The following is a 144,179-nucleotide window of genomic DNA, read 5'->3' as shown; positions in this document are numbered from 1 at the left end:
TTATAATATTAAAATGGACGCTACAAAAACTCCAGGGGCGGCGCTATGGGGGCTCAAAGTGGGGTACCTTCGATATGTAAAATTTTTAAGCACGTATAAAAAAATATGCTTACGTGTGCTATTTATCTCTTATACGTTCTTACTTACAGGCATTTGAAGATTGAAATTTAAAAATTTTACCATTTTTTTTAAAATGTTGGCCGTATTTTTGAACATACATAATTGACTCATATTTCTTTTGTTAGTTATACAACTAAATTACCAATAATACACAAAAGATTTCAGAGCAATATCAATTATGGATCCAAAACTAAACAATTTTCAATTTAAAAATTAAAAAAATACTAGATTTTTGGCCGAAAAGCACTGTGGTTACAAATGAAAATCTAGGTGAACGAAATTATGAAAATCGTTATCTTCAGAATTTGGAAAAACTAAGTTTTTTCGAAGCTGACAATCTGCTCTCCTCAAAAACAAATGGGTTTTTCAATTGGACATTTCGTTTTCTCGACAGAAACTCCAGAAGTTCAACAAATATTGAATCATATTTTCGTTATTTTTTTTAATATTTTACTGCTTTACTAAACAAGATTTATCTCAATGGTTTTACCATATAGAAATTCATACTTCAAAACATAGATTAACATTGATATAGGCTTTTATAAAATGTATATCTTATATTTATGGGCCTCTCCGTTTTCCTGTTATAGCCCTTTAAACTTGGTTCTCAAATATACTGAAATTTTTTTTCTAGGAATGTTATAAGCTTGCCAAAAAACAAAGACCGTCGAAGCCCATCCAGTATATATAAATATTTAAAGAAGCTTCTGGGGAATGTCTTTGTAAAAAAATTGTAGAGGCCAGCACCCGCCGAAATACTTTTTTTTAATTTTTACGGAATGGGATTTTTAGAAATATTTCTTTATTTATTATTGATTTTCATATATCTAGAACCTACTGTAACTTGAAATATAGTAAATACAGATCATTTTAAAAATTTAGTTTCAGAAAGACATGAAAACGTATTTTTTTTAATTATACCCTTCACCTTAGTGAGAAGGGTATATATAAGTTTGTCATTCCGTTTGTAATTTCTAAATTTTTCATTTCCGACCCTATAAAGTATATGTATATATTCTGGATCCTTATAGATATCGGAGTCGATGTCCGTCTGTCTGTTGAAATCAATTTTCTGAAGACCCCAGATATCTTCGGGATCCAAATCTTCAATAATTCTGTCAGACATGCTATCGAGAATTTTGCTATTTAAAATCAGCAAAACCGGTCGACAAATGGCTGAGATATAGGAAAAAACCAAGACAACTTCGATTTTTTACCTATTTTTGACCTATCTCTGGATTACTAAGACATCAATATAGACAATATGGATATCTAATGATAGATATTTCAAAGACATTTGCAACGACATATATAAGACCATAGTAAGTTCGACCCACAGTGGGTCAAAATCGGAAAAAATAATTTTAAACCCGAATTTTTTTTTCAAAAAAAAAAAATTGAAAAAACAAAAGAAAAAGTTTTTTAAAATTTAAAAAAAAAATTTAAATTTAAAAAATTTAAAAAAAATTTAAAATAACAATCGTAAAATTTTTTTTTCCAAAAAATGGAAAAAACATCTTGAAAAAAAAATAAATTTTGTTTACCTAAAAATATTTAAAATTTTGAAGTATAATTTGGTGAAGGGTATATATGATTCGGCACAGCCGAATATAGCACTCTTACTTGTTTTTTATTAATGTTTTTTAAAGTTTATATTGATCTTTTAAAGATTTTTTTTTTGGAATCGGAGATACCATTTCTATATAAAAAGATCGCCAAATAATTTTGTCCACCTAGATTTTGATTTGAAACCACAGTGAAAAGGTGACTTTTTTTATTAAAAGAAAAAACTTTCTTTACGAACATATAACAATTAAATGTTTTTCTGTAAGACATCTTTACGGAGAATATTTTGATATAAAAACATGTAATATTTTTTTAATATGTCGCCCCTACCCCCTTCGGAATTCGACCTATGAGTTTTGTCAATAAATAACGATTTTATTACCAATTTATTGAGCTAAAATTAAAATTTTTAATAGGATTGCAAATATTAGGAACAATTTGATGCACCTTTATGCCGAACAATTTTTTTTATTTAAATAAGTTAATTTTTGGTCTTACGAAAAATATTTCAAGACAATTAGATTCAAAAATATGCCACTTTAAGACTCCGTTCTTCAAAAATATTGCACTTATGCATTATTTTACTTGGCACAGTCTTCAATATTTGTATATCACTTTAATGTTTTTTTTTCCAAAAAAATTTATTATAAATTTAGTGTAGGGTATCCTACAAACCAGCAATGAACTTGTTATATCTACATTAGGGTGGCCCTTAATAAACGAAAGTTGGATTTTGGCCATTCTCACCCTCCAGTTTGGTGAACATTAGCAAAAAAATCATCCTGAAAAAATTTTAGGTAAATCGGTTGGGGTTAAGACATGCCGCAAGCCCTCTGAAGTTTTGAGATGCATTTACAAAGGGAAAAAATGCATTTTTTTCAGTTTTTGTAAAAATTTTGCCATTAAAAAATTACTTTTGTAATTTAATTTAAAAGAATCGAAATATGTACGTAATTGTCGTTCTAATGAGACATAAAAAACAGAAATCGGTCAAAAAATGTTAAAGTTATTAAAAATTCGCCAGGCCATTAACGTGTCTCAGGCCACTAGAACATGAAATGTAGGAACAAAATTAACATATTTTGAGAAATATTAAAATAAAAGCTCATTTTTACTTAAAATATGTCCATATTTACTTGTATATGAGTTTTTGTCTTCGTAGGATACCGTTAACCTATTCTTAGGTATGAACAACAAAATTTAATTTTTTTAATGGCAGTTTCAAAACTCCATTTTCAAATTTTTAAAAATTTTGTTAAACAAATTTCAGAATTTTTTGATCATCTCATTGGGATTTATTAAGAGTATAATAGGGAATTAAATCGTGAAAAAATTATGAAAATATCTCTTATAGTTTTTCCGTACCTGCGATTTAAATTTTGAAATTTTCGAGAAAAACCAATTATTTGGCAATTTTTAGGCCAATGAGCTCTATTTCCTTACTCTTATGAATTTTAAGTAAAACCTATTCAGAATATTATAGTCCAGATAATTCAAAATATACTCTGAAACTTCTACTAAAATCGGAAGACGTTAACCCTTAAATCGTGAAGGTCAAAGGTAAAATTTTTCAATATTTGGAATTTCTCTTGGAAAGATTTCGAAATGATCGAAATGTTGTATATTTTTGGGCCGATTTTGATGAAATTTAACAAAAATATAACATAAACTCTAGGGTTTATAATAACAGCACAAGAATGGAAATTAACGCTTAATGGCACTTGGGGTTAAAATGACACCAAACTTTTAAAATCATAATTTTTTATGGTTTTAGAAGTTTGGGGTCATTTTAACACCAAGTGCTATATAGGGTTAATTTTAATTTTTCTGCTGCTTTTGTAAATACTAGACTTTGTGTTATATTTTTGTTAAATTTCATCAAAATCGGCCCAAAAATATACAACATTTCGAACATTTCAAAATCTTTCCAAGAGAAATTCCAAATATTGAAAAATTTGACCTTTGACCTTCACGATATAAGGGTTAACGTTTTTTGATTTTAGTAAAAGTTTCAGAGTATATTTAGAATTATCTGGACTATAATATTCTAATTAAGTTTTGCTTAAAATTCATAAGAGTAAGAAAATAGAGCTCATTGGCCTAAAAATTGCCAAATAATTGGTTTTTCTCGAAAATTTCAAAATTTAAATCGCAGGTACGGAAAAACTATAAGAGATATTTTCATAATTTTTTCACGATTTAATTCCCTATTATACTCTTAATAAATCCCAATGAGATGATCAAAAAATTCTGAAATTTGTTTAACAAAATTTTTAAAAATTTGAAAATGGAGTTTTGAAACTGCCGTTAAAAAAATTAATTTTTTTTGTTCATACCTAAGAATAGGTTAACGGTATCCTACGAAGACAAAAACTCATATACAAGTAAATATGGACATATTTTAAGTAAAAATGAGCTTTTATTTTAATATTTCTCAAAATATGTTAATTTTGTTCCAACATTTCTTGTTCTAGTGGCCTGAGACACGTTAATGGCCTGGCGAATTTTTAATAACTTTAAAATTTTTTAACCGATTTCTGTTTTTTATGTCTCATTAGAACGACAATTACGTACACATTTCGATTCTTTTAAATTGAATTACAAAAGTAATTTTTTAATGGCAAAATTTTTACAAAAACTGAAAAAAATGAATTTTTTCCCCTTGTAAATGCATCTCAAAACTTCAGAGGGCTTGCGGCACGTCTTAACCCCAACCGATTTACCTAATATTTTTTCAGGATGATTTTTTAACTAATGTTCACCAAATTGGGGGGTGAGAATGGCCAAAATCCAACTTTCGTTTATTAAGGGCCACCCTAATCTACATATATCAGTATTATTTAAGGTTCATTCTTTCATCGCTCCAAAAGACTTGAAAAATTAATTTTTAAATTTCTTTTCATAATGTTTAAAAGAGTTTGTTTTTGTTATATTCTTAGTAAAAGTGATGGCGGAAATTACAGCAATGTGGAGAAAAAAGGTAACTAAAACAAAAATAAAACTGAGCTGAAAAAATGATTTGTAGTTAAAACACATTGGCACGCAAGTTAAAAGTGATTTGGTGGCGGATATAAAGCGGCAGGGATGCATCTTAAAGTAAAACGGGAAAACCAGGGCCTAGATGGTTAAAAAGAAATATAAATCTAATTGAAATATCTAGACAATTGATTAAGTTTACCTTATGAATAGTTAGAGAAAGCCAATTTCAAATAGTTTTAGATTTTAGATTAAGGTTGTTATTGCTATTTGAATATTTAATACAGCCTTGCTTTATTTAGTATAGCAGTGTCTATGCCTGTGTATTTTTCGCGGATATCCTTTTCAGCAAAACTCAAAAAAAAACATAATATAGGAATATGTCTGCCTTGTGTTACCAACAACCCAAACACTAAAGTTTCTACTTAGTTACAGTTATTAACAATAGAAGTCTTCTTTTATACTTTTGTTTTTATGTTGGGAATTTTCAAATATGTTGTAAATATATACCGAAGAGCTAGTATATATGTAAGCATATGTATTGTATATCTAACGGATAAACTCTATTATAGTTTGTCTACAATTATGTGCAATTTTTCTTAAGGTTTACCAACTTAGCAGGTGATTTTCTATTTTATTTTTATTTTATATTTATAAATGTATACATTCATATACTTGATATATTGACGCAATTATTACTCGTATAGTATTAATTTTTTTTTCTTCTCATTTTCGATTTCTGTATTCCCACCACTTGTTTGTTATTTTCTGCTTCTAAGTTCTACGCGTGTCAGCCACATACTGGCACCAATATTGGAAATTTATTTATTACTTTCAATGTTGCGAGGTTTTGACTGGTTTGTGTAGCAACAAATTTCTTTATTAGATTTAAAAATATTATTTTAATGGTTGGTTTTTGTAGTTTTAAGTACTTGCTTTAAATAAGCATTTTATTTTCCTCATTTTTAAGAGCCTTTAAAATCTCATTAAGTGTTTTTTTATAGTGTTTTTTTGGTTAAGCTTTAACTATTTTGAAAATTCATAAAATCTGTGATTTGAATGTTACAAACTATTGTTTACATGCCAAATTGTAATTTGCCTTTTTTATATTATTTTTGTTTTGTAAAAGATTTTTATGAGCCAGATTTTTTATATGTAAAACAGTTGTTAGGTTTCACATTTATTAAATAAAAAGCTAATGAAAAACTTAAATTAACACTAAATTGAGAGTGAAGAAATCTGTTCACTTTTGTTGCCTTAAATTTGTTTTTCTTTAATTTGCAAAAAAACATTAAATTTAACTTTAGTAGCGGCTTAAGTATAATCATGAATTATCCGTAAACCATTATTTGTTGTCCAGAAATTTAAAATGCTTGTGGGTAAAATATATAAGAAACTAAAATCTGTAATTGTATTTTTTTTTTAAAAAAAGTAGAAATATTTTGTATGAAAAGCTGTAAGTGAACAATTTAGAATCCTCCTTCAGCTTAGAACCCTCTACCTCAGCATTTATATACCAATTTTCACTATCAACTTAACCGAGACAATAACCGATATATTATGTAGCATTTCTGTTCTTAGGTAAGTTAATTTGTGGCTTATTAAAGTTGATAGATATGTACAGAATCCACAATACAAATTTTATTTTTTTATTAGACGTATTGAACTTCCGACAGGGATAATTGTAAAAATATCTGTCATACTAATGAACTTTGGAAAATTACCAGAATAACGTATACGAATCATGGACTTATATTTCCAAAATTAGCGCTATTAGCGGATATGTAAACAAACAGAATTGTCGCTTTTGGAGAGAGCACAATCCCCATGAGACTCTACTAAGTCCCGAAAACATCACTTTTTGGTACTGTTTACCATTTGATCGATGACGACTGTGACATTGGCCCATTAATTTTTAAACGGAAACCGTTGCCAACATTACCGTGAATGGTGAGCGCTACAAGCAAATGATTCATGAGTTTTTTATTCCTCATTTCATTACAAATCATATGGAGTAGAAATGGTTGCAAAAAAACTGTTGAGCCAAACTATTGGTGTACGAATTATCTAACGAAATGGATAATTCGTGAATTGATCACCTCGTTCGTGTGATTTGACACATTTGGACTTCTTTTTGTAGGGGTACCTAAAATCTCTTTTCTAGTTATGCTGATAAACCAGCAAGGATTGATAATTTAGAAGCCAACAATCGACGAACTACTGACAAAATAACACCGGTTATGGTCGAAAAAGTGGTGCAAAATTAGACCGACAGGACGGCGTTCATAAAGCGCAGTCGCGGAAGTCATATGCCATCATTATTAAACACTAAATGACATGAAACATTTGAGCTAATAAGGTCAAAACTTTGGTCATTCAACTGAAATTGTTGTGTTTTATTTTTAATAAAAGTTTTATGTCTCCTTTGAAGGAGGTTTTTGTTTTTAAAAACTCATACATATATAATTTTTAAGCATACATATTCGTAATTTATTCCCATTTTGTTAATGAACATTATAGTGTAAACATTTACTTTGCTTAGAAAATGTCGAATTTTGTACCAACGAATTGTGATATGCGGGAAGTTATACTTTTTAATTTGAAAATGAGCGACGCTAAAGCACATGGATTGCTCAGCAAAGCTTATGGTTAAAGTTTTCCATCGGCTTCAACATGCGAGATATGGTTATGAGGTTTAGAAATGGAGTTTTTGACACAGAAGCAAAAATCGCCCAGGCCAGCCAAAAATGTTTTAAGAACCCAGCATTGGGGGCATTACTCCATGAAGATTATTGTAAAACTCAACAAGAGCTTGCAAAATCATTTTGCGCCACTCAACCAGTAATTTCAGAACATTTTCGAGCAGCAGGATTCATTCAATAGCACTGAAATTGGGTACCATACGAAATGAAGCCGAGAGACTTTTAAAGACGATTTTGCATGTCCGGAATGATGCTTGAACACTATAAAAGAAAATCAGTTTTGCACCGAATCATTACTTGTGATTAAAAATGGATCCATTGCAATAACACAAAGCGGTAGAGTTCGTATGTGAAGCCCGGCCAACCGACTGAATCGATACCAATGACAAATATCTATGGCGCTAATGTAATTCTCTGTCTTTGTTGGGAGCAAAAGGGTATTGTCTATTATGAGCTGCTGAAATCTGACGAGACCATCACAGAGAATCTATACCGAATGTAACTGATTCATTTGAGGTGAGCATTGGCCGAAAAACGCCTAGAAAAAACTTAATTTTTTTTAAAAAATCATAAATTTAAAAAAAAATATTTTAAAATTCAGAACTTTTATATAAAATTTACAATTCGTAAATTCCACAATTTAAATTTAAAATAAATTTCGAGCAATTGTATGATTTTTTCGACCAATCTCAACTCAGTATTACTTCATATGGTCATTTGTACCGCTATAGATTGGAATAGATTTTGCAAAAATAACATTTTTTAAAAAATAATTTGGTCTTTATGTTCCATTCAGGGGTACTAATTTTTAAAATAATAAAAGTTTTTTCGAAATATTGTTGTCCAAAATATCGAGCGAAATAAGGGTATATCGTACGTGACATAAAACGGAAGTCATTTTGAGGTACATGTAGAAATATGCGAAACTTTTCGAATCGTGAGAGGCGTTATGTTTTCTTTTAATTTCTTACACTAAACGAAATATTTTTCCTTTACAATCCGTCAAATTTATATAAAAAACAATCTTTTCATGATTTTTATAATAAACAAAATTGAATATCGTGACAGATTTTTCTCTTATAATAAAGCAATATATATTTTGTAAATATATGTATACAAAAACTAAAAAAATTAATAGAAAATATACATTCGGTTTCAATAAACAATTTTATAATAGCAAATAAACAATCAGAGTCAAATTCATTGCATACTATGCTAATTGGGAGCTTAGTTTTAACCGCAATTTTAGCCTAAAGCATGTCAATTAAATTAAAAAATTAACTATTAGTTTAAACTATTATTTTTGCCAACAAGATGTTATAATAAGCTCTAAATATTACACATAGTAATATTTGAGTTTTTCTATGTAAATAAAAGAGAAAGCCCCATTTTCTTCAACTCTGGTTATCGCTTTTCGAAACGATATACTTCGAATTAATATAATTATTGTTTGAGAACTGTAAGTATATCGCTACGATAACAAAAATAACCAGAGATTGAGAAAATGTGAGTAAGAATAGTAACAGTGATTAATATTCTACCTCAATTTAAATTATTTTTCTGTCACCACACCTTGCAAAATATTCTTTAATAACTGTTATTTTGATTGATATAATTTTTATCACAAAATTTATATAAATCACAAAAATATAAATTATTTGAACGAGTTATGCCCAGTTTTTGACTTGTTATTTAAATACGTATTTAGTTAATTTTTACTTAAAATTAAGTTGTATTTTTATACAGTTTGAGTTTTACAGTGCTACATAATTAATTTTTCTTATTTAAATAAGATAAAAGTATGGTAGCACTACTAAATATCAAAAATTTATCGATAGTTTTGCTTAAAACAGCTGTTCAACCAAAACAAAAATTGATACATTTTGCCCAATAATAAATAAAAGTTTGTTAAATAAAAAATTAAAATTAAAAATTAGTTTTAGCAAGACGCTGTTTTTAGCAAGACGCCGTTTTTTTCACGACAATAGAGTGAAAAAAAAGCCAAACAACAAAAGTCAGCTGTCAAAAACATATGGTAGTTTATTAAACTTAAATATAATTCAAATGGCCAACATTGGCCATTTAAGTATCATTTAAAAAAGTACTGAAAAACTCATTTTCGTATTTAAATAGAACTTAAATATAATTCACATTTAAATACGAAGTCAAAAACTGGCTCTTAAGGTACGGTCAGACACAGCTAATATTTGAAGTTTTTCGTCAAATGTTTCATTGCTTGAATCTGACCACAAATAAAATTTAGAGCAAACAACAAAACAGATGATTTCAGTCAAACAAAATTATTTGTCGGTAAAAAAAATATTTTCTTAATGTGAACAAAGTGTGACCACTAGCTACATAAATACCTAAAAAATATATAATTTGATCTTGCAAATATTTTTAAGGTTAATGCACTTATTTCGAATTGTAAAGTAATCATTTTATTAGAGATTTATTGAATTTTGTTATCATATATTGAATTTAATTTTTCACTTTTTGTTTGACCAAACTGCTGCGAAAAAGAATCAGTAAATATATTTGCCATGTGGTCACACTATATCAAACACTTTCATAAAATAATTGTTTGATCAAATAGAAAAAAACAGAAAATTATTTGCTCAGCATGGCGGAAAAATAAGAGGAGATTATTTAAATATTTTTCGTACTAAAGAAAAGACACAAATTCACTATTTTTTTTTAAACATAAATACATATTCAATATTTCTTGAATATTTGTTATTTAAATTATTTTCATTAAAAAAATTGCATCAATAAATGTAGTCTTCTTCTTCACATAAAAGTCATTCAGCATAGGATGACATACTGGGAGAAAAACTAATTGAAGACATGAAGTGTATGTTGCGATTTTTGCAATTTTATGCGATTTATATATTTATACGTTTAACATAGTCTGATGTTTGATTATTTTTTATTTATACATGGAGTTTGTCTATTTTCAAAATTTAAAATTGCTCATATGTACATATGGAATATTAACTGAAATTTTATACAGATTGAATTTAAAATGAAAGAAAATTTTTCATACATACATAAATAGTATGAATTGATTGTAATTAAAAAATAATTCTTAAACAGTATGATCTGTTTAATTTTTTTTACTGCAGAGGAAGAATATGTCTAATAGCATTTTTCACTTTTCTGATTTTAGTATCATACAAAAATTTTTATTATAAATTTTTAGATAATGCGATTGAATTGGAATTAATTAAAAAATTATGTAAAAAAGGTAAACATTTCCATAAAATTTAACAATATTTGTGAACATGTTCTTATTCTGAATGAAAAAAGTTTGGAAAAAGTCGTGTTCGATTAATAATATGTATTAAAAAACCAATAAGCATTTTTACTGGAATTCAAGTTGATAGCAAGTGTAATTCAAGCCTTGAGTTATAGTCAAGCAATTGAATTACAGTTGTATTACACTTTATTTCAATAGCATTCTCCAGTAAAAAGGAAACATAAATTCAAGCCATATGTTTTTTGTTTGAAAAATATTTAATATTTCAAATATTTTTCAAGTATAAAACATGATTACATTTCCATTCAATTTCAATTATGAATTGTGATAGTAATATAATTTAATAAATAAACATTTAATAATTATATTATTAAATTGTTCAAGTTGTGTTCTTTTCGCGATTTGTTTTCATTATTTAGCGATTTTTAATTTAAGATATAGCAACACTACTTTTGCGATAACACATGATGCAACAGCTGTTATTTGACGCTGTTTGATCTTGCAAATGAATTGCAAGATCAAATAAAAAAATACCCAAAATGCAGGAAAATATTTGCTGTTTAGTGGTCACACATTGGTCACATTACAAGAATGTTTTCATATTGGCAAATAAATTTGTTTGACCAAATTCAGCTGTTTTCTTGTTTGCAGTGCAAAAATATTTTGTGTTCAAACATAAAATATTTGACGCTTAAATAAAAGTACTGAAATTTCATAATTCTTTCAAATGTAAAGCAAAATCTTGTAATATTTTACTTTCTAGAAATGTCTTTTTTATTGATGAAAGAAATTAAAGTTGTTTTGCAGCTTTATTTAATAATTATTTAGAACAAATATTACCATAAATGTGACCACAAGTCAAATATATTTTCCCCTTTGTGTGTTTCATAGTATTTCGGTGTAGTTTGATTAAACAAATATGGCAAATAAATGTGTACAGTGTGAACACAAAATCAACCCATGAATTATTTGATGTAGTTTTGATCAAACACATGAAACATCTTGTGTCAAATAATTTGCGTAGTCTGACCCTACCTTTAGTTTCCGTCTCTGATTAAAACATACAAAATGTATAGTACGTATGACTAATATTTATTTATTTACAAGTATGCAATCCATGTTACTCATACATATAATATTGTGGTGAATAATCATCCACATATGAGGAACCGGAGAACAAAAGGCACTTTTCCGCCCTTTTAAAATTTTTGGGAAAATGAGTTTTATTTATTTCACCCCCCTTAAAAACTGCATGAACCTGGTAATGATAACAAGTTTCTTACTTATCAATAGATATATCTAACTGCCATAAGTCACCACATTAAATGTTAAGGATGTTTGATATAAATCCATTTTAATATCGGAAAAAGAACTTTTTGTTAAAAAATAAAGAAAAAAAATGTACGTTTTGTTAAAAACAAAATTAAAAAGTATGTTTTTTATGCGTTTTTTTAACGGTAATATTTTAAATAAATGCTTTTAATCCTGATCTAATATATAAACAAATTACACATTGAAATTAAATACATTTTTTTTTCGTTTTTCACTAGTGTTTTACGTTTTGTTAAGCACATATTTTTTTAGAACCCATTTACTTAGTAAACAAATTAAAAAAATTTTGCTGACATGATTGTTTCTAGAAGAAACAAGAAGAATTTGGTGAGATATATACACATATCCTTCGATTTACACGATAGATGCGTTCCTGAAAAAATCGTGTAAATCGAAATGTAAAATTTTTGCATGAGAAATCGTGTAAATCGGAAAAGGACCCAAATACAAATAAATTTCAAATTTTGTTTAGAAAATTCATTTATTTTAAAGTAAAGTATACATTAAGGGTACTCATTTAAACGCTTATGTTTGCCATTTGTTCAATTGTGCAAATTTGCGCGACGTGTTTCATGAACCCACCTTATCAATGTTGTGCAAGTTTATACATTAAATTTCTCTCTATTTGATATAAATGTCAAATAAAAATAAATTCAACAAAAGCCTTAACAAATTTTTCAAATTGTATAAATTTTAATTTTAAAAATGTTGAATGAAAGTTAAATCTTTGGAACAAACGGTGATATACAGAGTTTGTAAGATTTTGTTTATATTCTAGCTGTTGGTTAATGTTTTCATACACAATGCCATTTAATACAATCATTCTGTTCCAAAGTTACACAATTTTCACATGCACAACATTTTTATATTTTATTTAATTTTTATTTCTTATTAATAAAAGTAAACAAAAGCAGCTGATTCATCAAATGCACAATAAATTCAAGTTTGCGAGTCTAAATTGTCGCGCAAACTTATCGGGGTTGTGCAAACGAATTTCCATACATTTTTTGACAGTTCATTTGCGAGAGTGTAAAAATGCACAGAATGCACAGTTTGCGAGGCATTTAAGCGTTTACATGAGGACCCTTATTGTATTTAAAGCATTTAATAAAACAAAATAAATAAAAAGAAAACATATCAGTGCATTAAAAAACAATTATAAATATATTTCTATTATTTATAGTATGTATCAGTCATAACTTCCAATCAATTCTTTATCACTGTCTTCAACTACTGATCGTTTCTTTTGGAAAGCCACATATCACTTTCCTCACTAGATAATTTTTCATGGGTTTCTGGTTCGATAGTTGATAAATTGGAGATAACACCAGTGCGTAGAGATTTGGAAATATAAGTTGTAATTAAAACTTGTGTTGATTTATTTTCTTTAAGTTGTTTAAGTCCTTATAAACCTCCTTGAACTCCCTATAAATAGCCCTGTGAAATGTATCTCTGGATTGCGAGTATCTCTTTCAATTGAGTAATTTTTGAAAAATGATTTCTCAGTTTTCAGCCTAATTCAAGCCCTTCACAAATATTTTTTGTTGTCAATGCTACTGATCCCGTAACGCCTTCACCGGAATCGTTCTCATTTGTTTCGGTCATCATATTTATTAAATCTTCAACATCTAATTCTTTATTTATTATTAATTCTTCAATATCACCTGGATAAAAGTCATCAAAACCTTCTTCTCCTAATGTATGTGCCAACTCCAAGGATTGACAAGATATTATAACATTTTCTCCTACATCAGGCCGCAAATTGTTCTAACGCGTTTAAATATTGATTGCCTGAGTGCAGTATAAGTCAATGCAACATGCTTTGTAGATAAATATTTTTGATAATTATAAATATGTTTTATATAAATGTTCTTGATAATTTACTCAAAAAAAATTATTTTGAGGTAATTTCCACATCCCTCGATATATACGAAAACCCAAAAAATCGTGTAAAAGTGAAATAGTGTAAAAAAGTATTATGTAAATCGAGGGATAGGTGTATGTATAGAATTTATTTAACATACTCGATCAAGTTTGAAGTATTAATTGATACTAGCATCGTTTAAACGTTTAAACCATATATATAAGTTTCATCAATATTGGTGGACAATAACATATCCAAAAGTGTACCACAAAAAAACGTGTGACCTATTTATATATAAGATTTTAAAACTTGCAGGCACTGAAATAGACGATATTATATTTAAAATATTAAACAAATAAAACATCTTGCTTTATTATTTTCGCAAGCAAATCAAAATAAAGTTAAATGCCAGTTTAGTCTTGATGCACGGGCACCTGATGCAAATTTATGATTAAAAAGTTATTACGGGAATACATAATTAATATTTTGGTAAGATTTAGTTTTCATGTGCTGAATTCCCAATTATTGGTAAGTTCACTGTTTTATTAATTTATTGATATTAAAGCAATTGAAACCACATATTGTCCAGAGCCACATCATCCAATTTAGATAGCAAGAACTCTGTTATTATTTCGCGATATCGACAACCAGTAATAGTCACTGATAGACCAGCCTTATTTTGGAAGAAGTATGGTTTAATGGTGACTTCACACCAAAATTCGCACCAAAAAGTGACTCCTTGTGAAATGCTTTTTCTTTCGACAACCACATATGTGATCTCTCAACTCCAATTTCGTAAATTTTGTTGATTAACAAGACTTAATATTGCTTCATCGCTTCACCGAGCATTTTCCGACATAGATAAAAATCACCATTTTACCTATATGGAAGATGAAGTTAAAAATCAAAAAAAAAAAATACTTTTTTAATTTTTTGTGCGCTAATCAATCTCTACTTCTAAATAAAAACGTTAGCTGAAGCCATAGTCTATAATCTGGCACTTGCTAGGGTAATCGAAATTTTAATTAACTAGCTTCTTATTGCCGCTCTAATTGAACAATTATAAAAATCTTTGATCGCTTACTTATTTGCTTGCATCGAATCTTTATCTTCCCTCAATCCAACAAGTACTCCTTTTGCTGTAAATATTACCATTTGTTAACAAAACTCACCTCATACATTTCCCCTTCATTCATTAAATGTCACCACTTTGTCCACGACCTACATTCAGAAAACTCACCACGTTTACATACGACATAAAACCAAAACATTTGATACTTGTTTACCTCTTTTTACCGTTATTTTACACCACCAAACCACCCTCTTTTATTAACAAAAATAAAACAGTTTTTTTTTTACAAGATTTAGAGGAACAAAAACCAACAGCAAGAGAATTTTGTTTTTGCACAAATACGAGCAAGTGTAGAAAAAAGCACATGCCTGTAACAACAATTCGTACTCTATAAACACACACAGACAACAACACCTACACTTAGGAAAACACACAACACAACACAGCAAATACTCAAGCAAACTAATACATTTAGTTAGATGTAGACAAACACACTGGAAACATGTATAAAATCACAGTCGTTTGATTCGTCCTCCTCGAAACTGGTTGGGAAAAAAAAACAACGCACACATTAAAAAAAAGAAACAAACACACATACTCACACATAGCCAACGGTATTTGTGGTGTTTTTATTTTATAACAAAAACAAAACACAAACATACAAATAACAAAAAAGGCAAAATGAAAAACACAACAAAAGGAACTCGTGCACGTTTAACGAAGCTTAAAAGCAAATAAACGATGAGTAAATGCAACACAAAAAGCAAACACGAACTGAAGCACAACGAATGAGATATAACGGTCACAGGACAAATCAGTTTAACGACAACTTTACCGGCAAACGGTTGTAATGTAACGGAAGTTTTCAAAGTTCATACAAAAATAAATACATACAAATTATATTCAATAAGAAAAAATCAAAATATTTTAAAATAGTAATTTAAATAATAAATTATAAAAAAAAAAAATTAATTTAATAATTAATTTGTGTTGAAAATTAAAACAACATGTGTGTGTGTTTGTAAAACGCCTGTAAACAAAATGATTAAGTATGCATGTTAAAATAACAAAGAGAAAAATATAACGTATTTAATTCAAAATCGCGTGTTCCCGCCATTTATGTTGATGATGTTGGTTTGAAACTTAAAAAAAAGTAAAGAAAAATGCAATTAAAATAAAAAAAAGAATTCAGTGCTTAATGTGACCAGCTATATTGTTTTAAAAATATAATTATGTAATTTTTTTAAGTGTGATTTATTTAAACAATTTATTTATAGGAAATATGTATTTTGGAACTGTTTCCTTTATACTTGACTTAATGGATTTAAAAAAATATTTATTCCGAATATGTGAAATGATTTAGTCTAAATATATCATTTATAATATCATAAAATATCATATTATGACCAAATATAGTCGTAAACTGCGTTTTCAGTTTTTCATTTCGTGATCCTATTTCCTTTTAAAAGGACTTCAAATTTTCAGAGGAGTACATTTTTAAAAAAATGTTTTAAAATATTTGTTATCATCCTACTATGTCAAATTTAGTGTCAAATGATCAAGAAAAGTTGTAAAATATTTCGTATTATTTTTATTTTATCCTGTAAGGATCAAAAGATGTCAAAAATGTCCTTTCAAATTTTTATCCTTGAATATCCTTTTAGATTTTCAATAATTTTTTTTAAACAAATAGTGAGTTAAATTGCATCTTTCTATCTTAACTACTTAAGTGTTAAAAAATATTTTAAATTTGAATTATTTGATTTTTTATATTTTATTTTAATATTTCATTCGAAAAAAATATAACAAAATCCGTTGTGAAAAGCAACGAAGAAGACTTTTTAATAAACAAGTGAAATGGTATAGTCGGGCAAGTCCGACCTTATGATACCCTATACCGGGTATATGATTATAAAGAATTTTCTTTTGATATGAAACTTATTTATGTTGAATCTTATTTGAATACACACATTTTCGGTAGTGGGCCTTATATGGGAGCTATGACTAATTATGAAACAATCGTCACAACATTTTTTGGGAGGAATTGCGAATATTTGAAATATATTTTTGTTGAATTTTGTTTGGATACTGATATATTTCAGAGATTTATGTATATTAATGACATTTTCGAGAATGTTGCTTATATGGGAGCTATGGAAATTTGGTCGTGAGAGTTCGGCTTATATAAAACTTAATTATGCTGAATTTGGTTTGAATATGATTATAATTAAGATATTTATGAGAGCTTAACTATTTTCAAATAGGCCAATTCTATGGGGGCTAGGATAAATAATGGGCTGATTCTAACCAAATTAAATATCCTTTGTCCTTGGGGCAATGTAAAGGTTTGTGCAAAATTTTGTCGAATTATCTTTAAACCTGCAACCTGTAGTTTGATTACAAGGCTTACATGGATGGACGGACAGACCGACGGACATCGCTTAGTCGACTCAGAAAGTGATCCTGAGCAGATTGGTTTACTTTAAGGTGGGTGTTGGAACAATATTTTTGCATGTAACGCACTATTTTTTTAATGGGAATTTATTGGAAATCTTAAAGGATAAACATTTTAAAGGACAATTTTGACATCTTTTGATCATTACAGTAAAAAATAAAGAAAATACAAAACATTTGACAACTCCTTTTGTTCTTTTGACATACAACTTGTCATTGTTGGAATAGCAGGAGTATTTTTAAATATTTTTTGAAAAATGTACTTCTTTAAAACTTTGAAGTCCTTAAAAAAGGACACAGGATCACGAAATGAAAAACTGAAAACACAGTTTTTCTTCATTAAATTTATAGTTTCAGACGTATATTATCCGGTTCGTTTCTAACGAATTTTTTCTCTATTTGTCGGACGGTGTATTATGATACAAAATAATCATATTTATTATCCAATGAAATCATATCATGATTCAAGTTTTTAGGAATACATACACAATTTAATTTTAATAGGTTTTAGTTCTAATAATTGATAAATTTACTGCCTGTATTTTTCATGATTTCATGGAATATATCGATAACTCAATTCAATAATTTGCTAAGTCTAGATATTGTGTTTTGTGATTTGATATGTTGCAGAGATAGATTCCTAATAGAGTTTTTCCTAAATAATTTTCTTAAATATGTAGTTATCATTGATAAAAATGTGTTAGAATCTATGTTAGATAAACACATTGTAAACTGTTCTCAGATACTCGTATACCAGCTATTAAGTATGCATTTTCGATTTTTGGTTAGAAATAAGTATTCTTAAAATTAATTCCTAAAACTGCTAAGTTCACACGTACATAAGAAAAATGCATAACTAGATGCTAGATATATACATTTTTCAAACAAAATAGTCTCATCTAATAACGTGATGCTAAATTTATTTTATTTTAAAAAAAATTTGACAATGGCAACTAATGATTTTAAAAATTAGTTTTTTCAAAATTTTAAATAATCGAAGACCATGTTTTTTATTTAATTTTTTAAAATAAATTTATCGACAGCTTGGCATGAAATGAAAAACCTGGGGAAAATAACTTTAATTCATTGATAGTATTTTCGGTTGTACATTTCATATATTAGCATCAAATATACTCAAGAATCATGATCATTTTTTTATTACAATCTGATAAATTGGAAATCTACAAACCTAGGATTATATGAGTAAAGTAGTGTATAAATATACAATTTAATTAAATCAATTGAGTTTAACTTATGGTTGCACGTCATTCTAAATTTGTTCCCCAAATTGAATCGATTAAGACAACAATTTATTAAGAAAAATTAATACCGAGTGCTGATACAAAACTCGGTATTAATTTTTCTTTGTTGTCACTATTATGTATTATGATACAGGCAAGAACATGTTGGTTAGGACTAGGGTTTTTATCCCGTGAATTCCAATTTTTCACTACCTACCCGATTTCCGGGTGAAAAAAATACCGGTTTGTCGAATGAACATTGAAAAAAACATATGGAAAACTGCACGATCTAGAAATAAAGGTGGACAATCTTCCATGTCAAAGTTGACCGGTGCGAATTATTCCAGAAAACACTAGTAGAACAAAGGCCCCTACCATTTGGTATTTTCAAGTATAGAATTGATTTTGGCCCATTTGGTAACAATGACAGCTGTATAATGAGTGTCTTAACTATTGAGTTAAATGTATTAAATTCATTATTTTTACTAAAAGGATTAATACATTTTTTTTTCAATTCATTTTGAAAATGATTAAAAGCTAAATAAAACTGAATGAAGAAAAAACATTTTAACTCAATTTGTAGTAGATTTTAATCAACAAAAATTTATGAGCTGTTTTTCTATAGCGAACGAATACTTTGAGTGGAAATTTAACATGTGTTTTGTTATTGTAACAAAAACAAAATACATGTAAAACTTGCACTCAAGCACTCGTTCGCTATAGAAAAACAGCACATTAATCCTTCAAAGTTTGAATAAATTCTGTTATTAACTAACTTCAAAATGAAGCTTTTGAAGGAAGCTAAAGAATTAGATATTGGTAATGGATTTATGAAATTAAAGGCTGACATTTTTTAATTACGGATTAATATTTTAATGAATTAAGCTCAAATTGAATTAATTAATACGAAGCTCTATATATAATGATTATAACACTAAGTTTTTATGTACAATTTTGCTATAATATTCATAGTTTACAGTATTTTTATATATTTCGGGAATAGCCGGGTACCCGGGAATGTAGAGAAAAATTTTACCGATTCCCGGTAATCAAAAAAGTTCGGGAAATTAAAAGCCCTAGTTAGGACTCAAGCTTTTTAGACTATTTTCACCATATTTTTAAGTTTCCGTTTTCATCAAATACACATTAAGAAGTTTTGTGTTCATTCAAATTGTTTAAATGTCAGAACGCAGCAGTAGTCATTCGTAGTATATTAACTTGATGCATTTTTCTATATAATTAAAGCCATAACTTACCAACAAATTATTTTAATTCTGAAAACTGTGTTATGAATAATAGAGATTTTAAAATTTCGTGATTATTTAGGATTCAATAAAGAAAAACATTTTGTAAAACGTTTATGTTTGAAATAATTAATTTAACACATTAGAGCCATGCAGGTCAGCTATAGAATTATCACGGTATTTATACACTAAACCACCATAGTAGGGAATGTATTAAGAGTCACGTTCTGAGTCTATTAAGCGATGTCCGTCCGTCTGTCTCGCTTGCTGTCTATGTAAACCTTGTACGCAAAGTATTGGTCGCAATATTGAAGATTTTTCGATTTTTGACACGAATTTTTTCGGTACAAGCCTTTTGAAACGGCAGAAATCGGTGTCAGTTATTTCACATAACCCCCATACAATAGGACTTTATAGGTCATGAATGTTTAATTTATATAGGAATGCGCACACATTTGGATCCAATTAAGTTTTATATTGTATATACGGGAGTAACTTTATGAAGATCGACCCATAATTAGTCATAGCTCCCATATAAGGCCCACTTCCGAAAATAAGTTTAGGGAGTTTAAATCTATCGACCTAATATCATTGCGATCGGTCCACAATTGGTCATAGCTCCCATATAAGGCCCACTTCCTATATTCACTCTAACGAGCATATATCTTATAAAAATGTTGAAATAGAAATATAATTTAACAAAAAGAAGTTTCATATAGAAATTAATCAGACGGCCTCATCCGATTTATTTGGCTTACCTCCAAAACTCACTCATGAAAATAAATTATTGAAATTTTAAAAGAAATAATTACTCAGTCTATGGCATTCTATGGTCCGACCTTATTTTCTTTCTTCTTCTTTTTATAGATCACCATATTTTTGTGTGATTCATCTTTACTATTTTACAGGTTTAATTGAGTTTTTAACCAAAACAATTATGTGGAAAAGTGCCGCCAAATATAACGAAATATAGAAAACCTAACAACTGACAGTCACAACTTGTTCAATGAAAATGAGAATTTAATATAGACCAATATTCAAGTCGTGCTACATGGAAAAATTTATATTGAAATTAATAAAAAGCGCTTTTAAATCAGAATTTTTGTTATTATAGTAAAGAAACGTATTCAGTTAACATAGCTCAATAAATTTTTGTATTATCTTTTATAAATTGTCTGGCACTTTTAGCAACCGTATGCAGTTGTGCTGCCGCATTGTTGACAATTATGACAAGTATTGGGTTTCAATTCAATAAAACGTTCGATACCATCGCAACTTTTTCCGATCTGAAGTGTTTTGATATTCAAAACCTTCAGTTTTGAAGTCGATTTTATAAATTAATTGTTTTTTGGAAATTTTTTTAATACGATTTGTTCTATAATAGCTTCGATTATAAAGATGGTCACATTGTATCTTGCTAAACCTAATCATTTACAATAAATTAAAAAAGTATTCTAATTGAATATTATTTCAAGCACAGTTTGAATAAGAAAAAAATGGCCCAATTGGTACATATTAATAGCTGTGAATCTATAACTAATTTAGAGGAATTTCAGAAGTTTCCTATTATAAAAAATATTTTGCTAAGAAGCGTACACATGCAATAAAATCTTTAGTAAATAAAACTTATGAAAATTTCTTCAAAATATGGAGACGAAAATAATTTTAAAATTGATATTTTATTATAAATAATAACAAAAATAGAAATTAAAATATGTTACAAACATTTTTGAAATGACCTAATGTGGAATGTAGGTTTCGTTTAGAATTATTTCGAAAAAACTAAGTTTTTAAGCAATTTAACATTATAATTTTAACTGACCTCTTTAAATATCAGTGATTATATTTTTTTTTATTTGATCACCCTTTATTTTGGAAGTTAATAGTCCTTAAACTTAATTTTTTTATATTGAATATATTTTTTGAGAAGCCGGTTATTCAAAGTTAAAAACCCTTTGGTCAGACCAAAGTTCGACAGTTAATAATTTTTTTTTTGCGAAACCTTTTTTCTGGTTTTAGTAGACATAAAATCAAAAATCGTAGCACTTTTGGAAAAAAATCATATCTATGCATTATAAAGATAATTTAAACACTTTTTAATAATAGCCACATCTTCTTGATCGGCTAATCATTATTGTAGATATTTAAGATTTTAATGAGCTTCGCTGATCAACGATTCTTTTAAAATATACACAAATGCATTTTAGGGGTTAGCCGCAACCATTATTTCCAAGTCTATTGAACTATCACTGAAAACATCATTTATATAACTTGTGATAGCCCAAAAGGCACCATTGTTTGATTTGAAAAAATAAAATGGTATTATCCATTGTGGACATAAAATGTACTATAATGCCTCTTTGAGTTATCTTATTTTACCTAGATTTGTAAATGTCTAATTTTATGTTTCTAAGTAAATTAATATTTTAAAATCTAATCTTGTAATCTAGTGAATTCTAAAAAAAATAAAACAAAATTAAGTTAAATTAATTACTATCAATTACCTTTATTTTTACTCCACATAGAAGCATACCTGGTAAATATTATGGCTCTAAATTAGAATGTTACAAAATTACCATGATCCCATAAGATATTAATTTTGAAAATGCTACATTTTGTCGAAGTTGTATGTCGCACATATACGTCTTAAACTGTGCAAATCTGCGTTAATTTTCCAGCTTGTGTTGATGTGTTGAAGAAGAAAAATATGTTTAAAATATAATTTTTATCAAAATTGGCTTTTTTAATTTTTTTTATTTATTATTGAAAAAAATGTATGACAAAAAAAAAATCGGATTAAAAAAATATTTTTCCCGATTTTGACCGATTGTCGGTCCAAATTATTATTGCCTTATAAACATCGTTGTAATGGACTAATAACCAGATATAGTTAAAAATACAGATATAGATACAAATGGATACAAAAAGCTGATTTTCTCGATTTGAAATTAAAACCGTGCCGGGAGAATTCCCGATATATTGATGTATCAATCATTTTTGTAAGTTATTTGGGTTCTACGGAAAGTTGATTTCAACATACAGACGGATATGGCTATATCGACTTCGCTATCCATAACGACCCGGAATATATATAATTTGTGGGGTCACAAATGAAAAATGTAGAAACTACAAATGGAATGACAAACTTATATCTGTGGTCATAAGCAATAACCACCTAAGTCGACTTAAGAAAGATTTGAGTTATATATGCTACATTATTCTGAAATCCCTACCTTCCTAACTTCCATATTTAAAAAGTTATTAATTAGAAACATATTGGCTTAAGTCCTAAGGAAGACTAGTGCATTTAAAATAAGCTCCAAAATATACTTAAGAAAACATTCAATTGTATTTAATTTTGTTTAAATAGTTTATAATGACTTTAGTTGTTATTGAATATTTTTCAAGAGATAAATTTTCATAAATAAGAGTGCTGTTATAAGAGCCAAACTAAGGATAAGCGATTATTGCAAATTGGCTTAATTACTTGATATGTCAATTTTTAAATATGTAATAACAGTTTAAATCAACATATGCAAAGCAACAATCAAAATACTTACTTTCAATAAACGTCTAATCAGACATTAGCGTTTTCAATTTAGTATTTCTGAGTTACATTAAGCAATGATATTTGTTTTTATTAAATATTTCTCTAATAAATAAAGCTTTTGTTATAATTTTTTATTTTAGCATTGTGGGGGTAAGAATCTTTGATTGTGCATTATACTTCTGCATTATACTTCTCTTTTATTTTTTTCAGAAACGCTTTTATAAATTGCTTTTTTTCAAACACATGTTTTTTGAATTAGGTGGTTATTGCTTGTGATCACAGATACATATATACTCTTGCCACTCATGGTGAAGTATATAAAAACACGATTTAAAATGTAATTCTATGTTTATTTGATTAAAAGCTACATAGGTTGCCACAAGAGTACCAAAATATTGGTCGTAGAACCAAAAAGTATATATTCTGGAATCCAGCTGTGTCCGTCCGTCTGTCTGTTGAAATCACAATAGGACCCAAACGAAAGGAGCTCACATGCTGAAAATATTCCTTGTTGATAAGGTTTGTTTGGTATTGAAAATTGGCAATATTGGTCCAAGATTTCACATAACCTAAATGTCCGTCTACTGTCTAAACAGTCATAAATATGTTGATTAAGCGTCAATCTTGATACAATAGTGCAAAATTTAGTTCTAAATACTCTAGAATTATATTGTAAAGTATGGCGTAAATCGTGCAATATTTGTACCTGGGACCCATAAAAGTTCCTCCTCAGAAAATCACTTGAACATTTATAATTGTTTATAATAATTAATATCGCGAAGAAATTTCACTTAAACACATTTTATATGAAAACTAAAGCTTTAAAGGTTAAAGAAATAAATCACTCTCTCAAATTCTGTACAGTTTGGACCATAATTGATTCAAGTCGCCATAGAAGCCCAAAACGATATATTGATGGTAGGTTGAAAAGATTCGTCACAGCCCACTATAAAACTCTTACTTGTTTTTATTTAAAAGTTTCTGTACTCTCTTCTGTCTAGCCAATGACATCTTCCCAAAAATTTGATTTTAGATATGTGCCATTTTTAAGACAATTTACCACAAATATGTTTTGAAAAGGCATCTATGATTTTTACACTTTTTACAAACAAAAACTTATCCGGAACACATACATAGATACATATATCATGCATTATTTTTAATAATAGAAAGATGAAGGACACTTGAGGAAACAGGTCTCACTTTCACTTTCTTAGTTGATTTAACGGTGTCCTTACTTCTACAAGTGTTCTATGATTCTAGAAAACTCTAATATTTCATAAATAATTCAAAAAGTTCCTATGAGCAAACTAAGTTAAAACCCTTAGCATTACAACTGTTGTTGCAAGACTTACTCAACAAATGTTAAATCCCCTTTTTATAGTTGGTTCCATTAAAAACATTTAATTTTGAATCCTTAAACATCCTCACATGTAATAGTGTGTGTTGGTATGTTATTAAATGTTGTTATTCCTTTCATATATTGTTAACAATTGTGTTCCTTTTTTTTATTCTTTAAATTGTTATTATTGTAATGAAAATCCTTTTTTGCTTTTTGGAAAACAAAAACAAAAAATAAGCAGTTTATAGTACGTTTTTTCAAGCATTACTCTAATGGTCATTTCGTGATTTTTGTAATTATCATAAAAAAAAACCTCTACCCTACTAAAATAATATAAAAACTCAGTGTTATTTTAGGTCTGGTTGTTTTTTTTTTCCTCTGTTTTGTTTAAAGTACTTTAAGAGTATTTATTTCAAAAAAAAAACTATATATAGTATAGCAGTTATTTCTGTTTTATACAATAGCACCACTTCATCTATGCTAATTTGGTAAACAACTAATAGCAACATGCATGTATGTAGAGTAAGAGCAGTAGACTGCAGCTAGTTTTTGTGAAGTAAAAAAAATTACTTGTAGCAACTTTCCTTGGAATATGTTTTGTAAAATACTAGGGAGAGATAGTTGTTGGAAATGAGATCAGAAAGGCCAGAATTGTCTTCTAACCAATTTTTGCATTAATTTTATTGTACAAAATATCTGGACAATACCAAGCTTATTTTTAATAATAGATATCAGTATTATTAAAAATAAGCCCCCTGAGATATGCAAGACATTTATTAACACGCACAACAAAAACTTAATACATCATCTTGTTCATGTTTGATAAAATGTTTTTTATATAGCATCTTTTAGGCGCATCATTTTATTTATAAATACGGGAAAATTCTAGCCATAGTTATTAAAAATTCTACTGAATATTAAGGATATAATAACTACATTAATAAATATTTACAAAACAACAAGTTTTTTTATAAGGGATTTATTAAATTGTTTGCAGCAGTCTAATGTACATTCAAAAAAAAATAAAACATTGACTTTTACTTGCCAATATGGAATTTTTTTGTTGGTTGGTTGGATTTTTTTTTCGGCTACCGTTAGTTGATATGCGTGTTTTTAACCAAAAATAAAAATTATTTTGTGGAAAGCCTCTATTAACACACACGCTCAATATATTTACTCGCCAAAGCACATACAGTCATTCACAAATAAGGAATGCAACCCAGTAACTGTTTTTTAAATAAACATTTATTGGTTAATTCTAAAACAATAACATTTAGCTATGACTTTCCATTAATTTGAGAATTTGTAATTGGTAATACTGATGGTATGAAGATGATTATGGAATATTTTTATATTTTTCTTAAAAAGTGAAGAAATCGTTTTAACATAATTAACTCAATTTAAATTTTAAATGCCTGTTGAAGGGTTCATAATGAAACTTTGTATCTTACAAATTTCACTGGGTTATCACAGGTATTTTACCTCTGTCTGCATTGTTATTTCAATGCATATTTATGCTGCAATATTCATCGTAATGTTAGTGATGTTGTGCCTGTTGGTGCTGTTTAATTTAACAATATGTACAATGTCCACATAAGCATATAGTGTGTAAAAACACATATATGAACTCATATAAAATACCCTTATATTCATACCCAGACGAGTATAAAGTCATAAAAATATAATGAGCCTTAAATACCAGAGTGTGTTGTTTGTGGCTATTTTGTTTGTTTGTTTGAGTATGCGAATGTATAGGGTTTTACATGAATGTGCGGGTTACACTATGTATGTATATTAGATTGGTCCTTATTTTTCAGATTTCGGATTTTCAATGCTTCCAAGGTCTTAAGATATTCTCCGTCATCTAAAAGCAAAACACTGAAAATTTTGAACACAATCGATTGTTGTCTAGAGATTGTACATTTTATTGGAAAATTCGAATTTTGAAACAAAATTCTAATTAAAATAAAATTCTGTATAAAAATAATATAAACATTTTCTAACATCAATAACCCATTAAAATTTGATACAAAAAAACATCATAAAGTTTCATGTACATATATCTCAAATCCCAAACATTATATTTCATGGGACTATATTCAATACCCTTTATATATTGGCGGTTGCTTTTCTGAAACAAAATGTTGCCAACATATTTTATACGATTTATTAAAAGTTATTAAAGCAAAAACCACTACCATTTAAACAATTTTCTTTTATGAAGCTTCTAAAGATTCTAAAACTATACTTTTTGCTTCCATTTTAACACTTTTAATCAAAAACAAGTAAGAAAGTATGGTCGGCCAAGCCCGACAATATAATACCCTACACTAAGTAAAAGAGCAAAAATATTTTTCTTTTAAAATTTCAATAATTTTTATTTTTGTGATTTTCGGAAGTGGGTTTTATATTTGGGCTATGACCAATTATGGACCGATCAACTTGAAATTAGGTCATGTGATTTATGTCTATATAAAAATTAACTATGTTGAATTGTGTGTGTATACCAACATTTTTAAGCGATTTATGCACGTTAAAGTGATTTTCGGAAGCGGGTCTATATGGGAGCTATGACTAATTATGGACCGATCGTATCAAAATTTGGTGACATGAATTTTGTATATTTAAAACTTATTTGGAGCGGAATTTGTGGAAATACATTTATAAATTAAAAATTTATGACCGATAAAGTCCAATTTAGGAAGGACATTTGTATGGGGGCTAGGTGAAATAATGGACCGATTTCAGCCAGTTTCAATAGGCTTTGTCCTTGGGCCGAAAAAGTAATATGTGCCAAATTTTATCAAAATATCTTCAAAATTGCGACCTGTACTCTGCGCACAAAGTTTACATGGACAGCAAAGTTTATATCGACTCAGAAAGTGATTCTAAGTCGATCGGTATACTTTAAGAAAGGTGTTAGACTAATATTTTTGGGCGTTACACACATCTGCACAAACGCATAATACCCTCCCCACTATGGTGGTGTAGGGTATAAATACAAATACTATTTCATTAATATAAACGAACTTTAAAAACAATAACAAGAAAAGCTGTCTAACAGTTTGATAAAATTAAGAGTGAAACTTGTAGCAAATTTTCAGGGTTTTAGGGCAATGTTATTTGAAAAGAACACATTTATATCAGAGAAGAACACGAAGAAGGGTAAACAGAATGATGGCAAGATTTCAAATTATTTCAAATAAAAAAAAAAATTACAAAATCCATAAAAGCTTAACCCATTCCTGCCTAATGGGTATTTAAATACCCAAAAAAGTGACGACAGTAAACAAATTCTAGCGAGAGTCATATTATAGATTATGACTTCAACTTACGTTTTTATTTAGAAGAAGAGATTGATTAGCCCAGAAAAAATTAAAAAAATATTTTTTTTTACTTTTTGACTTTATCTTTCGTATAGGTAAAATGGTGATTTTTTCTATGTCGGAAAATGCTCGGGAAAAGCGTTGCCAAATAAAGGAAAATGCGAAAAACCAAAAACACACGGCGGATTTAGCTAGCTTTAGACATCCCATCTATAATGTAAAAAAGTAAACAGTAGTTTGTAAACTCACTTGCTCCACACACTGTGTATAACGTAAATGGTTATTTAAATACCTAATAGACAAATATAACAAATGTTTCCATATCAAAAAAATGTATTTTATCGTAAATAAAAAGCAAATTTGTATTTTTTTTATTAAATAATTATAAATTATTAAGCCTTTAAAACTTTAGATTTATCTGGAGCTGCTCCATTGTGGTAGTACTGGATGTAAATTCACCTGACACTTCTAACATCCATATTCGGTTTTCCATTGTAATGTAGACAACGATGACGAGTGGATAATTTTCCGATTAAATGATCAATGCGATCATACCTAAGCCCCATTTATGCCCCGGAAGTCAGCATTTTCCCGGGATTTTAATGATTTGATTTCACCATACCTCTACTCGGAAATCAAATTGCGACATTTGGGACTTTGATATTTGCGACAAAGACAATGTAGCTTCCATGCATTTCTTTCACTCGACCGCATTTTCTCATTCCAATTTTGCGAGTCAGGTTTTGTTCGTCGTGCAACAATTGCACATTGCCATTTAATTTCTCATTGTCACTAATGGCATCGATATCATCAGGTGGAATTATATTGATATCAACAGTATCTGGTTATTCGCAAAAAAATTTTCTTCTGCATCAGACCAATTTTCAATAATGTCTTGCAATTCGGCAGTAGTAAGGATTTTCTGATGACGACAGTTTCGTACTAGATTAAAGAAGCAGGTTACATTTTATCTTTAATCTAGTAGGAAACTGTCGTAGTCGTAAAACACATACGCCAACCACGATAAGGGTGAATATAACAAATATTCCAAATTTTCACTTTTTATAATTATATTGTTTGCTTTTTTACACAGAGATACACTTTTACAATTTGCTTTATTAAGATAACTATTTTTAAAATATTCAAAAAAAATATCTCTTTAAAGTCTGTTGGGTATTTAAATAATCCTGTAACGAGGTAAAATTTTTTCACTCCAAACAACTTCTACGAGCCACCAGGTACATTTTTAAAAATTTAGTTAAAATCGTACGAGCGGATCTATGGTCAGGCAATAATGGGTTAATTAAACTGAAAACCATTAAAACTAAAAGTTGTTTAATGGCTTTCTCTTGTAAAACAACTATTTTATGAGCACAAAATTTTAAAATCATACTTGTAGTCATAGAGAAACATAGAGCGGAAACTAGAAAAAAACTCAAACAAAAAAATTACTCAAAATAATAACACATACGAGTGTTGTTTTTGTTTTCACATAGTTTTTTTGTACTAATACATTCTCACCACTTAGGTTTTTGACAACTGAGTTAGGTCTTTGACAGCAGAGTTTCCGCTCTATGTATATTCTCTATGCTTGTAGTTTTCAAAATATTTTGACTCTCAATTTTTACGAAAAGTCTTATTTTTTAAAAGATTTTTATTAAGAATGTAGAAAATAACGGAATGTTTAAAAACTGTTTATGGTTTTAAAATCGTTGGCAGGATGGTGTCAGGATTTGCACAATTTTAATGAACCAAAAAATCGTATTACGTTAAATAAAACTTAAACCGTTCAATATAAAAATGATAAAAAATACGTAAGTTTTCATTAAACATTAATTTATTGTTTGTTATTCGGTAAGATTTTATAGTTGCTTCCGCTACCTTTTTGGTTGAGGTGGTGTACTTACGCTTAAAATCCTGTCCTGGGATACCTTTCCTATGTTCTTTAATTCTTTTTTACAGGTGCCCAATACTTGTCCACAGACCGAAGTTCTGGACAGTTGGTTGGATTTTCCGCTATTGGTACAAAATTGACATTATTATTTGAATACTAATCTAGGGCGTTTTTTCTATAATGGCATTATGCCAAAACGGACCAGAAATATGAAGACACTCTGTGCTGTTTTAAGAAAGGTAAAAGCCGTTTTTGTAGACACTCCGTTATATATATTTCTGTGGTTATCGTGTCTGATTTCACAAATGATTGGCTTCTTTTGTCACAACTGCAAATGGTTTTCCACACATGAAACTTATTGGGGAATTTTGATTGTTCTTTGTCCGGTATTGTCTTGAGCATTACCTCGTCCATCAGCCACATAAAAATCTTAACCCGAAAGTTGTGAAAAGTCTGCCACTACATAAGTTTCATCATCCGTCATACAAAAGGTGTATTTTTATACCATACACCACCATAGTGGTGTAGGGTATAAGTATACCGATCGACTTAGAATCACTTTCTGAGTCGATTAAGCGATGTCCGTCCGTCCGTCCGTCTGGTTGGCTGGCTGTCCATGTAAACCTTGTGCGCAGAGTACAGGTGGCAATTTTAAAGATATTTCGATCAAATTTGGTACATATTATTTTTTCAGCTCAAGGACCAAGCTTATTGAAACTGGCTGAAATCGGTGCACTATTTCACCTAGCCCCCATACGAATGTCCTCCCGAAATTGGACTTTATCGGTCATAAATGTTTAATTTATATATGTATCTCCACAAATTCCGCTCCAAATAACTTTTATATATACAAAATTCATGTCACCAAATTTTGTTACGATCGGTCCATAATTAGTCATAGCTCCCATATAGACCCGCTTCCGAAAATCACTTTAACGTGCATAAATCGCTTAAAAATGTTGGTAAACACACAAAATTCAACATAGTTAACTTTAATACATAAATCACACGACCTAATTTCATGGTGATCGGTCCATAATTGGTCATAGCCCCCATATAACCCACTTCCGAAAATCACTCAAAAATATTAATTATTGAAATTTTAAAAGAAAAATTTTTTTGCTCTTTTACTTAGTGTAGGGTATTATATGGTCGGGCTTGACCGACCATACTTTCCTACTTGTTTTTTATAAAATTTGACCTCAATTTTTTCGCTCGTTCTTTTGCTTTTCAGTTCTTTCATGCATTGCGATCTGGAACTTTCTGAACTTTATAGGACTTCAACCCTAACGATAATGCATTTGTATCACATCAATTCCATTCAGAAGCGGATAATAAAAGTTAATGCTACAAAATATGTTCACGTTTCGTTAACTTTAAACTGAGACAGTTGCTGTTCAATACAGATTAACAACATCTGGATACCCGAACAAAAGCTTGTAATGTACCTTGGTATTCATCTCGACCGCTGTCTAATATTAAATCAAAAGTGATGCATATAAGACTGAACAGCCTCTTCTAATATCGAAAAGATACAAAGAACACAGTCAATGCTCTTAAGAATATTAACAGTTGCTCCTTGGTACGTTAGAAATTGCAATATACATAGGAATTTTAATGTTCCTATAAGTAAAAGTGAAAATTACTAGATCATCCATTTGATGGTTAGAGACGCCTGTTAAGAATGGAAACATTGAATGTAGCCATATGATCTTGTTGATGTATACGTTTAGTTGCATATTGATGTTATATCTTTATTTATAATTAGTTTAAGATGTCAGTACTTATTTTGAATTTCTTAATACAAAAATTCAATAAATAAACAAGAAAATGGAAAAAACAGAGTTCTGACCAAAAACTAAATTTCCTTAAAATCCGCTAATTTGAAATTGATGCCTATTCCATAATTGTCACAACTGTTAAACTAAATTAATTTCAATCCTCTTCTAACTTTTTGGAATTTTGTTTAATGAAACTTTGAAAAATTTAGAATTTGAAATATATCAAGTTATAAATACCACTTTATCGATTTCAATTTATAATATTTATAAATAAGTTGTTAAATAGTCTGCTGTGTGGTAAATATTGTGATGTGTGGTAAAGGTGTTTTGATTACCAATACATATAAACAACATTTTACTAATTTATTATTAAAGTTAGGTTTTTTCTGACAGTTGAGTTAGGTTTTTTGACAGTGTTTCATCTAAATGCTCTAAAATTTAACCAATTTTACTAGAATTTGCAGCATTTGCTTTCTAGATAATGGAAAATATTTTTAAACCTTGAAAATCCAATAAATTCAAATTGAGGGCCATCCTAGTGTATATGTATGTTTTAATAGTCTCGATGATTGTAGTTGTTGGTTTTTATTTTCGGTTTGTTAACGTACTGCCGCTACTGTTGTTTGGCCATAGTCATTTAATATTTGTTGCTGTAAACAATAATAATACAAGCATAACAACAACAAAAAAAAATTAAATTGCACACATATGTTTGAGTGTTTGTGCGTATGCACATACACAAATTAATTAATTAAATATGTATTAGTGACATTGATAGAAATATTTTTACAGTAGTGGTTAAGGTTTTTTTACATTTTTTAAATACACTTTAAAAATTTGTTAATAAAATTCTTAAAATATAATTTAATTCAAACTTTTCATAGCACAAAGAACAAGATTTTAAACCTCGGTTTTAAGGGCTTCGCAATAACAAATTTTTCATCAGAATATTTCAAAGGATTTATTTTGAGTGTATATTTCCATAGCACAAAAAAACACTACAGTGAAATAAGTCAATTAATTTATTTGTTGTGATTAAAATAATAATAATAATAATAGTGCAAGCATTTTATGGTAAACTGATTATGGAATTAATTATAAAAAAAATTAAGGACAAATTTTAACAACTTCAAAAAAACATAAATTTAGACAAAAGGAAATTCTCAACATTTTGGGAATTTTTATTTAAAATATGCATTTTAATTAATTTATTAATTTATAACCAGCTAAGCCGGTCTACTTTGCCACCCCAATTAGAATTAGATATAGATTTTATTCCCACCATAAATAACACATCAAAATATTTGTGGCAGACCCACATTAGAACGGTCTAACGGTGCGTCCGTCTGTTGAAAACACAAACACACAAACGAAAGGAGCTAGGTAGATATTATCCACAAATTCTCTCTGCTGATAAGGTTTATTTGGTATTGGAAATAGGTAATATCGATCCATGATTTCACATAGCCCTCATTCAAATCTCCCCCGGAATACTGTTTCAATATTATGATTATGCGTAAATTCTGATAAAATATTCCACAAATTAGTTCTAAATACCAGTGTTGCCAGTTTAGCCTTTTTGAGGCTAAATTTAGCCTTTTTATTTACTCTTTAGCCTCGAAATTTTGGTTTTAGCTTCGTGGCTTTTTTCTAGCCTTTTTTTAATTTCAAAATAGCCTTTTTTGAAATTAAAAAAGGCTAAAAATTTCGAGACTAAAGAGTAAATAAAAAGGCTAAATTTATATTTGTGATCCATTTTCATTTTAATTCATTACTGATTTTCATTTAGCTTTTCAACATACTCAAGAATTGTGCAGTATTAAAAGAACAAATAACAATTGCCAATATCAAGTGGTTCAAAATGAAATAGAGTATTTTATATCTGAAAGCTTTAATGTCTAGCAAATTCTCTTTCAAGACAAAATTGTTATTACACATTATATTCATCATTATATAATGGACAAGAGCCCCACAAACTCTTGAAGGCTTGTGATACTCGATGGCGATCAATAGCCGTTAAACGTCTTGTGGATCTATGATTCGAGTTAAAATCCATTTTATTTTAATTTCGTCAAACCAGCAATTCTAAAAAGCCAAACTTTTAAGTAATTAATACACTGATTATAATTTGGCGTACCATCTTTTTTTAAAACCAGTATTGCACAAAGTACAAAAAGTAAATAAATCATTTGCTGTTTTCTGATTTAAAATTCAAGGACTTTGATCCATTATCGTCGCCAATTGAAAATTGTTTAATGTTTTTGACACATTTTTCATACTAGTTTGACGAATGAGAGATAAAATAAAGAACGTTTTAATTAGTGAAGATTATGAAAAAAATAATACGACAAATTAAACTAATTAAGCAATTGCGACAAAGATTACCATATGAAAACTCTACGCAAAATCAATTTTTTTCCCGTTGATAATAAAGTAGTAAAACCAAAAAAAATATATTATGTCATATTGATAGTGAAAAATTAAAGTGCTAATAAAATTACGAAGCTTAAGGCTCAGTGGCAGAATATATTAAACTACAAATGGACAAATATAGAACCAACAATGTCCATTTTCTGACATGGTTAATCTAGTATTTAACTTTTTAGTACTTCCTTTAAGTAAAGCAGATGAATTTTATTAACATATTTTCTAATTTTTTATTTAAAAATAAATATAAACCAAAATTCTTAATTTATAATATTTTATCTTTTTTTCGGCTTTTTTCTAAAGCGGTTTAGTTTTTTCTGGCCTTTTTTTGAAGCCAATATAGCTTCTTTTTTCGCCAGCTCCTGGCAACACTGCTAAATACCCAGAAATTATGAGTATGAGTAATATTTATTATCTACCAAATAACTACTTAACACTCATACGCAACGAAGTTCTAATTAAATATTAAGTTGCCTAAAAAGCCTCTTGTATTAAACAAATTTAAAAATTAAACTTAAAACTACAAAAATCTAGCAAACAACTTGCAAATCTCACATTTAAGTCTTCAAAACTACATATAAATATGTGCGTGTTTATTAAGTGTAAATCAGTTGCCTAAATACTGAAAGCAAAAGCAATAAAATAAAATGCTGTTGCTAAATTCAAGAAAACAGTACTAGTTTCCTTTATAAAAAGAAAGACTTTCAAACAAAGAAGTTGTTGCTTAAGCACTTTTAACTAAAGTGTGTAATTTAAATAGTGTTGTTTTGTTGCCAGCATAATGATATTTGTTGTGCTCACTTGAGTCTTCAAAATGATTACATACAACGAAAGCAAATAAACATAAAGATAAATAGACAAGCAACTTGGCACTCCTTATGAAAAGACTTTTAGTGATAAAAGTTAATATAAATTTAAATTTCCATTAAATACTATACATAGTACACTTTTTAAAAGTAATGAAAAAATATAGCTAAATGTTCATTTCTAGTTCAGATACTTGTTAAGGTTTTAGTTCAGATATTTCCACTGCAATATCAAACAAAAAGTATGAATCCATAAGATTATCTCACCAGTTCCAAATTCTGAATTCTTGTAAGACCTTCAAAGAAACTAAATTCCCTTGCATGGGGATTCGAATGGTCACATAATTTTTACTTGCAGCTCGAAGCAGCATATTTACTCTCCTCGATTATTTTAGGAACACTGAAAAACCTATGGATATTACAGTTTATTATGTACCAAGGATTTATCATGTTACCCTAAGAATCTTACTATTTCTTTGTAACTCATTGATATTATTCATAGCTGGCTGCCATATCAATATCAATGGTTTTAACACTGCTTCACACCGGAGCACCTTCTAGTCCAAGTCTAAGTCATACCATGAACTAATGTGCCAGTGTTGAATAATAACAGCAAGCTATCATAGCAGCAGATTTTTATCCACACGATGTGAATTTTCCGCTTGGAGAGCTATAATTGCATTTACTGTCCAGGGAGCACCACATCATATATACTTTAATAAATTTAAACCTAAATTGAATATGCTATTCTAAACTTAATAATAAATAAATTTATTCGATTATTAGCTAAAAATATATTTTTATTCGTATAAGATTATTTTGCTAGAATTAAGTTTAATACGACTAATGCAATTAAAAATACAACATGAAATAATTTAACTTGATTATACGTTTATTTGAATAATTGTATTGCTTTATTTTACTACATTTAATATGAGCTCAATACTAAAATAATTTTATATATTTTATTTATTATTCGTTAAAATTATACGTTTATTCGAATAATTTTCTAATTTCAAACATGATATAACTACACTGAATCAATTAAGTCTCCGTACAGACATTCAATACATATTTAAACCTTTTTTTAATTAATTTTATAAAAAATCTTATAAACTAGAAATCAACATAAAAAAATACAAACATTTTCCTTATAATCTTAAAAATTTACATAAATTCAATAATTATACGAAAAGTATCACCAAAAAAGTCTCCGTACAGTTAACTATTTTAGGGCAAGGAATCCCAATATTAAACTCAATTGAATTTAATATGTGGTAGGTCCTCCTTTCTGAGCAACTGCTTCACTGTGCATGGAATGGACCAGCTTTGTTGTTGTCAGGGAATCCAAAAATAAGCAAATTTTAATGGATAGAAAGAAAATTATTATTAACTAACCGAAATCAAGGATATTGTAAAAAGACCACGCTCTTCTATTCAGTACGTTATTCAACAGTTCAAAAAAACCGGAACAATGGCAAATAAACAAAGAACTGACCATCCAAGAAAAATATACCACCACGTAGAGAGAAGAATTGTACGATTTGTAGAAGGTAATCCAAAAATTAACGCATGTGTAATTGCGGGAAACTTGAAAACTAGTGATGAATTAACGGCAAACCCCCAAACTGTAAGAAACGCTCTTAAACTAAATGGATACAATGGTCGAGTAAGCCGTAAGAAGCCCCTTGTTAGAAAAGTGAACATGAAAAAGAGATTGGATTACGCTATCGAGCATATTGATAAAGATTTTTTATTTTGGGGTCGAGTTATTTTTAGCGATGAAAGTAAATTGAATGTTTTTGGTTCTGATGGAAGATAAATGTTATGAAGAAAGCCAAATACTGAAATGAATCCGAAGCATTTGACGCTAACCGTAAAGCATGGAGGAGGTAGCGTTATTGTTTGGGGTTGCATGGCTTCATCTGAGGTGGGAAATCTTATTTTTGTTGAAAACACGATGGATAAATATGCATACCTTAATATATTAAAAGAAAACTTAAAACAAAGTTCTGAAAAATTAGGCTTGGGACGTCTGTATTGCTTTCAACAAGACAACGAAACCAAACACACCTCTAGATTAGTACAGGAATGTCTTATTTATAATGTTCCTAATCACTCAAATCGCTCAGCTCAGTCACCTGATCTCAACCCGATTGAGAATCTATGGGATCACTTGGAATGAAAGATACGGCAGCACAATATAACGAGTAAAGATCAACTAAAAGTAGTTATAATGTAACAGTGGTATAAAATAGATTCCCTGACAAAAACAAAGCTGGTCCATTCCATGCACAGCCATTAAAATGCTGCAATTACTCAGAAAGGAGGACCCACCTCATATTAAATTCAATTAACATTAATATTGGGATTCCTTGCCTTAAAACGGTTAACTGTACGGAGACTTTTTTGGTGATACTTTTCCTACAATTATTGAATTTATGTAAATTTTTATGATTTTAAGGAAAATGTTTGTATTTTTTATGTTGATTTCTAGTTTATAATATTTTTTATAAAATGAATTAAAAAAAGGCTTAAATATGTATTGAAAAGTTACCATAAATAGCTAGTTTATATTATGATTCAGTGTATATAAAATCTACATAAAAAAAATTAATTATTTTATTCGTTATGATTAATTGAATATTTTTATTCGAAAATTTTACAACATAGATACGTTCAGTTTAGTTCAGTTCTAGTTCAGTTCTAGTTCTAGTTCTAGTTCAGTTCTAGTTCAGTTCTAGTTCAGTTCTAGTTCAGTTCTAGTTCAGTTCTAGTTCAGTTCTAGTTCAGTTCTAGTTCAGTTCTAGTTCAGTTCTAGTTCAGTTCTAGTTCAGTTCTAGTTCAGTTCTAGTTCAGTTCTAGTTCAGTTCTAGTTCAGTTCTAGTTCAGTTCTAGTTCTAGTTCAGTTCTAGTTCAGTTCTAGTTCTAGTTCAGTTCTAGTTCAGTTCTAGTTCAGTTCTAGTTCAGTTCTAGTTCAGTTCTAGTTCAGTTCTAGTTCAGTTCTAGTTCAGTTCTAGTTCAGGTTCTAGTTCAGGTTCTAGTTCAGGTTCTAGTTCAGGTTCTAGTTCAGGTTCTAGTTCAGGTTCTAGTTCAGGTTCTAGTTCAGGTTCTAGTTCAGGTTCTAGTTCAGGTTCTAGTTCAGGTTCTAGTTCAGGTTCTAGTTCAGGTTCTAGTTCAGGTTCTAGTTCAGGTTCTAGTTCAGGTTCTAGTTCAGTTCTAGTTCAGTTCTAGTTCAGTTCTAGTTCAGTTCTAGTTCAGTTCTAGTTCAGTTCTAGTTCAGTTCTAGTTCAGTTCTAGTTCAGTTCTAGTTCAGTTCTAGTTCAGTTCTAGTTCAGTTCTAGTTCAGTTCTAGTTCAGTTCTAGTTCAGTTCTAGTTCAGTTCTAGTTCAGTTCTAGTTCAGTTCTAGTTCAGTTCTAGTTCAGTTCTAGTTCAGTTCTAGTTCAGTTCTAGTTCAGTTCTAGTTCAGTTCTAGTTCAGTTCTAGTTCAGTTCTAGTTCAGTTCTAGTTCAGTTCTAGTTCAGTTCTAGTTCAGTTCTAGTTCAGTTCTAGTTCAGTTCTAGTTCAGTTCTAGTTCAGTTCTAGTTCAGTTCTAGTTCAGTTCTAGTTCAGTTCTAGTTCAGTTCTAGTTCAGTTCTAGTTCAGTTCTAGTTCAGTTCTAGTTCAGTTCTAGTTCAGTTCTAGTTCAGTTCTAGTTCAGGTTCTAGTTCAGGTTCTAGTTCAGGTTCTAGTTCAGGTTCTAGTTCAGGTTCTAGTTCAGGTTCTAGTTCAGGTTCTAGTTCAGGTTCTAGTTCAGGTTCTAGTTCAGGTTCTAGTTCAGGTTCTAGTTCAGGTTCTAGTTCAGGTTCTAGTTCAGGTTCTAGTTCAGGTTCTAGTTCAGGTTCTAGTTCAGGTTCTAGTTCAGGTTCTAGTTCAGGTTCTAGTTCAGGTTCTAGTTCAGGTTCTAGTTCAGGTTCTAGTTCAGGTTCTAGTTCAGGTTCTAGTTCAGGTTCTAGTTCAGGTTCTAGTTCAGGTTCTAGTTCAGGTTCTAGTTCAGGTTCTAGTTCAGGTTCTAGTTCAGGTTCTAGTTCAGGTTCTAGTTCAGGTTCTAGTTCAGGTTCTAGTTCAGGTTCTAGTTCAGGTTCTAGTTCAGGTTCTAGTTCAGGTTCTAGTTCAGGTTCTAGTTCAGGTTCTAGTTCAGGTTCTAGTTCAGGTTCTAGTTCAGGTTCTAGTTCAGGTTCTAGTTCAGGTTCTAGTTCAGGTTCTAGTTCAGGTTCTAGTTCAGGTTCTAGTTCAGGTTCTAGTTCAGGTTCTAGTTCAGTTCTAGTTCAGTTCTAGTTCAGTTCTAGTTCAGTTCTAGTTCAGTTCTAGTTCAGTTCTAGTTCAGTTCTAGTTCAGTTCTAGTTCAGTTCTAGTTCAGTTCTAGTTCAATTCTAGTTCAGTTCTAGTTCAGTTCTAGTTCAGTTTTAGTTCAGATTTCAGAGTTCATAGAATCTCTTTAGCTTTATTTTTTGTATTTGTTGTGTTCTTTGTATAAGTTTGATATATTTGTAGAAAATTTCTGTAAATTTTCTTTTTAAATATTTACTTTGTAATTCTTGGTCATATTTGTTTTCTCAAAATAACCTTGAAATTATTTTTTATTTTTTTTAAATATTTAATTTTAAATACATAGAAAGTGATTATTTATTCTCAAACAATGTCCTTTTTTCTTGTTGCGCAATTTTTCTTTCTTTAAATTTAAATTTAATTTTTCTCTATACAAATTATTAAATATTCATATGGTTTCTCTGCTTATATGCTTGAGTATACATGTGCATAAATATTTGTCTGACAAACAAATTTGGCCAAATGTAATTAAAATTTTAAAATTTAATAACATGTTTTGTCAAGTGGAATTAGCATTTTTTCCAAAACATTAAAAAAACCTTAAAATTGTCTTTATTTAGATTTACAAACGAATAGTTAAAACAAGTAATTAAAGGAAACCTTAAAATAGATTGAGGAAGTTTGAGATTAGACAATGTAGTTATTTAGAGATACATTGTATAATTATAAGTCATAGACAACTGGTTACTAAATATAATGAGGGGTAGTCTTAATTAGATAATTGTTTTGTGGTGTTTCCTGTGATTTTCAATGTAAAAGTGTAATTAGGTAGTCTGATATAAAGAATACCAAATAAAAGAATCATTTGAGTATTTGTCTACAATTTGGAAATTCTATTGCTCAGTTTACATAGAAAAAAAATATTTGTAAAAAGCAACAGTTGAGCTCAGAAATGTTGTCAGATAGTTAATGTAATGTATGTTAAGTGTAATTGTGTTAAATAGTTTAAATAAATCACAACTTTAATTAAATTTGTAACATAATAAACAACAATACAATTAATAATAATAATATTAAATATTAAATATAATAAAAATAAATCTCAAATAAATAGCAACATCAATAGCAAAAATAGTATTAAAAAAAATAAAATAATATAGTAATAAATATATAAATAAAAAATATATATTAAAATAAATAAAATTAAATTAAATCAAAAAATATGGCAGCAACAATAACAAGTAAAGTGATTTATTTAAAAGTAAGTGGTAGAAATTTTAATAATTTACCACCACAACCTACAGCAATATTTTTATTCATATTGATATTAATGTGCCACAAAAGTCATTTTCATGCAATTGAAACGGCAGCTGATGTATTGAGTAAGTAAATAAAATAACAAAAGCAATAACTATAACAATTGCGATAAACAAAAATGATAATAATAATTTATTGTTATAAAGAAAATCAACAAAATAGTTAGTGAAATATATATGTAAATTGTTTAATTTAATAAAGACAATTTGTTTAAACTGACAAGAATTAATTGTCAAATACCACATAGAGAATTATGAAATCTTATTTGTTTTTAAATGACAAAAATTTTAAAATTTAAGGGGAGTTGACAATAAATAAATTCAAATGGGAATTGAAAAAGTTTACTATATGGAGTATTTTATTAGATAGTAAGAAATCAAACCAATTTATAAAATTTAAGAATTGCTCTTTATGATTTACATGGGCAAAAACACTACTCTTTTAAAATCCATGAAAGCGACCATAATTGTTCATTATTTGGAGCTACTAGCAACAAAAATGCAAAATTATTGAAATGAATAAGAGCTTTTTCTTATTCTAAGTATTTGACCACAAAATTCTATTATGGGATTTAGAGTTATATGAAATAACAGCTAATCACTGTTATTAAGCAATCACCTCCGGTAAAAAGTTAATAAGATGATAAATTTTTATTTTAGTTTTTAACAAAGTTACACGCAAAGCCACATTGGTAAAAGCTGTCAGAATTATTTATGCATCAGTTCTATAAATTTTAATCGAATTTCAATAAATTTGGCAACTATTGATAACTACTTGCCATTACCAATATTCACAAAACTATTGTTGTGTTACAGTGTGTCAAAATGACCATATAAAATGTGGGAGTAACTTCCAAATTAGATAAACATTTTAATGAATTTGAATAATGCCTATGACGCAATTTAATTCAATCTTAGTTTTTTTCTGAACTTTAATCCAATTAAGTAATTTTTCAAGTATGCTTTGGTTTCCAACCAATATACATATATATGAGTTATAATTGAGAGAAAATTAAAAAGAAAGAAAAATACAATTTTATAAAAGACTAACTGACCCTGTGCGCTTCGCCACCCCAATTAGAAGAATGAAATAGTACTATTAAGTCTCCCTTTGTGAATCTAATTTCATATTTCTGGGTCCATTAGTATAGAAATTGAAAAAGAAAGTTACCACCAAAGTCACCTTTTGTGAATTCAAATTCATTCAGAATCATGTGTGCCTAATTTTAAATTATTAGGTTTATTATTATAAAATATTCAAAAAGTACCATTGCAATAAACAAATTGTACCATTGATTATCACTTTTGAATTCGCATTCACTAAACCATAACCCGTCAAGTTTGAATTTTAAATTTGTATAGCCTTTCCTATATTATCAACTAATTTTGTTTCTATAACAATTAATATTTAAAAATTATCACAAAACCAAAAAAAAAAACGAAACCTCGGTTTTGAAATTCTTCGGTTTTTTGGAAACGCTAGGTCCATTATTATAGTAAATTCACAAAAGTACATATGAGAACAAAGAAAAAGTACCAAGAAGTATGGCCTTGAATTCTCACTGACTTAGGACCGTGTATGCTTAATTTCATGTTTCTAAGTCCATTGTTATAGAAAATTAAAAAAGTACCATTATAATAAAAAAAAAAAAGTATGATCGGTCAAGCCCGACCATATAATACCCTACACTAAGTAAAAGAGCAATAATTTATATTTTTGAGGGATTTTCGGAAGTGGGCCTTATATGGGGGCTATGTCCAATTATGGACCGATCACCATGAAATTAGGTCGTGTGATTTATGTCTACAAAGTTTACTATGTTGTATTTTGTGAGTATACCAACATTTTTAAGCGATTTATGCACGTTAAAGTGATTTTCGGAAGCGGGTCTATATGGGAGCTATGACTAATTATGGACCGATCATAACAAAATTTGGTGACATGAATTTTGTGTATATAAAACTTATTTGGAGCGCAATTTGTGGAGATACATTTATAAATTAAACATTTATGACCGATAAAGTCCAATTTCGGAAGGACATTTGTTTGGGGGCTAGGTGAAATAATGGACCGATTTCAGCCAGTTCCAATAGGCATGGTTATTGGGCATAAAAAATAATATGTACCAAATTTGATCGAAATATCTTCAAAATTGCGACCTGTACTCTGTGCACAAGGTTTATATGGACAGCCAGCCAGCCGACCAGACGGACGGACGGACATTGTTTAATCGACTCAGAAAGTGATTCTATGTCGATCGGAAACTTTAAGGTGTTAGACTAATATTTTTGGGCGTTACAGACATCTGTACAAACGCATTATACCCTCCCCACTATGTTGGTGTAGGGTATAAAAAGTACCATGAAGTATCCTCTTGAATTTTCACTCACATAGGACCACATACGCTTAATTTCATGTTTCTAAGTCCATTATTATAGAAAATTCAAAAAGTAACATTATAATATAGAAAAAGTACCAAAAAGCAGCCACGTGTGGATTCCCACCCACTCGGGCTCATGTAAGCTATATTTCACGTTTCTAGGTTCATTGGTGAAGAAATTACAAAAACTACCATTCGATTAAAGAAAAAGTACCAAATAGTCTACCCCTAAAATTCACACTCACATAGGACCATATATGCTTAATTTCATGTTTCTAAGTCCATTGTCATATAAAATTCAAAAAGTAACATTAGACGAATAAAAAAGTACCTATAGTTCAGTTCTCACATTTTGGTACCTAAATATTGTACCCTATGCCTAACACAAACATCACTTAGATACAAATCAGCTTACTTTAATGTCGATAAGTGAAATAATTTAAAATATTAAAAAAGTACAATTAGAAAAGAGAAAAGTACCAATTTCCCTTTTCTTCCTCGAACACCCCTCAAGTTCGAACTTTAAAAGGTACCAAAATACCGTTTTTACCCGTTTTCTCCCCTAAATGTTTCGAATTACGAAAAAGTACGAAACACCTTTCAGCTTATTTTTTAAATGGAGTAACATGCAAATTTAAGTTGTTTTGTATCTTTATTAGTTTTGAAGATATAAGGTTACCGAATTTACCCGTTTTTACCCTTTTTTAGCCCCTAAACGTTCGATTTTCCAAAAATCCCTTCTTATCGGATCGTTTTGGGGAGGGAAGAACCCACAGTTAAAATTTCGTGGTTCTAGCTTTAGCTGTTTGGGCTGTGCGATGATGAATCAGTCAGTCAGTAACGTTACTCTTTTATATATATAGATTTAAAATATTTACCCATAAATTGTTATAAAATATAAAACATTTGATTGTGTAATATAAAATACTTGCTTTAGATTATGTATATTAGATTATATATATTACATATAAATGATTTCTTAAAAAATACAGATTTTTCAATGATTGGAAAAAATATCTGTATGAAGAACTATCTCAAAGATTTTAAAGATATAGAAAATCAGAATAAAAGCGAATTACATCAAACTACATATATCCTTTCATTTATCGAACGAATACTGAGTTATTCAAAAACTCTTTCATTAGCTATAATAATTTGATATAGACAAAACACATTTTTGATGAGTTTTGACAGACTCTTAAAAACCTTTAATACCATTTTCAATTCTAAAGAAATGTACATTTTTGCAAAGAAGACACAATTAATATTATTTTACATCTAAAAATTAAAGTTTTCACGCATCAATAACACTGTGTGTATTGTCATGGAAATATAACCATATACGTATACCACTATGTGATAAAAGACCAAAAAAAAAAAATACCCGTGTCTCCCAGTTTTGCCCCAAGTAATGCACTTTTTTTATGTGGACCCAAAGGTTTGGGGCCTCGGTGTCATTTTTGCAAAAAAGTAATCATTTTCTCAGGCTCATATCTAGCAAACCGTTCAGAATATCATAAAGAACAAAAATTTTAAATATATAAAATCACAAAAACTTCACCTTCAAGATCAAAATCTCAAAAAACTTTAAAAAAAGTATTTTTTTACATTTTTTCCCTGTTCAGTTCCATATGTAGCAAACCGTTCAAAATTCAAGGAAACAATCAACTACAAAAACGTACCTAAGATCTCAAACAACTCACACGATCACGCACCGACCACAGTAGCATAGGCAGAGCAGCACCTGAATCAAGGAAAGCAGCACACAATGTAAAAACGCCACGACACTCACATGGAGTCATTACTCAGCGCGAAGTCAACGAGAGCTCTGCGGTGAAAGTAATAGAGAAAGTGCTAGAGCATATTTCGCACACAACATTGGCAACAAGAGCTACAACTTTGCCTCACAGAATAAATCAAAGCTTTAAAGGGTTTGCAAGATATGAGCCTGAGAAAATGACCACTTTTTCAAAATTGACACTGAGGTCCCAAATCTTTGGGGGCCAATAAAAAAGTGCATGACTTAAGGGAAAAACTGGGAGACACGGGTCTTTTTTTTTTTGGTCTTTTATCACGTAGTGTTGTCCGCATATGGTTACATTTTCGTGTTGCACTGTGTAACTAATTATTATTTGATACCAAAAGGGATATAAAATTCATATTATTTCGAACCTATATAAATAAAAGTTTTTTCAACGAAATTTAAAAAATTTGAAATTAAAGAATTTCTAGGCATTTTTTCTAATATTTAATTTCAGAGTATTTCTTTGGGTTGTTTATTCACAATTTTGTAATCTTTATCCCTTAAATACATGATTTTTATTTTTAGTTTTCTATAAAATACCATATATTTATTATACCCTACACTAGCATAGTGGGGAGGGTATTATGCGTTTGTGCAGATGTGTGTAACGCCCAAAAATATTGGTCTAACATCTACCTTAAAGTATACCAATCGACTTAGAATCACTTTCCGAGGCGATTAAACGATGTCTGTCCGTCTGGCTGTCCATGTAAACCTTGAGCGCAGAGTACAGGTCGCAATTTTGAAGATATTTCGATCAAATTTGGTACATATAATTTTTTCGGCCCAAGGACGAAACCTATTGAAACTGGATGAAATCGGTCCATTATTTCACCTAGCCCCCATACAAATGTCCTCTCGAAATTGGACTTTATCGGTCAGAAATGGTTAAATCATATAGGTATCTACACAAATTCCTCTTCAAATAAGGTTTATGTACACAAAGTTCATGTCACCAAATTTTGTTACGATCGGTCCATAATTGGTCATAGCTCCCATATATGGCCCACTACCGAAAATTACTCAAAAATATAAATTATTGAAATTTTAAAAGAAAAATGTTTTTGCTCTTTTACTTAATGTAGGGTATGATATGGTCGGGCTTGATCGACCATACTTTCTTACTTGTTTATTCTTGTATATGATGAAAATCGAAAATTGACTGAAAATATTTTTCATTTTTTTTCTTAATACACGAACGTCATTCAGTGTGGAAAATGAAAAAAGTGGAAATAAATCTGTTACTTATTCCGCTCTTGAAATGATTTAATTTTTTTAATTTGGTATTCAAATACTAAACAGGGGCGTAACATTAATGCTTCAAAGTGGGCTATCACGGGTAAATGAAAAACTAAAAATGATGCCAAATTTTTGTAGTCGATCCGATTTGAAAGACATGTATATATGAATCTACAAGAAGAGATCTACAAACATTGCTGTATCTATTCTAATTTACGAGATGTATGTAGCCCTCATGTATGTAGAATCTACAAGAAGAGATCTACAAACATTGCTGTATCTATTCTAATTTACGAGATCTTTGCATTTGGAAATTAAAAAGGCAGTTTCTTTTACCTACTTAAGTCTATATTTTTGCTAAATTCAGATTCAAATCACTCCCGATTATTTTCAAATATATATTGTTTAAAAATAAAGCTTTTGATTAAATGAAATTAAACTACCAGCAATTTTAAATCTCAGGAGCATTTCAAATCTAAAAAGTTTAAAATAAGAGCAACCCTATTACAGAGATTATAAGTAGCAAACATTTGTGACTACCTGCATTAATTATTCTAGCAAAATTTGTGTATATTTTATTTATGTTAAAATATACTAAACTAATTATACATTATTGGTTCTTGACCACTGAGGCGCATGCAACACAATTAATTAATGTTTTAAATATTAATCATGCAAACTAATTATGTTGAATATTAATGATTTTCAACAAAAACACACGACTACACAATGTATTTACATAGAAATTTTAAAACTAATTATATGATTGACGTAAATAGAAAAAGGAAATATGATTGTGATTAAAATGAAGGACATTTAGAAAGTTCTTTTAGTTCAAGGTGTAAATTTTCAAATCATAAACTTTACAGAGGCTAAAGCTTGGTTAAATAGAATAATAAACTTCCTTAGTACTCTTTTAACTCTTAAGTCAATATTTTCTTTCTTAATTGTTTGAAACTTTGACCACATGTTGTTGAATCATGATTCTTGTTAATTGACACAGCTTCAAATATATTTGTACTTGTTATTTAAAATTTACCTTATTATCTAATAATTATATTTTATTAATCTCCTTTAAATCTTATTCTCATCCTTACAGCTGATCCCAAATTTACATATCCCATAGCAAATGTTACCGCCTCTGTGGGACGTGATGCATTTTTAACTTGTGTCGTACAAGATTTAGGTTCATATAAGGTAAGTCCAAAATAATACCTTTAAAATGGCAAAATATTTTTTGTTAATCTTAATACTTTTTACATAATAAAATAACATTTTAATTAATCTAAGTACTTAAGTAAGCTGCTTTAATCTTAAAAATAACAAAAAAAAAAACATAAAACACAACTGCACAAAAAGTTTGTTTAGTAGACAAAGGCTGAAAAGACCTTTTTTGAGAAGGGATTTCCCATCTCACGTGCAACATTTGAAAAATCTAACTTTATGTAGAAACATCATGTGAAACAGAAGGCCACAAAACAAAGTAAAATAAAGATGAGGAGTGAAAAAAAGACAAAATACCAACCATTAAATATGACCATCATACACGAAGGAGAACAAAGACAACGAATGTTAAGGGAAAGTGCATAATGAGACCAACTAAACAAGTTTTTAATTTAAGCATTCAACCATGTATTATCTTAACTACCCCAAAGAGCACAACAGATAGATTTGAACGATTTCAATGATATTTACGATAGTTATAGTCTTCTCTGTTAAAACCAAAGCTGTAATGGTCAGGCTAGTATTCGGACCATAGGGTGACGACTTTATTCTTCAGTATTTCACCCCCAATTGCGTTTCCAAGTAGGTACGACTGGGTTGGATCTGGACAGCTGTTTGAAGGACGTGAAGTCACTGATATGTCCAGGATGGAATCTGGCACTAGAGACATAGATTATGTAGTAGCTGAGGACATCAAAGTGTCATACAGTCTACTACACAGAAAAAAATTACGACAAATAAATTGTCATATTAATTACCATATTCGTCAATACAATTATTTTTTTAATTGGAGGTTAAAGCTCCTACATGTCGCTACTATAGATGGATCTTCGATAGATTCCGAACCAAACCTGGTGTAGTAGGACGGATTGCAGGGTTTCCAGGGCTATTTGGCAAAAGTTGTATGCAAAGGCAACTAGAATACTAACCGAGTTGAAGAGGAGTCAAATCTCTAGAATCATAAAAACATTAATTAAAAAAAATATTAAAAATATAAAATAGATGATGTTTGCATGTTAAGAACATTAAATATTTGGTGTATGACTTAAAACTGCAGGCTTTACAGTAGATGGCGTATCTTTTGAACGAGGTTTTTGTTTGTAATAACTTATATTTATGTCATTTTGAAAAATACATATCTGTCATTTATTCTCACATAGTTTTGACATTTTGCTTCGAAAATGTCAAATGTTTTACCAACAAAGCGAATAAGGGAAGATTTTCTTTACTTTTTTAATATGAAAAAAATGCTGAAAAATTACACCGGCTTAGAAGTAGTGATTTTGACATGGAAGACAAGGTTCGCCCAGGCCAACCAAAAAAAGTTTGAAGACCAAGAATTGGAGGCATTACTTCATCGACGCTGTAGTAAAAGCTAACAGAAGCTTGTAAAATTATTGGGAACTACTCAAGCAGCAATTTCAAAAAGTTTTCGTGCAGCAGGTTTCATTCAAAAGCAGGGAAATTGGGTACCATACGAATTTGAAGCCGAGAGACTTTAAAATACGATTTTGCATGTTTGAAATAATTTTTGAACGCTATAAAAAAACAAGTAAGAAAATGTGGTCATTCAATACCCTACACGAAGTAGGTAATTGAGAAAAAACATTTTTCTTTTAAAATTTCAATAATTTCTATTCGTGAGTTATTTCCGGAAGTGGGCCTTGTATGGGAGCTGTAACCAATTATGGACCGATCACCATGAAATTAGGTCGTGTGTTTTATATCTATATGAAAGTTATTTATGATGAACTTTGTATGTATTTCAAAATTTTTAAGAGATTTATGCACTTTAAAGTGATTTTCGGAAGCGAGTCTTATATGGCAGCTATGATTAATTATGGACCGATCATAATAAAATTTGCTGACATGAATTTTGTATATATAAAACTTACTTGGAGCGGAGTTTGTGTAGATACATATATAAATTAAATATATATGACCGATAAACTACAGTTTCGGGAAGACATTTGTATGGGGGCTACGTGAAATAATGGCTCCATTTCAGCCAGTTTCAACGAGCTTTGTCCTTGGGCCAAAAAAGTTATATGTACCAAATTCTATCGAAATATTTTTAAAATTGCGACCTGTACTTTGCGCACAAGGTTTACAGCCAGACGGACGGACGTACGGACATCGTTTAATCGACTCAGAAAATGATTCCGAATCTTAACTTAATCTTACTTAAAGGTGGGTGATAGACTAATATTTTTGGTTATAACAAACAACAAATCCAATATACCCTCTCCACTAAGGTGGTGTTGGGTATAAAAATCATTTTAGCACCATATCATTCCCAGTTTAAGAGATCGTATGTGAAGCCCGGTCAACCAGCCGAATCAATATCAAAGCCAAATATCCATGGCGCTAAGGTATTGATCTGTATTTGGTGGGAACAAAAGGGTTATAAATATTAAGAGCTGCTGAAATCTGATCAGACCATTACTGATTCGTTTGAAGAATAAGAATATGCGGAAAGACATGAGTGATGAGAAAAAAGTGCGTACTAAAATTATTAGGAAAGCAGTCCGGTTTGCTTAGTACTCGGACTATTTGGTACGAAAAGTTAAAAACAATGCAGGTTTAAAACCATACAAGACTCCAAAAGTTCCTGAAATGAATTCTGCTAGAAAGTTAGAGGCCAAAGGCGGAGAATGGAAATTGAAGTCAAATTTTATACAAAAAATATACCTGCTGCATAAAGGATGACGAAGCTTACGTATTGCAAATTTTTCGCAGCTTCCGGGTCAATATTTTTATGTTGCTGATTCTCGAGGGAATGTTGTAGAAAAGTTTAGGACCCAGAAAATTTTCCCAAAAAATTCTTGGCATGGCAAGCATATATGCAGTTACAGCAAAAGAAGCCATATATTTGATACAAAGGGTTCTATAAATACCGATTGATTAGAACTACAAAAATAATATTTTTTTTAAATTGTAAAAATTTCATTTTTATTAACATATATGTATGTATGTTAAGATTTTTTCAATCTCAGTCCTTAGATTTTGTTTAAACTTTATAGTTGTTAAGTGTTTAATTTTCCAAAATTTGTGATGTTTTTAAACAACAGAAAATTATATGATTTTTTTTTTGTTGTTTACTATTTTAATACCTACGTTTAGAGTTAATATTGTCTAAGGATCGGTTAAGCCGAGCCTCCGAGTCGTGAAATGGTAGGACATTGTAACAATATGACATGATATGAGGCCTTGTGTATCGATCAAATATGTAGGAGTTTTTAATTATTATTGACTGTATAAAAACCTATCTTAAGAGTTAATATTTCACTATATAAATGACAAATATTTGACGAAAAAGACGTAACCACTAAATAAAATATATTTGAATTCTTTTATTTACTTAAAAAATTTATTTCACTTTGGACGATTCAAAACAAAATATTTAGTTTTATTTTATTTGATGCTGTTTGTTCTTACAAAACAATTGTAAGAGTAAACATGTCAAACAAATTTGTGCTAAAAAAGTGGTTACGCTTTTTTGAGCAAATATTGAACTGTAAAGAAACCTACGTTTAGAGTTAATACTGAACTATATTAGGACTTATTAGAGCTGATATTGGTCTGTGTAAAGATCTACGTTTTTAGTTAGTATTGCACTAAATAAAAACCTACATTTGGAACTAATATAGGATTGTATAAGGACATACTATTAAAGCCAAATTTTAATTGTATAAAAGCCTATTAAAGGAAATTTAAAATATATTGCAATATCTTAGAATTTAGTTGGTCCCATTATTTCTGATGTTTTGTTTTATAATCAAGGGCTTTTTTACAATTCTATAGACACCCATATACTTGTTGTACAATATTTGTGCAAATATATATATGCTGAGAGTTATATGAAATATGAAAAACCATAAAATAATAATTTAAACATACTAATAAGTAATTATACCCTTGAGCCTGCTCGATTATCATTTAAGGGCTTAATTGTGAATCACATTTATTTATATGATATGGCTGTATGTTTGTATGATGAAGTGTACAAAAGATTATATAGAAATTGTGGGCTGTCTCGCACCAACACATTTAACATTTAACAAATAATGAAAACAAAAACAAATTATGCTTAATAAATCCCAAGTAGCAGCAAATAATAACATAGGAGTTAACAGCAGGAGTTGGATAACAGGAAAAATTAAGGCTTTACTTTATTATTTCATATTAAACACTTCAATACTCGTATTTGTTTTCATACAAAACAATAACATCAACACAGGAGCTAAGCAAGCTTCAATGAGCATATACTTTCATACAAACACATTGATTCAATCACCACCATCATCATCATCATCAGCAGCAGCAATAACTGGGAGCTTCCTCTGCTTTTATACTTTCTACCATTTTTATACCCTTCACCTTCGTGAGAAGGGTATATATAAGTTTGTCATTCCGTTTGTAATTTCTACATTTTTCATTTCCGACCCTATAAAGTATATATATTCTGGATCCTTATAGATAGCGGAGTCGATTAAGCCATGTCCGTCTGTCTGTCTGTCTGTCTGTCTGTCTGTCTGTCTGTCTGTCTGTCTGTCTGTCTGTCTGTCTGTCTGTCTGTCTGTCTGTCTGTCTGTCCGTCTGTCTGTCTGTCTGTCTGTCTGTTGAAATCAGTTTTCTGAAGACCCCAGATATCTTCGGGATCCAAATCTTCAATAATTCTGTCAGACATGCTTTCGAGAATTTTGCTATTTAAAATCAGCAAAATCGGTCCACAAATGGCTGAGATATGAGGAAAAAACCAAGACAACCTCGATTTTTGACCTATTTTTTTACCTATATCTGGATTACTAAGACATTAATATAGACAATATGGATATCTAATGATAGATATTTCAAAGACATTTGCAACGACGTATATAAGACCATAGTAAGTTGGACCTACAATGGGTCAAAATCGGGAAAAAAATTTTGAACCCGAATTTTTAAAAAAAAAAAAAAAATTGAAAAAACAAAAAAAAAATTTTTAAAATTTGAAAAAAAAAATTGAAAACAAAAAATTTTTAAAATTTAAAAAAAAAAAAAATTTTTAATTTAAAAAAAAAAAATTAAAATAACAATCGGAAAATTTTTTTTTTCAAAAAATTCAAAAAACAACAAAATTAAATTTTGTTTACCTAAAAATATTTAAAATTTTTAAGTATAATTTGGTGAAGGGTATATAAGATTCGGCACAGCCGAATATAGCACTCTTACTTGTTTTGTTGTTGTTTTGTTTGTGGACTTTTTGTTTAAGGTGAGAATTATAAACATTTATGCCGGTCTATTAAGTTTCATTTTGTTGTGTTTTTTTTTGCTTTTTTTTGGTCCGCCTGTTCGTTTGTTGTATATGTTTAAAAGGTTTTCCTGTTGTTCTCTTTTTCCCTGTTTGTATTCGTTTCTTTATTTATACATTTCTGCTCGTATCATTGTGGTTTTATCTTTCATGTGTGTGCATTAAGGTGGCCCTTAATGCGAAATAGATTAAACTTAAATTCAAAAAAAGTTTGAGTAAAATCCAAGCAATTTTTAGAAACAGCAAATCACAACATTCTAAAATTAGTCACATTGAAATATTGCCTCAGGTTTCCCGAATTGTTGACCCTGGAAATCACCTCTATTTGTCCCGTGCGAATGTTTGTTTTTTTTTGGTAATTATCTTGAAAACGTATAATTTCCCAAAATACATCATATCACCAATTACTTATATGGCTAATTAAGAACTATAAATTAAACCTATTGTGCACATGGAAATCCGTTTTATGTCACGTTCGTCATAATGGAATTGCCCGAATGTAACATTTTTGGATTTGAGATGAATTTTTATATTTTTTTTTATTACCAAAGAAATATAATCCTAGAAAACCTATTTTTAAGTGGGATTTTTTTCAACATTTAATATTTTGAAAACAATTATAATTGCTGCCTTGGAAAATTCTCAACCCAGGTATAAAAGGGCATTGAAAGTTATGAATACGGAAATTTGGAATTTCCGTATTCATAACTTTGTAGTTTGAACCGAAATATTTTTTTTAAATTTTTTGCAATTTCTATTTAAACAGATATTGAAAATTTAGGATTTGAGATACTATGAAATTTTATAATTTTTTTGGTATCAAGTTATACTGAATTATCAACGTCATAAAATGTTTATTTATTATAGGCTGTATGACTTAATATTATGAAATATTAAGAACGCTCTCTTTGATACGTTTCACCTTGAGACAGAGTATCCGAAATTGGCTTGATTCGTTCTTGGCCACACAAGATAAGCAGTTCTTTTGGCTCGGAATCCATATGTTGTCAGAAAGATGGGAAGAGGTCATTACTAACAATGGCCAATACTTTGAATAAATTTATATTGTTTTACAAATATTTCAAAATAAAAATAAAATTTTAAAAATTCAAGCATGCTTAAGTCATATACCCCAAAACTAATACAAATCCTGCTTTTAATTGCAATTTTGAAAAATTCTGATCCCAGAAGTAAAAAAGTTAACAATGACCTTGAAATTGAAAATTTAGAAATCGGAAACTACCAACCCAAAGAAACAATTCGAAATTAAATACTTGAAAATAGGCTATGAAATTTGTGATCAAAATTAGTCATAGCTCCCATATAGACCCGCTTCCGAAAATCACTTTAGCGTGCATAAATCGCTTATAAACGTTGGTATACACACAAAATTCAACATAATTAACTTTCATATAGACATATATTACACGGCCTAATTTCATGGTGATCGGTCCATAATTGGTCATAGCTCCCATATAAGGCCCACTTCCGAAAATCACTCAAAAATATAAATTATTGAAATTTTAAAAGAAAAATGTTTTTGCTCTTTTACTTAGTGTAGGGTTTTAATCCACATTTAGCATTTATTAGAACCTAGAAAATTTTTTTAGATTTTTTGAACTTTTGTTTTAAAAAAAAATTTTAAATTTAAAATTCGGTTTTTCTTTTTATATTAGCAAACATTTATTTATGATATTTAAACATCTATGGGTAAATGAAATACAAAAATTATGTTTAAGTGGGACTTTTTCAAAATTTAATTTTTAAAATTTTTTTCGCCAAACGTTATACGATTATGCTAAAATTTTCAGTATTATGTTTCTAAACAACGGAAAACTATTTTATACTTTAAGATCATTGAAAATCGAAAAAGTCCAATCTATAGGGGCCACCCTAGTGTATACTGTTGTACATGAATAGATCTGTGTGTTGATGTTCATGTATTGTATTGAGTATTAACACTGTTGGATAACATCTGTAGCTCATTCCCAAAGATATTTGTGTTTTTTTTTTTTCGTAAGCAGAAAAGTGTCGAAATATAGCAGTGTAATTAGTTCATGATTACTTGTTTCTGCCAAGAGAATTGCTTCAGTTTTCAAGAAGACTATATTAAACTAAATCAATATACCCTACATCACATAGTGGGAATAATTAATTTCTTAGTCGATTAAACAATGTCCGCCCATTTGTCCGTCATACTGGCTGTCCAAGTAAACCTTGGTATCCACATAGTATTCAACAAAATTAAGTTTCATATAGACATAAATCACAGGACTTAAATTTATGGCGATCGGTCGTTATTTTATTATAGCTCCCATATAAAGACCACTTCAGAAAATCACTCACGAAATTTTTTTTTTAAATATAAACGAACTTTTATTTTACCCTGTGTGGGGTTTAATAGGCCATACTTTCTTACTTGTTACAAGATCAGGGAATTTTCGATACATGAATCAATCATTTTCAAATCCTGAAAAGCTTATTCTACACTAACTTAAAAGGAACTTTCAAAATTCATTTCATTCATTTACAATTCTCTACATTGTCGGTCAAAAAATGCAATGATAAAGAACTTATTTAATTGATTTTAGTGGACTTTTGTCACTAAATTAAAATCAGCTATAACAATTTCCTGTGCTACTATTCCCATCTCTACTATTACACTTCTCATTTCCTCTATCCATTGTTGGGTTTTTTTTGTTTGCTGTTATTGCTGGTATGTCCGCATACATAGTCTGTATCATGGCGAACAATCATTTTCATCTGTACAAATTGAAAATATATTGAGTGGGGATTTTCAGTTGTATTGTGTTCCAGTTGTTTTATGTTCTGTTGTGATTTTTATCAAATGCTTTAGTTAGTTAACTGTGGCATTTGATTTAGCCATGTTTTTTTAATACCGTTTATTGGTTCTTTTGATGGTTTTCTGGTATGTGTAGGTACTTTTAGTTAATACAAAAATCATGGTTATTGTTAATATACATACTAGGGAGGCGCTTGTCTAAAAGTCTTCTCCCTCATCTTGAAATCAAATGATAAGAGGGCCGCTTTGGTTTGTGGCTTATTCGTACATACCAGCTACTTAAGAAACCCCAACAATATAAAATCTAATGGGGTTAGTTCACACGATCTCTCTGGCTAGATCACAGCACCTCCTCCTGAGATGACCATGCCCTCAAATCACTCGTGCAGAATGTCCAATGTGGCATGAGCTATGTACTGCCATCATGTTGAAACCACATGTCGTTAGTGTCATCTAATTTAGGGCAAAATAAGTTGGTAATCTTCGCCTGTAGTGCTAGCCGCTGACGGCAATGCGAAATCGACTGCCTCGGATTCTCCTGCATGCTTATACGAATGCGGCAGATCTTGCGTTTCTTCGCCGTACGGGCGTTGATACTTAGTGTACTAAATCAGTACACTCAAGTTTATCCACCACACTGCGAATAGTCCTCTCGGTAGGCATGGTTGCGATTTCGAAGTGCGGAGAATTCCAAAGATGAAATCACTCAATTTCAAACGGGCCGCTATGTTAGCAGTAATAAAGAAATTTGGCACATTTTTTCATTTGTCATTCATCAAAGACATCCGACTGTTGTTCATTTAACCGTACATCTAGAAAATGGTGTACTTTACTGTGGATAATGTATTACAAGGAGTTGTTCGACCGCCATCTACAACATTGATCAGATTTTTTAAATCTGCTGGAATGATGAATTTGCCCGAACGCTGCTATACTCCGAAATGACAAGATATTATTTGGAATCAATAGTCAATGAAATTTCAACGGCGGAAAAAAATAAATCCAGTTCCACGTTTATTTTCCACCGACACATTAGGTCGCATTTACACAGTTCATCCAAGAAAGGATGAGTGTTTCTATTTGCGTTTGCTATTAGTTAACGTTCGTGGACCAACATCATTCCAAGATTTCTTTATGTGACACATAAAGAATAACACTCATTGGGAATAAACATTCGGAAATGCTGTCAAATGCTCATCAAATACGAAAATTGTTTTCGATAATTATCACAAAATGCTTCCCATCCAATCCGACTGATTTGTGGAGCAAATACAAAAATGCCATGTGTCCACCAAATCCAAATTTGCAACAGAGCGAGGAAATTTACAACGAAGCTTTGATATTAATTGAGAACATGTGCTTGATGATGTCAAACAAGGTATTATCTCAGTTAGGCAGCTCACAATCGTCCGATGCACCACGCATTTAATCAAGAGTTGCGAGGCGAAAAAAAATATGAATGTGATGCCTTGAGGGAATGAGGAAAAACTTTTTTGATCGCGTTGTTGGAAGGCGGTCGCACTGCTCATGCAGCACTCAAGTTGCCATTGAATATGCAAATCAATGAAAATCCATACATGCTAAATTTCCAAAACAGCGCGATGGTCAAAGTTTTACAACAAAGCAAACTGATCGCTTGAGATGAGTGTACAATTGCGCTTAAAAAGTCTTTGGAGGCATTAGACAAAACGTTTGAAGATTTATGAAACAATCAAAGCCGGTTTGGTGGTACGATGATTCTGTTGGCAGGTGATTTTAGGAAAACATTGCCAGTGATTCCACGGTCAATGCCATCCGATGAATTTAATGCATATTTGAAGTCATCCGTTTTGTGGAAACACGACAAGAAAATCAATTTGAATGTGAACATGAGTGTCGAGCGACATTGCTAGACATTGGCAGCTGAATTTTGCTTCCCGTCGCTTTCTGCCAATTCACCGAATCAAAATCGGAATTCAGCTGAAAGGTGTTTCCAAACATTGCATGAAATTACAAAAATCATTCTGGGAAAAACATTGAATTTTAAGATTCAAAGTGAAATTGCTGTCGAATTGCTGTCGAATTGAGGACGTGGATGTCGTTTGATTCCATTACTTTCCAAGGTGCTGTCGTCAAGTATCCAACCTATTTTTTAAACTAGAATTAATTACCCGCATTACTACCTGACAATCGCCAACTGAAAGTTGGATAATTAATGCCATTGAAGCAACAATACTTAAAGGAAAGTACAAAGGAGAAGATGTTTTTATTTTAAACGATTGCAGTTTCCGGTACAGCTTGCATTCGCAATGGCAATTAACAAATGCTTCTCTCATGGTCAATTGTATGTCGCCCGTTCCCGTGTCGGAACACAATCAGCATTCCAATTACTACCAGAGAGAGCGTTATGCATAGATCGAAGCAAATAGTAGTCAGATGGGTACGGTCTTGACTGTTAAGATGGTGAGCAAAACTTCCCAACCACTTTATTCTAAATAGTTTTTAACAGGTATTGCAACATGTGGCCGAGTGTTGTTATGATGCAATATTACAGTTTCATGTCTAGCCGCATATTCTGGGTGTTTTTCGGCGAATGGTCGGTTCAAACGACTCAATTGTGTTTGGTTCCCTGTGATGGTCTGGACAGATTTCAGCAGCTCCCACATAATAGAGAGCATTGCCTTAGCGCCATGTATATTTGGTTTGGTGTCGATTCTGCTAGTATCCAAATTCCATGCTTTTGGATGAATTCTGCAGCTCGCAAACGGGTTAAAATTGCTGCTGGAGTAGCTCCCAATATATTGCAAGCCCTTGGTAAGTTTTACAAGAAACTTCATGGAGTAATGCCTTTAATTTTGGATCTTCAAACTTTTTTTGGCTGGCCTGGCCAATATTTGGCTTCCGTGTCAAACTCACGACTTCTGAATCCATCTCTCTCACGTTGTAGATGATGAAACGCATTCACTGCTTTAAATTTAATAGCTATACTTTCGCACTGTAAACTATTTACCTCATTACTACATTTACTGCAGTTTTGACATGAATTATCTCTTCAGTGACATGCAAATATTCCTGATTGAAAGAGAGAGTGTATTTAAAGAAAGTGTGTAAAAAAAACAACAACGATAGCATGTAAATGTTGCAATATATTTATGTAAGTAAATCTGTAAGTGTAAAACTATAGTGTGAGTTTGAATATTAAACAACCTTCATAAACAGTTACACTTATTACTTATTGTTTGTGAATTATGTATTTATTGTTGTTATTAGTCGTTTTTTGTTGCCTTCACTACCAGTAAAAGTAAAAACCTACACGCATTTTACACTCGTACCCTGACATGTAATGTGTGCATATTTTTTTTCTTTCTAAATTTTATGGCCCTAAACAGAAGACATTGTTTGTATCGAATAAAAAAAACTGCGTGTCTTTTAGTAGCTTTAAACACGCACAAATGATTAATTGTACAATTATAGTAAATTTATTTGCGATAAATCAGTCTGCTACATCAGTTAAGATATTAGTATGTATTTTATTTGTTCAAAAATATGGGTGGTTAAATTCAAATGTAAATTAAATTATGATATCCGGTTGTGTCAGATTTAAGACGATATTTCCCCATCCATCCATATATATGTAGGTAGAAAGCCTTAAAAATGATAATGATAATAATTCAAATTGAATCACCACAAACACTACTACTTATTTGCTACATCTCATAACATATTATTCTTTGTTTCAATAAAATGTCTCAGTAAGAAAGCACTGTAATGTAATACGTTAGTTTTGAAAATCGGTTATTTTTAGATCCGTAATTGATATTGCTCTGAAATCTTTTGTATATTATTGGTAATTTAGTAGTCCAACTACCAAGTCCATTGGGTCCAAAACTACGAACCATACTTTTAAGAAAACAGCAGCAGTTTTGAAATTCCTATAACTCGGAAATTATAAGATATGAATACCACACACAATCGCTTTCCCAAAATATAAAAATCTTTGAAATCGGATGGGAAACAAAAAACCAGCATGTGTATAGCAGATTTATTTCCAAAAAAAAATTGATTCTACCCCAATGTGCGGTGTTAAATCGCATGATCATGATAGCCAATTGACATCAGAATTTGTTCTGGAAATCTTTGTTGCAATAAATCGATTGGTATATGCTCGGTGTAGCGCCGTCTTTCTGAAACCACATGTCCACATTCATGCCATCCAGTTGAGGCCAAAAAAACTCCATTATCATGTATTCACAGTCACTGTAATTTCAGCCTCATCTTCAAAAATGTAAGGTCCAATCAGCCGCCTGACAAAAATCCGCTCAAGACAATTGCTCGTTGTGGTTGCATTTGTTTGCATGAGGAACTTCTGAGTCCCAAATTCGACAATGTTGTGTATTAACGAAACCATTCAGATGGAAATGCGCTTCATCGGGGTATATGAATTCATTACCAATTGAACGAATTGTCGGCGCTTTCCATGGTCTGCTGGTTTGAGCTCCTGAGTATGCTGAATTTTGTATGCATGAAGGTGCAGTTCTTTTGTCAAAATTCGCTTCGTAGTGCTTTGTGGAATTTGAATTGTTAACCCATTCCTGCCTAATGGGTATTTAAATACCCAAAAAAGTGACGACAGTAAAAAAAATTCTAGCGAGAGCCATATTATAGATACGACTTCAACTTGCGTTTTTATTTAGAAGAAGAGATTGATTAGCCCAGAAAAAATTAAAAAAATATTTTTTTTTACTTTTTGACTTTATCTTCCGTATAGGTAAAATGGTGATTTTTTCTATGTCGGAAAATGCTCGGGAAAAGCGTTGGCAAATAAAGGAAAATGCGAAAAGCCAAAAACACACGGCGGATTTAGACAGCTTTAGACATCCCATCTATAATGTAAAAAAGTAAAAAGTAGTTTGTAAACACACTTGCTACACACACTGTGTATAATGTAAATGGGTATTTAAATACCCAACAGACCTTAATGAGTTCCAAATATAACAAATGTTTCCATATCAAAAAAATTTATTTTATCGTAAATAAAAAGCAAATTTGTATTTTTTTATTTATTTAATTAAAATTATAAATTATTTAGCCTTTAAAACTTTAGATTTATCTGGAGCTGCTCCATTGTGGTAGTGGTGGATGTAAATTCACCTGGCACTTCTAACATCCATATTCGGTTTTCCATTGTAATGTGGACAACGATGACGAGTGGATAATTTTCCGATTAAATGATCAATGCGATCATACCTAAGCCCCATTTATGCCCCGGAAGTCAGCATTTTCCCGGGATTTTAATGATTTGATTTCACCATACCTCTACTCGGAAATCAAATTACGACATTTGGGACTTTGATATTTGCGACAAAGACAATGTAGCTTCCATGCATTTCTTTCACTCGACCGCATTTCCTCATTACAATTTTGCGAGTCACGTTTTGTTCGTCGTGCAACAATTGCACATAGTCATTTAATTTCTCATTGTCTTTAATGGCATCGATATCATCAGATGGAATTATATTGTTATCAACAGTATCTGGTTGTTCGCAAACAAATTTTCTTCTGCATCAGACCAATTTTCAATACTGTCTTGCAATTCGGCAGTAGTAAGGATTTTCTGATGACGAATCATTTTTATAAATGATTTTTTTTACGCCTATGACTGTTTCGTACTAGATTAAAGAAGCAGGTTACATTTTATCTTTAATCTAGTACGAAACTGTCGTAGTCGTAAAACACATACGCCAACCACGATAAGGGTGAATATAACAAATATTCCAATTTTTCACTTTTTATAGTTATATTGTTTGCTTTTTTACACAGAGATACACTTTTACAATTTGCTTTACTAAGATAACTATTTTTAAAATATTCAAAAAAATATCTCTTTAAAGCCTGTTGGGTATTTAAATACCCATGTCCTATCCCGGGTATGTAACGAGGTAAAAATTTTTTTTCATTCCAAACAACTTCTACGAGCCACCAGGTACATTTTTAAAAATTTAGTTAAAATCGTACTAGCGGATCTATGGTCAGGCATTAATGGGTTAAGAACGATGCCGAATTGATATTTTCGGATTTTTGGAGACACTATCTCCAACAATTATTTGCACAAAATGGTTTTAAAAGTGTCGTATATATAAATAGCTTTCGATTAAGTGCATTGCAAATTTTAACCCGTTTTTGATAACTTATCGCTCTACCCTTTTTACATTATTGCAATAAATATAATACCGTTACTTACAATAATTGCGTGTATGTGAATGCATAAGTTATATACTACGTTTGTATTTACCCAGCAGTTAAGCAAGTAGTCAATGTATCTCTTATAGACAGTCATTTTTAATCATGTCTGATCACTTGGCTGACTCCAATTTATATATTTTGGGTGATAGAATTCGATTGGTTGCTTTATGCATCATATGTAATATAGCATGAAGTCAATTGTCACTTAAGTATCTCTAAATAATCTAGAGTGTAGTCATGTTTATTTCATACTGGACTTAATTTTGATTAATTCGAACAAACTGGTCTTATACCAATTGTGTTGATATAATTATCATACAGTTAACATTCCATATAAACTTGCATGAGGTCAATTGTCTCTTTAGTATCTCTAAGTATCCTATAGTGTAGTCACTTTAAGTAGTCAATGTATTCCTTATAGACAGTAATTTTTAATAATGTCTGATCACTTGGCTGACTCCAATTTATATACTTTGGGTGAGAGAATTCAATTGGTTACTTTATACATCCCATGTAAGATGTCACTTTAGTACCTCTAAGTAATCTAGAGTGTAGTCACGTTTATTTCGTACTGCATTTATTTATTATTAATTCTGATTTTATACCAATTGTGTTGATATAATTCTCATTCAGTTTATTTTGTTTTTGCCTTAGTATAATGACATCCCAGTAACCTTGCATGAAGTCAATTGTCACTTTAGTGTCTATAAGTAACCTATAGTGCAGTCACTTTAACCCATAAATGCATGATTTTTACTTTTATTTTTCTATAAAGTATCAAAAATTTGTATTTGTTATATTTCCTATAGCTTTAATTTGATTTAGAATTTCTTTAGCTGATTTTGCTGAAGGAGAATCTGAATTAGTATCAAGCTTATATTTGTCTAAAATTTAGTGGAACTGGAATGTAGACATTTGGCAACAATATGCATTTAAGGGTTAAACGTTTACTTTGCACTTTAGAATATTTTTTATACTCACCAGAAGTTATCCATTGGAGAGTTGTGAGTGGAAGGTTTGTTTACTAGCAATCGGTTATGGGACTGTCTGCGAGATGTCTTTTTAACTGGCTCTTTGAGGTCAATTTGACATGTTAAAATAACTGGTTATGTAGCTGATCAAGTAACTAGTTAGGTAGCTAGTAGGGTAACTAACTCTATGTAAGCGGTATGTGAATTCAATGTATTGACTACTTTCGATTAGCTACCCGACAGTCTTATTGTAATCAAAAAGGTGTCAATGAAAGTGTTAAAATAACTAGTCATATAACTTCTTATGAAACTACTTGTCACTTGTTTGGGACAGTCTTCGAGAGCTGTTGGGTACTTATAAGTGTCAACTAAGTATAGCAGTTCAGTTTATGCTGGTAATGTATGTCAGCGAGGTTAGGTCAAGCAAGGCGTTTGACAAAATAGTTAAATCCTTTTTACAACCTCTTAAAATAGGCCAATAATAAGAGAAAGTGAGATAATTAAACACTTTCCTAATAAAATTTTATACTATTGTTATTTTCAAAAAATTATTATTTTCTTTCATTCCAGGTAGCGTGGCTGAGGGTAGACACTCAAACAATATTAACCATACAAAATCATGTCATTACGAAAAATCAACGTATTGGTATAACGAATTCAGAACACAAAACCTGGACAATGCGTATTAAGGATATAAAGGAGAGTGATAAAGGCTGGTATATGTGTCAAATAAATACGGATCCAATGAAATCACAAATGGGTTACTTAGATGTAGTGGGTAAGTTGTAATTTAAAATTTCTCCGTTTAATGAAATCAGTTAAGCTAAATTTAAATCTCAAGAAAATCTTGCCTAAAAGTATGTACTACTTTTAAAGACATTTAATTATCTATATATATAAAAGAGTAAAGTTACTGACTGACTGAATGAATCATCAGCTAGAATCATGAAATTTTAACTGTGGGTTCCTCCCTCCCCAAAACGATCCACTAAGAAGGGATTTTTGGAAATTCGAACGTTTAGGGGGTAAAAACGAACCTTTTAGGGGAGAAAACGGGTAAAAACTGTATGTTGGTACTTTTTTTGGCACCCTATGTATCTATTAAAAACATAAACATATAAAGAAATTTTAAATCGCATTCTTTACTTATCAAAAAATAAAAAATATAAGTTTGGTACTTTTTGGAAATTCGAACCCTTAAGGGATAAAAATTGTGCATATTTTTGGTACTTTTTCATAAAATATGTTTTTCTATAATTTGACATAGACATTCGAATATTTTACTATGAGCTCCCACCACGATACAGAAAATTATTTTAATAATATTTTACCACCGCAATGGGGATAGAAAAGGTACCAAAAAGAGGATAAAATCGGGAAAATACATCTTATTGCAAATTATTAAGCCAATTTTGATAATTTTTTTAACATTGGTTCCTGGATTCATACAAAAATTAACTAACAGGTTGTTATTTGGATATTGAGTGCCATGGTGTATTTTACGCCAAATCCGGGTAAACAGTTTGGTACTTTTTTTAAAACATATTCATTATTGAGCACATTAACACAGATTTTAATCGATTGAGACATGTCTGTAGCATAAACAACTTTTGCAAAATGGAAATTTTTAAATTTCAAACTTGAGGGGTGTTCAAGGAGGAAAAGGGAAATTGGTACTTTTCTCCTAATGGTACCTTTTTAATATTTTAATTATTTCACTTATCGACATTAAAGTTAGCTGATATGTATCTGAGTGAAGTTAGTGTTAGAAATAAGGGATTATATTTAGGTACCAAAATGTGAGAACTGAACTATAGGTACTTTTTCATTCTTCTAATGGTACTTTTTGAATTTTCTATTACAATGGACTTAGAAACATGAAATTAAGCATATATAGTTCTAAGGGAGTGAGAATTCTAGGGGGAGACTTTTTGGTACTTTTTCTTTATTCGAATGGTACTTTTTGTAATTTCTTCACCAATGAACCTAGAAACATGAAATAAAGCTTACATGGGTCCGAGTGGGTGGGAATCCACAAGTGGCTGCTTTTTTGGTACTTTTTCAATATTCTAATGATACTTTTTGAATTTTCTATAATAATGGATATGAAATTAAGCGTATATGGTCCTAATTGAGTGAAAATTCAAGCGGATACTTCATGGTACTTTTTTTATTATAACGGTACTTTTTTAATTTTCTATAATAATGGACTTATTACTTTTAGTAATTTCTTCACCAATGAATTTAGAAACATGAAATATAGATTATATGGACCCGAGTGAGCGGGAGACTTAATAGTACTATTTCTTTCTTCTAATTGGGGTAGCGAAGCGCACCGGGTCAGCTAGTATTCAATAAATTATTGGCCAACGTTTTACAAATCCTACAATTAGCCTTTATAACTCCATATACTTGACATTTAAAGCCCAAACTGTTGTAAATAATAAAAATTTCAATATATTCTCATATATGTATATGTAGCCTATACAATTATGACAGTGTTAAACTTATTAAATTTCATTTCTTATTTCAGTTTCACAGCAGGTATTAACCATATACTACACAGTATAAGCAATTTCTTTTTTTTTCATTATTAATTGTTACCATAATTGCCACTAAAATTAAATGTGTGTATTTTTGTTCATGTTTTATTTTGCCACTCTCTGTTTTTTTTTTTTCTTATTTAACCTCAAAACTGTGGTTAATTTTTTATATGCAACAAAAAGAAAACAACAACAATATTTTAAAATTAACTATATTTATTTTCATTGTTATTTTTCCCCATTGCTATTTTCGCTCGATCGACTATTATTTTGTCTGCCATACCGTTATGACATTCCTTTTTCACTTCCTGTGATATCCGGCGTTTTGTTGTTGACCATAGTATTTTTGTTGTTGTAGTTGTTGCTGCCACATTTGTTTAAATTTCTTTATTATTATTTTATATACATATTCATTATTATGATTCAGCCAGTTACTCTCTCTACCCCCGAGGTCTGTTGATAGACTCGTTATTTAATATGAAACTGGCAGCTAAATGGTTGGCAAAGTGTCAACATGTGTTGAGTGTTTAATAAATTAAATCACATATTTTTTCCGCAGTTTTGTTTTTCGCTTTTAACAAAAATTAATTCATAAAAGTTGTTATATATTTTGTATATTTTATATTTGCTGAATTGTCTGGTCTATATAAAATATTAAGAATATTCATTAAATGAAGACAGTTTTAAAATTAGCAGCTGCCAAAATATAGTTTATATTGGAGAGGGTTGTCTGGCTTTATGACTTGTGTAATAATTGTTTTAATGCAGAACTGTGTTAAAGAAATCAGATAAATGCAAATAATTAATTGAAATAAATTATTAAGTTCACGGAAAAATCACTAGTTAGTCTAAAAATTAACATAATTATTTTCATAAATATGGACAGACTAAAGTGGGCCCTGGTGAGCTTTGAACAAGCTGATCTTCAGCGCAATGTGGAACTGAACATACCCTGAATGGCTAGGATATATTCATCCTGTTTAATGGTCCTATATACCGGAGTCCTGAACCAGGTACACAGTTGTCGTCATCGAGGGGAGCGAAAGCTTCTCTTTTTGGAACCTTGGAGTACATTCCAATAATAAATTATTCCACATTATATCCTGGATTATAATAATAATCCTCAATTGTACCGGGATTTCAGTAAGGAATAAATCCACGTTTGATCATGGATTTCAGTAAGGAATAAATCCACGTTTGATCATGGATTTCAGTAAGGAATAAATCCACGTTTGATCATGGATTTCAGTAAGGAATAAATCCACGTTTGATCATGGATTTCAGTAAGGAATAAATCCACGTTTGATCATGGATTTCAGTAAGGAATAAATCCACGTTTGATCATGGATTTCAGTAAGGAATAAATCCACGTTTGATCATGGATTTCAGTAAGGAATAAATCCACGTTTGATCATGGATTTCAGTAAGGAATATATCCACGTTTGATCATGGATTTCAGAAAGGAATAAATCCACGTTTGATCATGGATTTCAATATGAAATTAATCCACATTTGATTTTGTATTTCAATAGGAAATTATAAAGTGTTTATCCAGTGAATAACACTGTGACCCAAAAAGTATTAATATATGGAAGGTGTATTGTATTTTGGCCTTGAACTTCGTAAATTCATCTAATTTTGCCACAATTGATCCAAGATTTCAATAAGAAATAAATCCTAGATTTTAATAAGGAATGCATCCACAATTGATCCTCGATTTCAATAAGAAATGAATAATTGTTTGTGGATTTCAATAAGAAATTTGTTCCTGGATTTTAGTAAGAACTGAATCCGCATTTGAGTTTAGTTTTCAATTAGAAATGACTCCACAATGGTTCCTGGATTTCAATAAGAAATAAATCCACATGTGATTAGGATTTCAATAAGAAATAAATCAACATTTGCATTTAGATTTCAATAAGAAATTAATCCACAATTGATCCTTGATTTCAATAAGAAATGAGTCAACATTTGACTTAGGATTTTCCAAAAAAAAATAATCAACGTTTTATTTAGCGTTTGATTTAAGATTTCAATAAGAAATGAATCCACATTTGATTTAGGATTTCAATAAGAAACCTATCCACGTTTGCGTTCAATAAGAAATGAATCCACAATTGATCCTAGATTTTAAAAAGGAATGCATCCACAAATGATCCTCGATTTCAATAAGAAATAAATAAACAATTGTTCCTGGATTTCAATAAGAACTGAATCCGCATGTGATTAAGATTTCAATAAGAAATAAATCGACATTTGCATTTAGATTTTAATAAGACATTAATCTACAATGGATCCTTGATTTCAATAAGAAATGTATCCACATTTGACCTAGGATTTAAAAAAAAAAATAATTGGCTTTTGATTCCACATTTGATTTAGGATTTCAATAACAAATGTATTGATTTTAGCTTTCAATTGGAAATGAACCTACATTTGATTTAAAATATCCATAAGAAGGGAATCTGCCTTTGATTTATGATTTCAGTAAGAAATGAATCCTCGGGGGTAGGTCAACAAGTCCGTGCCGTTTTGAATGAAACACAGGTTTTGGAAAATAAAATATTTTATTTTTCAACATATTCTCCTTTGAGTTCTATGCACATTGTCCAAAGTTTCTCCAATTTGTTTATCCCTTCCAAAAAAATAAGACTTGGCGAGGTCATCAAAATAGGTATTTTTTGTAAAATGATTTCATCGTTGAAGTCAAATCTCTTTCCGCCAAGAAATAGATACTCGCGGGTAAATCCGGCGAATACTGCGGAATAGGGTGCATTTCATAGCCTAATTCATGGATTTTTGTCATGGAAATAGATCATGTGTGTATCCTTTTGTAAACTTGATTGTGAGCAAATGCGGCAGCCATCTGGCGGAAAGCTTTATCATACCCAAGTAATCATTCAAAATTGAAATGTGAGATGCCTATGGCTTCCACTATCTCTCGCACTTTCAATTTCTGATCGGCCAACACCATATCGTATTTTTTCCAATTGTTTCGGGTATAGAGACCTCAACTGGGCATCAAGATGGTTCGAGATCTTCTGTGATTGTCCGACCACAATGAAATGCATGGCTGTCAAATACAAACTAAATGATTTGATTTGAGATTTCAATAAGAAATGTCTCCACTTTTGATTTGAGGTTTCAATAAGAAATGATTTAGTATTTTATTCAGGATTTCAACCCAATTTTTGGGCTGTGCTTGCTTAATGAATTTTCTTTCTCCGTTTTCGGAATGGTTCTGTTTCATACTGCAGTATAAATACAGCAGCTATTTAACAAATTTTGCATAATTTCTATACCAAACACTTCTTATCAACTGAAAATATTTGTACCAAATTGTATTGCTATATGCTTTTCCCTCAAGACCATTGATGTATATTTTATAGCACAATTGTGCAAGCTAACCACACACATATTCTTATTCGCTTTTGTTTAGTCGTCACTGAGACAGCGACGAATGCACATTAGAGTGACAATCACTTGTATGGAAAAAAATGTTTGTTAAAATTTTGAAGAGTGCCGGGTGGAATATTGTGACACTAGGCCTAAAAGTAAAGTGCTGAAAATTTGAGCCAAATCGGTCAACGATTTCTGGACGCGTATCGAGGTCAAAGTTCAGATATATGCAAAATTTTACTATTTATATGGAATAAATAGGTGAAACTCGTTAACTTTTTGCATTGTTTTCTAGAAATATGTAGATTTATTTATATTAATGAATATTACATTAAATAACATTTGGAACAGCTTTGCAATTAAAAGAATCGAAATGTGTACGAATTATCGTACACAAAAAATGTTAAAGTTATTACAAATTCGCCAGACCATTAACGTGTCTCAGGCCACTTGAACAAGAAATTTAGGAAAAAAAATTAACATAGTTTGAGAAAAATTAAAATAAAAGCTAATATTTATTTAAAATATATTCGTATTTACTTGTATATGAGTTTTTGGTCTTCGTAGGATAACGTTAACCTATTCGCAGGTATGTCAAAAAAAATATTTTTTTTAACGGTCGTATCGAATCTCCATTTTCAATTTTTTAAAAATTTTGTTAAACAAATTTCAGAATTTTTTGAACATCACAATGGGATTTATTGAGATTATAATAGAGAATAAAAATATGAAAAAAATTATGTCAATAGCTCTTACAGTTTTTCCGTACCTGCGATTTAAATTTTGCGATTTTCAAGAAAAACTAATTTTTTGTCCATATTTTGGCGAACCTTTAAATCGTGAAGGTCAAAGGTAAAATTTTTCAATATTTGGAATTTCTAATGAAAAGATAGCTAAATGTTATATATTTTTGGGCCGATTTTAATGAAACTTGAGGAAAATATACATTGGGGTCTAACATTTACAACAACAGTGCAAAAACGGATTTTAACCTTTAAGAGCACTTCGGGTCAAAATGGGCGTGTTTTTCGTGATTTTAAAAGTTGAGGATCATTTCGACCCCAAGCGCTGCTAAGGGTTAATTTCCATTTTTGTGCTGTTATTTTTAATTCTGGACTCCATGTTATATTTTCCTCAAGTTTCATTAAAATTTGGATTTTTTAATATATTTCGAACTTAACAAAAATCATTGTAGTTTAGTTTCGTTTTCACCTTCAATTTACTTCTGCGAACAATTTTTTTTCAGATTTGATATTAATTTAATGAAAACAATGTAAGAAAATAAATATTCTATTAATACAAATTTGACGAAAATTATTAATATCGAACTCTCAATTAATGAGGTAATATGCCACAAACAATTTCATTAATATTGCACAGTGGGGCAGAATCAAAATTTTTTGGAAATAAATCTGGCATTCTAAACGTCTGATCCGATTGGCATAAAATTTGACGCGAGCGTAGCCAAGGAGCATTCGAGTTTAAGATATTAAAATGGGCTATACAAATGATCCGGGGGCGGCGCTATGTTTATTGTATTGTATGTATATTGCTGTCTTCATTATTGTTAACAAATAATGCCTGATAAATACACAGTGCAAAACGATCTTAGCTACATTTTCGTAGTTAATTGTTTCCTAGAATTTTGAACGGTTTGATACCTAATTTTTTTAAAGCTTTTGCGATTTTGATCTTGAATATGAAGTTTTTTCGATTTTACATACAATTTTGTTCCTTATGACAAGAGCTACAACTTTGCATCTGAGAGTAAATCAGAATTCAGAACGGTTTGCAAGATATGAGCCTGAGAAAATTATCACTTTTTTTGCAAAAACGAAACTGAGGCACAGTTGACAATTTTGGTAATTTTCGGATCAAAAATCTGTAACATTTGAATAGATGAGGATTTTTGTAATATTTTGCCTTTGTTAAATAGGTGGGACTTTAGGCTTTAATATGTATTATTAATCATAAAAATCGAATTATTAAAAAAATGTATGAAAGGCTAAAAATACATTTCTGATTTTTTTTGAGTTTTTGTATAAAAGTAATAGTACTATAGTAGCTCTAACTCACATATTTTTATATCCATTTCAAAATTTTTAACAATTATTCTTTCATAAATGTCTGAATATTTCATGAAATTTGTAAGTTTTTATAAAATGTTTATCATATTTTTATTTTTTTTCGTAATTTTTCAAATTCTGCAATAGTTATTTTAATTTTTTTCTATGAAAACCAAATTTTTTTGCACAATGTTTTAAACATAATTTGTTATAGACAAAAATGAGACATTACTTGTTAAAATCGGTTTATATTTGCAGAAGTTATTAAACTTTTTCGAAAAAAATTACCTTGTAAATTAAAAATTGTACAAAAAAAATTTTTTTATACTTTTTTTGTTTTTTTTATACATATGCGCTGAGGGAGAAAATACTATAAAAGGTGTTAATGATTTTCATCCGGTTAAAAAAAATAAAACACTGTTTTGTTAAGAACTAAGTTTACATTATATATAGTTATAAATTTATATAACCTATTATAGCAAAATAAGCTATGAAAAGCAACTAAAATCAAAAAAAGTTGATAATTTTTTTTTCTGAAATTTCTGAGTTGCTCAACATTTTTGCATGCCATTTGTTTAAAGGCAGTTAATTATGATATATATTTTAGATAATAAGTTAAACTTTAATTCTATGTTAAAACTAGATCGGCGGCAAACTGTGCCAATAGTTAAAATCCTAGTCAAATTTGCGTAGGTAAGCCAAAAAACATTATATATTTTAAATGAATAAATTTCAAATCTGCTAACAATATATACAAAACTCTTTACAAATATAGAATCTGGACAATATACTCCTTCCAATAAGTTATAACAGTTCTCAAAGAAATAATTATAAATATAAAAAAACGCCATTGAATAAGGTATAATTATAACTCCCCAAATCTTTAAAGTGGAAAGTAGTGTATTCTCTCGCCATTTTCGAATACGTCTGTTGACATAATAACTATAATATCTGCTAATAATTATTGCTTGACATCTTAACTTTACGATACAAGTTGTTTTATGGTTAATTTTAATCATGCATACACCTTATATCATCCGTTGTGCGAGGCCTTAAATCTTTGGGCAAAACTGGGGATATGGGTCTTTTTTGTTTGGTCTTTTATCACGTAGTGGTGTTCATACATGGTTATATTTCCATGACTTAAAAAATTATTCACAGTGATACTGAAAGTTCATGGAGTTCTCTTTCGCTCACCAACACAAATACATTTTAGCTTTGGAAATCCCAGCTCAACTTCTCAAACCTATTTACGAGTATTGTTAGGGCACTGCTATACGTTCAATATATATTGTGATATTTGGGTCGCGATCCATTGAAATGGATCACGCAAAATGAGGTTATTCTGCGATTTGGATCGCGATCCATCAATACTGTATGCTACACGTTCAATAAATATCGCGGTCAATATATATTGCATGTGTAGCAGTGCCCATAGGATTTTGACAACCGAGTTAGGTCTTTGACAGGAGAGTTTCCGATCTATCTATATTAATAGGAAAATCTTGAGTTATTTAAGCAAATTATTAAAGATTTCATTAAATTGGTTATTGCAACAAATTTTACTAACACAATATCATTATTTTTTCTCTCTTTTTCTTTTCATATATTTTACCAACAATGGCAAACTTTCAAAAATTTTCACCTCCCCAAAACAATAATAACAAAACACTAAAACAACGACAATAACAACAAAAATAAATATAAAAACTAATTACTTTTTAAATACAATGCTTAACACAATCATCAACAATCGACAACAACAACAACCATAATAATAATTACAACAACACAAATCATTAAAACAAATGTGGTGGGTGATGACGGCGACAACTATGATGACGACGACCATGATGATGATGATGATTTTGAAAATAAACCAACACTAATCACGGTGATGATGGCTGTATTATGGAAAACTACAATAACTACAACAAAAATTAAAATGTGTTCTAAAAAAAAAACAACAAACAAAAAAATCTGTGTTTAAACAAATAAACAAAAACTTGTAAAAAAAACCAACATGCAAAAATACCATTAATTTGTAAAAAAAATAAATAAATAATAATTTCAATGAATAAACCAACCAACAATATTGGATGGTGATTTGTGTGTATTAAATTAATATTTATGGTGTATATGTGTGTGTGTGTGTTTGTATTTAAATTATTGTAATAACAAACTTAACACTTCCTGTATGAAAACCAAAACCAACCAACAAAAAAAATTGTGAACAAAATAATTCACTTGAAATTTTAAACTTTTGTGAAAATTTGAAATTTTCTGCTATGATGATAATCATGCTGGCCACTTGACTATGTGAATGTGTGCGTCTCGCTCTCTTTTTTTTCTATCATCTGACATTTAACAACAACAACAGTGCCACCGGATATACTAGATTATCCTACTAGTACGGATATGGTGGTACGTGAGGGTAGTAATGTGACGCTCAAATGCGCTGCTACCGGTTCACCGGAGCCGACAATTATATGGCGACGTGAAAATGGAGTGGCCATTGAATTGGCCAACGGTACCGAGGGTAAGTTTTTCAAACAAAATACAACAAAATATTTTACAAACATTGAATACGTATAGTATTCGCATATACCCGGCAAATCATAGAACTACTTGTAAAACTTGGAATTTTTTAAATTTTAAAAACTTCCACTAAATATGTATATCTCATTTCTAAAGCACTCATACTTCATACTTTCAGAATAGCTAAAATCGGTTTAGATTGTATATCGTTAGTTAGTCCAGTTTTATGAAAATTTCAATTTTAGTACAAATCGATAGAAAAATTATTTTACAATTATTTCGTTTTCTCTCTTTGTTGTACTATTTTATGGTATGCAAACGTGCTAAGTCCATTATTTTTGTCCAAATTGCTAAATTATTATCTAAGACTAACGGATTTTACTATAACTACGTTACTAAATATAATTTTACGTTTTTACCTTTTAAAAACGGTGATTAATTTCCTTTAAATAAATCTGATTCATTGTTCCCTATTTTTTTTTTGGACAACTTCATCAAACTGAAACTTGAAAACATTAAATGGTGTGCTGCCATCAAAATTAGAGGCTTTTGAATTTCAGCAAGAAGTTTCTCGTTGTTGGTTCTGGAATTTTCTTGAACTTCAGCTAATAATTTCTTGTTGTTGGCTCTTGAAGTTTCTTGAACTTCATCAAGAAGTTTATTGTTGTTGGCTCTAGAAGTTTCTTGAAGTTTCGTTTCCACTCCTACCCTTTTTTCATCATAGCATCAAAGATTGGTGCTTGTTGTTGCATTCCATTTTTGTAAAAGTACTTTTTTCCAAAAAACTATCGAAAAATCGCCTTTTTACATTTTTTTAAATTCAAATGCATATAACTTTGGAGTCAGTCATAATTTTCAAACAATTATTTTTTTATTTAACATACACATTTCTTGTTAGTCCAATAAATTGGGAACTTTTGGAAATGCTATTAACAAATGACGTAAAATTGCTAATGTTTTATTTTACAACTGCAGGGTTTGTACAGGTTTGTACTATGAGTTTGTAAATATGTTTGAAGGTTTTTTGTTATGTACAACAAACATATGTCAAGCACATTGATTTTGTTGTAAAGCATGAATGAAGTTATTTTTTTTTGCAGCTCGTAGTGCAAAAAAATATAAATATATATATATATATTTTTGGGCTAGAGTTTTTTATTTCAAGAGTTTTATCCGCGTGATGTTGGTTTGAAATTTCCTGTAGCACGTAAAACTGAAATCATATGCTGGCGTAATATTCTGCTACTTGTTTGGTTTACAAATATCCAGGGGAAGTATACTTAATCTGTCTACATATATATGTATATAAAATAGTAAACATCGTCCAGCCCAAACGCCGGAAGGTAGAGATAGGTTACCCTATCCCTATGTACTAGATCTAGGGCTAGGAGATAAAAAAGGCTAAAATGTGTAACATTATATTTTATAAATAGAAACAGAATTGAATAAAATCTTGTGGACAGGTGTGGACTTTTTTGAAATTCGAACATTTAGGGAGAAAAAAGAGTGAAAGCTATATTTTGGTACTTTTATGAAATACGAAGTGGTCAAAATTGTATTTAAGCCGATTTTGATATAAACTTAAACAGCTTGGTACTTTTTAAAACACATTTTCTTTTTTAGACCATGAACATATATCGTTTGAGATATTTTTGAGTTCCAAAAATATGAAACTATTTAATTTATCGACCTAAAATTTATCTGATATGCTCCTAAGTGAAGTAATGGTGTTAAGGTACCAAATTTTTTTAAATCTTCTATAATATTGAACTAGAAACATTTATTGGAATCCAATGGTACGTTTTTCTAATTTATAATAATGAATGTAGAATCATAAAATTAGACACACATAATCCGGAGTGAGAATTCGCAAAAAGTGGACTTTATGATTATTTTATAATAAAGGTTGTAGAATCATGAAATGAGGCATTTATTTTTCTATGTTAATAAGAATTCGGAAGGGAGTGATTGTTGGTACTTTTATCTTTATTATAATGGCGCTTCCTGAATATTTTATAATAATGAATATAGACACACATGATCAGATGAAATAAAATCCACAATTGGGGACTTCCAATAATACTTTTCGATTCTTCTATTACAATGAAACAATAATCATGAATGTTTGAGTATTTACTATGAGAGACTTCTTTTTTCACATAGTATTGGGTGTATGAATGAAAAATGCGATATTTTTTCAAAGTTTTAGCTTTTATTTTGAAACATTTGCACAATATAAATTTATTCAAATTATTGACCATTGTTAGCTATGAACTTTTCCGATCATTCTGGCAACATATGGACTCCGAGCCAAAAGAACTGCTCATCTTTTGAGGCCAAGAACTAATCAATCCAATATCGGATACTCTGTCCCAAAGTTAAGTGTATCTCACGGGCACGGTCTGTACAATGAAGCCGGTGAAGCAAAACTTCCCTACAACTTCATTCTAAATATTTTTCAACAGGTATCAATACTCTAATTAAAAGAAACAGTTGCGTATGGTCATATTTCAGCAGTTCATAATAGATATGAATCTTTTGCTCCCACCAAATACAGAGCATTAACTTAGCGCCATGGATAATTGGCTTTGGTGTCGATTCGGCTGGTTGTCCGGGCATTCACGGGATAATGCCTATAATACTTGACCGCTCTTGTTTCTATTCTAAACTAGGTACAAAGACTAGCATGTCTTGCAATTAATGGTTCTAGGAATTCCACCCCTCAGGCCTGTCTAGAGACGATGCTAAATATAACTCCCCTTGATATATATGGGGAATTTCATGTCAAGTGGGGTCAAAGTATGACATTTTAGCCAAACATGTGTTTTTTCGCATCCATGTATCTTATTACCTATTGTTCTTAGCAAAATGTGTCCCAAATAGTTTAGATAGCTATTTCTTCAATCTTTCGAAAAAAATATTTAAAAAAAAAATTAAAAATTTTTAATATTTTTTTTCCGAAATCAAAAACTTTTTTAATTTTTTTTTCAAAATGGGCCTTTTTTTCTTAAAAGAATGCTTAGATATTTTCCTACTATCCAATAGGTCAAACTTTGGTTCAAATTTCATCCCGACTAGAAGAGATCTATTTTAAAAATTGGTTCACTTGACATGAAATCCCCCATATATTAAATGCATTTCTGCTAAGTCTGCTCGACGACTTAGACAGTCGAGCGGACTGAAGCATGATCGTATTGGTCACGGCACCATCCTACAAAAGATATGCAGGCCAATCATGAAGCAAGAAACGGACTATTTGATAGAACATTTCGACTTATTGATAGAACATTTAGGATCAGTATACCGACAGGCGATGATTGGTCCGCAAATTCTATCCTAAGGAACGACTTGATCTCAATATACAAAGATGGTTCACGGACAGAAAGAAGCACGTACTCGGGAAGTTTCTCCGCTGAACTGGAACTGGAAAAAAAATGTTGCCTCTTCGATTACCCGATACCTGCACGGTTTTCAAGGCAGAGATATATTCTAATGATACAGCCGCGAGAATAACTCGGGAACTGAATTTCGAAAATTCGACTATACATATCTAAACGAACAGCCCTGTAGCAGTCAAGGATCAAGTCGAGTTGATATGTGTTCCAGGATATGAGGACATTCGGGGAAATTAAGTATCTGATGAATGCGCAACCAACGGGTCGTCCCTAGACGAAACTCTTGCGCAAAAGGATATTTACTCTCCCTTGGTGACGGTATCGAAATTGATAGATGAATAGGCTTTGAGAGAGATGGAACTCTGATGGTTAAATATCATCACTTGTATTAAATCCAGAATGCTTTGGACCACTCTTACAGAGGCTAGAACCAGGATTCTTTTGTCTCTTAGTAGGAATTCGATTAGGCTTCTTACGGGTATAGTCACTAGGCACTGTATGATTGGACACATATCGGAACGTATGAAGATGTAGAGGAATCGTTAGAACACCTTCTATGTGACTGCCCAGCCTTACAAGAGCATAGACTACTACATCTTGGTAGAGCTCTTTTTCATAATATGGACCGCCTCAGAGATATGTTACTAGTAAAGGAATTACATTGCCAATGTAATAAATCAATTTCAAAGTTAATAAATAAATAATGAATAAAAAAATTAAAAAAAAAAATTTTTGGAGGAAAACTATTCTCCCTTTATGAATTCTCAATATAAGGGGAATAATATTTCTAAGGGTACCACCATTCGCCATTATATAATGGATCATATAGGCAAAATCGTGAATACTACATTATTGGCCAGACTACTAAACCCTTGGTATACTTCCCATGGCCATTGAACAAAAAAACATCATTTACAATATTAGCCGTTACCTTTGCTACGATATTTCTCTTCAAAAAACCTATCGCCGTTATTTTGTTTATAAACAACCCTTCCTCGCATACCAACCCACCCAGCAGTTCCTTATGTTTTGCATAGTAAATGACCTTTCGTGGCTTAAATGTCTGGTGTAGTATACGAAAAATCTATTTTTTGGTTGTTTGATGTTCAGTTCACTTTACTTTTTGTAAACAACAACAATACTCCGGCTACAACAAACAGGAATACAAAAATCTACCCACTCAGCTCCTTTAATGTTCCTTTTTCTACTTCTTCTACACTGATTGTTCCATTTTTTTTAATAGTTCCCATTTGCCTTTTTTTTAGTTAACATAAAATTTTTTTTATTTTTTTGTATTATTGACCGCGAGTATTTTTATTATTTTAAAATTATTATTTGCTTGAAAAAGTTTTCATTTCATTGCTGGTTTTTTTTGTATGTTTTTTTTTCGTTTTGGATTTTATTATTATTTTTCTGGATTATTATTTTTTATTTGCTTGATTATTATTAGCCACTTTTTGTTAGTGGTTGGTTAAATTTTTCGTTTTTGTTCAACAAAAAGGCAAAGAAAAATAAAAGTTTGTTTTTTTATTATTTTCGCTTGGGTTTTGTATTTTGTTTGTAGTATTTTAACAATAATTTAAATTTCTTTTGGCCTGCTATGTGTTTCCCTTGCCATTTATTTAAATTGCAGTTTTGTGATGCGATTATTACAGAAAATTACCCCCATTATTAAGGCAAATAATACAATACAGTTGTTTACTTTAGTTAACTTTGTTTGCAGTTCGAAGACGCTGGAGTTTAGTGAGTTAAAGGAACTTTAAAAAGAAGAAATTTTGGAGTTCTCTTTACATTTTAAATTGAGCTATTATTTAGGCATTAAGTCTCAACAAATGAATACACAAAATGTTTAAGGAAATAACTTATTATCAGTTATAGAATTAATACACTTGTAAGCAAAGTAATTATAATAGCATGAAACTGCACCGTAATGTTCAGTCAAAATATATATTTCTCGAATACAGTATATTTTTAACAAACTAATGGCAAACTAATGGCAAGTAGTTTTTTAATTTTAGTTCAGTTCTAGTTCAGTTCTAGTTTAGTTCTAGTTCAGTTCTAGTTCAGTTCTAGTTCACTTCTAGTTCAGTTCTAGTTCAGTTCTAGTTCAGTTCTAGTTCAGTTCTAGTTCAGTTCTAGTTCAGTTCTAGTTCAGTTCTAGTTCAGTTCTAGTTCAGTTCTAGTTCAGTTCTAGTTCAGTTCTAGTTCAGTTCTAGTTCAGTTCTAAGGAGTGAGATCGAAAAATTCTTAACATACATATATGTTTATAAAAAAGAAACCACTAAACTTACAGCTTTAATTTTTTTTTTATTTGATTGAAATTATTATTACAATTTACAAAAAAAATTATTTTTATAGTTTTAATCACTAGTGATGAAATTTTGAACCTTTTTCGGAAACCCTTCCATTAACGTTTTTATAGTGCTTTCTGTCACTTTGCTCGAACATGTAGTCCATCTCCGTTTAAAATCTACCACACTTTTGGACACCTTTTTTGTACTATTCAATTCTCTTTTAACAAGAGCCCAAAAATCTACCACACTTTTGGACACCTTTTTTGTACTATTCAATTCTCTTTTAACAAGAGCCCAATATCTCTCCACTGGCCTTAGCTCCGGGCAGTTTGGAGGATTTGCCTCTCTTGGTACAAATACCACATTATTGTTCTTGTACCACTCAAGGGCTTGTTTGCCATAGTGACAGGATGCCAAGTCAGGCCAAAAATAAGTGGACACATTATGAAGTCTTATGAATGGAAGCAGCCTTTTTTGTAAACATTCCTTGATGTAAATTTCGGTATTTATAGAGCCCGTTGTAACAAATGAGTGGCTTCTTTTGCCGCAACTGCATATTGCTTGCCATACCAAGAACTTTCTGGGAAATTTTGTCTGCTTTTGGGTCCTAAACTTTTCTTCAACATTCCCTCGAGCATCAGCAACATAAAATTTTTGACCTGGAAGTTGCGAAAAATCTGCCAGAACATACGTTTCGTCATCCATTATGCAGCAAGAATATTTTTTTATAAAACTTGACTTCAATTTCCGTGCTCTGTTTTTGGCCTCTAAATTTTTAGTAGCGTTCCTGTCAGGAACTTTTTGAGCCTTGTATGTTTTTAAACCTGCATTAGCTTTAACTTTTCGTACCAAATAGTCCGAGCACTGAGCTAACCGGGCTGCTTTCCTACCGGATGTGTTGGGAGCTCTTTTGAAAATGCGTTCTATTTTTTTGGCTTTAGAAACATCATGTGGACCATTCCTTCTACCTGAACCAGGTTTTCTATCAACTGACAAGTTCTCCCGGTACTGTTTAATAACATTGGAAACAGTTTGACGGCAGACCTTTGTATGCTTGGCCAACTTTTTGTAAGACCAAGTTGGGTTTTGTTGAAAATATTTAATAATTTCAGTACGCACTTTTTTCTGGTCACTCATTTTAATCAGATTAACAAAAAAATTAATATAATTGACATTACACATAATAACTGACATGTTTTTCAAAGGTAACTTGATCAAAAAAAAATTCAAATAATACTTGGGTTAAAAAATGTAATGAAAAACGTGTGTTAAGAATTTTTCGATCTCACTCCTTAGTTCAGTTCTAGTTCAGTTCTAGTTCAGTTCTAGTTCAGTTCTAGTTCAGTTCTAGTTCAGTTCTAGTTCAGTTCTAGTTCAGTTCTAGTTCAGTTCTAGTTCAGTTCTAGTTCAGTTCAGTTCTAGTTCAGTTCTAGTTCAGTTCTAGTTCAGTTCTAGTTCAGTTCTAGTTCAGTTCTAGTTCAGTTCTAGTTCAGTTCTAGTTCAGTTCTAGTTCAGTTCTAGTTCAGTTCTAGTTCAGTTCTAGTTCAGTTCTAGTTCAGTTCTAGTTCAGTTCTAGTTCAGTTCTAGTTCAGTTCTAGTTCAGTTCTAGTTCAGTTCTAGTTCAGTTCTAGTTCAGTTCTAGTTCAGTTCTAGTTCAGTTCTAGTTCAGTTCTAGTTCAGTTCTAGTTCAGTTCTAGTTCAGTTCTAGTTCAGTTCTAGTTCAGTTCTAGTTCAGTTCTAGTTCAGTTCTAGTTCAGTTCTAGTTCAGTTCTAGTTCAGTTCTAGTTCAGTTCTAGTTCAGTTCTAGTTCAGTTCTAGTTCAGTTCTAGTTCAGTTCTAGTTCAGTTCTAGTTCAGTTCTAGTTCAGTTCTAGTTCAGTTCTAGTTCAGTTCTAGTTCAGTTCTAGTTCAGTTCTAGTTCAGTTCTAGTTCAGTTCTAGTTCAGTTCTAGTTCAGTTCTAGTTCAGTTCTAGTTCAGTTCTAGTTCAGTTCTAGTTCAGTTCTAGTTCAGTTCTAGTTCAGTTCTAGTTCAGTTCTAGTTCAGTTCTAGTTCAGTTCTAGTTCAGTTCTAGTTCAGTTCTAGTTCAGTTCTAGTTCAGTTCTAGTTCAGTTCTAGTTCAGTTCTAGTTCAGTTCTAGTTCAGTTCTAGTTCAGTTCTAGTTCAGTTCTAGTTCAGTTCTAGTTCAGTTCTAGTTCAGTTCTAGTTCAGTTCTAGTTCAGTTCTAGTTCAGTTCTAGTTCAGTTCTAGTTCAGTTCTAGTTCAGTTCTAGTTCAGTTCTAGTTCAGTTCTAGTTCAGTTCTAGTTCAGTTCTAGTTCAGTTCTAGTTCAGTTCTAGTTCAGTTCTAGTTCAGTTCTAGTTCAGTTCTAGTTCAGTTCTAGTTCAGTTCTAGTTCAGTTCTAGTTCAGTTCTAGTTCAGTTCTAGTTCAGTTCTAGTTCAGTTCTAGTTCAGTTCTAGTTCAGTTCTAGTTCAGTTCTAGTTCAGTTCTAGTTCAGTTCTAGTTCAGTTCTAGTTCAGTTCTAGTTCAGTTCTAGTTCAGTTCTAGTTCAGTTCTAGTTCAGTTCTAGTTCAGTTCTAGTTCAGTTCTAGTTCAGTTCTAGTTCAGTTCTAGTTCAGTTCTAGTTCAGTTCTAGTTCAGTTCTAGTTCAGTTCTAGTTCAGTTCTAGTTCAGTTCTAGTTCAGTTCTAGTTCAGTTCTAGTTCAGTTCTAGTTCAGTTCTAGTTCAGTTCTAGTTCAGTTCTAGTTCAGTTCTAGTTCAGTTCTAGTTCAGTTCTAGTTCAGTTCTAGTTCAGTTCTAGTTCAGTTCTAGTTCAGTTCTAGTTCAGTTCTAGTTCAGTTCTAGTTCTAGTTCAGTTCTAGTTCAGTTCTAGTTCAGTTCTAGTTCTAGTTCTAGTTCTAGTTCAGTTCTAGTTCAGTTCTAGTTCAGTTCTAGTTCTAGTTCAGTTCTAGTTCAGTTCTAGTTCAGTTCTAGTTCTAGTTCTAGTTCTAGTTCAGTTCTAGTTCAGTTCTAGTTCAGTTCTAGTTCTAGTTCAGTTCTAGTTCAGTTCTAGTTCAGTTCTAGTTCAGTTCTAGTTCTAGTTCTAGTTCTAGTTCTAGTTCTAGTTCTAGTTCAGTTCTAGTTCAGTTCTAGTTCAGTTCTAGTTCAGTTCTAGTTCAGTTCTAGTTCAGTTCTAGTTCAGTTCTAGTTCAGTTCTAGTTCAGTTCTAGTTCAGTTCTAGTTCAGTTCTAGTTCAGTTCTAGTTCAGTTCTAGTTCAGTTCTAGTTCAGTTCTAGTTCAGTTCTAGTTCAGTTCTAGTTCAGTTCTAGTTCAGTTCTAGTTCAGTTCTAGTTCAGTTCTAGTTCAGTTCTAGTTCAGTTCTAGTTCAGTTCTAGTTCAGTTCTAGTTCAGTTCTAGTTCAGTTCTAGTTCAGTTCTAGTTCAGTTCTAGTTCAGTTCTAGTTCAGTTCTAGTTCAGTTCTAGTTCAGTTCTAGTTCAGTTCTAGTTCAGTTCTAGTTCAGTTCTAGTTCAGTTCTAGTTCAGTTCTAGTTCAGTTCTAGTTCAGTTCTAGTTCAGTTCTAGTTCAGTTCTAGTTCAGTTCTAGTTCAGTTCTAGTTCAGTTCTAGTTCAGTTCTAGTTCAGTTCTAGTTCAGTTCTAGTTCAGTTCTAGTTCAGTTCTAGTTCAGTTCTAGTTCAGTTCTAGTTCAGTTCTAGTTCAGTTCTAGTTCAGTTCTAGTTCAGTTCTAGTTCAGTTCTAGTTCAGTTCTAGTTCAGTTCTAGTTCAGTTCTAGTTCAGTTCTAGTTCAGTTCTAGTTCAGTTCTAGTTCAGTTCTAGTTCAGTTCTAGTTCAGTTCTAGTTCAGTTCTAGTTCAGTTCTAGTTCAGTTCTAGTTCAGTTCTAGTTCAGTTCTAGTTCAGTTCTAGTTCAGTTCTAGTTCAGTTCTAGTTCAGTTCTAGTTCAGTTCTAGTTCAGTTCTAGTTCAGTTCTAGTTCAGTTCTAGTTCAGTTCTAGTTCAGTTCTAGTTCAGTTCTAGTTCAGTTCTAGTTCAGTTCTAGTTCAGTTCTAGTTCAGTTCTAGTTCAGTTCTAGTTCAGTTCTAGTTCAGTTCTAGTTCAGTTCTAGTTCAGTTCTAGTTCAGTTCTAGTTCAGTTCTAGTTCAGTTCTAGTTCAGTTCTAGTTCAGTTCTAGTTCAGTTCTAGTTCAGTTCTAGTTCAGTTCTAGTTCAGTTCTAGTTCAGTTCTAGTTCAGTTCTAGTTCAGTTCTAGTTCAGTTCTAGTTCAGTTCTAGTTCTAGTTCTAGTTCTAGTTCAGTTCTAGTTCAGTTCTAGTTCAGTTCTAGTTCAGTTCTAGTTCAGTTCTAGTTCTAGTTCAGTTCTAGTTCAGTTCTAGTTAGTTCAGTTCTAGTTCAGTTCTAGTTCAGTTCTAGTTCAGTTCTAGTTCAGTTCTAGTTCAGTTCTAGTTCAGTTCTAGTTCAGTTCTAGTTCAGTTCTAGTTCAGTTCTAGTTCAGTTCTAGTTCAGTTCTAGTTCAGTTCTAGTTCAGTTCTAGTTCAGTTCTAGTTCAGTTCTAGTTCAGTTCTAGTTCAGTTCTAGTTCAGTTCTAGTTCAGTTCTAGTTCAGTTCTAGTTCAGTTCTAGTTCAGTTCTAGTTCAGTTCTAGTTCAGTTCTAGTTCAGTTCTAGTTCAGTTCTAGTTCAGTTCTAGTTCAGTTCTAGTTCAGTTCTAGTTCAGTTCTAGTTCAGTTCTAGTTCAGTTCTAGTTCAGTTCTAGTTCAGTTCTAGTTCAGTTCTAGTTCAGTTCTAGTTCAGTTCTAGTTCAGTTCTAGTTCAGTTCTAGTTCAGTTCTAGTTCAGTTCTAGTTCAGTTCTAGTTCAGTTCTAGTTCAGTTCTAGTTCAGTTCTAGTTCAGTTCTAGTTCAGTTCTAGTTCAGTTCTAGTTCAGTTCTAGTTCAGTTCTAGTTCAGTTCTAGTTCAGTTCTAGTTCAGTTCTAGTTCAGTTCTAGTTCAGTTCTAGTTCAGTTCTAGTTCAGTTCTAGTTCAGTTCTAGTTCAGTTCTAGTTCAGTTCTAGTTCAGTTCTAGTTCAGTTCTAGTTCAGTTCTAGTTCAGTTCTAGTTCAGTTCTAGTTCAGTTCTAGTTCAGTTCTAGTTCAGTTCTAGTTCAGTTCTAGTTCAGTTCTAGTTCAGTTCTAGTTCAGTTCTAGTTCAGTTCTAGTTCAGTTCTAGTTCAGTTCTAGTTCAGTTCTAGTTCAGTTCTAGTTCAGTTCTAGTTCAGTTCTAGTTCAGTTCTAGTTCAGTTCTAGTTCAGTTCTAGTTCAGTTCTAGTTCAGTTCTAGTTCAGTTCTAGTTCAGTTCTAGTTCAGTTCTAGTTCAGTTCTAGTTCAGTTCTAGTTCAGTTCTAGTTCAGTTCTAGTTCAGTTCTAGTTCAGTTCTAGTTCAGTTCTAGTTCAGTTCTAGTTCAGTTCTAGTTCAGTTCTAGTTCAGTTCTAGTTCAGTTCTAGTTCAGTTCTAGTTCAGTTCTAGTTCAGTTCTAGTTCAGTTCTAGTTCAGTTCTAGTTCAGTTCTAGTTCAGTTCTAGTTCAGTTCTAGTTCAGTTCTAGTTCAGTTCTAGTTCAGTTCTAGTTCAGTTCTAGTTCAGTTCTAGTTCAGTTCTAGTTCAGTTCTAGTTCAGTTCTAGTTCAGTTCTAGTTCAGTTCTAGTTCAGTTCTAGTTCAGTTCTAGTTCAGTTCTAGTTCAGTTCTAGTTCAGTTCTAGTTCAGTTCTAGTTCAGTTCTAGTTCAGTTCTAGTTCAGTTCTAGTTCAGTTCTAGTTCAGTTCTAGTTCAGTTCTAGTTCAGTTCTAGTTCAGTTCTAGTTCAGTTCTAGTTCAGTTCTAGTTCAGTTCTAGTTCAGTTCTAGTTCAGTTCTAGTTCAGTTCTAGTTCAGTTCTAGTTCAGTTCTAGTTCAGTTCTAGTTCAGTTCTAGTTCAGTTCTAGTTCAGTTCTAGTTCAGTTCTAGTTCAGTTCTAGTTCAGTTCTAGTTCAGTTCTAGTTCAGTTCTAGTTCAGTTCTAGTTCAGTTCTAGTTCAGTTCTAGTTCAGTTCTAGTTCAGTTCTAGTTCAGTTCTAGTTCAGTTCTAGTTCAGTTCTAGTTCAGTTCTAGTTCAGTTCTAGTTCAGTTCTAGTTCAGTTCTAGTTCAGTTCTAGTTCAGTTCTAGTTCAGTTCTAGTTCAGTTCTAGTTCAGTTCTAGTTCAGTTCTAGTTCAGTTCTAGTTCAGTTCTAGTTCAGTTCTAGTTCAGTTCTAGTTCAGTTCTAGTTCAGTTCTAGTTCAGTTCTAGTTCAGTTCTAGTTCAGTTCTAGTTCAGTTCTAGTTCAGTTCTAGTTCAGTTCTAGTTCAGTTCTAGTTCAGTTCTAGTTCAGTTCTAGTTCAGTTCTAGTTCAGTTCTAGTTCAGTTCTAGTTCAGTTCTAGTTCAGTTCTAGTTCAGTTCTAGTTCAGTTCTAGTTCAGTTCTAGTTCAGTTCTAGTTCAGTTCTAGTTCAGTTCTAGTTCAGTTCTAGTTCAGTTCTAGTTCAGTTCTAGTTCAGTTCTAGTTCAGTTCTAGTTCAGTTCTAGTTCAGTTCTAGTTCAGTTCTAGTTCAGTTCTAGTTCAGTTCTAGTTCAGTTCTAGTTCAGTTCTAGTTCAGTTCTAGTTCAGTTCTAGTTCAGTTCTAGTTCAGTTCTAGTTCAGTTCTAGTTCAGTTCTAGTTCAGTTCTAGTTCAGTTCTAGTTCAGTTCTAGTTCAGTTCTAGTTCAGTTCTAGTTCAGTTCTAGTTCAGTTCTAGTTCAGTTCTAGTTCAGTTCTAGTTCAGTTCTAGTTCAGTTCTAGTTCAGTTCTAGTTCAGTTCTAGTTCAGTTCTAGTTCAGTTCTAGTTCAGTTCTAGTTCAGTTCTAGTTCAGTTCTAGTTCAGTTCTAGTTCAGTTCTAGTTCAGTTCTAGTTCAGTTCTAGTTCAGTTCTAGTTCAGTTCTAGTTCAGTTCTAGTTCAGTTCTAGTTCAGTTCTAGTTCAGTTCTAGTTCAGTTCTAGTTCAGTTCTAGTTCAGTTCTAGTTCAGTTCTAGTTCAGTTCTAGTTCAGTTCTAGTTCAGTTCTAGTTCAGTTCTAGTTCAGTTCTAGTTCAGTTCTAGTTCAGTTCTAGTTCAGAACTACTTTCTACTTTCATTGCGAGCGGACGTGTTTTTCTATTGTGCTACAATTAAAGTAAATTACTACAGTTAATAGTGTCGCTAAAATTGCAAAATTAATACACAGCATTAAATAAAAAAAATTGCTTCAATTTGAACCCAAATTAGTGCTAAAGAAACACATTGTATCTACATTTTGCTAAAAAATAATAACTATAATTGGAAAATTTTAATTTTTAAAATAACAAAAAGTGCGAAACAAACAAAAAAAAACAAAACAATAAAAATGAGTGCAGTTCTCTGTAACAAGTGTAACAAGGCAATTACAACAACTACATATGTCAAATGCTATGGATGTAACTCTAGTTACCATTTCTCACCATGTTGCCCTCTGTCAGAGTCCACGTATTCTACAATGTATGGCGAGAGAAAAACAAATTGGAAATGCCATGTATGCAAACCACGGTGTAAATCTCCCAACAACTTATACCAAGCTGTTGTTTTTGACGACAAAAACCAACAAAAACAGTTACGAGAGGATGATGATGAGAACAACGATGAAAATAACAGAGCAAAAATTTTTAAAGACTCACTTTCTCTCAATTCTGTCAACTCCACATTGTGCTCAGTCAAATCTGAAGTTTCCGACCTGAGATCTGATATGAAAGCCATCAACTTACACATACAAATTAAGGATGAAATACAATATGCTCTCTCCACAATAACAAACACCCTTTCAAAATTGGTGACTCAAGTAAACGAGCTTACAGAAAAAGATAAACAGAGAGAACATCAAATAAATGCAATGGACACACGAGTAACCAAAATAGAACAGCAGATGATCGTTAAAAACATAGAAATAAAAAATGTCAAAAACAACGATATTACTCCGTATGATGTTCTTAAAACAATCGCAGAGTCGGTTAATGTGGAAATTAGCGAAACAGACATTAGCAAAGCTTACAGATTAAAAAAGCAAGAAGATAAGATGATTGTTGAATTCTCTTCACTCAACAAAAAAACAGAGCTGATGAAAAAAATTACACGCCACAGAATAGATGCTAAAATCATAAACAATGCCGAAAACAATAGCACCAGTAGCAACAACAAATATATATATATTAACGACCAACTAACTTTTAATAATCGTCAATTGTTATGGATAGCTAAAACCAAAGCCAAAGAAGCAAATTGGAAATTTGTATGGGTCAGAGATGGCAAAATTTTCGCCCGCAAAAAGGAAAATTTACCATCCATCATCATAAACAATGCATCTGATATTGAATTGATCACCACCACAATTTAATTTTGCACATGTTTTACATATTATTTTATACTTTATAAAACAAAAAATATATTATAAACTTTAAGGATTTCACACAATGAATAATAAAAATCAAATTCTAAATAACTTTAACAAAATTGAAAAACAATATTTAAGTTATCCCACATCATTTATTTATATGAATATTCGCTCACTAAGGCTTAATTTCACTTCTTTACTTGTGAGCATAAACCAAATAATAAACAAAATAAAATTTATAATACTAGTCGAAACAAATATATGTGATAGCGAAAATACTCTTTACAATATAAATGGTTTTAATTCGGTTTTCATTAATAGAGAAGGAAGAGGAGGAGGAATCGCGGTCTATATAAAAGAAAGTATTCAGTATACACGCATCTCTTTAGACACCAAATCATTTGAACTCTTAAACCTTCAAATAAAAATAAACAATAAAACTCTCTCCCTTCTTACAATTTATCGACCCCCTGACCAAAAAGTTACAGATTTTATAAACGAACTAGAATCAATTGTAAATGAAATAAACAAAAAAGAAGAGATCATATTAGTGGGAGATATTAACATCGATATTTCAAAACAAAATAAAACAACAACAACATACCTTGATATGTTATTATCAAATGGTATGCAGAGCATTGTAACAGAGAATACTCGCGAAGATGTAAACAAAAACACACGCACGTGTATTGATCATATATTTATAAAAAATAAACAAACAAATCCACATACATACGCTGCAATAATAACAACAACAATAAGTGACCACTACTCTCTTTTTTGTGCTACTCACAAAGAAGAAAACAAACAGAGGTGTGTCAACCAAAGTACACGCGTGCCAAAACTAAAATTAAATAATTATACAGTGTGGAACAAAATAAAAGAAACAAATTGGAACGAATTAACATATCAAACAAATAACACCAATGATTTGTATAATACAATATTAAAACAATTTTGTGATATATACGATAAATCAGTGAGCAAAACAAAACCTAGTAAAAAAAGATCGTCGAATCCATGGATAAGCGAAGAATTAGTTAAATACTGTGATTATAGGGATAAACTTAACAAAAGATGGCGAAATAATAAAACTAATATAAACTATGAAAATGAATACAAAAAATATAGAAATTTACTTAATAAAAAAATTAATTATGAAAAAAATAATTATTTTAGAAAAAAGTTTATTGAAAATAGAAGTGATTTACGTGTAACTTGGCAGCTCATTAACGAAATTATAGGGAAAAAATCAAATAATATTGATGAAATGATTCTCAAAAACTTTGAAACGGATAATCTAGTTGATATACTAAACGGTTTTGCAACAAATTTCAAGAAAAACGTGAAACAAATATTACATACCTGCAATATAAAAACTATAAACAGTGTCGGAAGAACTTGCCAAAACTCTTTGTATATGACATATGCAAATGAAGAAGAAATATATAATATTTTAAAGACCTTAAATTCAAAAAAGTCTCCAGGATCAGATGGTATTAGACCAATTGATTTGAAAACTAATGCAAGTTATCTCACACCTGTAATAACTCGTCTTATAAACACAAGCTTGGAAAACGGCAGCGTGCCAGCTCATCTTAAAACGTCAATAATAAGACCCATATACAAAAGCGGAAGTAAAACAGATTTCAACAATTATAGGCCAATTGCAATTCTACCGGTTATTGAAAAAATTCTAGAGGAAATTGTAGCGAGAAGACTAAAATCATATTTGGAAAAATATAAAATTATAAATAAAAATCAATTTGGATTTCAGAAAGGCAAAAACATAAACATGCTACTGGGAAACTTTTCAAATTATATAAACACTTGCTTAAGTAAAAGCATGCACTGTCTGGTTTTATTTATAGATTTTAGCAAAGCTTTTGACACACTCACACATTGCAAATTATTACAAATGTTAGAGAGAAATGGAATAAGGGGAAGCACATTATCGTGGTTCAGAAACTATCTGAATTGCAGATCATATCGCGTTAATATCAACAACAAATGTAGTGATGAAATAGGTACAGACTGTGGTGTACCACAGGGGTCAAAATTGGGACCATTACTATATATAATATACGCCAATGAAATGATTAGTACTCTACACGGAAATACAACTTTTGCATATGCAGATGACACGGCGATAGTGGTTGCAGATAAAAATATTAAATCAGCAACTGAACTTATGCAAAATCAATTAGACACCGCAACTAAATGGTGTCACGACAATGGCTTAATTATAAACGCAACAAAAACAAAATTGATGCATATAAAACCGCGACATCTCCCACCTACATCAATAAACGTAAAATACCACAATAGTGAATGTCTCCACGGAAAAGTGAAAAATCCCAACAGAATTGACGCCTGTACAACAACTATAGATTTGGTGGACACATACAAATACTTAGGAGTACACGTAGACAGCAAGTTCAAATGGAAAACCCACATTGAAAATCTACAAAAGAAACTACGCAAATCTGCATATATGCTATACCATTTGAGCTACTGCTCTACATACAGCGTTCTCAGACAAGCTTATTTCTCATTAACGGAGTCTTATATTAGACATGGTATTGCAGCATGGGGAAGCTCAACACATTGTAGAATAATACAAAACACACAAAATCAAATTCTCAAAATCCTTAAGAAAAATTATAATTCCTCCAAAAATACCAGAAATTTCAACGGCAGCACTTACAATAGTGATGACAACAACGCAACTTCACAACTCAACACCATAATAAATACAACACAAGATACAAATCAACACAATACACAGCACAACAACAACGTTTTTATAAACCCCAACAACACAATCTTTAATAGAACGTCTACTAACTACAACACGTCGTTCAACACAAACAACAACATCCAACTCAACCCACAAACAAACAACAACCTATTCGACACAACACAACATACCAATACAACATATTTACACACTACACATAACAACAACACAATACAACACTCAAACCATCACAATCCACAACACCAAACCAATCAACACAATAATAACACAATAAATAGTAACTCCAACAACAACCTTGCCAAAGATATGAACGTATTGAAAGTGAAAAGCATCTATTATATGACCATAATAAATGAGTTCTACAACGATAGCCGATTCTTAAATGTCATCGATCACCAATACAACACAAGAAGACGAGCACAAGGAAGGTTCAAAGTGGAACGTTTTCATAACGAATATGGCCGACATACTCTCGGGGTTACACTACCTTCAATTTTCAATAAAATTCCAATAAGCATTATAAATCAAATTAATGAATTTAAAAGAAAAAAACTCTTAAAAAATTACTTTATAAATTCGCAATGAATTGCATAGTCATATATTCTATTATTTACAACTTCTTTTCACCTGCTGACAAGCCGTATGGCTTAGTGGGTTACTGAATTAATTAAATAATAAATATAAAGAAAATAGATTTAAGATAATTTTTTGTCAAACTTATGATAAATAATGAAATAAATAATAATAAAGTTAAAAAAAAAAAAAAAAAAAAAAAAAAAAAAAAAAAGAACTGAACTAGAACTGAACTAGAACTTTTTTTTTTTTTTTTTTTTTTTTTTTTAACTTTATTATTATTTATTTCATTATTTATCATAAGTTTGACAAAAAATTATCTTAAATCTATTTTCTTTATATTTATTATTTAATTAATTCAGTAACCCACTAAGCCATACGGCTTGTCAGCAGGTGAAAAGAAGTTGTAAATAATAGAATATATGACTATGCAATTCATTGCGAATTTATAAAGTAATTTTTTAAGAGTTTTTTTCTTTTAAATTCATTAATTTGATTTATAATGCTTATTGGAATTTTATTGAAAATTGAAGGTAGTGTAACCCCGAGAGTATGTCGGCCATATTCGTTATGAAAACGTTCCACTTTGAACCTTCCTTGTGCTCGTCTTCTTGTGTTGTATTGGTGATCGATGACATTTAAGAATCGGCTATCGTTGTAGAACTCATTTATTATGGTCATATAATAGATGCTTTTCACTTTCAATACGTTCATATCTTTGGCAAGGTTGTTGTTGGAGTTACTATTTATTGTGTTATTATTGTGTTGATTGGTTTGGTGTTGTGGATTGTGATGGTTTGAGTGTTGTATTGTGTTGTTGTTATGTGTAGTGTGTAAATATGTTGTATTGGTATGTTGTGTTGTGTCGAATAGGTTGTTGTTTGTTTGTGGGTTGAGTTGGATGTTGTTGTTTGTGTTGAACGACGTGTTGTAGTTAGTAGACGTTCTATTAAAGATTGTGTTGTTGGGGTTTATAAAAACGTTGTTGTTGTGCTGTGTATTGTGTTGATTTGTATCTTGTGTTGTATTTATTATGGTGTTGAGTTGTGAAGTTGCGTTGTTGTCATCACTATTGTAAGTGCTGCCGTTGAAATTTCTGGTATTTTTGGAGGAATTATAATTTTTCTTAAGGATTTTGAGAATTTGATTTTGTGTGTTTTGTATTATTCTACAATGTGTTGAGCTTCCCCATGCTGCAATACCATGTCTAATATAAGACTCCGTTAATGAGAAATAAGCTTGTCTGAGAACGCTGTATGTAGAGCAGTAGCTCAAATGGTATAGCATATATGCAGATTTGCGTAGTTTCTTTTGTAGATTTTCAATGTGGGTTTTCCATTTGAACTTGCTGTCTACGTGTACTCCTAAGTATTTGTATGTGTCCACCAAATCTATAGTTGTTGTACAGGCGTCAATTCTGTTGGGATTTTTCACTTTTCCGTGGAGACATTCACTATTGTGGTATTTTACGTTTATTGATGTAGGTGGGAGATGTCGCGGTTTTATATGCATCAATTTTGTTTTTGTTGCGTTTATAATTAAGCCATTGTCGTGACACCATTTAGTTGCGGTGTCTAATTGATTTTGCATAAGTTCAGTTGCTGATTTAATATTTTTATCTGCAACCACTATCGCCGTGTCATCTGCATATGCAAAAGTTGTATTTCCGTGTAGAGTACTAATCATTTCATTGGCGTATATTATATATAGTAATGGTCCCAATTTTGACCCCTGTGGTACACCACAGTCTGTACCTATTTCATCACTACATTTGTTGTTGATATTAACGCGATATGATCTGCAATTCAGATAGTTTCTGAACCACGATAATGTGCTTCCCCTTATTCCATTTCTCTCTAACATTTGTAATAATTTGCAATGTGTGAGTGTGTCAAAAGCTTTGCTAAAATCTATAAATAAAACCAGACAGTGCATGCTTTTACTTAAGCAAGTGTTTATATAATTTGAAAAGTTTCCCAGTAGCATGTTTATGTTTTTGCCTTTCTGAAATCCAAATTGATTTTTATTTATAATTTTATATTTTTCCAAATATGATTTTAGTCTTCTCGCTACAATTTCCTCTAGAATTTTTTCAATAACCGGTAGAATTGCAATTGGCCTATAATTGTTGAAATCTGTTTTACTTCCGCTTTTGTATATGGGTCTTATTATTGACGTTTTAAGATGAGCTGGCACGCTGCCGTTTTCCAAGCTTGTGTTTATAAGACGAGTTATTACAGGTGTGAGATAACTTGCATTAGTTTTCAAATCAATTGGTCTAATACCATCTGATCCTGGAGACTTTTTTGAATTTAAGGTCTTTAAAATATTATATATTTCTTCTTCATTTGCATATGTCATATACAAAGAGTTTTGGCAAGTTCTTCCGACACTGTTTATAGTTTTTATATTGCAGGTATGTAATATTTGTTTCACGTTTTTCTTGAAATTTGTTGCAAAACCGTTTAGTATATCAACTAGATTATCCGTTTCAAAGTTTTTGAGAATCATTTCATCAATATTATTTGATTTTTTCCCTATAATTTCGTTAATGAGCTGCCAAGTTACACGTAAATCACTTCTATTTTCAATAAACTTTTTTCTAAAATAATTATTTTTTTCATAATTAATAGTTCAGTTCTAGTTCAGTTCTAGTTCAGTTCTAGTTCAGTTCTAGTTCAGTTCTAGTTCAGTTCTAGTTCAGTTCTAGTTCAGTTCTAGTTCAGTTCTAGTTCAGTTCTAGTTCAGTTCTAGTTCAGTTCTAGTTCAGTTCTAGTTCAGTTCTAGTTCAGTTCTAGTTCAGTTCTAGTTCAGTTCTAGTTCAGTTCTAGTTCAGTTCTAGTTCAGTTCTAGTTCAGTTCTAGTTCAGTTCTAGTTCAGTTCTAGTTCAGTTCTAGTTCAGTTCTAGTTCAGTTCTAGTTCAGTTCTAGTTCAGTTCTAGTTCAGTTCTAGTTCAGTTCTAGTTCAGTTCTAGTTCAGTTCTAGTTCAGTTCTAGTTCAGTTCTAGTTCAGTTCTAGTTCAGTTCTAGTTCAGTTCTAGTTCAGTTCTAGTTCAGTTCTAGTTCAGTTCTAGTTCAGTTCTAGTTCAGTTCTAGTTCAGTTCTAGTTCAGTTCTAGTTCAGTTCTAGTTCAGTTCAGTTCGAATTCGGTTTAGAAATACCATAGCTATTCCACATACATTCTTTCTGAACAAAAATATAATTGTTGCCTAGAGCGTTTGCCAACCACTCTCTTGTGAGTGGTTGTATTGCACTGAATTTTATTTAAAAATTAAAATCTTTACAGCTACACACAAAAATCTTGAAACTAAAATAAATCACATGCTTACACTACTTTACATGTGCCACTTATCGTTTATCCTCATCAATGCTTGTGGTAAACATACACTCAAGTAATATGATCATTTGTTGCACATGCGTAAAACAAGGGTTGTTATTTAATGACCACATGGATCATGTAAAAATATCTATACATTTTTAAACATTAAAAAACATATTGAACTACATACACACTTGCTACAAAATTATATAAGAATATGATCAAATGATTTGTTCATAAACTCTATCATCCTATTTCCCTAGAATATTATATATTTTTGTTGTAGTTGTGGTGAATAAAACTTTATATCCTCCCAACATCTAACTACTTCCTTTAATGTTTATCATAACGACAAAAACAGTAGGATTCAGGCGAACATATTCTGGCTATTTAGCGCTATATGCAGTGTTAGAGGAAATATGCAAAAAATTCAAACTAGAAATCTTTTTTTAATACACTCGTAACATTTTATTTTTTTGACCTAAGCAGTCGATATAAAAACAAGCAGCCAAACAAACAAACAATCAACCAGCAAACAAAGTTCAAATGCATTTTAGGCCAAACTATATTTTTTGCATAAATATTTTTGTAATAAATACTATAGTTTTGTTACTCAGACAAGTAGGTAACTAGCCTGATAAAACACATATACTACATACCAAAACTAAACTGCTAAACTAAACACATATACGCTCTAGAACAGTGTATAACAAAATTAAAGTAACACAATCAAATATATTTCATCCAGTATTTTATTTAGCATTTAGTAATATCGTAAGAAAATTTTTCCTCTCACTGTACTTACATTTCAGTAATATCTAAATCTATCCTAACACATGTAGCAAAACATATTTTCGTTCGCCTGAGTGTATGCATATGTTTGCATGCGAGATTATACCTGTGTGTATGCTTGTGTTATGTATGCATTATAAAGTTGAATCATATGCCGAGGTAATGTAAGCACATTTCCGTTACCGGTTTTTATGTCATTTTACATGCCAACACAAATATTTTCCATAAAAGTGTTTTTCTACCGACGTATTTTGTTTTTGCTCTGCGGGTCTCAATAAGGGTAGTGCAGAGATTGAGGAAGATTGGTGGTGGAAATTTTAAAGCAAATAAAAAGTTAGTAAACTTAATAAAAGAAGAAATATTTGCAAAATTTTTTTTTTAAAAATAACTTGCAAAATATCACAAAATCTACATAAGAAAATTAAAGTATAATTCCAGGCTTTAAGAATATGTTGCTTTAATTTGTTTATAATTGCTAGTTTTATAATTCATGTACATTTTTATATTGTCTTTTTAGTTCTGCATGTCGAAGGTACTAATCTGATTTTACCACGAGTAAAACGTCAACATATGGGTGCCTATCTATGCATAGCCTCTAATGGTGTACCTCCTTCAGTGAGCAAAAGAATTACACTGATAGTACATTGTAAGTATAACACTTTATTCTAAACACAATCAAGTTAAAAATCTTTGAATACTTTAATGATTCAAAGACGTGAATTTCTTCCTTTAATAAACCGAGCATTAAAACTTTCACAGATATATAGATCAAACAAATATAATTAGTAATTTTGAAAATAATCAATATGTTTTTATCTAATTTCTAGTCCCACCCATGATTACGGTACAAAATCAACTTATTGGCGCCGTTGAAGGTAAAGGAGTAATACTGGAATGTCAGTCAGAGGCCTTTCCTAAAGCCATCAATTATTGGACAAGAGAAAGAGGAGAAATCGTGCCGCCAGGTAAGAATTGAAATTCAATGAATACTACTACAACTGAACTATAACCTGAACTAGAACTTGAACTAGAAAATGAACAAGAACCAGAACTAGAAAATGAACTAAAACAGAATTTCAATTTAACTAGAACTAAACTGGAACTGTACTAGAATCTGAACTAGAATTTGAACTTGAATCTGAACTAGAATCTGAACTAGAACTGAACTACAACTTAACTGCAACTGAACTAGAATCTCAAGAGAAAAGAACTGAACTAGAATTTCAACCAGAATCTGAACTAGGATCTGAACCAGATCTAGAATCTGAACTAGAACTCAGCTAAACTACAACTGAACTTGAACTGAATTAGAACCTGCACTAGAACCTGAACTAGAACCAACTAGAACCTGAATTAGAACTGAACTATAACATGAACTAGAACCCGAACTAGAATCTGAAGTAGAATCTCAACTAAAACCTAAACTATAACCTGAACTAGACTCTGAACTAGAATCTGAACCAGAACCTGAATTAGAGTCTGAAGTAAAATCTGAAGTAGAACCTGAACTGGAAACAGAACTAAAACCTGAACTGTAACCTGAACTAGAACCGGAACTAGAATCAGATCTAGAATCTGAAAAAGAATTTGAACTAGAATTCGAACTAGATTCCGAACTGGAATTTGAACTAGAATTTGAACTAGAATCTGAACTAGAATCTCAACTAGAATCTGAACTAGAACCTGAACCAGAATCTGAACTAGAGCCTGAACTAGAATCTGAGCTAGAAGCTGAACTAGAAGCTGAGCTAGAAGCTGAACAAGAAGTTGAACTAGAAGCTGATCTAGAAGTTGAACTAGAAGCTGAACTAGAGTCCGAACTATAAGCAAAAGTCGAACCTTAACTAGAATCTGAACTAAAATTGAACTAGAACTGAACTAGAATCTGAACTAGAACCTGAACTAGAACCTGAATTAGAAACTAGAACCTAAACTGCAACCTGAACTAGAAGCTAAAGCAGTATATGTACTTGGATCTGAACTAAAATCTGAACTACAATGTGAACTAGAACCTAAATCTGAACTAGAATAAGAACTTGAACTAGAACCTGAACTAGACCTGAACTGGAAACAGAACTAGAACCTGAACCTGAACTTGAACCGGAACTGGAATCTGAACTAGAATCTGAACTAGAATCTGAGAAAGAATTTGAACTAGAATCCGAACTAGATTCCGAACTGGAATTTGAACTAGAATTTGAACTAGAAACTGAACTATAACCTGAACTCGAACCTGAACTAGAACCGGAACTAGAATCAGATCTAGAATCTGAACTAGAATCTGAGAAAGAATTTGAGCTAGAATCCGAACTAGATTCCGAACTGGAATTTAAACTAGAATCTGAACTAGAACCTGAATTAGAACCAGAATTAGAACCTGAACTTGAACTAGAACTAGAACCTGAACGAGAACCAAAACGGGAACCCGAACCAGAATCTGAACTACAAACTGAACTAGAACCTGAACTAGAACCTGAACGAGAACGAGAACCTGAACCAGAATCTAAACTAGAACCGGAACTAGATCCAGAACTAGAACCTGAGCTATAAACTGAATTAGAACCTGAACTAGAACTGAAATGAACTAGAACCTGAATTAGAATCTGAGCTATAACCTAAACTAGAACATCAACTCGAACCTGAACTTGAACTAGAACCTGAACGAGAACCTAAACGGGAACCTGAACTAGAATCTGAACTAGAACCTGAACTTGAACTAGAACTATAACCTAAACTAGGACATGAACTAGAACCTGAACTAGAACCTGAAATAGAATCTGAACTAGAATCGGAACTAGAAGTTGAACTAGAATCTGAACTAGAATCCGCACTAGAATCTAAACTAGAATCTGAACTAGAATCGCAACTAGAATCTCAACCAGAATCTCAATTAGAGTCTGAACTAGAACCAGAACTAAACTAGAGCCTCAACTAGAACCTGAACTAGAATCTGAACTAGAGGCTGAACTAGAACTGAACTAGAATCTGAAATAGAATCTGAACTAGAAATAGATTTAAACTAGAACTTTTCAATTTGTTAATAAAATAATTTATCTTCTTTCTATCAGGTGGTAAATTTCTCTCAAATGTTACTGAAATTGGCGAATATCGTAGTTCGATGAAGTTGCACATAAATCCATTGACTATGACAGAATTCGGAGCATATCGTTGTGTAGCCAAAAACTCATTGGGGGATACTGATGGCACAATTAAGTTATACAGTAAGTATAAATTATTTTAGAAGATATTAAGCAATATTTATTCAAATATTTACTGGAGAAATTTATAAAAAATGTATAAATTTAAAATTCCTTTTCTTTAAGAAATACCTTCAAGTACGGTCAATTATGTAGATGGCTACGACAGTCGATATAAAGGTAATTATAAACATATAGTAACTTCACGTAGTTTTACTTCCTATTTTATAAGATGTGAAGTTTCATGAGCTAAGTCCAGACTTTTAAACTTAGTTTTGTCATGAATATTTATGAATTAGTTACCATTTGAATGTCTATTTTTAATACCTCTATTCTTTAATGAAAAAGAACAAATTTATTTTTTATTATTGCTTATAATAACATTCTCAATTTGTTTGCTGCTATTTACTTTTCATTATTTTCTTTATTTTTTTATTTTCATAACAGGCAAAAAACGCATAAAATCCTCTGAACTTTATCATCAATCGAAAGTAACCTCCAGTGAAAGCGAAGAAAATGAAAATCCTGGTAAGCGGAAAGGTAAGTTTTAACCAAACAAAACACAAACGTTTCACAATCACACCTTTTCAAACAAACCAAAGAATTAAAAGAAAAAAAATCTGAAACATTTCAACTGTAAATGACAAAATAACAAGTCTCTAGAGGACGATTAAATAAATAGAAACGAAACTGCAGAAAAGGTAAAAAAGGATAGAAATTTTTAGTGTAAGACATGTTCTTTTTTCATTTCTAAATAAATACGGCAATATAAGTTTAATAAGGTGCAAATAATACTGACACTAGGCAAATAAAGGAACAGTTTTTTGGTAATAAGGGAGCAAACAGTTAAGAAAAGGTTGAAATATTTGTGGGGTGTCTTTATATTTGGGTATAAATGGTATGTCAACATTGTTACAGCATTATTTCAAACAAGTTTATTATTTTGGGGGGTTAATGCTTGCAAATTAAATGATAAGTAAATAAAAAAAAGGTTATACTTGTCATAGGGAGATATTTTTCTTTACAAAAAAGGAAAACAATTTTTTCAATATTTAGTTCCACAAAAATTTAGCATATTACGAAATATGATTATATAATTATATGTTTCCTACCTTTTTTCAGATCTTCTCATGATTAGTGAGTTTGAGGATTACTATCCCAATTCCTCAACAACAGACATGGTTGCATCCTGCACATCCTTAACAACCTTCAGCATAGCAGTCATTCTACTAAATTGGTGTCAGCGACATTGACATCATACAGTGACGTGCAACAGCAACATCTAGAAATGGTTTTGTCATGTCATCATCATTTATTTTCCATGTAAGAGGCAAAAATGTGTTGTAACATTAAAGAGTTACGAGTGACGTACAAGTAAAAAATATAACATTTGTATTTCGCAATAATCTTAAGAAAACAAAATAATATTTTTTGCAGCAAAAAAAGTTAAAATTTAAATAAGTTTTCCTCATTTTTTTAGTATCAAATTTTTATATAAATTCAATTTTGTAATGTTTAAATCCAGTACATTTCTTTTTTTAAAACAGCAAAAAAAAATGTTATAAAAATATAGACACATTTTGTACATGACTGAGGATAATGTAGTAAAAAAAGTAAAACCAGGGATATAACCAAAAAAAAAACCGAAAAAGTAGAAGAATAATACAAATAAATATGTTGAAAAATATGTTGTAATAAACATAAATATGTAAAAAATTTACGTAGAATGTAAGAGCGCATAATAGCAGAGTGGTGGAAAAATAAAGGGGATTTACATTTTCTATAAATATTTAGAAAAATTATAAAATATTCAGCTTTTGAGATAGTTAATGGCAAAATTATTAGCTTTTGGTTTTATGTTTTTTATTAAAAATTTTCTTGTAAATAATCTTCATATCTTTTAATCTATTATCACTAAAAAACCCTTATTCAAATTGCTAATTTACGTCAATTTCCTTCCCAATGTCTCACCATTTCATGACTCTGTCTGCAGTTTTGCTTACATGTTCACATCTAAAAAACCAAAGAAATGGAAATACATTATTTAATATTAAAAAATATACAATTCTCATCCTGAACAAGTAAGAAGGTATTGTCGGTCAAGACCGACCATATAACAATCATTTCTATTTTAAAATTTCAATATTTGTTTTTCGTGAGTATTTTTGGAAGTGGGCATTATCATATGGTCGTGTGATCGCTTTATTTATTAGATCGCGTTATTTATTTCTATATGAAACTTATTTGTGTTGAATTTTATGTAGATATAGCATAACTTTTAATGGAGGCCAAGTGAACTAATGTACAGATTTAAACCAATTTCAATAGGCTTCGAACTTGGGCCGAAATACGAAGAACAAAATTGAGTCTCATTTTCAAATGTAAAATGATCATGGAAACTATTAACCAAAGTGAACTTAGGTATCACAAAATTCGTGAAAGGTATTTAAAATTGGTATTTCTTTAAAACCGATAGAAATTGAAACTATAAAAAACAACAGAAAAATGGAAATTTTATTAAAAAAAAACTTTTTTTTATTCGAAAAAACATGGCACTAACATTTAAAAATGATTTCGATCATATGATCACCGCAGCTGTTCTTGACAAAACGCATTCTGGTCGTCCAATTTTGGGCCACTTTTTTCAGCATTGCTGCGTTTGTTACGAATATCACGAACAATGTTGGCCTCCAATATATCAATTATTGCTAGTTTAGAAACATAAACCAATAACTTCATGTAATCCTACAAGAAATAATCGAGAGGTGTTAAATCCCACAACCTTGGAGGACAATTGACAGATCCATTTCTCAAAATCAAGATATCGCCAAATTGATTTCAATAAATTCAATTGCGGTAGACATATGGCATGTTGCGCCATCATGTTGAAAAACCACAAAAAAACCACTCGGATCAATGTTATCCATTTTTTCAAATATAACTAAATGATCGTGGTGAGTTGATGATCTCCATTCCATTAAGCTCCGGCTTTTTTTTTGTTGAGAAATATGGTTTCCTGAATGTACTGGAGTCTGTAAGGTCTGTTGTGGATTGGTCTCGCTCCATATGCTGCAATTTTGTTTATTATTGTTCAGAAATGAGCCTCATCGCTGGAAAATTTATTTGGTACTAGCTGCGTGAATAGATGACTGATCTTCAAAGTAAATTTTAATAAATTGGTAGATTTGTTGAAGAGCCAATATATTCATAATGATTTGCCATAGTATACTGATCATAAATGTCAAAAAGTGAGCGGAGTATGACAGTTAACCGCTTCGCAAGTTAGTTGAAATAAGTTTCAAATAGAAGTAAATAACACTAATTTGATGACGATCGATCCATAATTGGTCAGATGTGAGTTTGACGAAAATCAAAACAATTTAGATTTTCAAATGGCATTTTTATTCAGTTTTCGCAGCGACAACATCATAAGGTGAATTAATAAAAAAAAATTCTTAACTTTAAAAAACAGCTTTGAAATGAAATTTGATGGTTTGAGTTTGATACGTTGCTGTGTTAAGCAAAACTAAATATTACCAATACATACATATTATTTGTCAAATCAGTTTGATACGTGGCCATCGTGCTTTAATTGTTTATATTATGTAGGATATCGAATATTATTTCCCATTTTCACGTCTTTGTCTCAGTAAATGTACAAAAGGATCCCGACATATCCAACTTAAGAGATCTAAAAATAAGTTCCTGACCTCGGTTTTACATCATACATATAAACCTTGGCTAAGAGCAGATCATCAAATTATTCAAATAGAGTCGAACTTCTATTGATATGAACATATATGAGATATGACATTTCTATTGTAACATATCAATGATCAGATGTTAATATATCATAAGATGAAAATGGATCGGTATATAGAAGAAAAAATACCTCTATGTAGCTGGCACATCCACCACTTGGTAATCAGCAAAAACATAATAATTTGTAAATGTTCTCAACATGCAAGTGATGGTTGGATATCCGTTATAGAATCAGGACAGAAGTTATCACCCCGAGTTGTTGTAGTAGCACTACTAAATCTTTAGTTGCGATCCACTTAACTGCTGATGTTATTCTGAATGTGAATAAAACTGATCTCAACCAGATAAAACGTTTGTTCACGCTAAAGAAGCTAGTGCTGAAAGAAGAATGTTATCGAAAGATAGACTTACGTATGAAACAAATAAAATATTTTTTTCTTGGAAAGGCAAAGAAACACAGTTCGTTTCGTAACGATGTATTATTTTCATTAAAATAATGGATATCTATTCAAGCGTGGTTTTAGAAACGAAATCCTTCCCAATGGAGCATTATTAGTCCTTGGTAATACCCCCAAAGAACAAATTTTGGATGATAGCATATTTGAGGTTTTTATAAAAATCTAAGACGTTCTAGCTATGTCCGTATATCTGTTTACTGAAAGTACGATATTACCCAAAGGGAAAATGTAAAATCAATCTAATAAAAAAAACAAGTAATAGAGCTATATTCGGTTGTGCCGAATCTTATATACGCTTCACCAAATTATACGTCAAAATACAAATTTTAAATATTTTTAGGTAAAAAAAAATTATTTTTTTTCCAAAGTTGTGTTTTTAATTTTGGAAAAATTTAAAAAAAAAACTTTTTAAATTTAAAATTTTTTTTTTAAATTTTATATATTTTTTTTAAATTTTAAAAAAAATTTTTTTGTTTATTAAATTTTCTTTTTTTGGTGAAAAAAAATCGGTTAAAAAATATTTTTTCCGATTTTGACTCAATGTTGGTCCAACTTACTATGGTCTTATATAGGTCGTTGCAAAGGTCTTTGAAATACCTATCATTAGATATCTATATTGCCTATATTAATGACTTAGTAATCCAGATATATGTAGGTCAAAAATAGGTAAAAAATCGAGGTTGTCCTGGTTTTTCCTCATATTTCAGCCATTTGTGGATTGATTTTGCTGATTTTAAATAGGAAACTTCTCGAAAGTATGTCTGACTGAATTATTAAAGATTTGGATCCAGGAGATATCTGGGGTCTTCAGAAAATTTATTTCAACAGACGGATAGATAGACATACGGACATACGGACATGGCTTAATCGACTCCGCTATCTATTAGGATTCAGAATATATATACTTTATAGGGTCGAAAAATTATATTGTGGAAATTACAAACGGAATGACAAACTTATATATACCCTTCTTAAGAAGGTGAAGGGTATAAAAATGAGAACAAATGGTAGGGATGTCGTTTAAAAGTAATTAAAATCTTATAGGACCCAAACGAATAATTACTGTTAATATATAATTTATGTGTCTGAAAATTATCAAAATAAGTTGAACAGGACCAAAGTATATGAAAAACTTCATTTGGATATATTTTGTAACATTTATATTGTTACGTTTTTACCTTTTAAAAACGGTGGTTTATTTCCATTAAATACAATGGCCCATAATCATAGTCAGAAATAAAGTATTTTTTTATAGAAATAAAGTCGTCTTTACTTAAGAGTGGACTTTAGGTCTACCATAGACAAGTTAAAGTATATTTTTGACGTTAAACTCGACTGTAAATATAAAACAAGCTGAAGCTGTTATTAACTCATTTAACAACAGCATCAGCTGTTCTTCGCCATGTAAAACAGTTCTGCAAAAAGTAAAAAAAATTAAGTTACAAGAATTTGGCAGAGATTTTGCAATTATTGAACAGTTATCAATAAAATTAGTACCAAAATATTCTAAATATGATATTAATTTTATATATTTAATTTTTCCACAACAAACAACTTTTTTTCTTTAGTTGTCCCGGTTACTTTTATTGTTTATCTTTTTTTAATTTTGTATGTCAGCTGTTCAGCGTTACCACTTGTCTGTATTTTGTTGTATATTGTATGAAAACATTTTCTACATTTGCGGTGGCACCCAGTTAAAGTCGGTTCAATTTAAAACATACTTTAATTTTGACTATAGTTGCAAAATAATTAAAAGCAGGTTGTTATTTTAAAGTTGTTTCTAAAAAGAACCGACTTTAGTGTTTGACTATGATTATGGGCCAATGTATTTTTTTAATTGCAAACAAAAGCGATCAGTATTTTAAAATCTCTGTAATTGTAACAAATCTTCATTTATTTAAATTTACACTATAAATGGCCACTCTCTTTTAATACATACACTTCATACATTTGATCTTAAATTAAATAGAGCCTACATTATACTTACTGTGTCAGAACTCGCTGTTATTACATATATATATACACTTCCATCTTCTAGAAGTCTCATGAATAATCTAACGGATAAGCTAGAATTTCCACAACGATCACCTAGAGCTTTTGCAGCTGCAGTTAATTCCGCCACACTTATAAACAATGTTAATAAGATCGTGTATTCAAAATTGTTTATATGTAGAAGTTACTACTTATGGAAATGTTTATAAATATTATGAATGCAGCAATCAGCCTTTATATACAGTTAAAATCAAATTTGTAACAATATGCATTCAAATTTACAAGTTGAAATTTACCACTGATATTTTCTAGTAATATAAAATTAAGATTATCATGTGAACCAGATAAATGTTTTTATAAGAAATATTCAAAAACCGGTACTCGAATTGTTGGTGGGTATACAAGATTCTTATAATATATCTCTCTTAAAATATGCTATGCGATATACATAAGTACTTAATTTAAAAATCATAATGATTATTTCTTTATTATACCCTCCACCACCATAAGTGGTGAATGAGGGTATATATAAGTTTGTCATTCCGTGTGTAACATTGAGAAATATTCATCTGAGACCCAACAAAGTATATATATTATTGATCCTTATGAAATTCTAAGTCGATTGAGCCATGTCCGTCTGTCTGTCCGTCTGTCCGTCTGTCCGTCTGTGTAAAACACGCTCACGTCCAAAATACGCAAACAAACTTAGTAGAGTTGCAAGAAAAATGTTTATTATTGTCCTAAGCAGTTTGGTATTGAAAATCAGCGAAATCGGTACAGTGGAACCAAAGTTATGAATGAAAATGTGGGACAACCTCAAAAAAAAATTGATAATTTTCACATATTTTTGGACATTTTTTGTAAATATATTGCAGCTAATATCATAAAATTTTGCACTCGTTACTTTTATGATAAAGGGAGTAACTCTGGTGAAAATTATAAGAATCGGTCCATGATTTCTCCTAGCCCCCATACAAATTTCTTCCCGAAATATGGTTCTATGGTCTATAAATGCCTACAAAATAGGAATATCCACATGAAATTCAGCAAAAATAAGTTTCGTGGTAAAAGAAATTATATTACAAAATTTTTCGTGGATCGGCCCATATTTGACCATAGCCCCCATATAAAGTACACTTCCGAAAATCCCTTAAATAAGCATAAATGTCTTATAAATATCGCTATCAAGTTGAAATTCGACATGAATAATTCCCATATATACACAAATCGCTGTACCTAATTATATGGAGATCGGCCGATAATTGGTTATAGCTCCCATATAAGGACCACTTCCGAAAAACACAATAACCTACATAAATATCTAAAAAATATTAATATCAAAACAAAATTTCACACACATCCATAGTTTATATTTAGAAATCATACTACTGGATTTTGTGAATATCGGTCCATATTTGACCATAGCTCCCATATAAGGTCCACTTCCAAAAATCAGTTAAGTACTCATAAATCTCTTATAAATACATTTATCATGCTAAAATTCCACATAAATTATACTCATATATATAGATATCACTGTTCCAAATTTTATGCAGATTGGCCGATAATTGGTCATAGCTCCCCTATAAGGCCCATTTCCGAAAAAAGATATTAACCTTAAAAAGTATTAAAAACATATCGATATCAAAATGAAATTACGCACAGATCCAGTAATTTGAATCCAGTAATCATACTTCTGGATTTTGTGAATATCGGTCCATATTTAACCATAGCTCCCATATAAGGTCCACTCCCGAAAATCACTAATATGCTCATAAATTTCTTACAAATATAGTTATCAGGTTGAAATTCAAAACAAATTTATTCAATATATACAAAGTCGATGTACCAAATTTTATGATGATAGGCCCATAATTGGTCATAACCTCCATATAAGAACTACTTCAGGAAAACACATTACCGTGCACAAATATCCATAAAAATCTACACTCAACCAAAATTTTACACCGATCAATAATTTGTATCCAAGAATCGTACTACAAGATTTTTTAAATATTGGTACATAATTCGGCATAGCTCCCACATAAGGTCCACTATTGTTAATACCGTTGTTTATATGAAATTCTACAAAAATAGCCCTTAAATACTTAGGATCATAATAGGTCATAGCATCAATATATTTAACCAAAATGGTACACAGATCAGTTATTTGTATTCAAAAATCATAATACTGAATTTTGTGAATATTGGTCCATAATTGGCCACAGCTCTCATATAAATACATAAAAATCACGTAAAAATATTTTATGACAATCGAATCATAATAGGTCATAGCTCCCGCAAAAGTCCCACAACCAAATATTTTGAAATTTGTCTAAATATATTTGTATACCCTTTTTTTATACTCTGTTTCTTCACTTGAGGTTAAAAGGGAAAAATGTTGATCCAAACGTATTAACTAATTATTAAGTATATAAATTGTTAAATTTCATTTCATGAGGTCCAGACTTAAACTCGACAACACTTCCCCTTTGCGTATGTGAAATTTCATTAAAATCGGACTAAGGGTTTAGAAGTTACAGATTTATTTCCCTCTTTTTTTTCTCATACCACTGTGCGCCACTTTGACACTCAGATATTGTAGATCGTTTAACCCAGTTCCAACAAACTGTTAACGGTTACCTATGTAAGAAAATAATAATTTACACGAAGATTTAGAAAAATTAAGTTTAGACGACAATTTCTCAATTAAAAGACAATAATTAACTGTGTCAAACGTTCTAATAGGAATTTCAGTTATAAATTGCTGAATTAGATACAATTTTGTGTACATTTGAAATAAAATATCTTCTGCGTAAACTAGTCTTTCTAACAATTGTTATATTATTTCAGCTTTTATACTACCATATTTAGGTGGAGGGTATTTAAGATTCGGCACGGCCGAATATAGTACTCTTACTTGTTTTTAGGTCTATTTCAATTTTTGATAATCTTTAGAATAAAATAGGAGGTATTTTAAGTTATTTGTAGAACTTGTAACTTTACAATGCCTAATAGATCTCTTTATATATTTTGAGATCAAAGTTATACGCGAAAAAACATTGGATTTAATTTTAATAAAAATATTCATATTTCTTGTGCCTTACTCAGTAATAAGTAGTTATTACCTTCAGCATTAGTTTGACACAATTGGTATAGTTTTCGTCTGCATAAAAGATTCCCTAGGTGTTCTATTTCCTTGTCTTAAACTAAATTCCAAAGTTAGTAGAGCCACTTTAATAATCTACAAATGGAATTATAATGTGTTTACTCAGTAGTAAGTACAAATTACCCTATGTATTACTTTGATAAGACACTTTTAGATTTCGTGCTTTCAAATACGATTTTTTTTTTCTTTCTTAAACAAATTTCCAAAGTTAGTATTGCTATTTTAATATTCTACAAAATCAACCATAATCTGTTTACTCAGTAATAAGTACTCATTACCTTCAGCATTACTTTGATATAATTTGTATATATACGATTCCCTAGATATTCTATTTTCTTGTCTTCAACATATGTATTTCCAAAGTATGTAAATAGTGCTACTTTAATATTCTACAAAACCAACTATAATCTGTTGATTTAACAATTATTTGTCCACAAGTCATTGACTGCTCCACTGAGTTCAATTTATAATCTCTTTCCGTTTTGATGTTGTTTTTATGTGTGTCTTCTTTTTTTATTTTTATTTTTGTTGTTGCCGGTTTAATGTTGTTGTAAGGTAAACAAAATCTTGTTATCAGCAATAACAACAATAACACTGTTGCCTTGTGGAGATTTCCATAATCCATAAATATTTATGGTTGAAACAATATGTGATTATGTACATACTCATATGTATGTAAATCTAATGTAATCTGTATCAACTAGTCATTTTGCTGTCTAGTCTAAGTCTACGTGCTAGTTGTAATTCATAATATTTATTGATGATTTAATTACACTACGTTTCATTAAAACTTTTTGCTAATAATTTTTAAACATTTTATTAATATCACAGAAGAAATAGAAGTTTTTACCGAGTTTTACCTTTTTGAAAATTGAACTTATTCATTCAGGAACTACCCAACTCTACATTAAAAATACTCTTTATTATATATAACTAGTTGATCACCCCGGCTTCGCCCGGTAGCATTTACTAATGTTAGTTATCAAGTTTCTCCAACCCACTCACACCAGCCTGTTCTTATTTATTTGCAAATAAAATATCTAAATTTGTACTGCATACTTTAGGGAGCTTTTTATTACAGTTGACTGGACTCACAAAAAAAATAATTTCCGAGTTTTACCCAGAACTTTTGAATTTTTTTTTCTTTACAAACCATGTCCTGAAAATTTCGAATCGAATAAAAAAATCAGCCAAATCGCTCCAGCCGTTCTCACGTGATGACATTACATACATGGACCATTTCATTTTTATATATATAGTTTTGTTATCATTTTCCTGTTAATTTTCAAATCAAATCTTGAATAAAATATTCGATAAAAATCGATCATCAAATAATTGAATATGTTTTTTGCAATATGCATACAATAATATTTAAATTTCTTTATTTCGGATTTCTCACCACTTAAAAGATCTATAACTACTACTTTCTCTTTTATATTTGTCATAAAAACAGATCTTTGGAAAATATCTGTTTCTGTCTCTCCTTCTTTATATTAATTTTCTTTTTTACTTTCTCTTATCATTGCTCTTAATAGACTTGCTTTTCACTAAAGAGTATAAATAATGCTGAATCAGAATTTGAACCTACCAATTAGCAACTGATCTATTCTATTGATATTTCTTAACATAATAATTTTCAAGGTTAGATTATTATAATTTTTTTTATTTTTTTTTGTTGGTTTACTGCTAATGTACTTAAGTACTTGCATTATCACCATTAGGTGATTACTTGTATACAATATATGAAAAACAAAATTTCAAACTTTTGTATTTCTATTTCACTTAAAAGTGAAATTGATTTGAAAACAAAACTTTTAGCTACCCTACACATAGTAGTATTGGTAAAAGCTTTAAACATAGATCTTTGAATAACAAACTAATTAAATTTGAAATTCATTACAACAATTTTTATTAAATAAACATAATCTTCAAAAATTTATTTATAGACATTTTTTTATTATTATCACTAAATTTGTGAGTTACACGTGATTTGTGGAAGCACACGAGCGGAGGATTAGGGTGTAACCAAAATTGTTCCTATAAATTTATATTTAATACCCTATAACAAAAAATAATAGCCTTTTGAATTTGTCACATTAGGAACGATAATTACCTTTTTCCTTTCTTAAAGAGTACTTTTATATTTATGTAATGTAAATTTTTTACCACGGGATGCAAATCCACCTAACTGTCCAGAACTTCGGCCTGTAGAAACGTATTGAGAATGAGGAAAGATTATTGGGACATGTATGATTTGAAGCGTAAGTGGTTGACCTCGTCCAAAAAGGTAACGGAAAAAAATATAAACCTTTATGTCAACGACAACATACCTGGGTATATTTTGCATTTTCAAAATACTATAATAGCTCTGAATTGGATAATCGGATCGACATTCAGTTTCTCGATATACTAGCCAAAACTGTTTTACGCAATTGTCACAAGTTTGGTTAGGATAGGGTCACCCGTTTGGAAGACAAAGTCCATTTACAAAGTTCCACCCTTACGTCAGCAGCATACATGCCTGGCTATGTATAGTAAAACACATGCAAATATAACATAACAGCGTATCCAAATATATCCCGTTTTTATCCATTTTTCTTTTATTGGACTAACAACAAATGTATATGTCAAACACAAAAATGTTATTTAAAAATCGTAACTGACTCCAAAGTTATATGTATGTATTTGAATTTAAAATTTTTTAAAAAGGCTATTTTCGATTGTTTTTGGAAAAGCTAACTTTACACTAAATATTTTAAATGAAAAAAAAAAATTATTCATACCAGGTCCATTCAAATAACATCTATTTTTTATGTAAAATTCTACATTAGGGCAAAAATTCTCAAATCGCATAGTCGATATCAAAATAAGGTAACCTATTTTAGATGGCCAAATATATTCTTAATTATTTTGTAAAGGGTTCCGATAACCCCGCTTCTGGTATGAACATTATAGCAAAAAAACTAAAAACTCAGTTTTTTGGGATTTTTCAAAACTTTTTCTGAAGGTTTTTGCACAAATAAAAATAATGGCGTCCTTTTTGTTGGACAATTTTCACTCCTTGTGGTGGTTCAACGCACCTAAAGACGCGGATTTTGAGTACATTTTTCTGTAGAGCAAAAACGGTTGAATTTATTACAACTCTGATTTCACCAGTCGATTCTGCATTAAAAATTAATACAATTGATGTTTTCTGAATCCTTAAAAATAGTTCCAAAAACCCACAACAGGGGCGCAAATATCATAAAAAAAATAAAAAATTAAAATGGCGTAAATCTCATAAAAAAATAAACAACAGAATTTTAGTCTTTTTAAACATGCACGATGAAAGGCATTTTAAGCTTAGCAAAACGCCACCAATATTTCCTTTCTATCACAACCCGTTAAAATGTTATGTGGCTTTAAAAATGTTTTGTTAAGGCAAACCAACAAAAAAATTCTAAGCTTTTTTTTTAAATTATTATTTTCTTGTTAAATAAATAAATTTGAAGAATAATAACTTTTTAATGGTTAGCGATAGAAAGGAAATATTGGTACCGTTTTCCTAAGCATAAAATGCCTTTCATCGTGCATGTTTAAAAAGACTAAAATTCTGTTGTTTATTTTTTTATGAGATTTACGCCATCTGTTCTGAGTTTTTGGAACTATTTTTAAGGATTCAAAAAACATCAATTGTATTAATTTTTGATGCAGAATTGACTGATCAAATCATATTTGTAATATATTCAACCGTTTTTGCTCTACAGAAAAACGTGCTCAAAACGTGCTCTTTAGGTGCCTTGAACCACCACAGGGAGTGAAAATTTTCAAAAAAAAAGGATGCCATTATTTTTATTTACTCAAAAACCTTCAGAAACATGATGATACCCGCTCTAATGTAACATATAACTGTAAAATTTCATTAAAAATATTAATAAATAAAAAATTAATATTTAATTTGAAAAATTTATATCTTTGCAAAAACTCAACAAAACGCATTTTGTCATACGTATTAGGCTTCCTACGAGGGAAAAATTTCCCGGGAATTCCCGTGAATATTTCTTTGTTAATTTTCGGGAAATGTTTCTCGGGAATTTTCGGGAATAAATTCAAAAGTTTTATTGAAAAAGATACAACTTTCAGATTCGTTTCAATGGTCAAATTTGTTGCTTATTAAACTATTCTATTATATCCATAGATTTTTTCGGTTCTAGTAACAGATAGTCAGTTGTCAAAGAAGTATTACGGTTGAAAACCCCGACCTTTTTTCACTCAACTCAACCCACATCAGAAAAATTAAGAATGAATCAAACTTAAAGTTTATGCTCTTAAAGGAATTATTATGACTAGGATCGTCTGGTGGCCGAAATTCGACCACTTTTATGGAATTTTTATTTATATTGTGCACATCTAGAGAAAATAACCTTTTAAACCATATATGTTTCATCAATATCGGTGGACAATAACATACTTAAAAGTGTACCACAAAAAAACGTGTGGCCTATTTATATATAAGATGCCTTACATTACAACTTTTAGGGATATTCAATGAATATTATACATATTTGAAGAAAATAATAACAATAATAGTGGTTCAAATTTGTTTGTTTAAAATTAGATTTGTTTTATAGATATAACATACTCGGAATTCTAAAGTTTTTTAATTAAACAAATAATTTATTGGTTTTATACTGATTAAAACTACGACTGTGACAATACCGATCAAATGCCACTATTAAATTAGAAATCCTTTTAAAGGCTGGACGTACGTAAAGCAGTTCTGCTGTTGGCATAAAGGTTAGTGGGAGGATTTACGGAAGAAGTGGGTAAATTTACAAACACAGAGTAATATAACAATTGCTCAATGTTTAATGAAGTTGTGCAATATTTGATTCAATTTACGTATTTTTTTTTTGAAATTTTATTTAACTGTAAATTAAGAATTTTGTACCAACACAGCGTCATATGTGAGAATTTTTACATTACTTCTTTAATTTGAAAAAAAGTGCCGATGAAGCACATCGATTGCACACCAAAGCTTATGATGAATGTATTCCATCGGTTTCAACGTGCGAGAGATGGTTTGTGTGGCTCAGAAGTAGTGATTTTGAAACAAGCCAAACAAGTTTGAAGACCAACAATTGGAGGCATTACTCCATGAAAATTGTTGTAGAACTTAATAAAAGCTTGAAGAATCATTGGGAGCTACTCAAGCAGTAATTCCAAAACGTTTGCGAGAAGCAGGATTCATCCAAAACCAGGAAATCGTCCCACAAATGGCTGATATATGCTTAAGGAAAAAACCGGGACAACCTCGATTATTGGCCTATTTTTTATCTATATCTGGATTACTAAAGGTAGAGTCATACATGGCAAATATTTGCTCAAAAAAACGTAACCACTTTTTTTTAGCACAAATTTGTTTGACGTGTTTACTCTTACATTTGTAAGATCAAACAACGTCAAATAAAATAAAACAAAATTGTTTGTTTTGAATCATCCAAAGTAAAATAAGTTTCTGAAATAAATAAAAGAGTTTAAATATATTTTATTTTGTGCTTACGTCTTTTTCGGCAAATATTTGTCATGTGTGACCCTACCTTAAGTCATTAATATAGACAATATGGATATCTAATGATAGATATTTCAAAGTCCATTGCAGCGATGTATATTAGGATATAGTAAGTTGGACCTACAATGGATCAAAATCAGAAAAAATATTTTTTAACCCAAATTTTTTTTTGTCAAAAATTCTTTTTCCAAAAAAAAACAATTTTTTAAAAAAATTACAAAAAAAAAATTTGGTAAAAAATGTTTAAAAAACAATTTGAAAAAAAAATTATTTTGTTTAAATAAAATTTTTTTTAGTATAGCTCTCTTACTTGCTTTTCTTAATAAATATCTCAAAAGTCAAGGATAAAATATTATGATCAAAAACCTTGCAAACTAGAGTTACTAATTAAATGTAAAAGCTTTTTTAGAGCGGGAGAACTTTAAATTGAAATAAAAGAGAGAAAAACTAGTTTAATATCCATCTAATTGGCTCTATTAATCAGATAATTTTTTGGCATTGCTGCTTAAATATGTTTTTGGACATGTGGCCGCCGCGGTTATCCTGAACATGTCGTAACTTGGAGATTGTATATTCACACACTCTTCGCATCTTCATTTCTGGTTCATCTGCATAGATCTGGAACTTTACATATCCCCTGAGAAAAAATTCTTCGTTTGTCATTTGTTGCCATCACTGAATAGAGATATTTTATTATTTCAAATAAAACCATGACTTTATAGGTTTACAACTAATTTCCTAAATGATGTAGAGTATCACAAAGTCAACTTAAGACTTTATACAATAAATCATTGCACTTTCAACAACCTTTCATTTCATTGATAGTTTTTATTACACTACACTTATATAAATGAAACTAAATTTTATTAACCCTTAACCTTCATTTTATTCTTATCATTAGATTTATAAATAAATAAAAGTCATAACTTTTAATTCATATAAATTATTTTTTTGTTGTTGTTTATTTAATACAAATCATAGAGGATTGCTTATCATATGAATCATTAATACTATTTTTGGGAATATTTAAAAAATATTAACAAAATACTTTTACAGTACTTTTCGTTTGTAGTCACATTAGCGATATAGCTTTGGCGATATAGCGTTTAGCTTTTAACGATATTTAATGCTATTTATTTATTCCATTTTCAATAAACCTGACTTTATCATTTCTTTATATTCACAATAATTTCTTTATAAGCCACGATTATTTAGCTTATGGTTAACATTAACAATATACTTAGTTCACACTTTGTGTGCAACTAAGAGAAATATACTGTACAACATAAATATTTGAAAATTTGCAAAAGAACAAAAACTATTTAAAAGCTTATTAATACCTTATCATTCCTTTAAAACTGCTAAATATCAGTTTAAATTAACTTTCCTTAAATTTATCACCTATAGTTCCATTAATACCATTTCCGCTGGTGTCCCATCATTATCCAATCGATAGTCTTCCAAAGACTTTTGTTCTGTATGCTCAATTTCCTTCATGTGTCTGCGGGCCATATGATTATTCAAGTTGCCCACACTTTGATAAGATCTATTGCAGAATTCACAGGCAAATGGTTTTTCACCAGTGTGCACCAACTGATGGGAAGTTAGATGACCTCGCGTGAAAAAACTCTTCTCACAGCGATCACATTTGAACGGCCGCTCCATATTGGGATCATGTGATCTCATGTGTGTCCTTAAGTCCGATCTGGTAGGCCATTTTTTACCACACTCCTGGCACTCAAAGATCCGTGGTTTTGTTTCTCCCGTATGTATGCGCATGTGTGATACCAGCTGGGACTTGAGCACAAATTGCCTGTCACATTGTGGACAGAAGTGTGGCTTCTGCTGGTAGTGCACTGATTTTTGGTGATAACTAAGGCTGTGATTGGAGGCAAATGTTTTGCTGCACATTTTACAGGTGTACTGCAGGCCATCGCCTATTTGATGCACTGATATGAGATGCAGTTTCAGCTGAAAATTGCGGGTGAATTTTTTATCACAATGATTGCAGGGAAAAGGACCTTTATAGGATTTTCTTCTGCTTGAGGTATCGGATTCTGAAGACTTGGTAGAAGCTGAAGACTGATCTGAGCAGTTGTTTTGATTTGCTGTAGTTTGTAGAAAATTTTCAAAATTGTAGGAATTTTGTTGCGAAAAATCCTCCTCAAATATACCGCTATCATGTGAGGAACTATACAAATCGAAATCACTGAACAGATGAGAAATTTCCGAGTTGTCTGTTGAAAAAAAATCAATTTTTGTAAAAAAAAAATTCGAAACAAAAACTTTAATTCTTACCAAAATCACCAAAACTTTGAGACTCTTCATAGAAATGGCATATCTCTTTCCCCTGCCATTTATTTATCATATTGTTGTCCTCTTGTCTTAGCTTTTCTATCAGGCCCAATACTTCCTCCACAGCCTGGTTTTTATAATCAGCATAACGATTTTTCAACTCTTGATCGGCCAGCATACACTGTTTGCGAAAATCTTTAAACTGTTGCACTAGCAGCCAACATGCTGCACAGATAATTTGCGGCAAACCATCATTGTGTTCGCATTTCAGGGAAGCCGGTAAACACACTCTTAAATCCTCCCACAAATTGTTATAATTATCAAAAATTTTATATGTTTGCGGAGGATTTTCTTTTAGGCAGTAGCGACACACATTTTGATTCATCATAATATTTTATTGTTTTTGAACTTTTTATTTTTATTTCTTAATTTAATAATTCTTGTTTACACATTGGACTCCAAATACATTTTGAAATAGAAATCTTAAAATGTTTTTTCAACAACCTTCAGTTTGAAATTTTAAGCAAGACTTTCTCACACACTCACCAACTCAAGGTTTCTAAGGCTCTCTTTTTTTTATTTAACAAATGTACTCTCTTTTCCCAACCAAAGGTTTTAATATATAAACAAATCTCTTCATTCCAAACGGATTAAAGGTGATAAGCTACAGTTAATTTGCAAACAGTAGCAATAAAATCATTATATTAAATTATATGCTCAATATGAAAAATAAACCAATTTATCTTTATTTTTTAAGAAATCCTTGTAAAAAAGATTTCCATTACACCCTAACATTAACAACCATCCATCCACTTTCAAAAGAACCCTTTACTCTTTCTTACTCTTTTAGTAGCACCCTCTCTCTCTCTTAAATTTCTTTGCACTCAGTTGTTTTCCCATGATCACAGTTCAAATTCAGTAGAGTGTTACTTTGTGGCTTATCGATAAGTATGTACGTACACAGATGTCTTGTCGTTCATCCATAATTTGTTTGTGGCACTTTCATCAATTATTTGTTTGCCACTGATAACAAATAAATAAATACATAAATATTTATTATCTCTCATATTTAAGTCGAGTTTAAATATACGTGGCGACCTGGGTGTTGTTTAATGCATGTTGAAGTCAAGTGATAATCTTTATTTAAAGAGGGAAACCCCTAAAAATAAAACAACATATCTTGAAAGAATCTTTAGTGTATTTGTTTACAGATCATATTTGAGACAATTTTGAAATAAATATGATTACACTTCATACATGTATCTTTGTAAGTTTGTTTGTTTGTTCCTCCATTACGCCTAAACGAATAAACCGATTTTATTGAAATATGGAACATGGATAGATTCTTAATTGGAAACGTCAACAGAACGGTATAAAAAGGGGAGACATTTGGTACCTTTTACTCAAACAAATATGTGTTAGAAAAGTACTTTTTCGAATGTGGAACGTGTAAAACTAGGAGTTTTGTGTTACTTTTTAATGAATGATCTGCGGACTTTTAATTTGAAATATCGATATATAAATTAGTCAAACTCATATTAGTGTTTTGGTACTTTTTTGGTACCTTTTGTATCCATTGTTCTAACACGACGAAATGTCTGTTATAGCTTTATGCAATGTATTTGAGAAGAAATTTTTTCATATGACGACACTTAAAGGGTAATAATACGTAATAACAGGAAAAAAAAGGGGGTTTTATATTTCTTTTAAATAAATCGCATACAGACTTTTTTTCATCATTTATTTATTGTATCTTCATTATTTAATGAACTAACAATAAGTGATTCAAATCTTATATCTAATAATTATTATTTAATTAGTCCAGCCAGTGCCGGACGAAAAAATTTTGTATTCATGGCTGTTTTGGTTAAATTGGCATTCTTCCTTCTAGATTAGGTCTACTGTGTCCCTCCTTCTTAATCGAGTGTGGCCACGGTTATCAAATATGTTGCGGGCCAGCGGGTTTGGGTGAACTTCAAGTTTTTTTTTAATATTTTTGTACACTTTTCGAGATTTCAGTTTTTACAATGGGCACGTTTAGGTCTTTGTGTATATTCGCGTTTTTGATCATTCTTAGAAACTTGTTTTGACGTCTTTGGATCTTTTCTACATTTGACGCTGAGACCGTGCCCCATAACTGTATGCCATAACACCATATCGGTTTTATGATCATGTTATAAAGTAGAAGTTTACAATCTAAACTAAGCGTAGAGTTTCTGCCAATAAGCCAATTAATTTGAATTGATTTCAATTTCATTTGAGTCAACTTTGCATCTATATGACTTTTCCATGTAAGGCGACGATCGAGATGTATTCCGAGGTATTTCACTTCCGATTATTGAATTATTGTTTGGTTATTGATATGAATTGGGTGGCATGATTCTCTACGCAATGTAAATGTTATATGTGTACATTTTCGTTGACTTTAATTTTCCATTGTTTTAACCATTTTTCTAATTCAAATATGTGGTTTTGTAAGTAACGAGACGCTTCTTGAGGGTTTTCATGAATGCTTAGAATAGCAGTATCATCAGCAAATGTTGATGTATGAGTGCGATTGTTAGTTGGCATATCAGACGAATATATCAAATATAAAAAAAGGTCCCAGGATACTGCCTTGGGGGACTCCAGCTTCAATGGGTTGTGCAGTACTTAAAAAGTTTCCCTCTTTAACCTTAATACAGACTTAAATCGAAAATTATAGGGCCAAAAAATGTGAAATGAATTGCAATTCACTTTGACAAATTCATTTGAATTAGAAACGAATTGCAATTCCTTCTACAAATTCATTTGAATTGGAAATGAATTGCAATTCATTTCAATAAAGTCAAATTTCAGTCAATTAATTTTTTTTGTGAAAAGAATTAATTCAAAAATTATTGATTTACAGCTCTGCTTTTCGCATTCCTGGCGAATATTCTTCTTAAGGGCTGCTATTGTCCGATGCTTGTTGGCATAAATCCGGGACTTCAAGTAGCCCCAAAAAAGCAGTCTGGGATGGTTAAATCTGGGGATCTTGAAGGCCATGCCAAACCGCCAAAACGGGAGATTACGCGACCAGCCGTGTATGAGGTTGCTCCTGCCGTGTTTGTGGTTGCACAGTCTTATTGAAACCACATGATCACCAAGCCCCTCAATTCTGGCAGGTAGAAGTTGTTTGTGATGGCCTTGTAGTGATCGCCAGTAACCATTTTGCCGATGGCGTCCTCAAAAAAAGACGGTCAAGCACTCCTTCCGCGTGAACACCGCACCAGACAGTCACACGCCGATTTTGAATGCCCTAGAAATGAAGATTTTGTCTATTGACGTAAACGCTTAAATGAAAATTCGCCTCGTAGCTCATGATAATTTTCGACTGAAAAACGTTCGCTTCAATGTCGAGATTGAGGACGGCTCTACAGTAATTCACAAGGAGTATAGCGCTCCATAATATATGATTAATATGATGGACGTATGACGTCATTTGCAAATGTTATAACATCTTCCGACAAGGAGAATAATTATGCGCTACCTCGTATAAGCAAAAAAGTTAATATAGACAATATGTATATCTAATGAATATAACGCCATAGTAAATGTTTTTTTCACCAAAAAAATTGTTTGCCATTTTTTTACTTCTTTAAAAGCATATGCTGAAAGGTTTGTGGAGTTCAGAGGTTGTGATTTTGACTCGGAATATAAATATCGCGCAGGCCATCCAAAAAAAAAGACCAAGAATTGGAGGCATTACTCCATGAAGATTGTTGTAAAACTCAACAGCAAAATCATTGGGAGCTTCTCAAGCAGCAATTTCAAAACGTTTGCGATCAGCAGGATTCATCCAAAAGCAGTAAAACTGGGTTGAAGCCGAAAGAACTTGAAAGATGAATTTGGATGGAAAAGATGCTTGAAAGCAATAAAAGAATAATTTTTGTAACGAATCATTTATTGCGATGAAAAATGTGTCCATTATAATAATCCGAAGCGAAAGAGATCGCATCGTTACGAAAGCTAAATATCCATGTCGCTAAAGTAATTCTCTCTATTTGTTGGGAGCAAAAGAGTCCTAATATTATGAGCTACTGAATTCTGACCAGACCATCACATAGAACCTGTACGGAACGCAATTGATTCTTTTGAAGCGAGCATTGGCCAAAAATCCCAGACATGAAACCGTAATATTCCGTCATGGCAATGCTAGGCCACATTTGTTTCGAAAGATGGGAAAATGTCGTAGCTAACAATGGCCAATACTTTCAATAAATTGATAGTGTACACATGTTTCAAAATAATATTTAAAAATTTTAAAAAATCTCGCATTTCTAAGTCAATGTTCCAGTTCAGGTTCAGGTTTTAGTTCATGTTCGAATTCAAGATCATGTTCTGGTTCAGGTCCAAGTTTAGGTTCTAGTTCAGGATCTAGTTCAGAATCTAGTACAGGATCTAATTCAGGTTCTAGTTCAGATTCCATCTCAGGTTCTAGTTTAGACTCTATTACAGATTCTAGTTCATGTTGCTGTTCATTAATATGTATTTCTTTTCAGACATTGCTTAAAAATATTCTAAAAAAAGAGCATTCCAAAAAGGGAAAAATATTAAAAATAAGAAATTAGACCGACTAAAACATTTTTCTCTTAAAATCTCAATAACTTATATTCTTGAGTTATTTTCGGAAGTGGACCATTAGATTAGGCCGTTCGATTTATTTCTATATGAAACTTATTATATGATAACTTCCGTACATACAAAATTAATTTAGAGCGGAATTGGTGTAGATACCTATATAAATTAAACATTTGTGACCGATTAATACCTATTTCGGGGGGATATTTGTATGGGGGCTAGGTGAAATATTGGGCTGATTTTAGCCAGTTTCAAATGGCTTCGTCCATGAGCTAAAAGAATTATGTGCCCAACTTGATCGTCAAAATTGCGACATGTACTTTGCGCTGAATGTTTACATGAACGATAGCCAGACAGACGGATGCGCGAACGGACGGACATTGTTTAGTCGACTCAGAAAGTGATTATAAGTCGATCGTCATACTTTAAGGTGGGTGCTAGACTAATATTTTTGGGCGCTACATTCATCAGCATAAACGCATAATACGCTCCTCCTATGGTGGTATAGGGTATAACTATTATGTGGAATATTCGTTTTCAGCCTGAAAAAAACAGACTATATGGCTTCTGTTGTATTGTATAGATATTTAAAAAAAAATAAAAAAATATTCGATGAGCGCATACTATTTTACATACACTTTTACTTTATTCAGTCTCTTATAGATAGAGATAACAAGCTGAAGCGGATAATACATAGATGCATCTTATACTAATAACCAATTAATAGTTTGTTTGTGTGTTATTTATTAGGGCCCCGGGTTCTGTTCTAAAAGAGATAAGCTGAAGAACAAAAATAACACAGTGAGACAAAAGTGTACGAACAATTATACAGGGGTTCTCACGCAGCAATTCTGTTTTGTAGGAGTCTGTAAAATACTGAAATACTTATAGTTTTTCTCGATTACTACGTTTTATCGAAATAACGGCACTCTTAAAGTTTAAACTTCAAAACATCATAAATATGTTATTTTGAAACTAGTTTCGTGTGAAAGATATGTGTTTTACCTTTTACATAGAAAAGAGTTACGGTAAAACATATGACCAAATAGTAGACCGTTTGACTACCACAAATAATTTGTATGAAAAAACCGAAAAAAGCCGAATACAATTTTGTCATACAAATTAGCATAACTCAGTAATTTGTTAACTGATTTTTATTTACTTACGATATTTGTAAAGCTACTTACTTTATTGTGCCCTTTCAATATGATAAGAAAATAAATTTTACTGCTTCGCAAACAAGCGTGAAGAAAAGGAAAATTTTTTGAAAAAATTTAGTTTTTTGAAACTTTAACTTACTATGAACTACAATAAAACTGAATTGTTGTATGAGAACCCCTACATATTTTTTGAGTAGCATAGTGTAATTATAAATAATTTATGGAATCTCAATTTTTTATTTTTTTTTTCAAAACATCTTTCAATGTTTATTAAGATTGCGGAAATTGATATGATAGTTGATGAAATTAGAAATAACATAAAAATCATGATCAAGTTCAAATTCCAGTTTTAAGTGTTTTGAGTAAATAAAACTGGAAAAGAAGAAATAATCTTTCAGCAAGTGAAATAATTATGTGGGGGTTTATGATTTTGTTTGAAATACGCAATGATAAGAGAACGATTCCCAGCAGTAAAAAATGCTAGGGCTTCACTTTTTAGGCCTTCTAGAAGATCTGTTTACACATTCTAAAATATGCGATACTCATTCTACTATGCCTTCTCGCATAGTTTCTCCTTCTAATAAAATTCATACCAAATAAGGTCTAACGAACCAAAACCAAATATGTTTGGTTTTGCTATACCTAAATCCTATATGTTTTCTGCTATTATTCATTCATTATTAACCAATTTTTTTCTCTCTATTTTAAACTGTTACCTGAAAGCAAAGGAATGAACTACACACGTGTACATTCTTTAGGTTTTATGATAATTTCATTAAGAATATTGTTATGTTTTTACCTTTTAAATTGCAATTAAAAGCGCCAAGTAGTTTCAGTATTGTAACAACTCCTTATTTATCAAAATCTACAAAGTTTAATAATTGATGGTGCTTGAATCCTGATTCACACTAAACTTACTCGGTTGATGCTCTTCCTACAGCATTTATAGGACAGCGCCATATTCTAGAAGTTTCAAGTTATTATTCCAATATGTTGTCTCTCTATAATCAAATTTATTTATTGTAAACTGTTACCTGAAAGCAGAAGATGATACAAATTCGCGTGAAGTAGCTTTTTATATATAACAAGTAAGAGAGCTATATTCGGCTGTACCAAATTATATTTAAAAATATTTTTTTTTTAAATATTTTAAGGTACATAAATAAAATTAAATTAAAATTAACTTTTTTTATAAAAATTTTTGGATAAATAATTTATGACAATTAAAATTTTTGATGAAAAAAAAATTCGGGTTAAAAAATATTTACCCCGATTTTGACTTCCAACTTACTATAACTTTATATACATCGTTGCAATGGACTTTAAGATATCTATCATTAGATATCCATATTTTCTATATTAATGACTTAGTAATCCAGATATAGATCAAAAATAGGCAAAAAATCGAGGTTTTCTCGGTTTTTTCCTTAAATAGCAACCGATCCGGAAGAATTCCCACTTATGGCGAAGGTGGTTTATTTCCTTTAAATAAACCGAATTATTTTAAATTGCAATTAAAAGCGCCAAAAGCTTTCAAAATTGTAACAAGCCTTTATTCATTAAAATCTACACAACAATAGTCAGCAACAAATCACTCTGTGTTTTTATAAAATTACACTTTTATAATTTACGCTAAAATTGAGGTTTTAGAACTCACTTAGTTTACTTATCCATGTGATGCTGCCTCAATTATGAGTCACAATAAACTAACACGGTTGATGCTCTTGCTACAGCATTTATAGGATAGCGTCATCTTTTAGAAGTTTCAAGTATTATCTAATGGAAAAACTCTATTTCTACAATGATCATCTAGAGATTTATTTTCAGTATATTTAATAAAAGTCTATATACAGACATTCAAGACTCCATCAGAAGACCTTCTATATACCTTTTTAAGTATACGTTCTATCCTTGTCACTAAAAAATAAGGCCTTTAGAAAGGCCTCTTTATTGCATATTTTCTGCTGTCTTGTTATTTCTAATACTACTCAATAAACATTTTTACTGGAATTCAAGTTGAAATCAAGTGTAATTCAAGCCTTGAGTTTTAGTCATGCAATTGAATTAATTTTGTAAATCACGTCACCAAAGTGATATTTATGTGCAAAGCAAAAACAACAATTCACACATTTCAAAAATTAGTTTTTGTTTTATGTACAAATTGTGAACCAAACAAACGCACAAAAATTCAAGCGTTGATTTGCCTATCATAATATGAAAATGGTGTACATAAAACAAAAACAAATTTTTAAAATGTGTGAATTGTTGTTTTTGCTTTGCACATAAACATCACTTTGGTGACTTGATTTACAAAATTAGAGCCTTTAAGTTTAAAAAAAAATAAATTTTGTTTACCTAAAAATTTTAAATATTTTTAGGTAAACAAAATTTATTTTTTTTTCCAATGTTGTTTTTTAAGTTTTTGGAAAAAAATTTTTTTTTTCGAATTGTTTTTTTAAATTTAAAAAAAAAATTATTTTAAATTAAATTATTTTTAAAATTTTAAATTTTTTTTTTTTTATTTTTAAAGTTTATTTAATATTTAGCGAAAAAAACTTTTGGTGAAAAAAAATTCGGATTGAAAATTATTGTTTCCGATTTTGACCCATTGTATGGGCTTATATATGTCGTTGCAAAGTTCTTTGAAGTATCTATCATAAGATATCTATATTGTCTATATTAATGACTTAGTAATCCAGATATAGGTCAAAAATCGAGGTTGTCCTGTTTTTTTCCTTATATCTCAGCCATTTGTAGACCGATTTTCTCGATTTTAAATAGAGTCCGAGCCGGAAGAATTCCGGAGATATTGATGTATCAATCGTGTATGTAAGTTATTTGGGGCTTCGGAAAGTTGATTTCAACAGACAGACGGACGGACATGGCTTAATCAAATCCGCTATCTATAAGGATCCAGAATATATATGGGATCAAAAAAATTATATTGTGGAAATTACAAACGGAATGACAAATTTGTATATACCCTTCTCACCAAGGTGAATTGTATAATAATTAGTTACAACGAAACAGTCTGGTAGCTGGTCCAAATTAGTCAACGCATTGTATTCACAGATCAGTTAAATATAGTCAGTTAACTTACTAGCTATCTAACAGGTAACTTGAACAGCTACATAACAAGATTTTTATATGTACGCGAGCTAATTGACCTCAAATAGTCCATTAAAAAGACATTTCATAGACAGTCCAATAACCTATTGCTTGTAAACCACCCTTCCTCCGACAACTCTCCAATAGATTACATTTGGTGGGTAAAATAACTACTGTCTAAAGTACTGTAAAAAATAAACGTTTAAAATGCAGATCGTATATAGATCGAAAACTCTCCTGTCAAAGACCTAACTCAGTTGTCAAAAACCAAAGCGATGAGAATGTGTTACTAAAAAAAACTATGTGTAATTATTTTGAGTAATTTGTTTGTTTGAGTTGTTTCTAGTTTCCGCTCTATGTGTATTTCTCTATAGTGACTACACTCTAGATTACTTAGAGACACTTAAGTAACAATTATCTTCACACTAGAAAACATGGGATTTATAATTCAACCGATTGAATTTTATATGCACTACAAAGAGTACATACGTATGAAATGACCCAAAACATATAAATTAGATTCAGACATCAATGACAATCTAAAGGGATACATTGACTACTTAATTAACATCTGGAATAAATAGAGCGGAAACTCTTCTATCAAAGACCTAACTCAGTTGTCAAAAGTCTATGTATTGAGAATGTATTACTAAAAAAAACTGTGTGAAAAAAGTTTGAGTAATTTTTTTGTTTGACTAATTTTCTAGTTTCCGCTGTATGTGTATTTCTCCAAGTCTTTTGAAAACAATAAAATTTTTAGAAAAATATAAAAAAGTTTAAGTAAATTTTTAATATTTTGTTTTTCGGGACTTAGAAATTTAGGCCCTATATTTATTTTTTAAATGTTTGAATGCTAAATTGCCTCTTTAAAACCCCCTTGTAAATATGTATGTAGTAAATTATAATAAAATATTTCTCCAAAACCTTTTCATTTATTTTTGTATATATAAAAGACTGTTATGTATAATAATCATAAGATTTAAAAATAAAAACCAGTTGAAGTAATTAGTTTAAATAAAAAATATTTAATTATTTATATAAAAAAATGGCAAACAAACTGTTTCATATTTATATACATACAAAAAAAAAGTACATATCATTTCAAAGCAAAATCATATAAATTTATATTTATAAAACAAAAAAAAAATTAAATTAAAAACTGTATTGTTTAATTGATAACAATTAAAACAAATTATAAAAAGGAAATTATATATATATATATACAAAAACATATATACAAAATGAAAGCTTGTTAATTATATTAAAAGAAAATAATAATTTAAATAAAATGCATAGAAAGTTGAAAAATATAATAGTTTTAAATAAAAAATAATATTTAACAGATTACAAACAGACAAAAACACAAAATGGAAAAAAAGCTTAGCTGAAACTAAAATAATTGTAGTTTATGAAATTAATTTAAAAATATATATATACAGATGTATTTATAAATTAATTTAAAACTAAACGTTGAAAACACAAAATGATTAAGTATATTAAGAATTTAAAAACTATATTCATAATTCATAATTAAACCTTCTGTTTGAAATAAATTTCCCTTAAAACCATTTAAAGATTTATCAAATTCCATTTAATTGTTTTGTGCTTGCCGACGTCATATATTTAAGATAATAATTATATTATACCATGGTTAATTATTATGTATAAATAGTATAAAATAAAAGTATTAATATAAACAAATTGTATATTTATAATAAAACCAATATAAACAGAATATTTAAAGGAAAATATATTTAGGATAAAATATAAACAATATAATAAATACAAAAGAAACCAAAAATATATTACATTGTCTGGTGTTATTAATTACATATTACTAAAAGTAAAAGGTAAGTATAAATTATAAAATAACTACAAAATCTAAAATTTAAAAAAAAAATCCTTTTTAGTAAACCTGTAGTTAATTCCTAGCTGCCTCATATGATCATCACAATAAAATCATTATAATTTTAATCAAAATATTTAAATTCGCTAATAACTTGGCCAATAAGCGTTTAATCGAAAAAATTAGCTCGATCTGTGATCACTCACATTTCTGAAAAAAATCTATTTTTTTGCAAAAACTCAAAATATCTAAATTCGCTAATAACTAGGACAATAAGCGTTTAATCAAGATAATGAGCTCGATCTGTGATCACTCATATTTTTGACCAAAAAACTATTTGTTATATAAAAACTCAAGTTATCTAAATTCGCTAATAACTTGGCCAATAAGCGTTTAATCAAGAAAATGATCTCGATGTGTGATCACTCATACTTCTGACAAAAACTCGATTTTTTATATAAAAACTCAAAATATCTAAATTCTCTAATCTTGGCCAATAAGAGTTTAATCAAGAAAAAGAGCTCGATCTGTGATCACTCATATTTCTAAAAAAAAATTGATTTTTTATGTAAAAAATCAAAATATCGAAAATCGCAAAATCAAGAAAAAGAGCTCGATCTGTGATCACTCATATTTTTGACAAAAAATCGATTTTTTATGTAAAAATTCAAAGTATCTAAATTCGTTAATAACTTGGCTAATAAGCGTTTAATCAGGAAAATGGGCTCGATCTATGATCACTCACAAAAAAATCGATTTTTTATATAAATACTCAAAATATCTAAATTCTCTAATAACTTGGCCAATAAGCGTTTAATCAAGAAAATGAGCTCGATCTGTGATCACTCATATATCTGACAAAAAATCGTGTTTTTATATAAAAACTCAAAATATCTAAATCATGAAAAGGAACTCGGTCTGTGATCACTCATATTTCTGACAAAAAATCGATGTTTTATAAGTAAGCAATTTAAGTTTAGTTAAAATTTGTCAATATTTATATTAAACAAGTAAGATCCGATGTGGCGATTCTTATATACCCTTCACCAAAATATACTTTAAGCAATTTTAGGTAAAAAAAACCCGTTTGGTGAAAAAAATGTTTGATGAAAAAAAATGTTTGTGGAAAATTTTGTTAAAAAATGTTGGTGAAAATAATGTTTGTTGATAAAAAATGTGGGTGAAAAATAGGCCAAACATTTTAAATAGTCGTGGTTTTTTCCTTATATCTCAGCCATTGTTAAATTGATTATATCGAATTTAACCCTTTGACGACGAAGAATTTTCCCATTGACGAGAATGGAAATTTTTAAAATTTTTTTGCGGATTCTTACTCGGTAAGGAGACATGACGAGACTAAAGTGTTGTCAAAATTTAAAAATTCTTACTCCTTTTACGAGAAAAATCATGGGACATATGTGTCCCATTCTTCGTCAAAGGTAAAAATTTGGGAAGAAATGCATTGAACAATTAAAAGCTTTTTTTCGTTTCAAAAAGTAGAGTATTGCTCTATTTACATTGTAAAACCAATAAAATTGAACAATGGCAAAACCCAAACCTAAAGCAGCCAAAGAATTTTTAGTTAAATTTCAGAGGAAAAAAGCCAATCAATATTACGTTTTGAAAGCTTATACCGACCCTGATTGCATATACGGGCAGGTTTTATACCCAAAAGTTATTTTAGAAGTGTTTAATACAGTTTGAGAGTACGACACACTAATATAGTACATAATTCCCCAAACGAAACATTCTTGTGAGCAGAAAGGTATAATATTTTCCATAAGTAAAGAAGAATTGAAAGCAATGAGTATCCACAAATTGAATATATGCAGTACCGCTTATGTCCAAGTTTATGATTCGAGACAGTTTTGAAAACATTCTTTCAAGCTTACATTTTGCCAGCAATGCTAAACAGCTAAGCCGTCGACCAATTATACCATTGAACCTTCAAAATACAACCAGTAATAAATAATTTCTACTCAGCATTTGAAAAAACTTTATCCAAAGGCAAATAATTATCAGTCTACAGACGAGCATGTGATAAAATTTAAGGGCCGCATTAATTGAAAGACAAACTCATAAGCTGGTTATTAAATTGATTATTTATATAACATAGACAGGTTGACATTTGCGAAACAGCAGACCTAGAAAATATTTTATATCGATAACATTTCCAATAATCCAATAATATTATATAAATTTATGATAAATCGAAGATCAGATTTTATGTTCGTCTCTTTTTTGATGGATCAAACAAGATAGAATTCAGGAGTCAGGACAAAAAACTGAATTGATAGTCGAACAAACACAATTTGTTTCGCATGTAAAAAACCAATGTGCTTTAGTGAAACAGAAATTATTTCGAATTTTATCACAACTAAGTTCGATTTTGATTTATCTCATAATTTTAAATCAATATTTTGTTTTTTTTTTAATGGTTTTTACTGAATTGTTTGTGTTTTCATTGTTTTTCAATTATAAAATATTAAATAAAAAATTAAAAGAAAAATTTCCTGTATTTTTACCTTTGACGACGAATGGGACACATATGTTCCATCATATTTTCAAAACCCCCGGGAAAAGTATAGAGTCAATTAAAAAACTTTACATAAGGCATTGGTACATATCATACTAAAAGTTTATCCAACAGTATCAATTATAACTCGAGATATAAGAAAACTAAAATTTTCAAAAAAAAAAAATACAAATTTCTGACTTTGAGAAGCCCTTAAGCCCAACTGAAACAACATAACCTTGTTAACACGAATACCAAAGAATGCATTGGTTTTGTATCGACCAACACCTTACTTAGATCAAAATCCAATGGAAATTGTGGCTGTAATTACAAAAAAAGCAAATGGGACATATGCGTCCCATTCGTCGTCAAAGGGTTAAATGCCAATCTTAGTTGGACTATGGCGTATATATTGATGTAGCAATCATGTAGGTACGTTACTTTGTTGGATTCGGAAAGTTAATTTTAACATGCAGACCACTATCTATTACGATCCAGAATATACATTATGGGGTCGCAAATGAAAAATGTGGAAATTACAAACGAAATGGCAAACTTAAATATACCCTTGCCTATCATGGTGAAGGGTATAACAATTGTAGTTTATCTGCTTAAAATGTTGGAACCAATTAATTATCCAATAAATAGTTGATATTAAACTTTTTAGGAAATATTTTCTTCTATGCAGAAAACCATTTATTTTCATTTAAGGAAACAATTTTCCAGTGTTAATAAAAATTTAATGAGTGGTAGTTAAAAATAAATATTTATATTGAAGGAAAATTTAAAAAAAAAATTTCTATAAACCTTGACCATTCATTAGTCATATTTTTTTCGTTCAGCCAAAAAGGTAATTAAACTGTGTTTTATGTTGCTAAGGCTTTTGCTAAACAAAGTTAATTGTTTTATAATATTTTTAATATTAGCACAACAATAATTTTATATACATACTAATTTCATATACCATGTAAAATTCTTTAATTATTCATGGTCATTTATAATTGAGGTTTGCTGGTAATATGTAGTCGACAATGTACGTAGAAAAAGTTGGATATTAATGATGTTTATACTAGGATGTTTTAATAGTAATAAAATGGTCGGAACAAAGTAATAGAAAAGTAAATTAACCCATTGACGCCTGACGACCGATTCTTTGATTTCTCAAAATCAATGCCCTGGTTTTAGTGAAGCTGTAAAACACCATTACATCCAGAAAAACTCACTTTTTGGTAAGCTTTATAGGCCAACACTCAGGGGTACCCTATGGATTGTGTTTTGATGTTATGAAACAAAGTTATGAGGTGGAGGAAAGAAGGAATAGTTCTATAAATATTATATTCCACCGGGAAAACGTTGCTAAAAAAACAATTTTCCCTATAATGTGTCGTGTGCTCGATACTCCAACTTATAGTAAATGGGTGCCATCTGCGTGATAGTCGTTTGTTCCGAATGAAAACGCATGTATTAGGTATACGTCTACCTAAGAACAATACCAGTGCTAATATCTGAGGAATAAGGATAGGTTAGGTTAACAGGCAACAGGAAAGAGAGTAGCTCATTTGGATCGAAACAATAGATCAATTTGTGTTATTTGAAAATAAAGATAAAAGGGGGACAGATAGAAATGAAAAGAGAAGGGACAGCCAGATGAACAAATAACTAGTGCTCAGGTCTCTCCATGGAGATTCCCGTGTCTGGCTTGATTAGCCAATTGCTATTCCAAGATTACTAAATTTTAAGCATGTCAGGCCAAGAAGATGTTGTCCACCCTCGGTTTAGTCTGGGTTATGGTTGTTGTACAAGTGGGTTCACATCCCTATCTTGTCTGAGCGAGTGAGCTCATTGTAAGAAATTCTAATTTGTAAATTCCGCATAGGAAGTCTATGTCTCCGTCAGGCATCATTGAGCTTTCTTTCGCCAAAGCATCAACAGCACATATGACCGTAATACCTTCGAGTCTACGTACCCACATGAGTACGATTATTGAATGTCTCGAAATCCTGTTTAAAGAAGAACGGCATTCCTGGACTAAGTTTTCAAACCTATCAGAGATTTCATTTCGGCCTCACTATCAGTATATATACTAATATATCAGTCTGATATCTTGTTATAACCACAGCCTGTTTAATAACCGATATTTCAACTTCAATAATACTACATTCATTTGGAATTCTAAAAGATGACCTAATTGTTATCTCTCTTTCTAGAACCGTCCGTATAGACTGAGAGACTCGTTGTATCAATTGATGGTACATCCATTAATTCCATATTGTATGGAATTGAGAAACCAAAGTTTCTCGATAGGAAAGGTCTGCAATAATCAATATTATCTGCAAGATTTTGTATACTTATGATTATACTGGCGTGACAATATGAAGCATGTTTCCATGCACCAATCGCACTTAACCTGAAGGTCGTGGTGAATGCCATTTTTCTGACCATTACATACACAGGGATCCAGTTTAATTTAGTAATGAGCGACTTTTTTGCAGTCGTTCTTGGGGATGCTGTTACCAGGATTTCCATTCTCCTTAAAACCCCCTAGAATAGCATGCAATTGAGGCCTTGTCTAGTGCCTTCCACCACAAAGAAACTCCATAGAATAAAATCGACTTCCTGCAGACATACATTGCCGTCAAGGCTTTGGATATTTTTGAAAGGGTATTGGGATAGTTTACTATCCAGAAAAACTCTTAAGTATTTCTCGATGTCCGACAGTGTTAGTTCAACACCATTTAAACGGGGTAGCGAGAAATGTGGAATATTGTGGAATTCTAAACATTCAGTTGGAATTCTAAAAGATGCCATAATTCATATCTCTCTTTCTAGAACCGTCCATATAGAGTGAGAGACTCGTTGTATCACTTGAAGGTCCATCCATTAATGCCATATTGTATGGAATTGAAACACGAAAGTTCCTCGATAGGAAGGGCCTGGACATCAATATTATGTTGAAGATTCTGTATACATTCGTTTATACTCCCGTGGCAATATGTAGCATGTTTCCATGCACCCATCGCATTTAGCCTAAAGGTCGTTGTGAATGCCATAAATCCACAGCGATCCGGTTTATTTTAGTATAACGCTATTCTGTTCTAGTCGTTCTTAGGGTTCCTGTTATCAGGATTTCCATTCTCCTTAAAACCCTCTAGAATAGCATATAAATTAAGGCCTTGTCTAGTGCCTACCACTATACAGAAACTCCATAGAATAAAATCAACTTCCTGTAGACATACATTGCCGTCAAGGCTTTGGATATCCTTGATAGGGTATTGGGTTTCCAGGATAGTTTACTATCCAGAATAACTCCCAAGTATTTTGAGCTGCCCTATAGTGTTAGTTTAAATGATAATGGAGAAGCGATAAATGTGGAATCTGGTACTTAATTGTGAACAGTACGAGCTCGGTTTTGCTTGGTAAGTTTTCCACCGACTTCGTATTTCCTAGACTGACAATGCATTTTCCTAGACTGACAATGCAACGTCATCGGCATAGGCGACAGTCTTATAACCCATGAGATCCAATTTCCTTAGCAGACAGTTTATGGTCAGATTCAACTTGTGGCCTATCTCTTGATCATGCCCGTTCCCTTTTTAGAACGAATGATCCTGTTGTGTAGAAGGTACATAGTAAACCTTACTGTTGATTGGTCCACACCAAGATCTTGTAGAGCTGAACCTATAGTTGCAGGTTCTTCATTACTGAAAGCTCCTTCTATATTCAATAAGGCCACTAATATGAAAATGGTCAAATTCAAGGGATTTCTCAATGTAACCCACTAAGGAGTGAAGTGCGGTCTGAACTCCCTGCTCCCTTCATATATGCATGTTGAGAAGCAGATAGTGATCTCTGTTTCAAATATACTCGTATGTGGATTTTGAAGATTACCTCAAGTGGTTTCAAGAAGAATAATGATAGACTTATTGGTCTGGAATCTTTTGCTTTGGTCGATTTGATAAATACGACCATGTGAGACAGGCATGATAAATTCCTATTAGCCATGGGGTGACTAGATCTATATTATTTTGTAGATCAGCTGGTGTAATGCCATCCGGGCCAGGAGACTTGTTAGAGTCGAAGCTCCGTATGACCCATTTTACTATATCCTTGTCAATTATAATTGACGAAGTTGTCCGGTTGGGATCCACCATCCCATGTTCCGCCGATGCTCTAAACTATCAATTAACCGGCTAACAATATCATCCCCTTTAACATCTGGTACCTAAAATCAAAAGGTTATCTGAAACTCCAACAGTTTCGTTACCCATAAGATTGTCATGAAGTCTCAAGTCGTTTGTGTATCATCCGGCGTTATTGGGTTAAATAAAGATTTTTAACATTGTAGAAAAATACGTAAAATAGAAAAACAAGGAAAGCAGTCAAAATAATGCATTTGTTGATGGCTAGCTTATTTTGTTATTAATATTTTATTACTTTGGGTTATAATAATAACAACAAATCGGTGGAAATTATGTAATATTTTTAACAAGAACTAATTTTTTTTCAATAAAAACTTAAATTTGAAAATATTATTTGTTTAATTACAATAAATAATTCCTGCTTTTGAAAATACAAAACAATAATAAAGTTTCACATTTTCTGGATCTCCATAAATACATTGCTGTAATTATCTGCCTAATATTGGCAGAAAATCCGCTTTTAACAAAATCCTTGTTGATTTTACTTCCTAGTCATGAGTTCAATTTACGTTTAATTTTTTTTTATTATTTTCATTCTCAAGTACTTTTAACAAGTTGTTTGGGTTTTGTTTCTGCAGTTTTTTTTTACGGTATTTTGTTTCTTGTTTTGTTCAGATTGTGTCTAGTATATTTGTCGAGTTTGTTTTTCATTATTGTTTTCTTTGCACAAACAACATTTTGAAAAACATTGGCGTAAATTAAAATTAAACTAGCGAAATTTTTCGCTTTATGAAAATAAGCTTAATTAAAGTTTTTTTAAGTGCTTTTAAGCACGCGAATCTCATCACTTCATTGTTTGTTGTTTCGTTGGTCTGTGTATGCATTTTTGTGTGGCAGTCAGAATGGTGGTTGTTGCAACGGGGTTTGGGTTTCAAATTGTTGTTTTAATACATTTGATTCGTTTTTTTTTGGTTTCATTTCATTTGTTCTATTTCGTTAGAAGTACTGCAATTTACGGCAGACAGTTAGACTCACGTGTGGCGGCGCATTGTGTTAAATTACCTCTGTGTGTTTTCCGAAATAAAAAAAATTATAAACTTTTGAAGAACTAGAAAATTGAGCTGGGCAATATGGGGCACGAAATAGTTAACTTTTAGTACACAGGGGTCAAAATTGCACAAACAGTTGCAATTGGAAAGCGCTGCTTTTTTGAAAGCTTTAAAGCTTTTCTCTTGATCAAATAGCTCGATATATATCTCACCCTGTATTCTAACCGAGTATTCACAAATTTAATTTTCTTAAAGCCTATGTCCTCCTTAATAATTCGTACTCACAAAATACAGAGCAGAGCCAAATATCTATGGCACTATGGTGCCATAGATATTTGGCTTTGGTGTCGATTCTGCTTCCCACCAAGCTACTTAAAGAGTTCTGTCATTTAAAGTTCAAAATATTTCCCTTACGTGGCACCAACTACCAAAAAATGTTTCCCCTTTCTGTCCCTAGTACTTTAAAATTAAAAAAACTCTTGATAGTAGATTTCTAAAAATAGTTGGTAATAAAATTCAAAGAAAAAAAACTAAAACCAACTGCTATAAAAACAAAACAAACTATTTTTAGTTTGAAGTCACGAAAGTGATTTTATTCCATTTTTCCTTGTTTTTTCCTGTTAAAAATGGTTGAGTTTTCTAGGGAAAAATTAAGTATGTTTCCAAAAAAAATAAAACACTCGTAGTGCAAAATGTAAGATTTGATGTGTTGTTATGAAATAATGTTTAAGACATTAGTCACCATGTTAATCGAAGTGCAATTTATGTTTGAAGGCTATGAAAATAAATGTAAGAAACCAAGTCTAGAATTAAAGGTTGCTTACGAATTTAAACATTGCAACTAAAATATTGAATGCTACAAAATAATAATCAATATAAAAGCCATTTATTGTAGACATACCATGTTTATTTACACAGACATATGAACTAAATATAGTCTCATATCAAATGAATAATAAAAAAGAAAAAGTAACATAAACCTAAGACAATATAAACAATTTAAATTTTGAACAGAAAATTTTTTAGGTAATGATCGAATATTTAAGCACCTTAAGCATATGTTAAGAAGAGATTTCCCAGATATCGCACTATACGAGTTGTTGTAGATAGATACTCACGATCAATTCAGGGATACCGCAAGGCTCCGTTCTTTCGTCTACTCTATTTCTTATCATTCTAAACGACCTTCTACGTCAACCCTATATATTCTTTTGCAGGTGGCAGCAACATTTGCTATTCATATTCATTCAATTGTAGACCAAGCCTGTCGGAAATTGGGGCAATGACGCAAAACATGAGTGCTACGCCTTACCAATATCTAGTGACAATCTCTGAATGGGATTGTATGAGTAGAGTCAATTTTAATGCACGCAAGTCTAAATGTCATATGTTAACATACAAAAGCAAGACAGATCATGTTGCTTTATCTGTTTTTATGAGTGGTGTAAATATTAAAGAATCAGAAATTCTTAATGTTCTACGCGTAAGTATTCAAAACACATTTTACAGTGCCGAAAGAAGCATTCAAGTGCCTTGATTTTAATACACGTTGTAGGAAATACTTTACTCCATCAAATCTTATACAAGTCTCATGTATTGTCTGATAATTCGACGTCTATTTTGGTGCTTGTCGGTGACAGTAGGGTACCCAGTTATATAAACTCTCTGGACCATCGTCGCAATGTGGGTTGTTTATCACTGTTCTACCGATACTAGATTGGAATATGCTCTGCTGAAGTTAAGGAACTTGTTCCGAAAGTCGTAGTTTTTTTCACAGAACACATACTTCGACACAGGCTCATCAATTTGTGGTTGACTGGACAGTGGATCGCATAACACATTAGTGTGAAAATTTGTTCTTTATTCTTACTGACCGTATGTGAAATCAGCTTCCTGTTGAAGTCTTTCCTACCGCTTTCAATATAGGAACTATCATCCTTCCCATAATATATTTTCTTAGTTCCAACAGTAAGGATCATCGCCTGAGTGCTGGTCGAAGCAAAAAATAACAAAATATTAGGTCTCGTGATTTACATATTTCTACATGAAACTTCTTTCGGTTAAATTTTATTTAGATACCAACTTTTGAGAGAGACTTATGCTCGTTAAATTGATTTTCGGAAGTAGATTTTATATGGTTTTCAACGTGCGGAAAATGGTTTGTTCGGTTCAGAAGTGCACTTACACCAAACTTTCTTTTAATTCAATGGGACGTGATTTTCCATGAAGAAAAATATAAAATATGAATTAATGTAAAATGTAAAATATTAACGGTTAAAGGTATCATAAAAAAATTTGGACCTAATGCACAGAGAAAACAGATTCGTGATAGCAACCGAATTTGTTGCCAATCGAATGATTCGGTTGCTCACATAGAATTTTTCAGTTCTATCAACAGAAAGTCAGTTCATAAAGAAGAATTTCGGTTGAGCCAACCAAACTTTAGTTGCCCCTTCCAAAATTTTATAGCCACAACTGGAAAATTCGGTCACCAGGATAGAGTCATTCGATTGGCAACAAATTCGGTTGATATCACGAATCTGTTTTCTCTGTGTGTAGACTCAAATGTCCTTAATACAACGGCATTATAAATTTTGACATTTTTATTTTCAAATACAAAAAAAGTGTTCCAAAAACTGAGTTCTTTTATAAAAGTGCCTACTGTGATGTTATTTACCGTGTGATAATAACAAAACTTTGTAATTATTTAAGAAACATATAGACTTATTCAAATATGGATCTTTTTTGAGGATCGGTGCCTTGCGTTTTTAGAACCTTTTACACAAACCGACTTTTTTTAAATTGGCCAAGTGTGACTAGGTCTGGGGGAATTCTTGTGTTCCCTCAAGTCAGCCAAATTTTACTTCAGACGCTTTTGTATTAAGTTATCTTTCCGGATCATATTATGGATTTTTGGGGATTTAAAAAAAAATTGAGACCTAAGGTGATCAACTTTGAGGGGTTACGCACTGGCCCCCCTTAGCGCTTGGAAGCAAATCTACTCGAAAACACCTCAGCTCCAATCGTGTGAAATTCTTAACAAATCTCCAGTAGTTCCCAAGATACCGAATTATTAAAAAAAAAGTTTCTAAACCACTGTGAAGTGCTGATTTTGATACGGGAGACAAAGATCGCCCAGGCCACCCAAAAAATTGCTGAAGACCAAGAACTGGAAACACTACTCCATGAAGATTGTTGTCAAACTCAATAAGAGCATGCAATATCATTCGAAGCTACTCAAGCAGCAAATTCAAAACATCTTCGAGCAGCAGGATTCATTCAAAAGCATGGAAATTGGGTACCATAAGAATTGAAGCCGAGATACCTTGAAAGAAAGATTTTGCATTGATGAAATGATGATTGAACGCTATAAAAGATAATAATTTATGCACCGCTTCATTACTGGCTATTAAAAATGGATCCATTACGATAAACCGAAGCGTAAGAGATCATATTGGAAACCCGGACAACCAGCCAAATCGGCACCAAAGTCAAATATCCATGGCGCAAAGGTAATTCTTTTCATTTGGTGAGAGCACAAAGTTCATATCTAATATTAGCTACTGAAATTTGACCAAACTATCACAGCGAAACTGTAACGAACTTAAATGATTCACTTAAAGCAAGCATTTGCCGAGAAACGTATAGAATATGCGGACAGACATGAAACCGTAATATTTCATCAAGACAACGCTAAGACACATGTTGCAATACCTGTTAAAAAGTATTTACACAGAAAAAACTATTTCTTAAACTGTTTCAATTCAAATATTTGTCACATATTGTACTGGTTTCAATTATTTCATAATTGAGTCAAGTATTCATGTGTTCAAAAACAAAATTTTCTGATATTTTCTATTAAATTTTGAGTTTTGAATTTGATAATTGAATATACAATTTTCCGGTACCGTGAAATAACTCCCAAATGAAATAACTCCCACGAAAAAATTAAATAACAGCCAACTAATTTTTCATACAACTTAGGTCTTATTTCATTATGAAACAACTCCTAACGCATAAGGAGTTATTTCATAATTTTTTGTTGGGAATTAATTCATAATGCAGTAACTCCCAATGAAACAACTCCCAATGAAATTTTTGTTGGGTTTTATTTCATTTTATTTTGGGAATTAGGAGTTATTTCACTGTATTGGGAGTTATTTCATTTTGTTGGGTTCTACTTTGCAAAAGCAGAACCCATAAATATCAAGAACTGGCTTCACTCAGAAAAGTCTTTTGCATTGCCGGACTTCGGCAAGGTTTTCTTCTATGGGGTGTATCAAAAACTGGCATCGCTCAGAAAAATTTTTTGCATTGTCGGCCTTCGGCCGGGCTCAAATATTTTCTCCTCTAAGGTGTATCAAAAACCGGCTTCGCTCCGAAAAGATTCTTTTTACATTGTCGGCCTTTGTCAGGTTGTAACGATTTCTTAATCTGATGCGAAATGAAAATTAGCTTTCTGAAATATTATAAAACCTTTCTGCAATGAAAGAAATCTTTTCTGAGCGAATCCAGATTTTGATACAGGCCAGAGAAGAAAACCTTTTCAAAAAAATTTTTCTGAGTGAAGCCAGTTTTTGATATTTATGGGTTCTGCTTTTGTGTTTGGTAAGCGAGGAATAATTTCAATTTTGTAGTTAATTTTTTTAGATTTCATAAATAAATTGCTTCGGATTGGGAATTATTTCATTTCTAGTGGGATTTATTTCATTGAGAGTTATTTCGCCTTTTTGGGACTAATATTTTTAAAATTATGAAACCCCCGATTATTGGCAGTAATTTCATTTTACACTTTGGTAGTTATTTCATTTTTCAAGTTTGGGAATTATTTCATTGGGAGTTATTTCATTGGAAGTTATTCCATTTGGGAGCTATTTCACGGTACCCAATTTTCCTTATTGGTTGAACTTTAAATACAAAAATTATTGAATAGATAATTTTCGTAATTGAAAACACATTTTTGTTATTTTTTGTTTTTTTAATTACGAAAATTATCTATTCTATTCTAGTACAAATGTTTCAAAATAAAACTTTAAAAAATTGCTAATTTTTAAGTTATATACCTAATAGTCCTCAAGTATTTATAAAATCGGCAGAGATGCTTGTGAAAAATCTAAGGACTCTAGCTGTTATTCCAATTCGAATTGATGCCGCCACAAATGAGATTTCGTTCCCGAACTTCTGCCAAATGCAAATGAATATTCAAGCCGTTGTCGATAAGGTATTCTCATGTCTTACAACCAACTACAAAAATTTGGATTACCTGTGGGAACATGCAATTTTGGCAAAAACAAATTATGATGTTAACAAGCCCAATAAGCAAACACAATTAGAACTGCCTGGCAAAGCAATAAAATACAAATCGATTGACACAGTAATGAACAAACTGCATTTTTGAATTCATTGGAACCAGTCAGACTGCCGCCACATATATTAACATTGAAGGTTGGATCACCGTCTTTTTCCGACACTGTATATTAAAATCGAGATGCAATATAAAACTGATGTTTTCTAAGGGACCGGGTTCAGTTTGTATATTTATGTAGACAAAACTTATTTTTGGACAAATTAGTATCCTATATCAGGACGATATTTGCATGGGGCTGTGTAAAATAATGGACCGCATTTAACCAGTTTCAATAAGCTTCTTGGCTAGTCCAAAAATAATGCAATTGTCAAATTTGATCGAAATATTTTGAAAATTGCGACAGACAAAAACGGCGGACAGACTGACGGACGGACATCGTTTAATCGATTCAAAAAGTGATACAAAGTATATCGATATACTTTTACGTGGGTGTTAGACAAATGCATGATACCACTATGGTGGTGTAAGGTATAAAAAACTTGGTATATTTTTGTTTATTTCATAACAAATACTGAAACAACTTGCTTCTCATTTTTTTGTAGGATATTATTTATTTACAACTTCCCACGCCCTGCTCCAATAAATGCATTTCACTCATCCCTTCATTTTATATGAAACTACAAACAATTACAAAGTAATAGAAAACAAAGAAACAAAATAGTTAAAACAATACATTAAAAATAACATGCAATTTTATACTCTACCATTTTTGTATGTCTAGAGTTTTTAATAGTTTCTGTCCATGTGTACGTACATTCATAATAATAATAATACATCAGAATAAAGAAAAGTACAACAAATTCTAATTTGATATGCAATTTATAGAAAATAAATAATCAGTTTCAAAACAGCTGCATAGTTTCACATTTCACTAGATACTTGTACAAGTAGAAAATTTATAACAAAAATGATTTATTTGCAGGAATATTTATTTAGAAATTTTGATTGAATACATGTAGTCTATACAAGATTTGTATGTTTGGTAAAGTTTTGCTACAGTTTTTAAATAAATAAATTTATAAACTGGAAATGTTATGCTTGAGTTTAAAAATAAATAGTTTGCTTAAAGAGTGAAAGTTATGACAATACAATAAGGGTGTAGACAGGCATCTGCATGGGTAGATCTGATTCTCAATTTACTGCAATATCTTGCACAGTGGTTTCGATATGTACGAACGAATCATACAGGAGTCAATAGCTTTCAGAAAAAGAAAGCTTGTGACCACCTCGTTAGAATACAAGGTAAGATAGATAACAAAAATGGCTTTTAAAATTTTCAACAGCTCGTATATTCCCAGCTAAAATTTAGCCCAACCAGTCACCAGAAGTGTAATATAAATTTATTGAAATGTTTTGCCTTTTCGTGTCTAGATTTTGCCTTATATTCAGTTTCTTTCTTTGCCAAACAAAAGTTATTCTTAGTCTTAAAATATCAGAACTAATTAAAGAAAGTATTGCTACCTTAAATGCATTTTATTTTCATACCTGTTAAAATTAATCTAAAACCAATAAAAATGTTATTTAAAATAGAACAAAAGCTACAACTTATTATACTCACATGTCAAAGATTTCGATTTTCTATGAAATATGTAGAATACATATGCAACACAAAAACTTAATTTCCAATTGATTTTATACATATTGAAAAACTATCCAATATTTTATTGTTATTTCTGTTGATGTTTCTTGTTATCATTTATTTATTTATTTAAAATGACCCATATAAAAAGTTTTTGACTTTTTAACATTCAATACAAAACGTCAAATATAGTAAAAACAATAAGTTTGTATGTATATGCATTTAATATGTTTTTGTTAGTATGTACATATAAATAGTTAAATAAGAACAATAACAAAAAAAAAAAGAAACAAATAACTTGCATATGAAAATTTTCTCACATACTCGTACTTAGACTTACAAACCAGTAAACATATACTGTATGTATATTGATGTGTATTGGTTTAAATATATTTTTTCTGTTTTTAAAACCATACCAATCATTCATACGTACTGTTGTACTCTTTATAAAAACACATAATTCGACATACATACACATGTATGCATGTTTGTATAATGTCACAAGTTGTTATAATCCTGCTAACAAAATCAACAATGATTCATATACACATACAAGTAGATATGTGCACACATTAGGGTGGCTCTTATTTATCACATATATCTGCCCGTCTGACTTTCTGTCCCCCTAAACATTGTCATCATAGCACAGGTCGCATTTTTGATCATAATACGATTGGTTTTTTTACAAGGGGAGTATACTGAATTTGTCATTCCGTTTGTAACACATCAACATATTTCCCGCATGCCCACATTAATATATATTAGGGTATTCAAATTATTCGATTTTTCTCTTGTTCGAATAAAACGAATAATTCGAATAAGAGTTTTAACTTGTTCGAATAATTCGATTGCACGTTTAAAATTAATCGAATTATTGGAATAATTTAAATTTTTTTAAAAATGTAAAAAATGAAGTTTTGATGTAGGGTTATTCATATTTTATTGTTAAAGAAAAACAAAAAACAAGTAAGAAAGTATGGTCGGTCAAGCCCGACCATATAATACCCTACACTAAGTAAAAGAGAAAAACATTTTTCTTTTAAAATTTCAATAATTTATATTTTTGAGTGATTTTCGGAAGTGGGCCTTATATGGGGGCTATGACCAATTGTGGACCGATCACCATGAAATTAGGTAGTGTGATTTATGTCTATATGAAAGTTAATTATGTTGAATTTTGTGTGTATACCAACATTTTTAAGCGATTTATGCACGTTAAAGTTATTTTCGGAAGCGGGTCTATATGGGAGCTATGACTAATTATGGACCGATCGTAACAAAATTTGGTGACATGAATTTAGTGTATATAAAACTTATTTGGAGCGCAATTTGCGGAGATACATTTATAAATTAAAAATTTATGACCGATAAAGTCCAATTTCGGAAGGACATTTGTATGGGGGCTAGGTAAAATAATAGACCGATTCCAGCCAGTTTCAATAGCCTTGAGCCGAAAAAATAATATGTACCAAATTTTATCGAAATATCTTCAAAATTGCGACCTGTACTCTGCGCACAAGGTTTACATGGACAGCCAGCCAGTCAGCCGACCAGACGGATGGACATCGTTTAATCGACTCAGAAAGTGATTCTAAGTCGATCGGTATACTTTAAGGTGGGTGTTAGACGCCTTAACCGATTTTAATGAAATTATCAGGGAATCTTTAGGATAGCCTACCGGGTAACACTCTAAAGTCAGATTTTTGATATTCGGTCTGTGGGCAGAGGGGTGTGTCAAAATCAATTTTCTACTTTATACCGGTAGTGCCATCTATATATATAAAAAACAACTGGACCGATTTTGATGAAATTTCCGGGGAATCTTCAGAATAGCCCAGCAGGTAACACTGTATGGCCAGATTTTTAATATTCGGTATGTGGGCGGAGGGGCGTGTATAAATCCAATTTTTACATTATACCGCTAATGCCATATATTTCATAAAAATGGATGTGTGTATGTATGTTCCGTATGGACTCAAAAATGGCTGGACCGATTTTGATGAAATTTTCACGGAATCTTCAGAAAAGCCTTTTGAGTAATTGTGTAAAGTCAAATTTTTTGATTTTCGGCATGTGATAAAGAATTTTGTTTACTCTTGCATATTAGGTGCATGAATAAGTAATTTCCATATGAAATCTACTTTTAATCAATTAACAAGTTCGATGACCAAATACAATTGAAAGTGCTTGGCGAAGCAATAAAAAACAAATCGATTGACACAGTAATGAACGAAGCACAAGTCGTTAATTATCCTACTGAATTTTTGAATTCATTGGAACCAGCCTAAATGCCACCACATGTATTAACATTGAAGGTTAGATTACCAACTTTTTCCGACACTGTATATTAAAATCAAGATCGAGATGCAATATAAAACAGATGTTTTCTAAAGGCCAGTAACGCGGACCGGATTCAGCTAGTTCTACATAAAATTGTTCGAATTATTCGTTATTCGAAAATGGTAGTTTTTAAATTATTCGAGTAATTATATGTAAGAAATTATTCGATTAATTGAACGATCACTACTCGAATGAAAACCCTAGTATATATATTATGTGTCTTCATCTGTCTGCCTGTTGAAAACACAATAGGATCCAAACGAAAGGAGCTAAGTTGCTGAAATTCTCCACTCTCTCTGTTAACAAGATTTGTTTGGTATTGAAAATGGGCAATAGCCGCCATACAAATGACCCCTCGGAATACTGTTTGAGCATTCATAAATATGTTACACAAATTAATTCTGAAATCGGACAACATTTGTCCCAAGCCCCCCTCAGATAATGACTTGAACATTCATAATTGAGGCCATCAGTGCAAAAGTGGTGTAACCTACAATTTTTGTATTCAAAAGCAGATGGAGCTGAAAAAATTGTTTTTGCACAGAGCATAATATAACAAAGCAATAGAGCAAAAGTGGTGTAAGTTAAACCTACCCCTAAGAAAATAGTTTGGGGTTTTTGCACTAATGGCCTCAATTGTTGGGCGATTCATCTTGAAGTTTGATTTTAAATATGCTTTGTTTACAGACAAAGCGTGACTCATATCAAAATGCTTTGCCAATTTTGTTCAGTATCGTTTGGCAAGTCATCATGGAAAGAGATACACCACAACAGCGCCTCCAAATTGTTAAGCTGTATTACGAAAATCAGCATTTTGTGAGAAAGGTTTTTGCACAGTTCTGGCTTAATGGATATTTTAATAAAAAAATTGCCATATTTGGTCTGATGAACAATCAGAAGAGTACCAGGAGCTACCATTCCATTCATTAAAAACAATTGCATGATGTGGTTTATGGGCTGGTGGAATCATTGGTCCATATTTCTTCAAAAATTAGGAAAATCAGAATGTTACAGTCAATGGTAACCATTATCGCACCATGTTAAGTCACTAAATGCTTCCTGAAATTCCATCGTTTGGTCTCGGTGAGCTCTGGTTTCAACAAGACGGCGCAACGAGCCATACAGCGCGTGAAACAATGATCTTGTTGAGAAAATACTTTGGTGAACACTTAATTTCACGTTTTGCTATGATAAATTGGCCACCTAGATCGTGCGATATCACTCCTTTGGACTATTTTTGCTGCAGATATGTAAAGTCTGAGGTCTTCAGGGCCCTACTGCCTAAATCAGAAAACCATTTTATTGTCTTATATTGATGGTGGGTATGCCAGATTCGACAAATATTACACTCATTTTATATCACTTTTTCTAAATTATATCTAAAATATCACCTAATAATAATGTAATAATAACGAGAAAAATAATTTAAGTTTTAAGTTCAAAATT

General features: G+C 30.7%; 2 protein-coding genes across 2 annotated transcripts; one reads left to right on the top strand and one right to left on the bottom strand.

The window, feature by feature from the left end:
* Positions 1-40,521: 40,521 nt before the first annotated feature.
* On the top strand, positions 40,522-99,053 carry DIP-eta (Dpr-interacting protein eta). Its single transcript, XM_065500357.1, has 10 exons — positions 40,522-40,647; positions 47,105-47,202; positions 63,089-63,296; positions 72,907-73,065; positions 95,121-95,249; positions 95,431-95,568; positions 97,672-97,824; positions 97,927-97,980; positions 98,248-98,340; positions 98,923-99,053. The coding sequence occupies exons 1-10, from the start codon at positions 40,596-40,598 to the stop codon at positions 99,051-99,053; spliced, it is 1,215 nt and encodes a 404-aa protein (XP_065356429.1). The 5' UTR covers positions 40,522-40,595.
* Positions 99,054-114,125: 15,072 nt separating this feature from the next.
* LOC135950830 (zinc finger protein 32) lies at positions 114,126-115,412 on the bottom strand. The gene is made up of 2 exons (XM_065500356.1): positions 115,031-115,412; positions 114,126-114,969 (listed from the first exon to the last, which is right to left on the bottom strand). The coding sequence occupies exons 1-2, from the start codon at positions 115,410-115,412 to the stop codon at positions 114,134-114,136; spliced, it is 1,218 nt and encodes a 405-aa protein (XP_065356428.1). The 3' UTR covers positions 114,126-114,133.
* Positions 115,413-144,179: the final 28,767 nt, after the last annotated feature.

Source organism: Calliphora vicina, chromosome 2 (assembly GCF_958450345.1).
Source record: "Calliphora vicina chromosome 2, idCalVici1.1, whole genome shotgun sequence".
Taxonomy (NCBI): Eukaryota; Metazoa; Arthropoda; class Insecta; order Diptera; family Calliphoridae; genus Calliphora; species Calliphora vicina.
The sequence above is the reverse complement of the archived record's forward strand: the minus strand, read 5'-3'. Positions and strand labels throughout refer to the sequence as shown.

Bases quoted from the DNA above. Each gene is read 5' to 3' on its own strand.
- DIP-eta (XM_065500357.1), top strand. From the start codon at position 40,596: ATGTGCCACAAAAGTCATTTTCATGCAATTGAAACGGCAGCTGATGTA. The intron at 40,648-47,104 runs GTAAGTAAATAA...TCATCCTTACAG, and splicing joins AACGGCAGCTGATGTATTGA to CTGATCCCAAATTTACATAT. The intron at 95,569-97,671 runs GTAAGAATTGAA...TCTTTCTATCAG, and splicing joins AGGAGAAATCGTGCCGCCAG to GTGGTAAATTTCTCTCAAAT.
- LOC135950830 (XM_065500356.1), bottom strand. From the start codon at position 115,412: ATGAATCAAAATGTGTGTCGCTACTGCCTAAAAGAAAATCCTCCGCAA. The intron at 114,970-115,030 runs GTAAGAATTAAA...TTTTTTCAACAG, and splicing joins TCAAAGTTTTGGTGATTTTG to ACAACTCGGAAATTTCTCAT.